This window comes from Stenella coeruleoalba (assembly GCF_951394435.1).
Source record: "Stenella coeruleoalba genome assembly, chromosome: 6".
NCBI classification, from domain to species: domain Eukaryota; kingdom Metazoa; phylum Chordata; class Mammalia; order Artiodactyla; family Delphinidae; genus Stenella; species Stenella coeruleoalba.
The window spans coordinates 93,504,937-93,649,115 of record NC_137151.1 but is presented as its reverse complement, the minus strand read 5'-3'; the positions used below and the strand labels follow the sequence as shown (position 1 = coordinate 93,649,115).

At 43.2% G+C, this 144,179-nt stretch overlaps 2 protein-coding genes and 1 long non-coding RNA gene across 4 annotated transcripts; 1 reads left to right on the top strand and 2 right to left on the bottom strand.

Annotated features, from left to right (window-relative positions):
- Nucleotides 1–3,608: 3,608 nt before the first annotated feature.
- Nucleotides 3,609–21,127, bottom strand: BZW1 (basic leucine zipper and W2 domains 1). Of its 2 annotated transcripts, none has more exons than XM_079924496.1 (12): nucleotides 20,482–20,582; nucleotides 19,730–19,803; nucleotides 17,285–17,461; nucleotides 14,793–14,887; nucleotides 13,938–14,003; nucleotides 13,185–13,320; nucleotides 12,333–12,442; nucleotides 12,027–12,197; nucleotides 11,427–11,573; nucleotides 10,775–10,913; nucleotides 9,302–9,424; nucleotides 3,609–8,879 (listed from the first exon to the last, which is right to left on the bottom strand). In XM_079924496.1, the coding sequence occupies exons 1-12, from the start codon at nucleotides 20,565–20,567 to the stop codon at nucleotides 8,848–8,850; spliced, it is 1,356 nt and encodes a 451-aa protein (XP_079780622.1). In that variant the 5' UTR covers nucleotides 20,568–20,582; the 3' UTR covers nucleotides 3,609–8,847. The 2 variants fall into 2 exon arrangements, with proteins under 2 accessions (XP_079780622.1, XP_079780621.1); XM_079924495.1 differs by lacking the exon at nucleotides 20,482–20,582 and adding an exon at nucleotides 20,982–21,127 and having other exon boundaries at nucleotides 3,616–8,879.
- A 341-nt stretch (nucleotides 21,128–21,468) lies between these two features.
- On the top strand, nucleotides 21,469–26,298 carry LOC307188326. The gene is made up of 2 exons (XR_013828896.1): nucleotides 21,469–21,805; nucleotides 25,798–26,298. It is a non-coding gene; the product is annotated as an uncharacterized lncRNA (long non-coding RNA).
- Nucleotides 26,299–56,421: 30,123 nt separating this feature from the next.
- On the bottom strand, nucleotides 56,422–128,668 carry LOC307187665 (aldehyde oxidase 2-like; the record flags this gene model as incomplete). The annotated part of the gene is given in 43 exon segments (XM_079924061.1): nucleotides 56,422–56,899; nucleotides 57,014–57,079; nucleotides 59,639–59,753; nucleotides 61,381–61,429; nucleotides 62,381–62,459; nucleotides 64,184–64,312; nucleotides 66,442–66,524; nucleotides 70,617–70,659; nucleotides 70,663–70,725; nucleotides 70,729–70,857; nucleotides 72,893–73,048; nucleotides 73,051–73,086; nucleotides 73,633–73,719; nucleotides 82,798–82,885; nucleotides 84,932–84,956; nucleotides 84,959–85,039; nucleotides 85,042–85,063; nucleotides 85,788–85,913; nucleotides 86,350–86,409; nucleotides 86,411–86,425; nucleotides 86,429–86,446; nucleotides 90,328–90,380; nucleotides 90,383–90,446; nucleotides 93,307–93,421; nucleotides 94,020–94,189; nucleotides 95,562–95,654; nucleotides 97,237–97,420; nucleotides 97,963–98,147; nucleotides 99,537–99,646; nucleotides 101,592–101,685; nucleotides 104,526–104,539; nucleotides 104,542–104,673; nucleotides 108,751–108,843; nucleotides 110,408–110,552; nucleotides 112,834–112,869; nucleotides 112,875–112,913; nucleotides 115,110–115,199; nucleotides 118,207–118,268; nucleotides 120,328–120,454; nucleotides 121,963–122,071; nucleotides 123,651–123,731; nucleotides 125,412–125,497; nucleotides 128,615–128,668. Coding segments are annotated over 43 exon segments (3,828 nt in total). The 3' UTR covers nucleotides 56,422–56,677.
- Nucleotides 128,669–144,179: the final 15,511 nt, after the last annotated feature.

Below are 144,179 nucleotides of genomic sequence, written 5' to 3'. Positions count from 1 at the left end.
TGGGCACCCTGCATTGGGAGCGCAGAGTCTTAGCCGCTGAACCACCGGGGAAGTCCCCACTGTCTTCATTTCAGCCTAAAGGACTGACTCCTTTAGTATTTCATGTAGGGCAGGTCTTCTAGTAACAGATTTTCTCAGTTTTTGTTTTTCTGGGAATGTCTCAAATTTTCCTTCATTTTTGAAGGATAAATTTGCTGGATATAGAATTTTTGGTTGGCATTCTGGTTTCTTTTTTTTAGCACCTTGAATCTGTGATCTCATTGCCTTCAGACCTCTGTGGTGTCTCATGCATTCAGATGCAGCCATTCCAAGCCACAGTCCTTGTAGTAATCACTATTGCAATAATCGCCAAATGCAGCAGGCACTTGGTTCCTCAAACACTTCATTTGTAAGTGCTTCATCGATGATTTGATTAACTGGGATGCTATTCCATGCCATAGATTCCTCGACTTCTGTTTCCCACTGACAAAAAGCTCAGCAGTGCATTCAAGTACAAACCAGATCCCAAATACCCTTCTTTCAGAATTTTCTAGGACCACTCCTGGTACCAATTCTTTCCAGCCAGGAGACAAGAGAAAATCGAATTGTTTTAACAGAGGGATTTAATATAAAGTATTTTAAAGCAAGAACTAGAGAATTGAAAAGGCAAAGAGGGAATACTAATGTTATCACAGAGGTAGTAATTACAGGAAGTAGAAATCATCTCTATGGCTGGGGGTAAAAAGGAAAGATGTTTGGATTATTAAAATAATTTAAAGGTTTAGAAGAGAGCCCAAAGAGCTGGGATTTAGCTTGGGGAGGTGCCCTTACCTGGCTGGTACTAGAGCCTTGAACTCAGAGAATGAACTTCACAGAGCTGGGGGCAGACCTTTGAGAGGAAAATGCCAACTGGCTGGTGCTGGTATCTTTGAGAGTGACCATAATAAGACTGATTCTGGTAGTATGGGATTACTGCAAAATGGACCCAAGTGCCACTGCCAGGGTGAGGGCCATTGCTGCGGTGACACTGACACGAACAGGAAGCAAACAGGAAGGAGCAACTTCTTCATCATTCCAGTCTCCCTCTAGAACCCCCTATAGGCAGAGCCTAACTGGGAACCAGATGACATAAAAGAAAGGTAGTCGGCAGAGTCCCAGCCCCAGCATCACATAGGAAGAAAGGGTCCGGAGCTGTGAGATGATAGCTTCATCATCTCTCACACACTACCACTTGATTTCTTTTCCTGAGATGATTGATCTATTTGGATTTTCTCCTCAAGTCTATTATGTTTATATATATATATATATATATATATATATATATATATATATATATATATATTTAAAAATTTTTTGGCTGCATTGGGTCTTCGTTGCTGTGCGTGGGCTTTCTCTAGTTGCAGCAAATGGGGGCTAGTCTTCTTTGAGGTGTGCGGGCTTCTCATTGCAGAGCACGGGCTCTAGGTGCGTGGGCTTCGGTAGTTGCAGCACGCGGGCTCAGTAGTTGTGGCGCACAGGCTTAGTTGTTCCGTGGCATGCGGAATTTTGCTGGATCAGGGCTTGAACCCGTGTCCCCTGCATTGGCAGGTAGATTCTTAACCACTGTGCCACCAGGAAAGTCCCTCTTTATATTTTAAAATAACCATTCAGGATTACATTCATCTGCATGTGGTAGGGGACCTAAAATAAAAATGATTTAAATAAGATAATTTTATTTCTTTATTATCTGAAAGAAGTCCAGATGTAGGTTGTCCAGGGATGGAATGCTGTTTGTGTCAAGAACTCAGGCTCTTCCTATTTTGTTGCTCTGCAATTCTCCACAATTCTTTACGGTCCAAGGATCCTGTTTGAACTCCAGTCATTGTGCCCATTTCCCAGCTAGCAGGAAGGAGATAGGGAAGGAAAAAAGACATAGCCTCTTCCTCTCAGGCAACGGTCCCCAACCTTTTTGGCACCAGGAGCTGGTTTCGTGGAAGACAACTTTTGCGGAGGTGGGGAGGGTCTGGTTCAGGCGGCAATGCGAGCAGTGGGGAGTGGTGGGGACCAATGGGGAGCGGCAGATGAAGCTTCGCTCGCTCACCCACCACTCACCTCCTGCCGTGCGACCCAGTCGCTAACAGGCCGTGGACCGGTAGGGGTCCACGGCCCCGGGGGTTGGGGACCTCTGTTCTAAGGGTACTAGAAAGAGCCCATCCCACCCTCTGTAGCTTAATCATATGGCCACACTTGCTTACAAGGGAGGCTGGCAGATGTTTTCTGAGCAGACATGTCCAGCTGAAAGTTGGGGATTCTAAGAAAAAATTAGAAAATTAATATTGGGGACCATGATACGTCTGCCACACAGGGGTATAGTGCTAGGGATCTGCCCACTTTATTAACTTTTTTGGTTCTGAATTTTAATACGGTGCTTACTCTCATCTGTGTCTGGTATCAACCAGTCCATAGCCCCTGTCATTTCTCCCCAGTTTCTCCAGATGGTAACCCATTTTCTGCTGAACTTGTGGAAGGGCAGTGAGCAGGTGGCATAAGGGCAAGGGATAGAGGAGGTGGCTACTCCTCTGTACAGAGCCCAGTAAGTGCATCTATTTTCAGCTCCAGTCCTTACTCCCATCCTTAGAAAAACTAGTGGTCCCAATATCCGACTTTCCTGGGCCCTGCAGTATCAGTCTGCTTCTCATGGTTGTTAGCTCTCTGCTGTGCTACAGGGGCTTAGAACAGAGAAAGCTAAAACCAAGCCAGTAGGTCATCTATCTGCTTTCCTTCTTCCAACAGCTGATTATTTTTCATCTGCCATTAACTCTTCTCTCTTGTTGTCTTTGTAGCTTTTTAACTTTTACATTGTTAAATGTAAAAGTTAAAAAGGTGAGAATGAAGTCTTGGGAGGACATTTACTCTGAATGCTTGACCACACTTAGAAAACATGACATTCATTCTTACTAGGCCATGAGGCTTTCAGTTGTCATCAGGGGTCTTTCTACACATTGCTAAAGCAGGCACGATGATGATGGTTGTTGGAACTTCCCTTACCTTTTACCAGTTCAAATCAAACAAGAAACCTGCCAGGGCTCTTAGTTCCCCATGAACACATCTTTCCTTGCCAAATAAAAATAATAGCCACTATTCACTGAGTGATTATGTGACAAGTACTGCATCAAGCACCTCTTTTATTTAAATAGATTTCGTTGCAAACGCCTCAACCACTCCATGAGCTGGGCATCATTTGATTTTACAGACGCAGAAAAGAAGGCTCAGGAGTTTTATTATTTGCCTCAATCGCACAGCTCGTAGATGAGTGAGACATCTTTCTCCAAGACTGTGTTTCAGGTAGGCATGCACTGTTTTGATGTCGAGGGCTTGCAAACCGTACTTTGTCCAGTGTAGCTTCCCTCATGGGATTTGAGTGGTAGGTGATAGCCCTTGAAGTGGACTCTCTCCAATGTGCTAGCACCTCCAGCATCCTTGCTCTGCACTCACCTCACTCTCCATTACCTGCCTCCTCCTCTAGGCCTGAATTCAGGCATCCAGTCCTGCTCACCTCCACAGCCCTGAACTCAGCGGAGCACCCAGCAGCATGCATCCGTTGACTGACAGCCTCTAATCCATCCTGGCCGCCATCAGTCATGGCAACCCTAACCACAGAACAGAAATCTTGGATTCATCTTTTCTAAAGAAAGTTGCTTCTAAATATTTGTAATTCACACAACAGCCTTCATTCTACACGTAAACATCCCCCTCAGTGCATTTTTTCATACCTTCAACTTCTAATCCAGGAAACACTGGATTTGTTCTCATTACTTCACCTATTCAAATAAAACGTTAATGCTTACTACCTGACAAATATTGGATACTGGGTATATAGTGGTGAATGAGGGGAAGGCGGATTAAGTTAAAGAATTATGCAGGGCCCTCCAGGCAAAGGCAAACGCCTTACAACTACACTTGCATTTAAATACTACTATGGCTGTTGATAGATGCTGATGGCTCGAATTCAGGTGATGGCACTGGAGAGAAGTGATTTCAGTAATTGGAATAGGCAGGATTTGATCTGTTAGATGTGAGGGCTGAAAAGGAAGGGACTTGAAGCCTTCTGGAGAGGGTAGATGCCATTACATTTTACGAAGTGAAACACTGGCATTTTTTGAATATGTACGTGTTTGGATAGGAGTTTGAAGTACACGTGAGCCAAACAAAAGCAAACGTTGTTTGGAGAAAAAAAATTTTTCTGAGGGGCACAGGCCTTTTGATGGTACTTTAAACACGAAGTCAAAACAGTAAGGACCAGGACAGGACTGAGTGTTAACCAACCCCAGCACTCAAAGGTTATTAGCATACAACAACCAGTGCAAGTCACTGCTTTTCTCTTTACATTAATAAGGAGTCTCATGAAATTTTATTCAATTTCAAGGGTACAGACAAGAAGCAAATTTCACAGAGAAATAACGCAGCAATATAATCACTGGCTTGGATGGCTGTACTTGAGGTTGTTCAGAGTGCCAAGAACTATCTGGATTATCGGCTACCCAGTTTTCTCCATTCTTCAGCTTTTTGCCACATGAGGATCCATTAGTCCTAACTAAAATGGAAATGAGGTGTACTTACAGACATAATATTTTATTCTCAGGATGCCAGAAAATGTAGAACATCTTTCTGAAGTAATAGGGGCTTCAGTCTGTAAGTGGGTCACTTATTTCCCCAATAGGTTTACCTCTAAGTCAACTTGAAGCACAGCCTTCAGGATTTCAAGCTTAAAAATATGGTTTAAACTATTTTCATCCTATTTTAAAATGGTTACACTGACTGGAAATTCCCTGAAACAGCTCAGTTATATTTGATAACTTTGTAGCACCCCAAATTCATTACACACATTTAATGCATAGTTCCCAGACCTGCAGTAAGTAATACAACCATAACCATTCTAATCATATCATAGTTTAATAAGATATTGGTCCCTCTAGGTGAAGTCTACAAAGCAAAGGACTGCGCAGATTTGCTGCCACGTTTCCTCTACGGCACTGTAGTAGGCACAAGCAGTTGAGCTTTTACTTTAACTAAGGTTATTAAGAGTTACTAAATTGACAGTGATAGAGTGAATTTGTAAAGTATCCTCACCATTTTTTCATTAAGAGGTGAAATGATAATCTTAGAATAAGGATAAAAGGATTGTAGGTGCATTGGAAAATTAAAATGATTGGATATAATATGGCTGCTAATATAGCCCACAGTTAAACAGAAGGAAGAAAAGTGGGGAGGGAAAGGGAGTTTGGAAGCCTTTCTGATCCATACCAAATTTCACACAATTATGCATAAGATTGTGTTTAGGTACAAATCCACTGCAATTCAAGTTTTTAGACAGAGGCCAATTATAAATTCATTATTTCGAAGTCAAAAGTACTTATCACGTCTTCTAGATCCCACTTAAATAAAGTCTTCTTAAAAACTTATTAATAATATTTCAAACCACTAGGTTTCAGTAGGCTGGTGAATAGACATACCCTATATCAGTACTAGAGGACTAATACTTTACATGAAAAATCATAGCAAGGCAGTTTACCAGAATTCTCATAGAAATGCACATTAGCCTATTTTACATGGCACCTGTAAATAGCATCTGAGGAAATTTTTACAAAGATAATTCAGTAGTCTAGGTAATAATGTACACTAGAACTTTGGCATCTATGTTACACTTTAAATCAACCAATAGTTCTATCAGTTCCTGCAAGCAGCCTACTTGAATATGACAGTCGACTCATCAGTAAAATTTCAATGCCATTTATCAATGTGTTATAATGAACAACTTTAATTAAAATAAATCATTCACCTAGGATTTTAATTGATTTTTATAGATGAGAAGGAACCTGAATGATTCTATTTATGATACATTTATAAGTCAAGTAAGAATCTGGCAAGACCTCCAAAGCCAATGGGAAATGATTTGTCTGATGCCTATGGTGGGAAGGGTATAAAGCACAGCTATTATAAGATGGTGACTGGCAGAAAACAAAGTTCTTCTATTTTTTAGTGACCCTGGCAGAAAAAAATACTGCTTCAAGATCTGGACACACATAAAGATACATTCGCCAACGCAAATGTCTATCACTAGGTCCCCTCCCCTTTTAAAAAAGATATATTAGGATCCGCATTCTCAAGCGGGGGTGGTGTCACCCCCAAGTAGGACCAAAAAACCCCCTTACTCTTTTCATGTATAAAGCAGATATAATATATATACAGCATATCTATGATATTAAAATTCAATGGGGGGAATTCCCTGGCAGTCCAGTGGTTAGGACTCCACACTTTCACTGCCAAGGGCTGGGGTTCAATCCCTGGTTGGGGAACCGAGATCCCACAAGCTGTGTGGCGTGGCCAAAAAAATTCACTGGGGCACTATTAAAAAAAAAAAGTTTAAAAGGCTTTGGGCCTGGGGTTGATGAAAAAAAGCTTTAAGAAACACTGAATTATAAGTCAATCTCTGTCACAGGCATTTCTTCTCCCCACCATCACTATGCTATGTCAAAATACCCTGTGGCATTTTTGGTATTTGGAATTTTCGTAAGAACATAATGTCTCTAGGGCAATACTCCCAGAATAATTAAGATCAAGAAATTTATCATCAGCTCTAAACACATTTAATTATGGCATCTAAGAGGAGACTTATCCTTAGAAACTGACACCAAGTTAGGAAAATCAATTAACATTTATCTGATCATAATTACAAGTACAATCTTAACAACTATATTAAGAATTACAGGTTTGAGGTTGGCACTGGCAGCTGAAATTCAAAATTGCCACTTAAAATTCAAAATGAAAATCTGCAAATCCTTTTTAGAAAGCATTCCCTTTCTTTACACTATACTGTCACAGGTGACTTTATCCATTTACTATAATATTGTAGTAAGTAAACACTACTTTGCCATGAAGGAAAAAACTGTGATCAGAGATCATAATGTAGTTCTGGAAGACTATACATTTTCACTATACACAGTATATAATAAGGTGCACTCTGTACTGCAAGTAACATGCAATGATTTGGTTGTAGAAACGTTAATGTAGTTTCTGCTACATCAGAATTCTGTGTAGGTGTTTACAGTTTGGGGGTCATAAGGATGAAAAGAGCAATTATTTAATGCTTACATAGTAGAGATGTCTGAATGCATAACATACAGTTACCAGTAGGCATTAACATGGAAATTACAAAAAAATTAAAAAAAAGATTAACCTATATAAACCTAAGTGTAAGGATGGACTTTATTTAAAAAAAAAAGTCTTTTAAGGACTACAAATTACAAAGTAAAAGCAGATCACTATGTAGAAACCTAGTGAATACATTTTGTCTGCGCATGAAAGCTTTATCAAAGTCATTCATTTAACAATTTCACCCCCTTCACAACCGTATCAGTTATGATGCTCTTCTTCATAAGGTTATTATACCTTTATTTCAAACTATATTACATGTTATTCCCTCAAGATAAACTTTTAAACACCTAATTTTTAGCTCCTAAGAATGGCACCTCTGAAAGGGGCAATTCCCACGCAGTCTCTGGCGGCATTATTCCAAGCTCATTTCTTTCACCAATCAAAACAGCTTTCAAAATGTTCACTTTTAACATGAAATCTTTCCACCAAAAAGTGTGGCCACATTTTCTTTTCTAATGACTACATATAAAAATGGGTAGCAGCAAGAAAAGATGGAAATTAAAAGGCAGCCATTAAAATAAATGGATCAACTGTACAGAAGAGATATTTGGCTCATGGCAATTTAAAATATTGGCAACTGGGGTAAATTAGTAGGCAGATGCTTGAGTCATATATGAATCTGTGAAGAGAATGAAGCTGGCCCAGTATGACCAAGTAGGATAATCATTATCACTGCACTTCATTCTTTGCAACAAATACTCTAAGCCAACAGGAAATCTGAGTTATATTTAGAATCCCAATCAGAACATGCTAATAACCACTTTTCTTTCAACAATTTTCTGGGTTTAGTACAGTCATTTGCTTTACTTATACTGTTTTATGAGTCCTTTCTTACCAATCTAAGTGTATGACAACTGTAAAATACTTTAAATGACAATGCTTTTCCAAGGTATATTTGAAAATGGCGGTATGAAAAGAATATTCATTTGTTTTGTCTAGAAAGAAGCAAACTGAATGCAGAGGTTTCTCAATGGGTAAAAGCTCAACTTTTTTCTTCCCACCACCACCACATACAATTTCCCAAACACCTCACTTTCAAGTTTGTTCTCCATGGCTTCATTTTAAGGAATGAAAATCAGAGAGCAAACAATTGAGCTCAAGTACATCTGGGGTTAAAAATGCAAGAAAATATCAACATGCAAGCAGTGGTCCAAATACTCAAGATTCATGTAAATGAATCTACTGTATATGAGATTTCCATTGAGGAGCAGGGCTTTGGGCATACCAAATTATCACACAAATCACTGCCTTCTGAGACTCTGGATACTTTTACAGTTTAATTTGCAAACAGAATTTTTATAACAAATTATTTTTAACCAAATCATATCTTGAAAACTGTTTATATAGAAAACCCAGGGAAAAAGTGAACTGTTCATTGTGGAAGGCCTTAAATTACATTATTACAGTAGAAAATACAGGAGGTAGAAGATAACTGAAAAGACTAATGCAACATTAGATTCAAATCTATAGCTCCTGTAGCTACTTAAAACATGGTTTTAGAAACTAAATCCAACATTTCCAGTAACCATAGAAACAGTTAAAATAAAATTTGCCATGAAAGCCCTTATATCATGCTTGATATAGGGAGGTAGGAAGATGTAAGAACCAGGACACATGAGACATGACATTTTATCTACAATTCCTGTTTGCTTTACTGAGGGTGTAGTTTTAAATTCAGTCACCTTCTTCAGCTTCAGACTCAGATTCTAGAAAAGGGGAAAAGTGCAGTCAAGCATTACATGGTATCAGAAAGCAAAACTTCTGTTTATAACTTTATTTAAGGAATTTTATTAATAATGCTCTACTCATATGAGGGGGATATTAAATGTATTCATTTGTAAACCTCAAAATTCATAAATATTAACTATTCTCAAAATTTTCTAATTTCCTAAGAATGACAGTATTATGGCCAAGCCATCAAAATACCTGAAGTCTAGTTTTCCTCACCTACTTTAAAGTAATAAGTTTTTGCAGGTCTGTCATAAATGAACAAAAACCTGTACTCACATACAAAATGATACCTGAATGAAAGAAGGCAACATGTATGGACATACTCTTGGCCACGTTAAAATAAGTTCTCAGGCTTTACCAAAAAAAAAAAAAAACCTGCTCAAATGAAAAGACTTACCTTCTTCAGCATTTTTGAGCCACTCTACAAACTTTTTCATTTGCTCAAGGAAGACACTTTTCCCCTTGGCAACATGTGCATCTTTATACCACTTCAGAATGGGTTCTTCACTCAGAACTTCAGCTATAAAGAGAGCAACCTTTACATTTGTGGAGTTTTCATACAGTACTTCTCTAACTAAGGCAGAGTTAGAAACCCCCTAAGGCAGCTGTCCTCAACCTTTCTGGCACCAGGGACCGGTTTCCCATGGGGGTGTGGGGGTGGGAGATATGGCTCAGGTGGTCACGTGAGCGACGGGGGCGGCAGATGAAGCTTCACTTGCTCGCCCGCTGCTCACCTCCTGCTGTGCGGCCCGGCTCCTGATGGGCCGCAGACCGGTAGCGGCCCGTGGCTCGGAGTTTGGGGACCCCCTGCCCTAAGGTGCAAACGCCTTCAAGGCAAAAAAGATCTCACTGAAAAGCAAATATTTTGGTTGCTTACAAAATAAATCTGTGTTCAGAACTCTCTTAACTGGTTTCTTCAATGAATTAAAATTTAAAGTAGAAAAGATGAAATGAGAACACTACATTAAGAAACTTTTTATCAACTTGTGGCCAATGTATGAACCTACAAACAGGAAATCAACCTTATTAAACCAGTGATTCTTTCAACTGAAGGCAGTTTTATCCCTTGGGGACACCGGACAATGTTTACAGACATTCTTGGTTGTTACACTGGGGAGAGGTGCTACTGGCACCTATTGGGCTGATGCCAGGGATGCTGTTAAACACTCTACAGTGCATAGGACAGTCACCTACAAAATAGTTATCTGGCCCAAAATAGTAGTACCAAGGTTGAGAAGTCTTGTGATAAATGATCAGGGATATCTCATAGATAATTCTTTAATTTTTTTTTTTTTTTTAGGTGTGAAAATGGTACTGTGATTTTTTAAAAGTCCATGTGTTTTATAGATAAAATTAAAAGTTAATTACTAACTTTTCCAGAATTAAATGAAGATTTCTAAGATTTATTTCTAAACAATCTGAGTGGAGGAAGTGGAGGTATAGATACTTTAAAGAAACCTAACCACAAGTTGATAATCACTGAAGCACAGGGTACTTGGAGTTCATTACCCTATCCTTTAAAAAACAAAACAAAACCAAACCTGGGGATGCAGGGATGCAGGTAGACCTCTAAGTTTAAAATATGGGAACCAACAAAATCATCTGTCTGGGGAAGAGGACTGGGGGAATATAGGAGGCAAAGTTTGAGGCCTCATCAAGAAAGCTTTAAATTTTAACTTGTTAATAAGCTTTAGAGATTTTTTAAAGATAATGCACTCAAAAGTAACTAATTAAATCAGAGACAACTCAGTCCTGTGATTAGAGTAAAATATTTTAGGGTGCTGACGTTCAGAGAACTACTCATTAGAATTATTTTGAGTTTCCTAGGATATTTGTCAAATGTATTCACAAAATTCAAAATTTAAATTACCTTTATAAAAAAGCACCACTATTTTCTGGAAGGCTTTCATGAAATGAATGTTGTCATAGCAATACTCCTGAATCTTCAGTAACAGAGTCAGCTCAGACTGACCTTGAGTTGTAAAGGCAGCAAGTAGAGGGCTGTATTGCTTTTAAAGGGAAGGGAGAAAAGATTTAGTCATTTAGTACGATGGCCGTCTATTATAAATTCCTAAGACATAACTCATCTTTTATAATCACTGTGAATTATATTCTGTTTAGTGGAAGTTAAAAAAAAAAGAGTAAAGCAGAAAAATTAAGCATTTAAATCAAAAAAGCAATACTACACCAAGGATTCCAGATAATTGTGAATACAATGTTAACATTTTAAAGGGAAAAAAAAAGAATCCTCCTGTTTTCCAATATTCTCTCAAAAGCAAAGACCATATTACAGGTTCAATCTACTTTTAAACATGTATTTGTTTTTAACCTGTGAGCCAAAGAAAGCCCAAATCAGACTTTTTAAAAGGTTATCATCAATAGTTAATATGTTATTTGTCTACTTACTGGTGGTTTATCCCCAGGAAGCACAGGATGTGATAAATCCTTTTAGAAAAGTACACTGACAGTTCACTTACCCCCACTTACAAAAATAATGTTTTACCAAGGCACAGTTCTAATACCTTCAAGTGCTTGATGGCTTGCTCTGCTACAAGCTCCTCTTTTTTGTTCCATTCCACAGTGCTCATTACACTGGACCATATTATTCCGATGACAACTGGTTCTGGGATGTTGTTTTTTTTCATCTCCTCCTTGACATACAAAATTATCTGCAAAAGAATCCAAATTTAGTACAGAAATAAGTTTGATATGTAGATACTACACACATGAAACTCAGACCTTTCACAAAAGCATAAACACCTTTCCATGCCACTAGCAATGACCAGGAGACCATATATAATTATAGAACTTTTAGAACAAGGAGGTACGGACTTCTAGTTCAAACCCTGTATTACACATAGGCGAACTACCTAGGAAAAGACCAAGATGGAAACAGAAGGTCTGTCTATTGGCTTGCACCTTACAAAAATCCCCAAGTGTTATGATTTCTGGGTACCCATAAGGCAATGAATATGAAAAAGACTGAGGCAAAGTCCCAGCATAACATTCTATAGCTATTATAAAACTCACTGGTGAAATACTTTGAAGTTTCTGAAATGAGTAAAAATTTTCTTAGCCAGAAACTTGGCCATATAAAGATAGTTTAAATAAGAATATCTCACATCCTTAAATGGATCACCACGGGACATCTGTTCTTGAAGTTCTTTCTGGAGTTCCTTACGAGCTCCTATGGTTTGCTGATTCCGAACATACTCTGAAAGCTCTTTCAAGCCTGCCTCAGTAAAATACTTTGTGAAGTGTTCAACGCTTTGTTTATTGGCAGGAAAAAGTTCCTGAAAGGAGAATTTAATCTGGTTAAATGGTCTTCAAATCAGATTAAGAAAAACACTTTTCCTCTTTTCACAGATTAAAAATGGGAAAGTTGCCTATTAAGCTTTCAAGACTGTGAAGAATGAAAAGTTACAAACCATCAGTCTGTTATCCATGCTCACTTTCCGAAGACTTGCAGCTACTGCATTGATATCTTTTTCATTTATCCATGATTTAAAGAGCTTTACAGCAAAAGCTGCTGAAACCCCTGTAGAAAAACAGAGCTTACTTAACAGAAGTACCTTCCTGGATTTCAATGACTATCTCCCATTTCCTCCCTCTGAGGTTCCACCACACAGGATTATTCACTTTATCCCCAAGCTTACCCCTGAACTTCCCTCTGCCACTGCTTGCCATTCTACTCCAATTTCTCTACTCTACCATTTGCTAGTTGTGTACTGTCAGTCAAGTTAAACTGTTTTCTGATGTGTAAAATGAGAGTAACAATTCTTAACACTTGACAGGGTTGTTGTGAGAATAAAAAATAAGGCATGTTAAATAACTCAGTACTCTAAGCAATAAAAAGAAGTTAGCTTTTAAATTACTGCACAGAAAAATTTAACTATGGAAATCACAAAAGGGAACTTATTTTTTTTTTCAGCTTGCCATTTTCCCCATTTTCTCTATTCAAGATGTTCCCAAGTTTCCCAGTTGGGATTAATCTCTCTCTGGGTTTCCACAGCATTTTTTTTTTACTTTACAATCAATCACATTTTGTCTAGACCCTGGATAGACAGTTGTTAAGTCTAAATGCCAAAGGTATACATTAAATAACTAATGAGCTGAAATGAACCAATTAAATTTAAGGATACTAGTTAAAAAACTAAGACTATCACACAAGTCAAATCTACATAAACTATATCTTAACTTTCGTATCAGTTCATCTTTCAGGCTCTTATCTACTCCACCCTCAGCCAACTAAAGATCATCCTTTACTAAAGGTTGATTACCTTCTTTAACCAAATTCTCATTATAAAGGCTATTAAGAATGGATGCGTTAAGTGTTCCATTAGCCAGAAGAACACCAGTCAACATAGCCAGCTTGTTCCTCTCCGACTCTGAAAAACCCTTTAAGAACAGCAGCAGCTATAAAAGTAAATAGTTAACGGTTAAAAGAGCAAATGCATTACATAAATAGAAGCAGTAAAGCATATTATACTGGTTAAAATTGTGGGCTCTGGGGCCTAACCATCCAAGTTTATATCTTGGTTATAATACTCACTAGCTGAGTGACCTTGAGCAAGATACTTAACCTCTGTCTCAGTCTTCTCATATGTGAATGTGGATAATAAAACTTGTTTCACAGGGCTTTTGAGAATATTAAATGAGTTAATAATTAAGACAGTGTCTCATATTCATTAAATGATACTATTAACCTTACCAAATTTTCTGTGCACTTATATGTAGAATATCTAAGACTCAGAGAGCAAGTATGTTAAATTTCTCCTTGTTAGCTCTGATCTGCTACTCTCTGTCTACTAAACAAACCCCACTTGGATTTTAACCCCTTTGCCACTTGTTTGGATATAGAGCTAAGAAACAGTGTACAGCAAATTACAAAATGATATACCCCCAAACTTCATTTCAAAGACAGCCTACCTAAATATCTAAAATTATCTCAAATCCGTGGCAGAATTAGGATTTAACATTCCCTTCTTTGACCCCAACCTTCTGTTTTCCACAAAGCATATTGCTGCTCATACCTTTTTAACTTCATCTTCAAAACCCTTCTCCAGGTATTTGTAGCGCCTGATTAACTTGTTAAAAACCTGTAAGAATAGTAAAGGAACTGAATGATAACCTCATACGTAAAAATGTCAGATTCCCAAAAGATCTAAGTCAGGGCAACTAAGACCTCTCCACAGTATCTCCAGAATAGCAAAGAAGTGAACCTTTCATCAGATGTTTAAACCAGCTTGGGAAGTCTGTCAATTCCCAAATCCTACAATATACCAATACTGTTAACACTTTAACTGCCACCCTGCAATAGATTTTATTGCCAAATATCAAAGCATGGACTAATTATTGCTCAAATACAAGTCATTTACCCATTTGTAGGATATTAACAGAATAGGATCATAAAATATAGTTCTACTTTCCTAATGACATAGACAACAATCCCTAGGTTAGATGCATTTTAATTCTTTGCTTACAGTAACACAAGCATAACTATGTATGCAACTTTCAGATGAGATTCTGACTGGTAAAGAAGCTAATCTGCCTCATTCACCTTTAAAAAGCTACATGCAGAATAATTTAGTGATGAAAATCACGACAGGGAACTGATTTTCCTTTTTCAGCTTGAATTTTTTCCCTAAACAATGGATTAATTTTAGAGGGACAAACAGGAAAAGGAGAGCTGATTCAATTTTTTTCTATTTTGTTTTCCTCAGCACATTTTTAAGTTCCTAAACCATCATACTGCACACCCAGAACACCTCTAAACCTTCAGCTCAGATTCCTTCAACCTGCTACCAGCAATCTCTTAAAAGCAGAATATTCCTTAAACATTAGATGGATAACAGTTAACTGAAATAATTATGTAAAGTTTAATTTACCTGAGCAAATGCTTGCATGGTCTCTAGGTCTTCTTGTGCTGCGAACACACAGACATCTGTACGCATCATGTCATCTGCCAGTGTACCACCTGGGGCTAAGGTATATTTTACAAAAAATTTACAATGACCTTCATTTAAAATTAGTAATTATTTCAATCTTACTTTCTTTTAAACTTTAACTTAACTTTTTATTTTTATGTTTCAGGTGTACAACATTATAGTTCAACCTCTGTATATACTAGTCAATCTTATTTTCTGTAAGGATTCTCATTATAAAATAAACTGATAAAAATTCTGAGATGATTTGAAGGCGAAGTCAATTTCTCAGTAGGAACATGGCTGGTTGGTTCAATACGTGTGAACAAAGTGAAAACAATTTACTGGAATAAATAAAATAACCCTCTTCAGCAACCCAATGAAACTCACTCACTGCATTAATTCAGCAGTGCCAAATCTGTCACTCAAGTGGAGATGTTCAGAATTGGTTCTGACTTTACATATAGAAAACCTTTCATAAACTTCCAAAGAGGCTGGGCTATAAAAACCTGCAAGTTAGAGACTTTATCTTTTAGATACATTTGTAAGTATTTATGGATAAAATGATGTCTGACGTACACTTTAAAATACAGGGGAGGGGACATGAAGTCGGTGGGGTAACAGATGAAGTAAGATCGTTAAACATTGCTGAAGTTGGATAGCAGATCCTTAGTTTATTACACTATTCTCTCCAGGATATGTTTGAAAATCTTATTAAAAACGATCCTTTAAAAAGCATTTTAAAAAGCGGCTTACTGAGAGCAGTATTATGAATAGAAAATAGGTATGTTTCCCATTTCTTACTACAACTGATACTACAATAAAAGAGATACTCATCTGACTAGGCATTAGAACATATGAACATTTAAGTTCCTGTTCCACCACTGAGCAATTGTTTGATCACATGCAAGCTACTGAAGCCTCTCTAAGACTCCATCCTGCATGTATACAAATAGAGTTCTGATTCTATCAGCTTGGCCGAGGTTCAATACACTGTTACTGTGAAAACATTTTGGAATACTTTAAAGAGCCATGGAAATGAAATTACCAGTATCCTTTGAAAATATGTAACTAAGTAGCACATTCTATTAAGATAGTCTGAGCCTGTTGAGGGTGGAGGCAGGAGTAAATCAGCAGGGCTATGGGTAGAAATATAATGTGAGCACATAATGTAACTATGAATCTTCTAGTAGCCATATTAAAAATAAAAGGTGAGGGGCTTCCCTGGTGGTGCAGTGGTTAAGAATCTGCCTGCCAATGCAGGGGACATAGGTTCAAGCCCTCGGCCGGGAAGATCCCACATGCCACGGACCAACTACCATGTGCCACAACTACTGAGCCTGCACTCTAGAGCCCGCAAGCCACAACTACTGAGCCCCCGAGTCACAACTACTGAAGCCCACGTGCCTAGAGCCCGTGCTCTGCAACAAGAGAAACCACCGCAATAAGAAGCCTGCACACCACAATGAAGAGTAGCCCTTGCTCGCCGCAACTAGAGAAAGCCCATGCACAGCAATGAAGACCCAACGCAACCAAAAATAAATAAGTTTAAAAAAAAGTGAAATTATTTTGATATACTTTAACCCAACACATCAAAAATATTGATTTTAACATTTCAGTATTCAAAATATTAGAGATATCTTACATTCTTTTTAGCATTGTCTTTAAAATCCAATGTGTATTTTACATTTTCAGTACCTCTGAATTTGTACTAGCCACATTCTAAGTGATTGATAACCACAAGTGGCTAGTGGCTAATACATAGAAGAGTGCAGGATTAGAGTCTTCAGGTACAGAGCTGTCCTGAATTGGTTCCAGGACCGTCGTGGATACCAGAATCTGCAGATGCTCAAGTCCCTTATATGAAAGGGCATAGTATTTACATATAACCTACACATATCCTTATGTATACTTTAAACAGTCTCTAGGTTACTTATAAAACAGAATACAATGTAAATGCTACAGAGTTACTGGAGTATGGGAAATGCAAGTTTTGCTTTTTGGAACATTCTGGACAATCTCCCACCACCACTCCAGGGAATATTTTTTATTTCTGATCCATAGTTTGCTGAATCCATGGATGCGGAACCCTCGGATACGAGGGTTAAATTTATAAAGTATTTGGTAAGACAGAACAAGAGATAGGGATTTCTTCATTAACTGAGAGTGTACAAACACAAGTTGGAAAAATCACTGATGGAAGATATTGTTGGGACTTATATGTCAGACAAGTCTTCCCCAAATGTTATGGTTCTGTAATGGATTTCAAATATAAAGCTAGACAGAGCAATGCAACTGGCAAATTTACTATAATTTGAGAAGAAAAAAATGGGAAAATCCTAAGGGGGTAAAAAAAAAAAAAGCCACGCTGATTTGATAGGTTTGTCAAATAGTTCATATTCTGGATTCTACATAATCCTCATACAACACACCTCCCACAAGACCCAGACACTTACCCAGCATTCCACCGGCCACCAGAATGTCAAAGAGTGTTTCTGCATATCGGCGGTAATCAAGTTTTGCTCCAGAAGCATCAAGAAACTTTGCTACTGCTTCCAAATCAGTACCAGTTTCAGTTAAGCCTTGAATAATGCAGTCTTGAAACTGAGTAGGGTCAAACCTCTCTTTTTCATCTGGGGGAAAACCCCAAAACATTCAGTTTTAAAAGGCTTACTAAAATACCATGAAACCATAACCTTATGAAGCTATAACTACTGAATAAGTTAACCACATTCATCACAATTTCATTTATTTCAATAGCTGGAAAAAACAAACACTACCTAGATTACCCAAGACCTGCAACACAAGCAAACACAACAGGAGACTAAACACACGTGCTTTGCAAGTTGCACCTCTACAAGTGCAAGGCAGGACTGCCTATCATAAGAAGTGTGGGGCTTCCCTGGTGGCGCAGTGGTTGGGAGTCTGCCTGCCGATGCAGGGGACGCGGGTTCGTGCAGCAGTCCGGGAGGATCCCACGTGCCGCGGAGCGGTCGGGCCCGTGAGCCATGGCTGCTGGGCCTGCGCGCATCCGGAGCCTGAGCTCCGCAGGGGGAAAAAAAAAAGGAAGTGTGTGGCTTTTCTCCCACTATTTTTTCACACAAGTCTCCTAAGTGAGCTAAATGAGCTGGTGTGTTCCTACTGCCAGGTTACCATTTCCACCTGGAATGCTCTTCCATTGCCTCTGAGCTTTTCTGAAATTTAGGATATCTTCTATACCTCAGGTAAACTTCATTCCTGAGTGAAAGGGAGCTCTTAATTTTCTTTAAAAGTGCCCATAACACTTTCTACTTAAAAAAAAAAATCACTCATTTAATACTTATTAAGGTAATCTTTAGAAAGTACATTTACTGAGTATCCAATACATGTCATGTAGCAGTTATGAGTAAGGGCTCTGGATTCAAACTGCCTGATTCAAATCGAGATCACTGCCTGTCTGAATTTTAGCAATTGGCCCCATTCTTCATGTTTGAATTTCCCTATGGTAAAATGGTGATTAAGAGTAGGACCTATCTCATAAAGTTGTTGTGAATATTAAATGACATAAATAAAATATAAAGCATTCTGAAAAGTGCCTTGGGTACATACCTAGCCTTTACTGTGCTGCTATCACACACTCCAGGGTAGGGTTTGATTTCCCTATCTAGGTTAGATGATATCTTAATTTCTACACAGCACTAGGGTGACCAACTCTTCCCTGTTTGCCTAGGACTTTCTTGTTTTTAGCACTGAAAGGATCTGTGTCCTGGGAACTCTATTCAGTCCCAGGCAAATTGGGATGGTTGTTCACCATACCCAGGACCCAATCATCAAGGACTAGGAGGCCACGAGTGATCGCAATCTGGAACTGGGGAAGTGACATCTCTTCCTGGTACTAACAACAATAATAAAACTAGTTGATACTATATTTACACAAAGGCGGTATCAGTAATCCACATAACTTGAGGATACAGAGTTTTCCATTACTGCAGAATTGCTCTGGTTCCCAACTTCTATGCCTCCTCTTGAGAAAATTAACTGGCTTAAATCTAAATGAATCTGCAAAGACTAGAATCCAATTACTCCTTGGTCTCCCTGCTGTAAGGGGGCAGGCTACAATCAGAAATCATAAAAGATTCTGTAATATATATTTCAAAGTGTCTGCCACTCAGGATAGAAAAACACAATTTATAACGAGCAGCCTATCCAGTTCTCTATTTCCTAAAAGTTTCCTGTAAAATAAGGTCAATATGTGCTTTTGAGCAACAACACTGAAAAGTGTAGGGGTAAAATATTAAACCCAATACAAAATATATCTGAGACCACATCTCACTTAACTGTGTGTCACTAGTGCAGTGCCTTGCTACAGAATTCAATATTCATTGAAGTACCTGATAATACACAGAAGTAGTTAATATAATTCTCGTAGTTTTCTTACTAAGTTTGTGAGGGAATAGTTTCAAAAGACACTGCAATGTGAACTCTGTTCCATAATTAACTTCCATGGGTTAAAGTCTGATTTTTCTCCCACAAATGTTCACACAGTTTGGGTGAAACTAGTAGTCACGTTAGGAGCTCTCCTTTTATAAATTAACCTTTTCCCTCAAGCAAAAGTTTCCTTAAATGAAATTCAGCGAGTGAAAATGCAGCCCATACTTTCTCTTTTTTTAGAGGCACTTTATCTGCACAACAAAAACATCATTCACTAACCTGCTTAGATACATATATGTTGATACCAAAAGTCTTAAAGGTAGTAGAAATATTAAGGGTGTATCTGAAATGGCAGTCAACTAGAAATTCAAGTTCCTTTCGGTACTTTCTCTTTAGGTTTTAATGCTAAGCAATAGCTTGCCAGAGGAACCAAGACATAAAAGTTACTTTGGAGGTCTGAAGAGAGATATTATTAAAATATAAATATTTACCTCTTTTTCTGGTTTTAAAACGCTGGCCTGATAGCGTTGGCTTTTGCTGCTTTTGATTATTCATAAAAGACACCCTGGGGGGGAAAAATAAGGCCTTAAAAATATCAGTGCCCCAACATCCATTTTAAAAACAAAGTATCAAACCCTGGCCTAGTCACATGTAAACCATATAGAACATACACTTAAAGTCTAGCAAGAGACCTGGGGCAGGCACACAGAATTACCTTTGCTTGAATTAAACTTAAGTTCAAAACCTGCATTTCTCCCTACACAAAACCCTTTAAAGATGAAATGTGAAGCACACTTTTAAATGACTTCAGCGCCACAACGACTAGTGGCAAATCACCCACCATAAACAGAGGTTAGTCTCTTCCTCTTTAAATTCGCCTACATCTTCCACCACTCTGAGCACCACAGAGGACTAACAGAGATGACCACCACAGTCAGGAGGTATCCCAAATATGCACGTCAATTTAAAGACGCTATCAGAGGGCGAATCCCTTCATCGAGGGGCCTAGTTATGAGGAGCACTACCCTACTCTGAAGTCGTGCCCGTGACCGCAGCGTGCGCTTGCACCACTCCAGCCTGAGAAAGGGGCTGAGAGCCGGCCTAGCCTTCTCCGCCCCATACCTTACAATACAAGCCGCCTCCCTGGGCACGTGTCTCCCCATCCAACCCTTCCCGTGCCTCCCGCCCAGGACCCCCTTGGGCACGGCGGGGACTCCTCGCCCTCAGCCCCCTCTCTACTGACCCCGTCGGTGGCGGTGGCGGCCGCTGCAGCGAGCGGACCACAGGCGCCGAGGCGCTTCGCGCCTGGGGCCCAGCCGCCCCGTACATCCGCCCTCCCTCCCGGGAGAGCAGCGGAGGCGGCCGCAGTGGTGGTGGCGGCTCCTCCGCCCCGCCTGCCGAAACCCCCCACGCATACATCACCAAACAGAGGCCACGGCTGCTTTGTTACCCAGGCCGGGCAGGGCCGCAGGGGGACCTGCCCAGCCCACTGCCTCCGCCTGTGGCGCCGCGGGGCACACTCGGGCCCCACGTTCCGGCCCAGGCACCCGCCCCTCGGCCTCCCTGCTGAAGCAGCGGCCCCGACTTCTGAATCCCGGCGCCGGATCTGATCCGGCCTCATGCGGCGGCCTCCGCCCGGGCCCATCCAAACCGGGCCGCACAGGACCTGCCGCCTCCCTCATCCTCTGCCCAGCGACTACGGGCCGCAACCTCGGCCCGAGACGAGCGGGCCCTGCGCCTCACCGAATTTAAGGCGAAGAGGAAAGAGCCAGAAATCCCGGAGGTGGCGGCAACTGCAGCGGTGTCTCCTCTGCGACCGGAACTAACGAGAGGAGGGGAGGAGGAGGGAAGAGGTGCCACCCCCGCCCCGGCCGGTCTCCTATCGCGAGATTTCTTCCTCTGGTGCTCTGCCCGCCCCTCCCTGATGGCGGCTTCGGGGTGTGGGGTGGGAAAGGAGGCAAAGGAAGCGAAGAGGATTTTCAAAGATTTTTTATTCCTCTATTGGATTCCAGATTTCCCGGACACTTAGCCTAGACTAGCCCATCTTTCTTCCATCGCCGTGTCCTCCGGCCTCTTAGTTAGCACATGGAGGGGTTAGGAGAACGAATATCCCCCACCACCCCTGCCGGTGTCGAGGAAGTTGGACACGTCCGGCCTGAGTCCCTTCCCCACCGAGCCCCCCCACCCCCCACGCCCCAGTAGCGCCGGAAGTCGAAGCCCGAGGGCTGGGGGCGCCCGGGCCCTTCATGGGCGGAGACCGAGTTGGCTAAAGGGTCTGTACGTGGTCTCTGCTGCGGCTGGGCTTGGCAGCACTTGCTCAGGCTAAGTCCGAAGCGGGGCAACATTGCTCTGCGGTGCTGGCTGGGTGGGGTTGGGCACTGCCCCTCTTAGGAGCGAGGAAAATCCAGATAGGGGTCGGAGGGAAGTTCGGCCCTCCGACTGTGGCCGCCATCCTTGCAGTGGTCTTGGTAGTTCCGTCCTGAGTATGATGGTTGTGGGAACTTGGAGATCATCAGAATCCTGTGGAGGACTTGTTAAAACACCTTGCTGAGCTTCGCCTGAATTAGGTAGATCTGGTGTGGGACCCAAGAATGTGCATTTCTAACAAGTTCCCTGTGATGCTTGATGTTGCCAGTCTAGGGACCTCATGGGTGAATCGCTGAATTAGAGGATGTATCATCAGAGAGCTGGGGGACTAAAAGTGCGAAAAGTACTGTGGACGTTGTAAACCTGTACAAATAACGATGCACAGTGTCTCCAGGATCTAGCCTCATATTTATATTCCGTTTGTACCATAGTTGTTTGTCTCTCCATCTGCTTCCTTACTCTCCTACTACCAGAGGAACCCTAAAAACAGGGTTTGTCCCTAAAATCACCTTTCTTGGACCCTGCTTCTCCTCCTTATCAAATATTTGGTAAATTAGTTTGTTTTAGTTGATTTATTTTTCCTTAACAATCTGATCTTTGCCCCATGCTCCTCCCAATTTCATGGAAAATTACTTTCTCAGAGTTCTTTCCCAGAATTATTGCCAAATCCAGTGATTCTTTCAATCTTGAGCATTTAGGGTGTTACCCATCTCCTTAAAACTTCACTCCAACTCTCCTGGTTACCTCTGCATAGTCCTTTGTATTTGCTGGCTCATCTTTTTTTTTAAAACATCTTTATTGGAGTATAATTGCTTTACAATGGCGTGTTAGTTTCTGCTTTATAACAAAGTGAATCAGCTATACATATACATATATCCCCATATCTCCTCCCTCTTGCGTCTCCCTCCCACCCTCCCTATCCCACCCTTCTGGTCACAGAGCATACCCTGTGGTATGCGGCTGCTTCCCACTAGCTATCTGTTTTACATTTGGTAGTGTATACAAGTCCATGCCACTCTCTCACTTCGTCCCAGCTTACCCTTCCCCCTCCCCGTGTCCTCAAGTCCATCCTCTACGTCTGCGTCTTTATTCCTGTCCTGCCCCTAGGTTCTTCATAACCAATATTTTTTCTTAGATTTTTTTTCTTATATATGTTAGCATACGGTATTTGTTTTTCTCTTTCTGACCTACTTGGCTCATCTTTTTTGTAGTCACATCTTATATCATCTTTCCTCAGATTTTCTTACGTGGCAGTGTCATACATTCTCAGGGATTTAACTTTTATCTCCATTTAAAAGAGTTCCAAATTTATCTATTGAACAAATATTCGTTGAGTCCAGGCTCTGTGCTCTTTGAGGTTGAGGGAACAGCAGTGGAAAGATCCTGAGGTAGGAGAAAAAAACCTGACCTACTGGAGGAACTGACAGGGCTAGTGTGACTGGGGCTTGGTGGGAGATGAGAGAACTGTGCGTAGCAGAATGAAGTGGCAAGAGTCAGACCTCTAAGTCTAGCCCCGTCCTTTTTCTCAAGCCCCCAATCCACCCTACCTGGTATCTCTCCTGGAATACCAAACTAAACCCTTAATACTATTGATTACTCTTCCCCCAAGACTGCGTTTCTCACTTCTGAAGTTCTGTTAAAGATATAATGTTTCACTAATAAAAATAATAGCTACTTTAATTTAGCAGGTATGTATCATGCATTCTTCTAAGCACTTTCCATATTAACCTCATTTAATCCTCAAAACTACACTATATTCTAGAAACTATTATTAGCCCCATTTTATAGATGGGAAGACTGAGGCATAGAGAGGTCAAGTAACTTGCCCAAATTTATTGAACTAGTAAGTAAAAAGCTTGACTGGAGCCCAAGCAGTCTGACTCCACCATTATAATATACTGCCTTGCCACCATGATCTTATTTATTTACCCATTCAACAAATATTTATTGAACTAGAGACTTCTAGAGATACAGAAGTCATAACAGACCTGTGCACTCACAAAGCTTATCTTCTATATTTGTCACCTTTCTTATTTCCATCCTCCTTTCCTGGTACTATCTTGATTTGGGCCTCTATTACCTCTAACTAACTGGGACTTATGCAATAACTTCCTAACTGTGCTATCTCCTTCTCCACACTTCCAGAGTAATTTTCCCAAATGCAGCCAGAATCATTTCTCTTCACAGTTTAAATACCTTGGTTTGTACTTGAGGCCACCTGAGGATAGCTCTGACCAATGTTTTCCACCATTATTTCTCATCACATTGGTGGTTCTTAACTTATTACCATCCATTATGGGGTGTGTAGCAAGCAATTCTTGACAAAAAACTTTATTAAAGTTAGCAAATTATTTTCTTTAAAAATTAAAGCAGATCGAAAGTCATCTATTATAATATCATTATCATTCATTTGCATTCTGATATATGTTCTTGGAAGTGAGAGAGGGAGTGGGGTTACTAGGAGTTGTATATGGCAAGCAGCCTATTTTATCTATGCTTTTGGGTGCACCCATAGGAATAGGTGCAGTGCGCTGGCATGGGAAATGTTTATAAACTGGTATCATGGCAGAGAAAGCTCTTAAACAACTGAACTCTATGTTTTAGTCAGACTGGACACACTGTGTCTTCCCTCTTCTTGAGATGTCCTTCCCTCACTTTCTATTGTCAAAATCCTACTTATTGTTTCAAGCCGTATCTTAAATACTACCCTTTCCTGCAAGCCTTTCTTAGTCATTGCATCTGATGTGAACACATTCCTTTTTTGAACTTTGCACCTTGTACTTTCTTCCTGATATTTGGTAACTTTTGCATTTGCAATTGTCTTATCTTTTCCCTTAAACTGAAATTGTTGATGGCAATGGCAATTTCTCACTCATTTTAGTGCTGCCTCAATGTATGGCAAGCAACATGCTTTAATATGTATGGAATGAATTTGATAAAGCCAGTACTTATATCACAATCATAGACTTGACTATGGAGGAGAAAGGGTGACAAGCTGGTTTACTTACAGGGATGCTGGAAGATAGACAATTAAAGGAGGATCTAGTCCCTGGCTATTTTTGTGATTTCACATGAGTCACTTAAGCTCTTTGTAAAATGTGAGTACCAAAGCTTTACATGATAGTTAAGACTCTTCTAACTCTCGTAATTGGGGTTCCAGATCTCTTTGTATCCTCGTTATTGGTATCCTTGAACTGATTGGATTTCCTAGCAATATATTCTGCTCCTACTTGATAAATACTGTACTAGTGTAACTGATGACCTTAAGGAGAGGAGGGATAAATCAGATCTTTGAGGAAATATCTCATAAGACAAGGTCCAGGGCTGCCTCAGATTGGCTTTTGTTTTGTTAGTGCTGTATAAAACTTTGTTATTCAGACTTTCAATGCTCAGTTAAGAATTCTAAACTGGCTAAACTTGCAAACTCCAGCTGTAAATAATAAAGGTTTTGGTTAAAATATTAGCAACATTCGAGACAGTGTCTTTTTTTTTTTAGTAAATTTATTTATTTATTTATGGCTACATTGGGTCTTCATTGCTGCATGTGGGCTTTCTCTAGTCGCGGCGAGTGGGGGCTACTCTTCCTTGTGGTGCGCTGGCTTCTCGTGTTGCGGAGCGAGGGCTCTAGGTGCGCAGGCTTCAGTAGTTGTGGCTCATGGGCTCAGTAGTTGTGGCACACGGGCTTAGTTGCTCTGTGGCATGTGAGATCTTCCCGGACCAGGGCTCGAACCCATGTCCCCTGCATTGGCAGGCAGATTCTTAACCCCTGAGCCACCAGGGAAGTCCTTGAGGCAGTGTCTTATGATTAAAAGTATTTTGGAACTTTTATCATTGATAGGCCAGTTTGGCTTCCCTACTTTCAATTAAGATTTATTTCATGAATGACCATATTTTATTAATCATTCCTGGCATTCTTTATAATATTTGTATAGGACTGGTATTTCTTTTCAAAATATTTGATAGAATTCATCAGTGAAGCTATATGGACTGGGGCTTTCCTTTATGGGAATATTTTAAATTAATAGTTCAAATCCTTTACTTGTTATAGATCTCTTCAGATTTTCTCTTTCTTCATTAGTCAACTTTGGTAATTTGTGTCTTTCTAGGAATTTGTCATTTCATCTAAATTGTCTAATTTGTTGGCATGAAGTTGTTCATAATATATATATATATATATTTTTTTTTTTTCCAGTACGCGGACCTCTCACTGCTGTGGCCTCTCCTGCCGCGGAGCACAGGCTCCGGACGCGCAGGCCTAGCGGCTATGGCTCACGGGCCCAGCTGCTCCGCGGCACGCGGAACCCTCCCGGACCTCGGCACGAACCCGTGTACCCCGCATCGGCAGGCGGACTCCCAACCACTGCGCCACCAGGGAAGCCCCATGTTCATAATATTTTATTATAATCATTTTAATATCTGTAAAGTTGGCAGTGAGGTCTCTTGTTTCATTCCTATTTTGGTAAATTTGTGTTTTCTCTTTTTTTCTTGGTCAGTATAGCTAAAGGTTTATCAGTTTGTTGATGTTTTCAAAGAAACAAAAATCTTCTGGTTTCATTAATTTTTCTCTAGTTTTTTTTTATTTCATTAATTTCCACTCTGATCTTTATTCTTTCCTTCCAGACAAGAATGCCACAGAATTCCTGTTCTTATCTGAGGTTTAGCAGTTTTTCATGAATAAACTTCTAAATTTGTTGTTGCCCTTTGGTTGATTTATAGAGTTCTGAAATGGTAGTTTTGGACAATCTTACCCAGTTTTCTAGTTTTTTTAGAGAGAGGATTTGCTGACCTCTTTACTCTGCCTTTGCTGTGAGATCCCCATAGTACTTTTGGATTAAAAATTTTGCCCTACTTAGATGAAAGGTGTTAGTTGCAACATGTGAGCTTGATATTGCTTTTAACTTTGGTGGTGGAAATAGATGCTTCTTTTTCAAGGACAAGTAACAATAGGTCTTTATTCCCGTAGCTAGGAAGATGCCAAGGGCCTGTTTCAACAAGCACATTGCTTCCCTTGGAAAATGATCTGGGAAAAGTATTTATACTCCTATGCTTTGAATAGAAGATTATAGAACACCTGATGAACCTGGCTTAGATACTGTATCATATATACACACATACTCATAAATACATATGTATGTATGCATATACGTATGTGTGTTCTTGACCTAAAACAGACTGCCAGTTATTTCTCCAGTAAAAATAGGTTTATCTGGGATCAGCAGATAATTGCAATTAGTGGTCTGCAACCATGGTGAGACACATGCAAGTCTTGGCACAGCAAGGAAAGGAGAACTCTTTTTTTTTTTGCGGTACGCGGGCCTCTCACTGTTGTGGCCTCTCCCGTTGCGGAGCACAGGCTCCGGATGCGTAGGCTCAGCGGCCATAGCTCACGGGCCCAGCCGCTCCGCGGCATGTGGGATCCTCCTGGACAGGGGCATGAACCCATGTCCCCTGCATTGGCAGGCGGACTCTCAACCACTGCGCCACCAGGGAAGCCCAGGAGAACTCTTCTATAGAGGGGAAAAGGAAGTGGGGAGGGCTATAGAAAACAAAGAGTCCATGGCTTTTCACTGGCTGAGTTGTCATCAGGAAAAAAAAGTTTTCTTATTGGGCTCTGCTCTTGTCCCAGGCCATGAGTCCTCCCCCTGCTGGTCTCCCAACTCTATTTAATTGAGGTTTCCATTTATTAATTTTTTACAGTTCCCCCTTTTGATCAAGATCTTTCTCTGAAAGCACTGCTGATCAAGAGTCAGGATTTCCAGTTTCAATGGCTTTTTGTTCATCAATGCCAGGAAGGATCTTTCCTGGGTGTAGTGTCTCATACTGGGGGAAAGTGCACAGATTGGAAACCTATTGAGGTCACATTTGAGGGAGAACTCTCAAGCACTTTTTATTTAACATCCGTATGTTATCAAGATTATAGAGATTGGAGATTATCTGAAGTATTATGTCATCATCAAAGGTTCAGCAACAGACTTCCAACATGCCTTCTCTGTATCTTGGGAAAACTGTCTCATTAGATGTCATCTGCTTCAATTCTGGAAAATCTTTACTGTCAGGTCACCAGGTAATTTGCAGTTCCAGTCAGAGTTTGGTTCTTCTTTAGTGTGTCATATGAATCTAAGAGTCTGTTTCCTGGAGTTTGGTGGCACAAGGGTTGGTTAGTAGTACTTGAAAGGGCCCTCTCCAGCAAGATCTTCTGGAGGTTTCTTTTCCAAAAGACAAAATCTTCAGGTTTCAAGGTGTGATGCTTAAGGTCTTTGTCTTCCTAGAGTACCTGTGAAAAGATTGTCCTACCAAAACATGGTTATTTTTGATAGAAGCAATTAGGCTTTTGCAATATTGGAGTATCTCTCCTTTTAAAAGTTGTGGATCAAAAGAGGCAAGAGCCAATTGTATTGGGTGTCCTGTGACTCTCTCAAAGTTTATGAGTTCCAGAAGGCATGGATCTGAGATTTAGAAGGACCAACTTCAATGCTTGTGGCCAAGGTATTTGGAGGGCCTCTACAAATTTTGCCCATTGAGTCTTAATAGTGCTATTAGTGTGTCTGACTAAATTAGAGGATTGAGGGTGGTAAATACAGTAAAAGTGTTGTAAAACCAACCAAACAGTGCTGACTTGTCGAAGTATCTGACCAGCAGGACTTCCCTGGCAGTCCAATGGTTAAGACTCCGAGCTTCCACTGCAGGGGACATGGGTTTGGTCCCTCAATGGAGAACTAAGACCCCACATGCTGTGTGGCATGGCAAAAAAAAAAGAAGTACCTGACCAACAAAATGGTTCCTCAGTCACTATGAAGTTCAAGAGGAGTTCTCCAGGTTGGGATAAATTTTTCCAAAAGTACTTTAGCCATAGAAGAGGCAGTAGCCTGTCTCAAGGGAAGGCTTCAGTTCTGTGTGAAAACAAATGGACTGTGACAAAAACATATTTATATCTATGAGATGAAGGAAGTTGTATGAAATCCATTTTCCAGAACTTGAGCGGTCCATTAAGCAATTTAAAATGTCTAAGAGCCAAAATTAATGCACAGAAATCTCTTGCATTCCTATACACTAATGATGAAAAATCTGAAAGAGAAATTAAGGAAACACTCTCATTTACCATTGCAGCAAAAAAATAAAATACCTAGGAATAAATCTACCTAAGGAGACAAAAGACCTGTATGCAGAAAACTATAAGACACTAATGAAAGAAATTAAAGACGATACAAACAGATGGAGAGATATACCATGTTCTTGGATTGGAAGAATCAACACTGTGAAGATGACCATACCACCCAAAACAATCTACAGATTCAATGCAATCCCTATCAAACTACCAATGGCATTTTTCACAGAACTAGAACAAAAAATTTCACAGTTTGTGTGGAAACACAAAAGACTCCAAATAGCCAAAGCAATCTTGAGAAAGAAAAACAGAGCTGGAGGAATCAGGCTCCTGGACTTCAGACTATACTACAAAGCTACAGTAATCAAGACAGTATGGTACTGGCACAAAAACAGAAATATAGATCAATGGAACAGGATAGAAAGCCCAGAGATAAACTCATGCACCTATGGTCACTTAATCTATGACAAAGGAGGCAAGGATATGCAATGGAGAAAAGATGGTCTCTTGAATAAGTGGTGCTGGGAAAACTAGACAGCTACATGTAAAAGAATGAAATTTGAACACTTCCTAACACCACACACAAAAATAGACTCAAAATAGATTAAAGACCTAAATGTAAATCCAGACACTATGAAACTCTTAGAGGAAAACATAGGCAGAACACTCTATGATGTAAATCACAGCAAGATCCTTTTTGACCCACCTCCTAGAGAAATGGAAATACAAGCAAAAATAAACAAATGGGACCTAATGAAACTTAAAAGCTTTTGCACAGCAAAGGAAACCATAAACAAGACAAAAAGACAACCCTCAGAATGGGAGATAATATTTGCAAGTGAAGCAACTGACAAAGGATTAATCTCCAAAATATACAAGCAGCTCATGCAGCCCAATATCAAAAAAACAAACGACCCAATCCAAAAATGGGCCAAAGACCTAAATCGACATTTCTCCGAAGAAGATATACACATTGCCAACAAACACATGCAAGGATGCTCAACGTCACTAATTTCATTGGTGAAATGCAAATCAAAACTACAATGAGGTATCACCTGACACCGGCCAGAATGGCCATCATCAAAAAATCTACAAGCAATAAATGCTGGAGAGAGTGTGGAGAAAAGGGAACACTTTTGCACTGCTGGTGGGAATGTAAATTGATACAGCCACTATGGAGAACACTATGGAGGTTCCTTAAAAAACTAAAAATAGAACTACCATATGACCCAGCAATCTCACTACTGGGCATATACCCTGAGAAAACCATAATTCAGAAAGAGTCATGTGGGCTCCCCTGGTGGCGCAGTGGTTGAGAATCTGCCTGCCAATGCAGAGGACATGGGTTTGAGTCCTGGTCTGGGAAGCTCCCACATGCCGTGGAGCAACTGGGCCCGTGAACCACAACTACTGAGCCTGCGCGTCTGGAGCCTGTGCTCCGCAACAAGAGAGGCCACAATAGTGAGAGGTCCACGCTCCGCGATGAAGAGTGGCCCCCACTTGCCACAACTAGAGAAAGCCCTCGCACAGAAACGAAGACCCAACAGAGCAAAAATAATTAATTAATAAACTCCTACCCCCAACATCTTCTAAAAAAAAAAAAAAAGTCATGTACCACAATGTTCACTGCAGCTCTATTTACAATAGCCAGGACATGGAAGCAACCTAAGTGACCATTGACAGATGAATGGATAAAGAAGGTGTGGCACACATATACAATGGAATATTAGCCATAAAAATAAACGAAATTGAGTTATTTGTAGTGAGGTGGTTGGACCTAGAGTCTGTCAGACAGAGTGAAGTAAGTCAGAAAGAGAAAAACAAATACCGTATGCTAACACATATATATGGAATCTAAAAAAAAAAAAAGGTTCAGGAATAAAGATGCAGATGTAGAGAATGGACTTGAGGACACGAGGGTGGGGGAAGGGTAAGCTGGGACGAAGTGAGAGAGTGGCATGCACATATATACACTACCAAGTGTAAAATAGATAGCTAGTGGGAAGCAGCTGCATAGTACAGGAAGATCAGCTCGGTGCTTTGTGCCCACCTAGAGGGGTGGGATAGGGAGAGTGAGAGGGAGATGCAAGAGGGAGGAGATATGGGGATATATGTACACGTATAGCTGATTCACTTTGTTGTACAGCGGCAACTAACACAACATTGTGAAGCAATTATACTCCAATAAAGATGTTTAAAAAAAAATGGGAGCAATATGGACAAGAATCCCTGCGTTGTATTTCAGACAAATGGGACAATTGAGATAGGCACTTTTTGCAGCCTTGGTGTTTCCCCACCAATACTGATTGATGAATGCTATCACTTTGTCAGTAGACTAATGGTTTAGTGCATGTACAATGGTGAGCAGCGGGAATTTTAGTCTTTGGTAGGCCTGGGGTGTTGTTTCATCCAAATGAGAGCTTTCTCTTTATCAAACCAACAATTGTTGAATTTTAAATCTTGTTTTTCTTTTTTTTTTTTGAGGCTGGCTAACTTCTCTAGCCAGTTTTTCTAAGTTATCATTTGGGGAAATATCCCTTTGAACCATGACAGAGGTTTGGCTGCTGTTGGTTCCTTTAAGAGCAACATTTCTTGTGGAAATGTCAGCAAGATGATTTCCCTTAGCTTCCAGAGAGTCAAGTTTAGAATGCCTCGGAATCTTAATAATAGGTAAAGTGGCAGGTAAAAGTATTGCATCCAATAATTCCTGAACATAGGGGTCATTCTAAATTTCATATTTGCAGAAATAAGGAAGCCATGTTGCTTCCACAGCATTCCAAAATCATGAAAGTGCTTCAAAAGTATATCTAATATCAGTATGAGTATTGGCATTTTTGCGCTTGGCCTAAAGTGCAAGCCCATGTAAGAGTGTATAATTCAGCCTCTTGGCTGAAGTAGTCATGGGTAAATATACTGCCTCAACAACATCAAAAGGGGTTGCAGTATCATACCCAGCACAACATTTGCCATTGTCACCTTTTTTTTTCACTATACATTGTTTAATATAGCAAATATAGAAAATTAGGAAAAATAGAGAAGCTATGAAAAGCACTATTAACAATCTAAATTTAATGGATATGTGGATTCTCAGAATCAACAAACTGAAAATCCACAATCTCCTCAAAAATATGTAGAACATTTACAAAAACTGGCTATTGTCACCTTTTAAACAAGAGCCATCATTGAACTGTGAGATGTCAGCGTTACGTAAACGTATTTCCTACAGGTCATCATGGGGAGTCTGGAGGTGACCTGTCAGAATTAAGTAGTGGTGAGGGACTTTGTCAGTGATGGAAGGGAGAAGAGTAGCAGGGTTAAGGTTATTACAAAATAAAAGAATTACGTGAAGAGCAGTTAACAAAAGGATTTCACAGGAGGTGAGGCAGCTCACTGAAAGATGTTGAGTGTGATGAGAGTTGAGGAGAGCTTCTACTGTATGGGGTATAAGAATGGATAAAGGGGATCCCACAGTTATTTTCTTGGTGACCTTAACCAAAAGGCTGTAACAGCTCTAAGGCAAGGGAGTATTCCAGTGCCACACAGTTCTGTTTCTGGTTATAACACCCTATGTGTTAACAGAGGCCCCTGTGTTTTGGGGTGAGTACCCCAAGGACCTTCCCTTCCTTTTCATATACAAAAGGGAATCTGATAATTGGGATGCCCAAAGGGCAGGTGGGCTCATCAAACTCTCCTTTAAGGACTTAAAAGCTATGTTGTCTGATTCTTCCCATAAAATTGGGTCGGGGTTGATGTTCTTTAGTAAAACATACAGAAGTTTGGCCATAAAAGAGAAATTTGGAATTTAATTTCAGCAGTAACCAGCGAGCCTGAGAAAAACCTCACAGTTGGTGCTTAGTTTGGGGGTCTGGGAAACTTAGGACATTATGAAGTCTGTCTGGATCTAGGTGTAGCCCTTATTCTGATATCTGATGCCCTAAATATCAAACCTGGATTTGGGCAAACTGCAATTTTTCCTTGGTGGCCTTATGTCCCTTTAAGGCTAAAAGCTTTAGCAAGTAGATGCTGTCTTCCTGTGAGGAGGCTTGAGAAGGAGAGCAAAGAAGCAAATCATCCACATATTGCAACAAAGTAGAACCTCAAGGGAACTTTATATCATCCAAAACAGCCTTCAGGATTTGTGAGACTAAGGATTCCGAGTAAAAACCCTGAAGCATTAGTGTCCAGGTGAATTGTTTTTCTTCCCAAGTGAAGACAAAATGGTATCGGCTGTCTTCATCAATCAGAATACTAAAGAATTCACTACATGAATCAATTACAGTAAAGAATTTACTCTGGAGGGAATGGGTATCAGTAATGTGTAAGGGTTAGGGACAACAGTGTGTCAAGGGAGAGCAATGTTTATTACTTGGAGGTCCTGGACAAACCTCCACCGTGGGCCCTTGGGTTTTCTCACCAGTAAAATGGGGGTATTACAGGGACTAATACAAAGGATACTGAGGCCTTGAGCCTTGTATTCTTTTATTATGGGCTCTGTGCATTGAAGGACTTCTTTACTTATAGGGTATTGATTAATTCTGTGAGGAGGTTTCGAAGGATCTATTTGAATCTTGATGGGAGGTGTGCTGTGAATTTTGCCAATATCGGTTGGAGAGTTTGCCCATAAGGAGGATGGTAGCTCCTAATTCAATAGGGACAAATGATCAGTGTTTCCACAATCATTTCTAGTGCCATGAGAGATGGAGCAAATAAAAGACATCATAGGGTCATTTGATTCACCTTGTTGGCTGCTGTGATGACTCAAATTCTAGAATTATTCCCCCTTTTGGGAGCAAGAAATTCTGCCATGATACTTCTCTAAGAAGTTTCAGCCTAATAAATGGATAGAAGAGGAGGAACTAAGGAGAAAAGGGTGAATATGTCTCAAAGGGTCTAAATGAAAGGGAATCAGTTCAGAGATGGGAATCTCTGTTGGCTCATTAGAGCTTCCCACTATTTGAACTGTTTTAGTACTCCGAAGCAGGGGCTGCTTTATAGTTGTGCGGTTGAGCACTGAGTGTGGCTCTGATGTCTGTTAGGACTGGAAGAGATTCATCCCCAACCTGGAGAAATATTTCTCTAAACCAATTAAGAGGGAGTGTTGGGAAGAGCCCCTTTAGTTCTTTGGCACCCCATCATTGAGAATTGGGAGGCTGTTGGAAAGGCTGGTTAAAGGGCTGAAGGCACCTGAAGTGCTTGAATCTGTAAAATCTCCTTTCCAGTGTCCTAGCTCTTTGTAGTAGTAGCAGAAACTAGGAGGGTTCTGGTCTTATTTAGGGACCCTCAATTGCTGGAGTTGAAGATTAAGAATTTTGGCCGTCTTCCTTATAGGTGAGTCATCTAGAGTGTGAGAGCACTGGTTTGTCAGATTCACTAAATCTGGAGTGGAAATAATTTTGCATTCCATTCTGACCTTTTTTACTTGAAGGGAAAGGTGCCCGTTCAGCCCATTAATAAACATAGAGCTAAAACCCACCTGGGTGGAATCAACATCTGAAGGAAAACCAGAATTTTCTTTAAAAATTATCTGAAGTCAACTGTAACAGTCACGAACAGTTTCATCAGGTTTTTGTGTGCAAGGCTGAATTTTGTTCCAGTCAACAGGCTTTGGAAAAGCCCTAGGAATTGCCCAGTGAAGTCCGGTAGCAACTGCCCAAGCCTGATAATATAACAAGGTAGTGGGCTGGTTTCCTGTTTGTAATTTTAGAAACCTTTTAGGATTTTTTCAGTTAGCAGTTTTCATCCAATAGTGGGCAGACCTTCACTGACAAGTGTATGAACTAGCTGATATAAGTCAGAGAAACCGGATTGATAAGTTTGAATGACTATAGTAAATTCCTCAGCAAATCTGTGAGAATCTTTGGTTACTTTGGGAAGATATTTGACTATGGCTCACAGTTCAGCTTTAGTCTAGGGAATATAAGAAATTAAGGGTTTAGCCTCTGGATCCTCAGCAGGCTCAATTTTAATGGGACAGGTTCTGATAAATTCAGAGGAAAAGGAGTGGGGAGAGTTTCAGAGAAAAAGGGAAGTTCAGAGGGAGAATTACTATGGAGAAACTGAGGGCATTGAAGGAAGGAAGATGGCACTGGAGGTGGAGCCTGAGACAAAGAAGCCTGAGGCTTTGGGAGACATTTTTCCTTTAATTATTTGTTTATTTCCCTCAGTTAATCTTAGAATCTTATTTTGCAGAGAGGCAATTTTACATTCAGAAGCCTCAAAATAACAATCAAAATAGGCATTCCATTCAGTTCTGGAAGTTTTAGAGCTATTGTAATATAAATTGGTTTTAAGAAAATTAAGTTTGGGGATTTCAGAAGTTCCCCATAATGGCCATTGATATTCTATTTTTTATTTTTTGGCTTCACCGAGTGGCTTTCAGGATCTTAGTTCCCTGACCAGGGATCAAATATGGGCCCTGGCAGTGAGAGCGCAGAGTCCTAACCACTGGACTGCCAGGGAATTCCCATTATTTTAAATTGCCTTTGGTCAAGTCCGTCCATTTAGTCAGAAATGTGCATGAGGAAGGACAATGCATTTTAAACATGAAATCAGCCAGAGTCCCTCTCTAGGGTGGGGCATCCTCAAAATATTTGATAACTGGGGTATCATTTCTCAGAGGTTTTTCTCCAGAGTAACAGAATAATTTTTTTAAAAATTTATTATATTTAATAATATATACATATTTATTGAAGTATAGTTGATTTGCAACGTTGTGCTAATTTCTGCTATACAGCAAAGTGATTCAGTTATACATACACATATATTCTTTTTTATATTCTTTTCCATTATGGTTTATCACAGGATATTGTATATAGTTCCCTGTGCTATACAGTAGGACCTTGTTGTTTATCCATTCTGTATATAATAGTTTGCATCTGCTAACCCCAAATTCTCACTCCATCCCTCCTTCATCCCCCTCCCCTTTGGCAACCACAAGCCTGTTCAGTATGTCTGTGAGCCTGTTTCTGTTTCATAGATAAGTTCTTTTGTGTCATATTTTAGATTCCACGTATAAGTGATATCATATGGTATTTGTCTTTCTCCTTCAGACTTATTTCACTTAGTATGATAATCTCTAGGTCCATCCATGTTGCTGCAAATGGCATTATTTCATTCTTTTTTATGGCTGACTAGTATTCCATTGTCTATATGTATCACTTCTTCTTTATCCATTCATCTATTGATGGACATTTAGGTTGTGTCCATGTCTTGGCTATTGTAAATAGTGCTACTATGAACACTAGGGTATGTATCTTTTTGATTATGGTTTTGTCTGGATATATGCCCAGAAATGGGATTGCTGGATCATATGGCAACTCTATTTTTAGTTTTTTGATGAACATCTGTACTGTTTTCCATAGTGGCTGCACCAACTTACATTCCTACCAACAGCATTTCCCATACCCTCTCCAGCATTTGTTATTTGTAGACGTTTTAATGATGGCCATTCTGACCAGTGTGAGATGGTACCTCATTATAGTTTCGATTTGCATTTCTCTAATAATTAGCAAAGTTGAGCATCTTTTCATGTGCCTATTGGCCATCTGTATATCTTCTGTGGAGTAATGTCTATTTAGATCTTCTGCCCATTTTTTGATTGGGTTGTTTTTTGTTGTTGTTGAGTTATATGAACCGTTTGTATATTTCGGAAATTAAACCCTTGTCAGTTGCATCATTTGCAAATATTTTCTCCTATTCCATAGGTTTTCTCCTATTCCAAACTTTGCCGTGCAAAAGTTTGTAAGTTTGATGAGCTCCCTTTTGGGTTTTTTTTGACCACACTGCATGGCTGTGGGATCTCAGTTCCCTGACCAGGGATTGAACCCAGGCCATGGCAGTGAAAGCCTGGAATCCTAACCACTAGGCCACCAGGGAATTCCCCATTTGTTTAGTTTTGCTTTTATTTCTATTGCCTTGGGAGACTGACCTAAGAAAACATTGGTACGATTTATGTCAGAGAATGTTTTGCCTACTTCTAGGAATTTTATGGTGTCATGTCTTATATTTAAGTCTTTAAGCCATCTTGAGTTTATTTTTGTGTATGGTGTTGAAGGTGTGTTCTAACTTCATTGATTTACATGCGGCTGTCCAACTTTCCCAATACCACTTGCTAAAGAGACTGTCTTTTCCCCATTGTATATTCTTGCCTCCTTTGTCGAAGATTAATTGCCTTTAGGTGTGTGGGTTTATTTCTGGGCTCTCTATTCTGTTCCATTGATCCATATGTCTGTTTTTGTGCCAATACCATGCTGTTTTGATTACTGAAGCTTTGTAGTATTGTCCAAAGTCTGGGAGAGTTATGTCTTCTGCTTTGTTCTTTTTCTTCAATATTGCTTTGGCAATTCTGGGTCTTTTATGATTCCATATACATTTTGGGATTATTTGTTCTAGTTCTGAGAAATGTCCTGGATAATTTGATAGGGATTGCATTAAATCTGTAGATTGCTTTGGGTTGTATGACCATTTAAACACTATTAATTCTTCCAATCCAAGAGCATGGGATATATTTCCATTCTAAAAGAATACTTTTCAACAACTTACAGCTCAAACAACTCAATTCAAATAGCTTAAACAGTCAAATATCTCAAACAACTTATAGCTCAAACAGCCTTCAGGCCTAATACCAGTCAGTTCTAAGGAGACAGGCTGTCTGAAGACTTCTCAGCCAGTTCCCATAGAACAATCCCTATTCCAATGGAATAGGTGGACACCTGAATTGACACAGTTTCAGTGAAACAGCTCCTGTTGCAGTAGTAATGGGCCAAAGGCTTCTCAGCCAGCTTCAGTTGAAACAGTCTGATCTCAGAATCAGAATAAAGTGCCAAATGAGTACTCACATACAGAACAAGGCCTTAACCAGAAAGGACAAAACCTTAAAATAGATTCTGAATAAGTCCTGGAGAGCTTCTAGTGCAAAGAGGCTGGAAACCTGAGTCCAAGAGAAAGACATACCTTCAAACTTCAGGGTCAGCAAGAAAAGCAGTGAGCTCACTGGGCTTAATTGTGGTTACTGCACCTGTTGGCTCATCTGCCCCAGAGCCATCTGGCCCCCATATGGGTTACCAGAATATTGACCTAAAACAAATAGACTGGCAGGTATTTCTCCAGCAAAAATGGGTTTATTCAGGATCAGCAAACACACTCTATTATTTAGATTTTTGAGGCTTAGGGATTCAAGAAACCTGGCATTCAATCTCTCCACATAGGAATGATGACAGGTTAAGGTGAAAACTCTTTGTTCTTGTAAACTGTTTATTCAGAAAGTAGTTTGAGGTGACTTGCTAAGTAAGTAATATTATGGATGACCACAATATCTACATTCTAAATTATATAACATTCAAGGTATTTATTAATAAAACAAAAAAGAACCTAACAGAGTTAACTGTGATGGCATATGGTATAATTGTTAGCTATAGGATTATTTAGGAAGGACTCTTTATTGCTTATTAATTCATATCCTTTGGTATATTAAAATGCAAAGGAAGGGCTTCCCTGGTGGCGCAGTGGTTGAGAGTCCGCCTGCCGATGCAGGGGACACGGGTTCGTGCCCCAGTCTGGGAAGATCCCACATGCCGCGGAGCGGCTGGGCCCGTGAGCCATGGCCGCTGAGCCTGCGCGTCCGGAGCCTGTGCTCCACAACAGGAGAGGCCGCGGCAGTGAGAGGCCCGCGTACCACAGAAAAAAAAAAAAAAAAAAGCAAAGGAAATCTTTTCCTTGTTCCTAAAAACAAGAAATCTTACTGATAACCCAGATTTAAATGTTTCTGTGTTAGAAAATTATCTCAAATATATGTTGAACTGTTGCTTGACATATTTACATGGCCATCTTTCTTTGATGTCTTTTTATAAACCAAATTTTACTTTTTGGAGCCCTCTGTGTGATGTAAAGTTATTTACCAAAAATAAAAAGGCAACTAAACTAATAGAACTGCTTTACTATTATTATTATTATTCAAAGTAGTATTAGTAGCAGCAGCAGCAGTGTACTACTACTCTTAATAGTAGTAGTCACTACTACTACTGCTACTAATTGGTGTGTTCTATTACTATTAATATGAATACACTGGTCATAGTAGACCTTATGTTCATAGAGGATGTTAATGTTTACAAAATATTTTCACATGCACTTAATTTTATTTTTAATTTATTTTTAAAATATTTATCGATTTATTTATTTATATTGGCTGTGATGGGTCTTAGCTGTGGCATGCAGGATCTTTTAGTTGTGGCGGGATCTAGTTCCTGGACCAGGGATCGAACCCAGGCCCCCTGTATTGGGAGCTTGGAGTCTTACCCACTGGACCACCAGGGAAATCCCTCACATGCATTTTATAACTTTCCACAGAAACTTTCTGAGTAAGAAGGACTGCTTTACTTTCAAAGTAAGCTGACAATGATTGTTAGTCTTCCGAAAGAAGGCCATGGACTACTGTTAAGTAAATATAATATCAATTTAGCTGGTGAGGAAAAAGTAGAACCTTTTTTCTTAAGATGCGTTTCAGGTTCTACTCTTAAAATGCAGTATTAAAACTGTCTTGGAGGATTTCCCAGGTCCTTCTGGGATAAAAATAGTTTTCTTTTAAAACATAGCTTCCTTTTTCAGAACCTGACCAGTTGCAGGAGCTGTAGCCTCAGGGGACATTATACAATAAGGCTTACCCACAACAGAGATTCTTAGCACTAGGTGACTTGTTATAGGAAATGTAAAAGTGAAATTCTCCATCAGTTCTCTATACCTATTTCTTAGCATTCAGTTCACATTTTAAAATACAAAAATGCCATTAAGAATTTTCAGAAGCCAAGTAAAAAGGTTAAATAACATTAAGAACTTTGGTGTTTTCTAATTCAGAAAGACAAATGCACCCCAATGTTCACTGCAACCTCAGTATCCATCAATAGGTGAATGGATAAAGAAGATGTGAGATACACACACACACACACACACACACACACACACACACACATGGAATATTAGTCAGCCATAAAAAAGAATGAAATACTGCCATTTGCAACAACATGGTTGAAACTAGAGGGTATTATGCTTAGTGAAATAAGGCAGACAGAGAAAGACAAATACTGTATGTTATCACTCATATGTGGAATCTAAAAAGAAAACAAATGAATGAATATAACAAAACAGAAACAGGGCTTCCCTGGTGGCACAGTGGTTGAGAGTCCGCCTGCTGATGCAGGGGACACGGGTTCGTGCCCCGGTCCGGGAGGATCCCATGTGCCGTGGAGCGGCTGGGCCCGTGGGCCATGGCCACTGAGCCTGCGCGTCTGGGGCCTGTGCTCCATGGCGGGAGAGGCCACAGCAGTGAGAGGCCCGTGTACCGCAAAAAACAAAACAAAACAAAAACAAAACAGAAACAAACTCACAGATGTAGAGAACAAAGCAGTGGTTACCAGTTGGAAGAGTGAAGTGGTGGGGAGGGGCAGGATAGGAGTAGGGGACTAGAAGATACAAACTAAATATGTATAAAATAAATAAGCAACAAGGATATATTGTACAGTACAGGGAAATACGGCCATTATTTTGTGATAACATTTTTTAAATAAATTTTATTTATTTATTTATTTATTTAGGCTGTGTTGGGTCTTCATTGCTGCATAAGGTCTTTCTCTAGTTGTGGTGAGCGGGGGCCACCCCTTGCTGCAATGTGCGGGCTCCTCACTGCAGTGGCCTCTCTTGTTGCGGAGCACGGGCTCTAGGCATGCGGGCTTCAGTAGTTGCGGCACGTGGGCTCGGTAGTTGTGGCTCGCGGGCTCTAGAGTGCAGGCTCAGCAGTTGTGGCGCACGGACCTAGCCGCTCTGTAGCATGTGGGATCTTCCCAGACTAGGGCTTGAACCCATGTCCCCTGCATTGGCAGGCAGACCGCCAACCACTGTGCCATCAGGGAAGTCCCTTTATGATAACTTTAAATAGAATATAACCTGGGACTTTGCTGGTGGTCCAGTGGTTAAGAATCCACCTGCCAATGCAGGAGACACGGGTTCGAGCCCTTGTCCGGGAAGAACCCACATGCCATGGAGCAACTAAGCCCGTGTGCCACAACTGCTGAGCCTGTGCTCTAGAAGCCCCGAAGCCCGCGTGCCTAGAGCTTGTGCTCCGCTACAAGAGAAGCCACCGCAGTGAGAAGCCCGCGAACCGCAATGAAGAGTAGCCCCCGTTCACTGCAACTAGAGAAAGCCCGTGCACAGCAACGAAGATCCAATGCAGCCAAAAATAAATTTAAATAAATAAATAAATTTATATTAAAAAAACATTTCAAATAATTTTTTAAAACTCCATCTTAAGGTTTTGTTGACTGGTATAGGGGATAATAGAAATAAGATAACATGGTTGTCTAGAAAGATAACCTGGCCCTATGACCCTTATCTGAAGAAGGTGTAGGGATCCAGCAGGCAGTGCTGGGAGCACTATTGGTTCTGAGTGCCTTCTTCCCAGAGGATGCTGTCACTTGTCCAACTGGAAGGTTAGATGATTCTGCCATCTGAGTGTTGTGCCCACTCAAAGTGAACCTGCCATGTGAGATGCTTGACCTAACCCTTAACTGGTGGAGTCAGCCAATATTTATTAAAAGAATCTGTCGATTGTTGTATTTGTCAATTGCCCAATTGCTTTAGATCAGTTTGTGACAATCTGGTCAACTGTGGAGACCACTGGAGATTATCAAAGTAAGCCACCAGCAGACTGTTAGCATTTTAGAAAGATCACTTTGGGGGAAGGGAGGTGTGGTGGGCTAGAAGGTGAGACCCCATAGGATTCTATTTTAACCAGGGTGATATATACCTCTTACAATGTGTTTTGTATAATTGCTTCTCTTCTTTCTCCTATAGATTTTTAAGCTACCTAGATTCTGGCAATACCACTTTGGGGTGGTGTATCAGGATAGGGTAGGGGTGGGCAGCCAGATAGGGGAATTTTAGAAAAGCTCTTTACGTAGTTCTGATATGTTCACGCTTGCTTCTTCCAGGTGCTTAAGGGAGTGGGGAGAAGAGCCTCAGGGCAGGAGAGGGGACAGGGTTCTGTTGTTGCTGTTGTTTTGTTTGTATGTACATCGTATCTCCTCAGTGTGTATACATTGTGAGCAACTTGAGAATAGGATGTTGAAATATTAAGCCCCTAAACTTTGATTCATCTAGTCTTTAGTTAAAAATATAAATAAACTATTGTCACAATGGTGTTTGACAGGCCTGAGGAGGAAAAAATCAAGTACTTTGCATTTTCAATATACTGATTTGGATAAGCCTTGGAGAACATTTATATGCCAGCAATTTCTTAAGCACAAGGAACTAAGATACTGAACAAGTGGAAAAAGGTCTTGCTTGTATTGGTACAGGCTCTGCTCTTGTAATATTTGCTAAAAAAGGAAGAAGTTCCTCCTTAGTTATACATTTAATGTTAATTACATCGGGCTTGTTCAAAGTTAAGACAAAGTTCCTTGCATCTTCTCCCTGGAATGTAATTGTCTAGTGGTTACATTTAGTCAATAAATTATATTTGTTGTAGGATATGAAATTCATTCAGTTAAATTGTAAATGAACTGTGTTCATCAATTTCATCACTATGTAAATTGTGTAGCCTCTTCTGACATACAGAAAAATCTCAGAGTCCCGTGTCTGTTTTTCCTTGCTAGCCGTGTATCAGTGTCTAACTTTAAAAATATTAAACCATGACTCATATAATGTACAGTGAGCAAGATCAAAGATATAGTCAATGAGGGAGCCAAGATGAAAACACAAGTTCAAAGGAAGATATGAGAAACTGTACGGAAGAAAAGAATGCCAGAATAAGATTACACAGTTAGACAAAAACAAAACAATACAAAAACAACAAACAAACAAACAAAAACAAAACAAAAAACAACCCCAAACCCAAAAAAACAAAACCAAAAATCAAAACAAAACTGGTGAATGTCCTACAGGGCAAAAAAACTCCTGAAACCTTTGGCGTTATCTTTTCCACTCTACAGAAATCATTTGCTGTTTGTCAATGTTCTACAAGTTAACACCTGTATTAGTTTCCTATTGCTGCTGTAACAAATCACCACACACTTGGTGGCTTAAAATAATACAGATTTATTATCTTACAGTTTTGGAGGTCATATGTCCAAAATGGGTCACACTGGGCTAAAATCAAGTGTCAGCAGTGCTGTGTTCCTTCTGGAGGCTCTAGGGTCGAGCCCATTTCATGGCCTTTTCCAGCTTCTAGAGACTGCCTACCTCAAGACATATCTTTTCAGAGGATGAACCCTACTAAATAGTGGATACATAAAGTTCCATTTCCCTAGAGCAGTACTGTCCAATATAACTTTCTGGGATGACGAATATGGTCTCCTCTATGCTGTTCAATATTGTACCCACCAGCCACTCATGGCTTTTGAATACTTGAAAGGTGGCTAGGGTAACTAGAGAACTGATTTTTTAATTTAATTAATTAAAATTAAAATCTAAATAAGCCACGTGTGGCTTACGGCCACCATATTGGACAGGGCATCCCTAGAGCATCAAATTACTCATTAATGGGTTTATTAGTTCTGGAGTATGACTTTGAACCCTCCCACAGTATTTTTTCCCCTTATTTCCAAGTTTTGGAAAAAATTTCAACATGTGCAAGTGACATAAATAGTGACTCCAACAGATTAAAATTCAATAACAATGTAGCCTGATTTCTCTGTTAAGGAACTAGTTTCTTTATTTTTACCTTCCTTAGATCTCCTTGCTCATGAATATCTGAGTTACACAGTATAGGTTTCACAACTATCGAAACTTTCTGTTTGAATAGAGCATATTGTTTGCTCTTCCTTAGTCAAACATGTGTTAAGTATCAGTTTGAGATAGATCCTGTGGTAAAGGATGAGTAAAATACAGTCCCTGACACCACAGTGGACCCATTATCTAGAAAGGGAGAATACACGTGTAGACAAATAGTTGGTGGGAGAAAAAGAAGAACCAGGTACAATAGGGCATAAAGGAGGAAAGGTCACATCCACCCCAAACTGTATCTGTTAGTCTCAGCAAGAAGGTTTATTGGCATGGTGGGTTGAATAGTGTCACCCCAAATTCATGTCTACCTGGAACCTCAGAATGTGACTTTGTTTGGAAATAGGGTCTTTGCAAATGTAATTAGTTAAGATTAGAGGTCATACTGGATTAGGGTTGTCCCAAGTCCAATGATTGCTGTTTTAATAAGAGAAAGAGAGAGAGCTGGACACAGACACACAGGGAAGAAGGCCATATGATGATGGAGGAAGAGATTGGAGTGATGCGGCTACAAGCCAAGAAGACCAGGAGCCTCCAGAAGAGGCAAGGAGGGATTCTTCCCTAGAACCCATGGCCTTGCCCACACCTTGACTTCAGACTTCCAGCTTCCAGAACTGTGAGGAAATAAATAGTTAAGCCATTCAGTTTGTGGTCATTTGCTACAACAGCCCTAGGAAAGTAATACCTTTTTTTTTTTGGCTGCGCCGTGAGACTTGTGGGATCTTAGTTCCCTGATCAGGGATTGAACCCAATCAGTGAAAGCACCTGATCAGGGAAAGCGCCAAGTCCTAACCACTGGATCGCCAGGGAATTTCTTTTCTTTTTTTTTTTTAAGGAGAGTAATACAATTGGAAAGATACTCTGTAGCTCACAGAACTGAGTGCTGAGCTGAAGAAGCCAGGCTTCAGATGTGTAGGAACAGGGGTACCTCTGAGCATCTCAGCTGCAGAGCTCATGTACTCTCCATGCCTGGCCCGGCCATCCAGGCAATCTGCTCCAGTGGCCTTTTAACCTTGTGTACCTCACTCAAGAGTCTGACTCTCATCAGAGAAACTCTGATCTGGCTTATTCTGTGCCTTTCCCACAGCCCTCCTGGAACACATGGAGTGGAGGACAGGTAACTTCTCAGAGGAAAAGACCCCAGTCAGATAAAAATGACAGATGACCACTATGCCAATGTTAGCACCATCCTTTTTGGAAGAAGAAACTGTCCTGTTGGATGCTACTCATTTAGCCAAGGAGGGTGGGTGGTTACAGATGTTGAGAAAGATTATCCTGGCAGCTCCGTGCAGAGCGGTTTGGAGCAAGAGTAGCTAGACAGCTGGTGACGTCAGCCAGAGTGAAGTTAAGGGAGCATGGGGGCGTCTCCTGCTGCCATGTCTGTGCCAAGGAAAGAACACTCTCGTTTTGCAATCTGTGGTTTCTTAACATTGACTCATTCAATGTTGTGTAGGGAGGCTGAGAGATGCCTTTATTTTCTATCGCCAATTATTTCCGCCTATTTTTTTACTTCTTTTTGGTATCTTGAAAGTCAGAAAGCTTACTTTTTGCTACTTGTCTACCCAGTTATATGAGATGATCAAGTGTTTTTACTGTTCCAGGGTGGAGCTCAGAGCAGATTGTTTTTCCTTTACGTGAGAGAAAACCCACCCAGAGAAGCCAGGCTCCGAAGGCAAGTGTACAATGCCTCCTGTGCACCCAACACCCAAGGGGGAAGAACATAGAGCTCAGATGAGTGTCAAGGGTTACAATTTCTCACTATTATGGGCACCAAGGTACTGCTGACATGGAAAAGGGGGTGGAATTGTCTAGACAGAGAAAGGGGGAACAGCATCTCACTCAGTGGGTCCAGCAGGGGTAACAGGCAGGAACCACCTGCTTGTCCTGCTGCCTTAGACTCCCCCTGACATGCTGACATTTGGCCTTTGTGTCCCATCCATCTGTGGGATCAGTCGGGAGTAGCTCTAATCTTGACAACAGTAACTGGGCATTCTGGGACCAGCTATTCCTGAAGGAAAGAAAAAGGTAAAAAGTAGCTAATAAAAGTGGTTATACTCTGCGCTTGTGTAAGAAATGGCTGGATGGGATGGTGGTATGAGAGTCTTTACACTGTATAACTTTTCATATTTTTTTAACTGTGTGAATGTGTTACTTATTTAAAAAATTTAGTAAGTTTTATTCTTTAACAAGGCTTATAGAGCCCAAAGAACTGGTTTTTAGTATGTGGCTTCAAATATGTCTTTTAAAAAAGTATTTTATTCATATCCATGCCACCCAGATTTTAGTGCATCAACGAACATGAATAATTTTTATTCAGACCCCTCTGTTCTTACTGCTTTATAGTTCTCAACCGTGACAAACGTTAAATAAATACCCAGTAACCATCCTTAGCCCTAATACACCAAATTAAAATAAAAATTATATTCACCATCATTTAAAATGATACAAATGATAAAACACACACATTTCTCACATTCATATTAGATTACACAGTTAAGGATTTTTTGTTTTTAAACTTTTTTTTTTTTGCGGTACGCGGGCCTCTCACTGTTGTGGCCTCTCCCGTTGCGGAGCACAGGCTCCGGACGCGCAGGCTCAGCGGCCATGGCTCACGGGCCCAGCCGTTCTGCGGCATGTGGGGTCTTCCCAGACCGGGGCATGAACCCGTGTCCCCTGCATTGGCAGGCAGACTCTCAACCACTGCGCCACCCGGGAAGCCCAAGGATTCTTTTTTAAAGAGCCAAAACATTTTTTCTTTATTACTTTCAACTTATTTTACCTTGGCTACTCCCACTAAGTTCCCCAGCTCTTCGGCTCATGTGTGCAAAAATCTTGTGTAATTTTTTTGTCCTGCCTGTGACCCTTCTGCATCTGTCTCCTTTCTCTTTGTGCTCCTGACCCACTTCCTCCCTTGGACTCCTGTGGCCCAGTGAGGCCTCCAGTCAGCCTGTGGACAGCTGTGTCCCAGTCACTTCAGTCAGACATACTCATGGCCTTCAGCAGCCCTCAGCCTCCTCCAGACTGACTACATGCCCAGTCTTTGCCTCCCCCCCCAGTCACCCAGAGCTCCCAGCTCAGCCTCACCTCCTCTGTGCATTCCTTCCGGGAGTCACTGCAGATGAAGGCTTGGTGAGCCCGATAGTGTGGATTCTGGCTGACAGGGTGTCATTTTTCCCTCTTACTTTCTGGTCAAATAACGCCTAATTCATATGCTGGTCTCTAAAATGCAGATTAGTTGAATTTGATGGATCCTGCATGTTTGTTTTTTTTTTAATGATATGTATTTTTTTAAGTTTTTTATTTATTTAAAAAAAATTTGTTTTGCTGCATTGGATCTTTGTTGCTGCACGCGGGCTTTCTCTAGTTGTGGCAAGCGGGCTACTCTTGGTTGCGGTGCACGGGCTTCTCATTGCGGTGGCTTCTCTTGTTGCGGAGCACGGGCTCTAGGCGAAACAGGCTTCAGTAGTTGTGGTACGTGGGCTTCAGTAGTTGTGGCTCACGGGCTCTAGAGCACAGGCTCAGTAGCTGTGGCGCATGGACTTAGTTGCTCTGTGGCACGTGGGATCTTCTTGGACCAGGGCTCAAACCCATGTCCCCTGCATTGGCAGGCAGATTCTTAACCACTGTGCCACCAGGGAAGTCCCAATCCTGCATGTTTTAACTACAACATAAAGGTGATTACAATTTAGAATTCTTTTGCTCCATGTTACCCACTTCAGTATGTGGGAAAATGAGCAATTATGTATTTCTGAAACTGATACCAGATTGCATATTTTTCATAAACAAATTTAAAAAAATAAAATGTTTTGTGATCATGTTATGAAAACGTTTTTACATTGCTTTTTCCCTCCAAATTCCAAAATAATGTTAAGCAGTTGTATAGCTGACCTACCATGAGGAAAATACTCCTTTGCTGTCAGATGCAATACACAGACCCATAGCTACTCCACAGTAAAAACAAAACAATACAAATGACAGTTAAAGACTCAGAATGCAATTTCTATTTGCATTTTGTTTTAATTGCACAGCACGGAGAAGATTCTGACACATAGAAATAGTCGTAAGTGGTAAAGTGGCAAGAGGTTTTTTTTGGGGGGGTTTGTTTCATTTCATTTCATTTTTTTTATATTTGTCTTGCAATTTGAAGATGGTCTTTATTTTAAAGTCTGTACAAAAACTCAACAACCTGTTCATTCATTAGTGGTCTCCGATTTGTTAAAATATGGCATTTAGCACATCTGAGTGTGTGTGTGTGTGTGTGTGTGTGTGTGTGTAGCTGTCCTTTATTGAGTAGTAGTGTCAGGCATAATACTATGCACTTTATATACCTTGTTTTATGTAGGAATTAGAGTGGACTCGCCATCACATCCATACCTGGGTGTATGTTGTTAAATTACTATTTTATAATAACTTAAAACAAAATTTTAAATGTTGCCTATTTTGATTTTTGTGGTTGGTATTGTGAGAGGAGAAACAAAAGTCTCATTTATTTAGTCTGATTTAGCAAAACTATCAATGCAAGTTCTCATCTGACAAAGCACAATGGAATTAAACATGCATATGTTAGCCCACAACTTGTGGGTTGTTTTAGACATTTAATTGGAAAATTAGCATTTGATGAAAAAACTTTGTTTTCTTTGAATCTATAATGTTATTCTCTTTTGCTTTCAGTTTTTCTAATGTTGCCCATTAAGTGTGCAGAAAAGCAGAAGTTTAATTTTCTAACAACGAAAATACTTGTTCCTTTTTATCAGCATATATCTCCCAGGTAGTTTTGGTGGCCACTCTCCAAAGTCCTCAGTGCTTTGTATTTTGTGCTAAGCAGCAGTACAAAATTGTAGCAGTTGAACTCAACGAATACAAATAGACAACTCTTCCAAATAGCACTGGTTAATTATAAGTGCAGTAATCAATAGATTTTAATTTGATGTTTTGCACTCAAGTTGTAAGTGACTCTCGAAAGAATCAGGGAGTAGGATCTTTAAAATATCTTAATCCACAGCATTTCCATTTAAAGTTTTATTTTAAAATAAAAAGAAAAACTGCATGTTGGGTAAAACACCCTGAACTTTCCTTTGTCAGCATCCAAAGCCATTCACATTTAGTGCTGAAGGATTGAAATGTTGGATAAGATTTGAAGAGAAAGCTTGATTTACACACTTGTGCAATCCTAAGATTCCACAGAGCACAGCTTGAAAGCCACTGGACTAGCTGATCTTGTCATTTTGAGTAATAATCTTTCAGCTTATTGATCTTACCTTTTAGGAAATGACAGCAGTGTTATGCTATAGGGATAGACCAGGGTTTAAATGTCTTAGGATCGTTTCTTGGGATCTAAGAAAGAAAGCAAATTAAATACTTAATATCGTAATACCATTGCAATATTTCACCAGGAAAATGATATCAAATATGTAGGTTTTGAAAACTTTTTCTGATGGGAGGTGGCAGGATTTTCCTGGGGAATGGGACTGTACCATTCCTTTCAAGTGACAACTCTGAAAAGACAGTGGGTCAGTGTTGTCATCTCTGCTACCTGTAATGTTGCTAATTAAGAGCGCACTTGGATTCGTTACCTATCTTCTCTGCTTCTCAGATGTGAATCCTATGAAAACTTTTGGGGGAGGAGAACAGGAAGGGGAAAGTGGTTAGGCTGAGTGTTGCTTGGAGCCTTTAGACCCAGACTCCTTTGCAGTGATCCGAGAACAGCCCTGTCTACACATTTAGCCAAATGATTTGTGTGGTACACACAAATCTTCCTTGTGGTTCTTAAGTCCTGTCTCTGCTGGGAATTCTCCCTCTTAGGTTTGGCCGAAAAGCAGAACAAGCAGAAGATACATTCCCCGCCTCTGCTACTGTCATGTTTTTGCTTGCAGAGTTGACTTTTAGTTACAAAGGTGTTAAAAACAAAAAAAAAACTTCCCATAAATAATGAAAAGTTATGAAGATTCCGGAAAGCTTCTCCTGATATTTATTTCACAAAAATACAAAAAGATGACAACAAGCACAAATAAAAACACAGCCTGACCCCCAGGATATCTTTACAAGTTTTATTCTTACTGTTTGCTCTTAATCTGTATCGAAACGTAAATGGAGGGCTAGTTTGCCCTCCTCAAAGGGATTTCCCTTATTCTCTACCTAACTGCTGCACTGGGAGTTACTTGGCTATCTTTATTGAGAATCAGCCTGTTCCACCTGGGCTGGGCTGGCTGCAGGACAAATCGACCTCGTCTGAGGTAGATTCAGGTCAACTCTTCTGCTAAAGGTGATGGCAACTTTTAGTCTCTTCTAAAACCTGCTTCCTATTCTTTTCACTAGACCTGGGTTCCTGGGGTGCCCTTCTACTTTGGGACTCAGATCAATACTCATTCTCTAGCTACCCCAGCCTTCTTGGGTCTCACCCACTCCCTAGCTCCTTGAGTGAGGACACAACTTTCCTTTTTTCTCAAGGATCCCAGCTCTGGGACTTAAACTGCTCTTCATCGGCCCTGGCTGATGTTCCCTTTAACTTCTCCCTTGTTTGGGGCCATCATTCCCTTCCTCCTTCCTCCTCTTTCTCCCTGGTTGGTTCCTTTTTTTTTTTTAAAATATGTACATATATATATATATATATATATATATATATATATATATATAAATTTATTTATTTATTTTTGGCTGCGTTGGGTCTTCGTTGCTGCACGTGGGATTTCTCTCTAGTTGCAGCGAGCGGGGGCTACTATTCATTGCTGTGCGCGGGCTTCTCATTGTGGTGGCTTCCCTTGTTGCAGAGCACAGGCTCTAGGCGTGTGGGCTTCAGTAGTTGTGGCTCGCGGGCTCTCAGAGCACAGGTTCAGTAGTTGTGGTGCATGGGCTTAGTTGCTCCATGGCATGTGGGATCTTCCTGGACCAGGGATCGAACCTGTGTCCCCTGCATTGGCAGGTGGATTCTTAACCGCTGCGCCACTAGGAAAGTCTCATCCTGGTTGGTTCTTGATAGCTATGATGAAGGCAATATATCACTATGGCTGTCAGAGATACATCTGTGCCCAGTCTCACTGGTTTCAAGGCCTAGTGTCATCAATCCAGGATTGTTAATCATCCTCATTGGGCAGTAAAGGATGAATTTAGGAGGTTCCGTTGTCCCAACTCTGCACATTCCTAAGAAGGGGTTAGCCCTTGACCAGTTCGTGGGAGATAACACCTCAGCCCTCAAAATATCCTGCCTTATGGGAGTGTTTTTGTTTACCTGAGGCCTTGGGCCATGTGCTATCACTTGACCTCTGGAAGACCTGGACACTGAATGACTAAGGTCAGCTATGCAGGTGACCTCTGTCTATGTGACTGATTACCAATAAAACTCCTGGACACCAAGGCTCAGCTGAGCTTCCCTGGCTGGCAATACTTTGTGTATCTTCTCCCGCATTGCTGCTGGGAAAAGGAGGTGCTATCTGTGTGACTCCACTGGAAGAAGACAACTGGAAGCCTCACCTGGTCTCTCCTGGACTTTGCCTTATGTGCCTTTGCCTTTGCTGATGTTAATCTGTATCCTTTCACTGTAATAAGCCATCACCATGAATATAACAGCTTTCTGAGTTCTGTGAGTCCATCATTGAAACATCAAAACTGAAGATAGCCTTGGGGACTTCTGACTCAATCATCATCATCATCAATGTATATTGACCATTTAATATGTGTGACAACTGCTAAATGCTTTTCATGGTTCTTATTCAAACCTTATAACAATGCTGTAAAGAAACTAGAATTATTCTCTCCACAAACGTCTCCCCTCATTTTATAAAGAAACTAAATGATCAGAGAGGTTAAATAAATCATCAAAAGTAGGGCTGGGATTGCAACCCAGGTCCCTTTGACTCCAGGGCCATGTCTTAAACACAAAGCTAAAAAAGTGTGTCATAACTCCTTTCCCTGACCTGATAAGATGGCTACCATTTTCCTTTTTCCCATTCAGCATCACTTATTCCCTCCCTGGTTCCACATTAAATATGTTTATTCCAGGATGCCTCCAGCTTTACCAGACTAAAGGAGTAACCTTCCAGAGACCAGGTAGGAGAATTTTTAGATGCAAAAATACACATTCACTGGGACTTCCCTGGTGGCGCAGTGGTTAAGACTCCGACCTCCCAATGCAGGCGGTCTGGGTTCGATTCCTGGTCGGGGAACTAGATCCCACATGCATGCCACAACTACTACATGTTATCGGGGTAGGTTCCAAAACCGTAAGGAAAAAGAATGCAGGCTTGTAGGGCTGTCAGGACATCTCCCCATACCTGGAGAAATGCAAGGCTGTGTATGCATAGGATATGGGGTTGGGGACTAGTGTTTGGGGTCAAACCATCCAAGAACAGTGCGAGTAAAGCAGGCTGGCCACAGCACAGGAAATGTTCACATGCCTTTCCTCTTTCATCTGTCAGGAAGGGCTTCCTTTACTGCACTAAACAGGTGGCACTTTGAATGCTGCCAGCTCTCAGAGTCTGTGTACCTAGAAATGCAAAAGAAGCAGGGAGGGAAAATGAGACATGGGTGCTAGTGAGGTAGAGGGAGGAGAGCAGGTGGAAGGAGGCTGTTTTAGGGTTTTCCTTTTTTTTAGTTTTTTTTTTAATTGAAGTATAAATTGATTTACAATGTTTTATTAGTTTCAGGTGTACAACATAGTGACTCAATATTTTTATAGATTATACTCCATTTAAGGTTATTACAAAATAGTGGCTATATTTCCCTGTACCGTACAATATATTCTTGTTGCTTATTTATTTTATACACAGTAGTTTGTGTCTCTTAATCTTAATGCCCCTTCCCCAGGCCCTCTCCCCATTGGTATGTTTTAGGTTTTCAAAGTGGGGAAGGTAAATGTCTTTAGAAACAAGACACTCGCCAACTTTATAGAATAACAGGGCAGGACAAGTTCTCCAACGCAGTATTTTTCTAATTTTTAAGGTTGTGGAACCCTTCATGTCTCTGAGTCCTAAAGATTTTTTAAAAACTGAAATCCTTGTTTCTAAGGAAAGTCCTAATTTGAAAGTGTTAATTAGGCATTTTCTGTATAAAGGAAATTTCATTTTTTTCTTGTGGAATTTTAAATGACTACACAAAATACATTTTCCAATAAATACATGTTTCTTTCTCCCATCACGAAAAAGGAAATTTTGTATAGAAATGATATTTCTTGTGGTATCTGTTTGAGCCAGGCTGCTCTGTTGGGCTCAGAGCAGAAACTATCACCAGCAACACTGTTCTGACCAAGTTAACCACCTAAGAAAGGGATAAGAGCAAAAATCAACAACTCTGATCAAGGTTACCAAAGCCACACTGGTAAAAAAAAAACAAACAACTTTTTATATGATTATTCAAACTGCAGAAATTTTTATAACAAAAATGCTCCAGCCTTCTTACAAATGTCTCCTTTTCATTGATGCTTAAAGTCAATTACCCGTGAAAAACAGGCTGCTAAATCTTAAGGGCTGTTTTTTCTGCTCTCAGCAGTTCCACTTGATTTAATGCGGAAAACTCTTTTTAAGCCTTTGGGAGAGGTATATTTTGAAAAACGTCATTAACAGTTATAGGTATTAGGTGGAGACCTTAACTGTAATATTTACATGGTGACTTGTATTTACACAGTATTTTTACATGTATTATTTTACTTAATTCCAAAGGAAAAATACTGAATGTTTGACCCTGATTTCTGTTTAAGAAGTAGCTATATCCTGGCTTTTATTTACCTTATGATTATAAGAAGCTTGTTATAAGATGAGGTTTGGGACTTTCCAAAACTCATGTTCTAGTACACAGACCTGACCGTCTCACCTTCTTACTTGTCAGAACAAATTCTTTTGACAGAAGTATTCAAAGGCCAAATACAAAGAGTGTTAGTATCTATATTTCTCAAAAAAGATTTTTTTCACAGTACAATATTGTATGCCAGTGTGAAGCATTATATATCTCAACTAAAAAACCACATTGGAGTTCGACCAAATGTAAATGCTAATACGGGCTCAGATTTGCTGCAAGGTGCTTTAAAGAAACTGGTCTGTGTCAAGAGCCAGGCTACAACAATTTCAGGAGGCCTGCTGTGTGAATGAACTGTAGTTTCGAAAGATCTGAAGCAGCAGACCTGCACTGTGATAGGGGCTAGTTGCCAGCAAACTGCTGATTGGATAAGGACTATCCAGGTTTCACCCTGATGACGTGAAGATAAAGTTGCTTGGCCACACATTTCTATTTCTTTTCTCTCTCTGCCACGGAGAACAACAACTGCAGCCTTTCAGTTACAAGTTTTTTTCCACCAGGGAGTCAAGATCAGAAACTTACGAAGAAGGCCATTTTGGAGGACTACTTAGTCCCAGGCTACTTTGAATCCATTGAAACTGCCACAGGGCCTTTGCACTAGCTGTTCTCCGCCTGGAACACACCTTTACCAGCTTTACGCTTGCTCCCCCACTTCATAAAGGCCTCGGCTCAAATGTAAATACTCCAGAGAAAACTTCTCTAATAATCTAAAATAATCTATCACAAGCTAGCCCCCTACTCTTCTATTTTGCTTCACAGTATTTATCACCACCTGAAATTGTAGGTTTCTTTATTTGTTTACTGTCTGGTTTCCCCAATAGAATGTAGGCTCCATATGGCAGAGATTGACTATCTCACTATTTTTTTAGTTACCAGCAGTGCCTGGCACATGTAAAGGGCTGAATAAGTATGCTAGATGAATGAATGATTGCATGATAAATGATCAAAGCTGGGGCCACATCTCATACCCCTTTGACTGTAAGAAAAGGTTAAGTTAGACAAGTTTATTCTATTGACACACAGGGATAACCCACAGTTAGGCAAGCGCTTATAATTTACAGTAATTGTTTGTCTTCCCCCTCTGGTATACCATAAACAACTAGAGAGAAGGCGCCTTTGAGTCTAGTTCACCACTATACTCTTCGTACCTCAAACTATGCGAGAAGGAAAGTATCATTTAATTTGATTTGATTCAGATATGAATTTGATTGAAGATATGAAATTTGATTAAGATATGAAAGGTGAGTAGGGGGTTAGCCAGGTGAGGAAAAGCAAGAAAATGGTTCCAAGCTGTGGGAAGAGCTGGTGGAGGCCTCTGTCCTTGACATGAGGAACAGACAGAAAGCAAATGTAACTAATGTGGAGAGACAAGGTGGGGTAGGGAACCCCGTGTGGCTGGGGAAGTGGGTGGGGGCCAGCCATGCTGGACTTCGCAGGTTTATGCGTTTGGCAGGGCAATGTAAACAGGTTTATCTTTATCCTAAGATCAATGGGAACCTTTTCGCCTCTGTACATGCTAGAGTGACATGATCATATTTGTCACACCACGTTGCAGTGGGTGTAAGGAGACCAGTTAGGAGGCTGCTTTGACCCAGGCTAGAGAGATGGTAGCTGGACTTAGAGTCTCTAGAAAATAAGCTTCTTGAAGGTAGTGATCACTCTCTGTTTCATTCACTGCCATATTCCCAGCACCCAGATCAATTCCTGGCACCTATTAGATACTCAGCAAATGTTTGTTTAATGAATGAGTGACATAGTGGTTAGAAATGGAGGAAATAGACTGGTGGAAAAGATTGTTAGGGGCATGGTGAAGGACTAGCTACTGAGTATGAGGGAGAGAACTGTCAGGCCAAGTCCAAGGTTTCTGGTTTGTGTTACTATATGGATAAAGGAGTATCGACATTTCCTGTGACAGGAAGTGGCAGAAGAATCTGTTTTGTGCGTTTCTGGTTCTCTCTGTTAAACTAAGAGTCAGGACTTCCTCCTCTTTGTCTCTCTTGGGAGGCCCCACTCAAGGCTGGCTTCTGGCTGTCCTCTCCTCTGTTGGTGTACAGCTGAGGAGAGGGGGTCTGCAGGCCAGAACAGAGGAACCCTTGGCTCACGGAAGTCTTGTCAAGGATTTGAAGAAGCCTATATTCTCATTGATTCAAATAGATGTGAGGTCAGTGGAATGGCTAGGAATATTGTGGGTCAGGATGAGAATGAAAGATAAATGGTCTTTCTCAACATGTTCTAAGTAGCCTTAATAACAAGAGGCTTATTATTAAGAAGTTAAAACTTCTGCCCTGCTCTTGCCTCCAAAACTTATTCCAGTGGCTATAAATAAAGATTATGAGGGGCTTCCCTGGTGGCGCAGTGGTTGAGAGTCTGCCTGCCGAGGCAGGGGACACGGGTTCATGCCCCGGTCCGGGAGGATCCCACGTGCCGCGGAGCGGCTGGGCCCGTGAGCCATGGCCACTGAGCCTGCGCGTCTGGAGCCTGTGCTCTGCAATGGGAGAGGCCACAAAAGTGAGAGGCCCGCGTACCGCAAAAAAAAAAAAAAAAAGTTATCAATTTGCTACTCCTAGTAAGAAGTCACACAATAGATTTTAAAGAAAAATTTAACAATGCATCTCAAACCTAAATGAAGTTTCTACTCCAAGGGTAGTTTTCACATAATCTGCATACAGCAGTGCAAACAAATTCTGACCTTTACTTTAATTCACAATTTCACTATTTTAGCAATTACTCAGGGTTGGTGTCTTTGTTTCCTGGCAGTATTGACATTTTGGGCCAGATAATTTCTTGTTGGGGACTGTCTAGTGCATCGAAGGCTGTTTAGCAGCATCCCTGGCCTCTACCCACTAGTAGTAATATTTTCCCCCAGTTGTGACAACCAGAAATGTCTCCAGACATTTGGTAGCTGTTCCCTGTGGGAGCCAAATATCCCCCCTCCCCCAGTTGAGAAATGCTGCTTTAGATCCATTTCTCAGTATGACTGAGGACTCTGGGCCCCTCAGAGGTGAGTGGTTGGCTTAACATCATAGGGAATTGGTAGAGCTGGGCAGGAATCCAGGTCTTCTGAGCCCTCAGTCCGGGATTGTGTCCATGCTGCCGCTGCTTTCTAAGATTTCAGTAGCATCGTGCCTTCAATCCCATTTAATATTTCAGTCTTCAGGTTCTTAAGTGAGAATGTCTTAAGTGAAAATGTTATTCTATCAAATCAAAGCTTCTTGCTGAATTTTAGAGTTTTCAGTGAAAAAGAATATTAATAAATAAAATCCCAGGATTGCCATTGGGCAGATCATTTATCTTCTCACTTTTCTCTAGGTGATTTGTCTCCAAATTGTAACAGTTTATCGGGATTGGGTCCTGATAACCATTGACCTCTATCTTTTATTTCGTCCACCTGCTTTCATTTACCAAGCTACCTGATCCATCACATTGTGTAGTAGTAGGTTTGTATGCTTACCTTGGATGAATAGACAGTTAGCGGGGTTTGTGATGATGGCAACGTGGAGACATTAAGCTCCTCTGGGACATCGCTGATGGTTGGAATTCTGTACTCATCTGGACCTCGAGAGCACAGGACACCTTCTGGGGAGTATTTCACCTCTTCAGTGGTATAAAGGCCCATTCCCTGAATAAATAAACCTTCAACCTGAAGCGGGGAAAATGTCAAGCTCTGTGATATCATGTGCTTTTTAGAAGGCCTTTACCTACCCCACAGTGGCTCTCAGGAAGCAGCACCCATCTTGGTTGGGCCAGCACCTACTTGCCGAATATCAGTGGCCGGATTTTGACTGCAACATGCATCCATGACGATGTCTGTTCTGATTTTCTGCCAAAGTTAAAATTACCTGACCATGAGAACTTGAATTAAAAATACTATTTTAAGGTTTCTTAAATGGCCCCAATTTATTCCAGGACTCGGGCTGGTTAATTAGCACTGCATTGAACCTCATCAACATTAGAGGTGACGAGACATCTGCTAAGCTCTTCAAATTTAGTGCTAGGACTGTCAATGACCCCAGAAGGTCTTCTGCATTCGTGGTTTTGATTCCTCTCAGGTGACTCCAAAGTCCACGGCATGTTGGTGTGTTTGAGCGTCTCTTAGTAAATAATGGAGCCTGACTGTTCATCTGATTCTCAGCCTTGATTCATTCTAATATAATCATGAGCTCATCTAGTCCTCATAATGGTTCACTGTAGGTGGTATTATTGCCGTTTTATTGAGGAAATCATGTAGTCACAGCGGCTTGTATGAATTTGGGGATTTGCAAGATCTTGGGTGTATTAAGGGCGAATGTTGAGACCAATTTACTTCCTTCCCTGAGAAAAATCACACTAATCTGGCCCTTCTGTTGTGTCACTGGGCGTGTGCACGCAGGCTGTGAAGGAGCCACAGAAAGCCGTATATGGCTGTGGTCTATCTCAGGAATATCTCTGGGCTTTCCTTCTCCCCCACGTCCAGTGTTTGTTCCAACATCATCATTCACTGTTTAGGCCCAATACCTGGGCTCCTACTTTCTAGCCCTTTGAATGGGAAATTCTCTTTTGATTCAACCATTGGCCTCTCAGACAACCTACTATGGGCACTGAGACCAACCTTCGTCCATTCTCAACCTGGATAGGGCAGGAGATTAGACACACCCCAGAGTGAGTTTTCAACTTATTTCCATCTTGAAACCTGGTGTATTTTGCATTATAGGTATTGGAAAATGGGAAGAGTTGGCTGTGCACTAGTTGAACCTTCAGATGGTTTAGTTCACCAACCACAAATAGCCACCAGCAATAAGGCCTGTCATTTTATTTCTCTGATTCCTCTTTAAAATCAGTTTTGCCTTTTCAAAGAATGAACTATTTCAAGGGACCAAAGTGATACTGAAATGACTGAACCATAAGCTATAATAAGGAAGGCACAGGGAAGACCAAATCTTAACTTTTCTGGCACCCCAAATTCTGGAAGATCTCCATGAGGTTCATTTCTTCAGGGATTTCTACCAAGACCCTCAGGTGGAATTGTCAGATAAAATAAGTATGTCCCATATAGTGCATGGAGCATGTTTATACCAGAAAATTGTTTGTTGTTTATCTGGAATTCAAATTTAACTGGGAGTCCTATATTTTTACTTGCTAAATCTGGCAACACCTCCTTTAAGGTGGAGGATCAGACAACTAGTTGTTTCTAAAAACAGCTTCCCACCTAGTGTAGAGCCTCAAATGGGTTACAGGGGTGCCAAGATACAGACACAGGCTTTCGGAGGTCCTGGGGCAGGACACCCAGGTTGGTCACCTGCCAACATGGCTTCCTTGTTTGCAGCAGTGTGCTGTGCAAATATGATCATTGTCTATGTGTGCCAGGATGTGAAAAACATCCAGAAACACAAGTTTTAAAATAATCATGTGAGTAATCTGTGATCCTAATTTCATGAGTTTACTTCTTCACAATGATCTAGAATGAAAATGGAGACATAATATTAATGTGCCCTAAGGATAAAATTGAGTGGAAAGTGAGGGCAGCTGCTCTCCAGACATCCCTTCATTTATTGTATTTTTATCTTATTTATGTAATATTTAAGCAGTGGGCAAGTTAACCAACAATGGGGCAATAAAAGACATTTTGATAAAATTTATAGGTCAGTATTTGCAAAGTCCTTCCCATTTTTACATGGACTGACCATTTCTATTTTGGGGCAAGGTGGTTCAAGATGATATTAGAAGAATTAGTGTATGGAATTTAGATGTGTCATCGGTACATCCTGTAAATTTCCTATACCTTGGATTGTACTATATTCTATTTAAGGTTTCTGTAATCTCTCTGTTTCTAGAATGGTACCTGGGGTTTATCCTTTATGGTGGAAGTTATTAGTTTTTGGTTAAATATGACTCCCTGTCTCCAATAAGGGTATTTTTTGGATGCTCAATTAAATAGTAAACACAAAAATTATTTTAATTACCTGCCCTCCCCTCTCCCCCAGTCTATTTCTTTAGGACCAGTAGTACCTTTCGTTTAATTGACTTTGGGGGAATATCACATTGCTATGTGCTTTCAAAACTTTTACTCAAGACAATTTACTAAATTACCTAGTCAGATAGATAACTTGACCTTCCTTTAGGAATAGACCCTTTTCTGAAAAAAAAAAAAAAACTTTGGAAAGTAATTCTGTCTGCAATGGAATAAAATATTTAATGCATTTTAGGCTGTCATGAGCAATTCCTTCTGTACTTCTTTTTGAGTGGAAATTCAGGATAAAGCTGAATTTCTAGACATTCCCATGGAATTGAAAGAATCTTGTCCTTATTGTACAAGTATTACATAATGAAATTGGGTTATTAGTGTAAACATAATTTTGTTGTTGTTTTTACTTGCTAAGAGGAAAGTTGTCAAATAACTTACCTTGTGAGCTCCGGTCAGGCAGTCACTTTCAATCTTGGAACAGGTTACTCCATAGACATAGTAGGAAAAAGGGTCTCCTTTTCCTTTCTCCCGGTCCATGAGGGCCTTGTAGCCCCTGATGGAAGAAATAAAGCCCTTTAACTTGGGGGGCGGGTGCAAACAATGTTGATTTGTTTTAAATTTACCAAAGTTTTAATGACAGCATTTTATTTGATTGATGTTCATTGTGACTGCTTTTAAGTTACCCATATTTACAGTCTAGCTACTTACAGCAACACTAACATTTGCCTCCATTTTTAAAGAGGATATGCTTTGTGCTGCAGTTAGGATGCCAAAAAGAGAGAAGCCAACAAACTGTTTCGGTCCAGACCTCACAGGGTGTCTGCACCTTGAGGGTTTAAGGTTTGACTTTTAGATCTGCACGTTGAAAACCTCAATTGATTTTTATTAGGGTTCCCAGAGGGACCCCCTAGACTGCACTAACCAAACTCATAGGGGACTGGTGGTAATTCAGGGCTGGTGAGAAAGGGCCGGTAACTCGATGTGTTTATTAATGGAAGATGGACCCAGCTAGAGGGCTGATTTGCCCTCTTCTTGGATTACTGAACTCAGGAATTTGGAACTTATTACGTACAGGGCACTGGGCTGGCCCTTACCTCCTTTCTTCATGAGGATTTTCTATACTCGTGTGTGTGTGTGTGTGTGTGTGTGTGTGTGTGTGTGTGTGTGTGTGTGTGGTTTGTTGGCTTGTTTCATTTGATTGTAAAACTAATGTCATACACTTCCCGCGTTTGACAATCAGCTCCCCTCTTTGTGCTTCATTTAATTAACGTGCATCTACTGAGGGCCTCCCACTGCCAGGCACTGCACCCAGGATGCCTGGTGATGACCGTCCTATCCATCCTATCCATCCCTCCAACTCTTTTGCTTTGTTACCAACAATAGAACCCATTCTAATATTTTTTTCTCCTCAGCTGATACACTAACAATTTCCTTCTGACTGAGTTCAGAAGTCTAAATTAAGCATCCTATCCATCTCTCTTGCCCAGCAAGGAGCTTCAAAATAGAAAAGTTTTATGGTAAAGGGAGGGAGATGTGTAAAATTGAGTTGCAACTTATTTCTAATGATATTACTACTCATAGTAAAGAATAGTAAATAACGATTAGACATCGTAAGTCATGTTTATTTATTTTTTTACCAAATAGGGGTATTTTTATTATTTAATATTTTTTGGACATAGCACAAAGGCCTATTCAAAGTCGTGGAATTTGGGGCCTAGAAGGAACCTTAAGGATCACATAATAAAAACTTATTTTATGGGCTTCCCTGGTGACGCAGTGGTTAAGAATCCGCCTGCCAATGCAGGGGACAAGGGTTCAAGCCCTGGTCCTGGAAGATCCCACATGCCGCGGAGCAACTAAGCCCGTGCACCACAACTACTGAAGCCCGTGAGCCACAACTACTGAAGCCCGCGCGCCTAGAGCCTGTGCTCTGCAACAAGAGAAGCCACCGTAATAAGAAGCCCGCACACCGGAATGAAGAGTAGCACCCCCTCGTTGCAACTAGAGAAAGCCTGCGCCCAGCAACAAAGACCAAACAGCCAAAAATAATAAATAAATAAAAATAAAATTTATTAAAAAAAAAAAACCAACTTATTTTACAACTGAAGGAACTGAGGCCCAGAGTGATTTGATGGCCTCATAATTTCTTAGCCAAGTCAAGGCATTATTGTAATTTTTACCTGGAGTATCCAGTGGCTGAAAGACTGATTATTTGTTCAAAAGCAGTTTCTATGTGCAGAATGGGCATATTTAGTCAGAATAAAATAAACATACCATCTGATAGGTGAGAAGGAAAATATTCTGTATATCAGAATTGACATCTGACAATTGTTACTGGTGCTTTGTAACCAATAATAGAACCCATCCTAATATTTTTTTCTCCCCAGCTAGTGCACTAACAATTTCCTTCTGATTGAATTCAGAAATCTAAATTAAGCAAGTACAATAGAATCTTGCTGCACATCTGTGGTGTAGGGGCTTAGTTCACAAGATATCTGGAGCTTCATTTCTAAGTGTTAGAACTCTGGTAAGTGTGTGTGCAAGTGTGAGATAATTGTTCTAACGAAATAAGATATAGAACATTGTAAAGTTGGATTAAACAAGTCTTTTCCCTTGAGATATATTCAGTAGCAATTAGGCTTTTTAGTTTTCTACCTCCCTCCCCAAATATCACATTTTTATGGCTTAGGAAGGCTCAGTCTTTTCTTTCTTACTTAAGAAAGAAAAGAGGTGGGCTTCGCTGGTGGAGCAGTGGTTGAGAGTCCGCCTGCCGATGCAGGGAACACGGATTCGTGCCCCGGTCCGGGAAGATCCCACATGCTGCGGAGCGGCTGGGCCCGTGAGCCATGGCCGCTGAGCCTGTGCTCTGCAACGGGAGAGGCCACAACAGTGAGAGGCCCGCGAACCGCAAAAAAAAAAAAAGAAAAAGAAAAGAGGTAAGGCCTCTGGTAATTCTTCACACACTTCTGTTCCTCCTCTCAGCGATGCAGTTCCCTGTGCTCTCTCTCCACTCGTACCTGGGATACATCATGGAGCAGTTGTATCACCTGGTGATCCTGCCCTTTCACAGAAATCCACTCCTAGGTCTGACTCTACGTGGTGCGTGTGCGCACTACCACAGCTCTTTCAGCACAGGTTTGGATTGCTTTCTCATTTGTAGTAACAGACAGAGTGGAACACTTACCCAGTCTTTGCAGGTACCTTCTGGAGTTTTCTTAATGATGGGCTCAAGGTGTTTCAGAAGAATCTGACAAGCATTCTTGAAGGAGTAAAGAAGTGAATCCTCATTAGAGAAGAGCGTGGTGGTTAGGATTTGAAAGAATATTGGTTGACAATTGATCAGGTCAGTGAATGCTTTTGGGGTGCCTGATACTGACACATTGGGAATGCAGAGACGATACCAACACAGCCCCTGATCATGAGGAGAGTATCAGTTATAGAGGGTGTTTTCCCTTCTTCACTCACTTCCTGTGAAACTATGGGCTCAGCTGAATTTCTACTCTCAGATCCCCTTTCTAAGAATATTCATGTTCTTAATTCCTTCTCTTTTTTTTCTAAATTTTGGATTTATACCTTCTTTCGTATTTTCCAGCCATTAAGATCTATGGAACAAAACATCCTATTTTCATTCAAATTTGTGCTCTTTAGTCTGTAACAGTGACATGCCAGTATCCCTCTGGGTCTGAAATATTGTTCAACTGTCTGTCCAGTCTTTTGTCTGTTCATCCATCTGTCATCAAACTACTGCAGTGAAGTCCATGGCTTTGAGTGTGAAGTGAGAAAATAATTAAATTTGTTTCTGTGATAACCTAGACCCACAGAGCTTATGATCCATGATATAGAAGCCCCAAACCCTAGAAGATGGATTAATGCCTAGTTTGGGCTGACAACTTCCATACACACAGAGCAGTTCCTATTTTGTGTTTGATTCTACCTAAAATTGGATCTCATGAATTTGGGGATTCCCACCTTGTTCTGAGCAAAAACAGTCTGTTTTTTGAGCCCCTAGGAGGTGTCTCCACAAAGATAAGATGGATTTGAAAGTGGTTTCTCTTGGTAGCCTAAGTGCAGTGTCCTGGGAGTGAGGCTATATGCCTCCTCAGAATGTCCCAGTGGAAAAAGTGGACAGTTTATAACAGAAACATGACAAATAGATATTACTTCAAAAGTACATGCAGTCAGATATCTGAATTAGGAATATGAAGTCATGGTTCTATTCTGAACTAGTGAAAATTTAGCAGTCTTTTTTTACATTAGTTAGAAAAATAAGTACAAAGAAAAAGGATGAGTAGTCTGGTGGAACTCTACTAATGCAGACACTTTAATTGCACCATATCTACCTGGCTGGGGTTCTGTCTGCCTACCTGCCTGCAAGAACTTGTTTGTATCAAGGGAAACTTGTACAGGTCTGCATTACTTGGTACCCAGATTTCTTTGTTCTGTGTCTCCCAGGGACACAGAAAATTTGTTCACCAAAATCCATTCTCCCCTTCTTCCATGGTAGCTGGGCCATGGTTTCCCACTGCTCTACATTTCCCCAACCTCCCCTGTTGTTGGACATGGCCTGAGACTGGTTCTGCTAATGGATGATGAGGGGAAGTGACTTGCATCCCTCCGAAGTCTGGCCTCCATGTTCTTTCCCTTCAAATCACCCAAGTGATGATGCTTAGGGCAACCTTGAAAGCCACGTGTTGAAGATGAAGGAATTGCCATCACACTCTGGGTGCTCGAATGACCGAATATTCCCTCTGGATTGTGTGCAAGAAAGAACTTTTGTTGTGTTGGAGCCATTATATTCTGGGTCTGTTTGTCACCTCAGTTTAGCTTACTCCAACTAACACCCTCTCCTGGCATTTTGGTGATCCCAAGCCTATGTTCAGTGACACAGATAACTTCTCTGAATCCAACCACTGTGACTATATCCAGCTAAGAAAACCAGAGATGTGGAGAAAGCACCCAGAAAAGACAGACAGGAGGAAGCACCTGTATGCCTCTGCCATTGACATCTGAGCCAATGGATGCTGCTGTAGCAATTGTATTAGGTTCCATGGCTGTACTTGTTTCACAGATGTGCATGTATGACATGGGTATTTTTAATTCACGGCTGGCCACTTAGGAGAAAAAGAAATAATTTCAAGTCTGGTAAGGACTTCTATGAAGACTTGAGTCATTATTTTTCTTAATTAAAAAATTACTATTTTTAGTACATCCACAATATCCTTTAAAGCCTAGAATAATGTGTCTTTTAAGAATTAAAACCAGGCTTTCCTGGTGGCGCAGTGGTTGAGAGTCCGCCTGCCGATGCAGGGGACATGGGTTCGTGCCCTGGTCCGGGAAGATCCCACATGCTGCGGAGCGGCTGGGCCCGTGAGCCATGGCTGCTGAGCCTGCGCGTCCGGAGCCTGTGCTCCGCAACGGGAGAGGCCACAACAGTGAGAGGCCCGCGTACTGCAAAAAAAAAAAAAAAAAAAAAAAAAAGAATTAAAACCACTTTTTAGTAGGGCCTCGTGCTAATTTTTAAAGTGTTTTCTTGGTAATATCCCACAGCAGTTCTTCTATTCAAATTTAGTGCATTTAGGATGTTAAGGATTTCCTTTTTTCTAAAGTTTACATGTGTAGAGAATAGGCCAAGTTGAGATTATTCAGATTTACTTAGTGGCAGTGGCAGGAAGAGAGACAGAGAGTAGATTGACTGACTCAGTTTGGTCTTAAGTGTGTTGGTATTGGCTATCAGATGAACTTGGAAGGACCCTGGGGGCCTGTCTTCTTTCTTGCCCTCATTCCCACCTTAATTTTAGCTTCCTCCCTCTTTTCTTCTATTTGTTCCCACTTGCTTATACTCCTCTAGTATGTGCTATTCACTTTTTCCTTTTCTGTGCTTTTCCTTCCATTTCTCTAGCAGACACATGTGGAAATTAAGATATTTAATCAAGAAAAAATGAAAAAGAAAGAAAGGGAGGGAAGGAAGGAAAAGAAAAAAGCACTGTTTTGGCCGATACTGTGTTTTAGTTTTTGCAAAAACACTTTCTCTAGATGTCTGCAGGTATGTACCTGTTCATACTTGCCAATCTTCAGACTAATACTGTTCAGTGATTAAGTTTCTCCAGAAAGATGCAAAATGAGAGAAAAAAAGGACAATTTGATGAATTCTTGGTGATGAAAATCCAAAAGGAATTTATTGGTCCACATCACTGGGAAGGATGGAGGAGCTAGTATCACATATATCTGTATCTAGGGGCTTTGTGGTCTCATCTGGATTCTCCCACAGCCTCTCATATTTGCTTTTCTTTCTACCATGGCCACATCATTTTCAATGGTAGACAGGTTTCATCATGGCACAGAATTGCCTCTGACAGCCACTGGCCTATAGCATAGTAGCTAAACTACCACAAGGGAAAAATAGTTCCTTTCTCCTAACATCTACACATCAGTTCCAGGAAAGGACATTGACTGGCCTTGCTTGGCCCTGTTTCTTCTTCCTCGACCAATCCCTGCAGCCAGCAGGGTTCAGGAACTATGATTGGTCAGACCAGGGTCCTGTGCCTATATATCTGTGGCAGGCATTGGGGCCAGGAGGGGGATGAGGTTAAAGGTACCAGAATTGAGGAGTCTTTCAGAACTATATGGAATGTGGGAGGGGTATTCCAAAGGAGCTAAGGGGCTGGATAGTCAAAAGCTGCAGATGTGCACTATGACAACCTAGTAAATTAGTCATAAAGTTACATTTATTCAATTTAAAGCATTATTCTTTTTTTTTATCCTGGGATTATATCTTCCTACTTTGGGTAGATGTGTGTGTGTTAAGATATCCTTTAAAAATTATAGGATGATGACAGTTGATGAAATACTTGTCCTTGCTTCTCAAAACAATCCATTAGCCACCTGACGTTATTGTCCAAACTTTAAAAATTATACATACTGGTCTCAAAACAGAAAAGTTGAGAAACGCCTACTCTAGGTAAGCCTGCACGGTGTACCCACCACAGTGCTCTGGGGGCACATCAATGGTGTTTTCACTAAGAACCATCTCTGTCCATAAACCTGGGCCAAGCTCCAGGAGTATCTGCACATGTGTAGGATTTCCACCACCTCAGCCATTCTATTTCATATGTAAGAAGTTTTTCAACTAAATAGTCAAGATCTTAGGGTTTGCATACAGGGAGTCATCATTGACTCTAAAATTAGTGCCAAATGTCTGTCATGTCAACAATGTATAGAGAGATGAATTTTATTTCTCTCACCTGTAGCATTTTGGTGTAAATACCTTGTCCCAGTTCATTGACATCATGTGTGATCAATACGGACCCATCGGTGTAGATATGAACTCTTTGAAAGTCATTCCTCTGCTTAAATCCTCTGGCTGACCACTCAACCAGCTCCTTAAACATTTGTAAGTGCTTGCACAGGTTATGCCAACCTGTGCTCAGCTCGACATGTAAAGACGAGTAAGACGTGGTTCTTCCTCAAATAACTCACAGCATAGTGGGGGGACAGGCTGGAGAGCAAGTCATTACTGTGTGGAATGTTCTGTGAGATAATGGATGTGGCGGAAGGGGCTCTGGGAGAACAGATCCAGCTGCTTCTAGGGAGCCCGGGAAGCGTTCCCCCAAATTACAACTGAATGGAATCATGGAGGGAAGAAGGGGTCACCACTGGGCAAGGTGGGTGAAAACTCCCCATTGTGTGTAAGGGAAAGCCCGGCTCCTTACCACAATACGAGGCCCTTTGGGATTTGGTCTCTTGAACTTTCCCAGATTCATCCCTGTCTTTTCCCTCCTTGCTTCCAAGTCTGGCCTGACAGCTGCTCCTTCCTGACCTGTACTCTTGCTGATGCCGTTCTCTCTTCATGGCCTGCTCCCCAGCCTTCAGACCCACACCCCAAGTCTCTATTCTGTGAAAATTTCCTTGAATGCTTCTCATTCCCCTCTGGGAAGGATCAATGACTCCTTCCTCTGCACTTCCTCTTACAGGGTGTACTGGGTTGAATAGTGTCCCCTCCCACACCTCAAATTCATGTCCACCTAGAACCTCAGAATGTAACTTTATTTGGAAATGGAGTCTTTGCAGGTGTAATTAGTTAAGATGAGGTCATCGTGGATTAGGGTGGGCCCACTAGGACATTGGCTAGTGTCCTTATAAGAAGGTCACGCGAAGATGGAGGCCACCATAAGCTGGAAGAGGCAAGGAAGTATTCTTCCCAGGAGACTTCAGAAGGAACGTGGCCTTGCTGACACCTGTAGTTTGAACTTCTAGCCTCCAGAACTGTGAGAGAATAAATCTGTTGATTTAAGCCACCAAGCTTGTGGTACTTTGTTACAGCAGCCATAGGAAACAGATACTGGGGTGATAGGCTCTCCTGTGAGTCTCTCAGAGGAGGGGCCTGGTCTTGTTCATCTCTGAGTCCTGCAGAGAACTTTGAGCAGGTCTGAATCACAGAGACACTAAATACATGTTTGTTGAATTGGACAAATGGAAATGTGGTATTTTTCTTTCCAGGAAGAGGAGGAGGAATTGGGACTTTATTCGTGTCTGGAGATGCCCGGAAGCCCAGGGTGGCTTGGAGGCGCTCCGGGGCATCAAGGCTTGGAGGCGCTAATAATAGTATTTATTCACCGTGGGCCTTTGACTCCCTCTGAGGAGAGTACTTCTCATACCTAATTGAGAGAGTAGGTATTCCAGCTTTGTAAGTCATCGGCTGACCTGGAATAACACACTTCAACTCCCAGCCAGATGATTCTTGGGTGTGTCAATTTAGAACGCTGTGGGGAAGCTGGAGGCCTTTCAAATGGAGACAAAGTCAGCGCTGGATTTAAAGATTTTTTTCTTTTGTAGCAAGATGAGAAGCTGTCTCCCATGGATGATGGTAGAGAGTAGGCTATGGTTTAGGTGAAAGGTGGCCATGCAAGTGAGGGGAGATGTCGTATAATAAAAAGTAAATATGTGGGGCTTCTCTGGTGGCGCAGTGGTTGAGAGTCTGCCTGCCGATGCAGGGGACGCGGGTTCTTGCCCCGGTCCGGGAAGATCCCACATGCCGCGGAGTGGCTGGGCCCGTGAGCCGTGGCCGCTGAGCCTGCGCGTCCGGAGCCTGTGCTCCCCAACGGGAGAGGCCACAGCAGGGAGAGGCCCGTGTACCGAGAAAAAAAAAAAAAAAAAAGTAAATATGTGGCACAAGGATATATTATACAATATGGAGAATATAGCCAATATTTTATAGTAACTATAAATAGATTATAACCTTTAAAACTGTGAATCACTACATTGTATACCTGTAACTATAATATTGTGCAGCAACCATACATCAATAAAAAAATAATAAAACCCAAAAAAGATGTGGTCTTTGGCCCTGGTTCTTGGCACAGAACTCCCAAAACTCTTGGAATTTATTGTCTTCTGTAAGCTAATGGGATGGTTCATGGAGGGAGCCTAGATAACTTCAGGATGGGTGCTCATTGCTAGAACAACAAAGTACATGGTCAGAGGGTGCCCTGTCTCCCAGTCTCCAGGGAAGGGAGAGCAGTTCAGTCACCAATGGTCAATAATGTAATCAACGGCACCTATGTAATGAAGTCCATTATCAGCACCCCCCTCCCCACCCCAAGTGACAAGGTTCTGGGAGCTTCTGGGTTGGTGAACACATCCACAAGCTGGAGGCAGCATGCCTGGGTGAAGAGGGCATTGGAAGCTCGACTCGCCTTCTCCCATCCCTTGCCCTGTGCATCTCTCCCATTTGGCTATCCTTGGGTTGTAGCCTTTGTAATAAACTAGTCATAATCACAGTAAAGTGCTTTCCTGAGTTCTGTGAGTTGTTCTGTGGCTTTATCAAACCTGAGGGTGGGTAGTGGAAACCCCTGAATTTGTATTTGTCTGGGCAGAAGTGTAGGTAGTATGGGTACCCTGTTTTCGCTGGCATCTGAAGTGGGGACCATCCTGTAGGACTCAGTCCTTGATCTGTGGGTTCTGCGCCAACTCTGGGTAGTTAGTCCCGGAACTGAATTGTTGGACACCCAGTTGGTGTTGGGGAATTGGTGGAGGACAGACAGCACTTGGTGTCAGAGAGAAATACCACACTGGCAGCTATCCAGGATCTCTTATACCCCGGCTGTTGATTCAGTCCAGACTTGTAGACGTGACGGTTAACCTCCTTGTGTCTCTTTATAAAATGGGCACTCTGGACCCAAACGGGAATGTGATCCAGGAGTCCAGCGAGCCCTACCCACCAGAGGAGCCACAGCCCTGAGCGATGTGTCTGAGATCTCCTGTGGAGGGGCTTAGGGCTGCCCTGGATAGCACACAGCATTCCAGGAACGCTGCCAAATCCTACATTCAGCATCTCATTGAATCCTCATCAGTCCTAGGAGAAAGGGTTATTATTCTCCTTTTATAATTGGGGAAGCTGAGGCTCGGAGAGCTTGAATAACCTGCTGAATATCACACAGCTAATAAGTGGCAGGTCCATCTGGCTCCAGCTGATTAGGGATTTGGGGCAACTGCTTTACTCCCTAAGAGGGATTCCCTTTGACAGGGCAGCCTTTGTGTTGTGTGTGTATGTGTGTGTGCTGGCTGCCAGTAGCTGAGTATAAGTGGAAGAATGCTTTCAATGATACGCACAAGGGAGAGCTAATGCACTTTCAGATTTGGATTTTAGATTTAGATCTAGATCTAATGCATGTAAGATTTTCCAGTTGCTGAGTTTCTGCTTTTGGTGGACAGCAAAGGGGAGGCAGCAGCCTTTCCCAGTTTTCTAACATCCTTCCTGTATATGACCCATTGGGATTGCTGGGAAACTCGTCTGTACCAGTCTTTGTGCTGTTCAAAGTTCCCATCCCTATGCCGCCCTTCCTCCTCCCTTCTGGATGAGCCTCTGAATGACTTGACTCTTCTTTCACAAATCTACCTGGGAGGATTTTTGGACCCTCCCACCCCCATTCCACCCCTGCAGAATTGACACAGATTCCTAGGAGAGGTGGCTAGGAGAACAGCCAGCCTGTCAACGGCAAGATGGAATGACTTCTCTGCCTCAGACTTAGGGGCACTGAAGGGTGCTGCAGGGTCTGGGGCACAGAGCAGGAGAAGCCCATTCTTGCCCAAGCCGTGAGACCTCCAAGCTCAGAAAGCATGGTATCATGGGCCTCGTGGGCTCCTGTCCCCTTTTGGAACAGCGGGGGTTCAGCAGGGGTCAACGCTCTATCATGGCAGTTTTGCTTCTGTGGATCTCATGCTTGCTGATGCCGTTTTCTGCCATTGAGGTGTTTTTCTACTGCGCTGTGTTGAAAGTGCTTGCAGATGGGGGACTGCTTAGGAGGGTTCTGTACACTTCTCCCAGGTGCTGGGGGAGGGGCCCAGTACCCTGGGAGATGTGACACTCTTCCCACATCGGAGAGCCAGAGTGTGTCTGAACGAGGGTTACTTCCCACACATACAAGACTTACCTGATGATACCTTGTTGCAGCAAATCCGACTTAAAACTTCATGGGGATCATAGCAATGCCTCTCTTCTTCCAGTAATTCTTCTTATTGAATTCTTTTTATTGCATTCTTCTGTTGTGAAAGGAAGACTTTTCCAGACATTCATTCCAACATCTTATCAGGGTTTCAGGGTTGAATGCCTGTTTGTAGATGGTTTTATCAACTGTTCTGTACATGTTTTTCTCCCTAATCTGAAGTGTGTGGGAAATTGAGTCAATAGTTATGATAAGACAGAAAATGATTGCAAAACAGAGACTTGTAAGGCCTCCCCACTAAAGCATAAACTTCAGTGGGGAGAAGACAGGGTCTTTCTTCTTTTTCTTTGAACAGCATGTGTTTTTGCAGAAATAGTGGGGAGCGGTATTTCTCCTGTCTTCTTCAATGCACCAATCGGGGTCTCTCCCTCCTGGAAGTGGAAGATAGAGGTAGTAACTGATTTTTGAAGGGCAGTGGGATGGAGGGGCTGAAGGGGATAGATTTTCCTTTTTTTCCTACAAGGTTCAGAGAGGGGAGCAGTGTTGTTAGACAGGATATGAAAGTAAGGATTTATTGTCATAACTGAAGACTTGTTTTGCTAGAGAGGAAGAGCACTGCAGCTAGTGACAAATAGCAGATCTTCTCTAAGCCTTCCAATTGCCTTTGGAATGTGTGGTCAAATCTTTTTAGTAATGTATTTAAATATAGGTGTGTCATGTCCTAGAAACTTGCAACGTCTGACAAAGAAGAAGGGGAGCCCACTGAGATATGCTCAGGGTTTTTCATCATCCCCAACCACTGTGATGACAATAAAGGAATTATGATTATCAGCAGTTACACTGGCATACTACTACCTAGTTTATGAAACCAAATATTAACAAATTCATTTAATTCTTGTGGAAACTCTGTGAGGTGAGTCATATTGTCCTCATTTTGTAGATAAAGAAACTGAGCCACAAAGAGGCCGCCTCTCATTGTTCAAGGGTTCCACTGGCCCAGATTACCTTTCCATTCCCTGCGCTATTATTCTTCAAGGCCTACCCCAGTGCCATCTTCTCCAGAAATTTCTGCTTGACTCCCCTCCCCCAAGCCAATGTGATGTTTTTCTCCTTTGTACCCATAGAACACTTTATGTGACTTCTCAGGATAACTACCGTCTTCCTTGTTCAATATTTAGGTGTTCCCCTGTGTGTAGGAAGTACCTCAACATTCACAATTCAGAGACCTGGTGGTTCTCCCTGTTGAATTTAAGGACAAATGGGTTCGAAGACATGGAGAGTCTTTGCTGGAGCAGAGGGTCTATACTGGGGAAACAGGGGATAGAAGTGGAAAAAGCAGGCTGGGATTTGCTTGGCATGTGTGAGGAGTGGAAGAGTGTTATCAACAATGATCTCAGTTGCCAGTGGCTGCCTCTCTTTGGTCTGGCATGTCGTACATACTGTGTACCTTCTAGGCTCTTGCACAAGGTAATATTTTTGGAGGGCATTCTTTTGGCAATACCTCTCAAAAGTTTTCAAGTGCACCAGCAATTCCACTTCTGTAAGTTTATCCTACAAATATGCACAATAGAGCAAAGATACAACCTTGGTACCTCTGTACCAATACCATTTTAATAGCAAAAAATGGGTAACAACCTGAATGTGTAGCAATAGTGGAGTGGCTAAATAAATTATGGTACATTCATGTTACACAGAAGTATTCAGTCATGAAAATGAATGAAGTAGATCATTTTACTGACATGGGAAGCTGGCCATGGCATATTAAGTAGAAAAAGTAGGTGCAGAATTATGTGTTTATTATGGTCTCATTTTGGTAAATAAGCACATATGTGCACATTTGCATCATATGTCAGCATTTATGTAATTGTGTATGAATACAGATGGGTGGGTAAACATAGAGAAAGGGCTAGAACAATAAACATGGAACTGTTAACAATGGTTACCCTCAACCAATATGGACGCGGGATGAAAGGATGTTCACTTTTTACTTTAATAACTTCAGTATGGTTTGAATTTTAAAAAGAGTAATTCCTTTCGTACAAATTAAAAAAAGAAAGAAAAAGAGAAATCGTTGCATAAGGAAGGAGACCGATAGGCGGAGGTGAGTTCTTTTAGGTAGCCCCTAATTTATCTTGAATTCTGAGCCAGGGCTAATTTGTATGGTTCTTCTGGGGTGTTTCCTTGAGTAGCTGGTTTCACACCTCATCTGACTCTTCAGCAACCTTGGTTACGACTTCGATTACAACCTTACCTCTTCTGGCGGAAGGCCACATTTGGCTGCCACAGCTGTGATGCAAGATTCTGTTACCAGGGTTCCTTGTGGGAAGCCAAATCTGTGAAAGGCCATGTCAGATGGTAAATTTGTCAGGCACGCATGGCCCTGGAACCTGAGGTTGGGGATTTTATATATACATTTTTCAGCTTCAGTATAAGAAATTCTACTACCTAAAGTAAAAGGAGATATTCACATAATACTGGACAACATTTTTTTTTCTTTTCTCTAAAACTCAATTACAGAGTTGAATCTCTTGTGGAACTAGGTAAGTACTTGAAGAAAGTGCTCCACAAAGACTCATATAGAAATTCTGGGGCTTCCCTGGTGGCACAGTGGTTAAGAATCCACCTGCCAATGCAGGAGACACGCGTTCGAGCCCTGGTCCGGAAAGATCCCACATGCCACACAGCAACTAAGCCCATGTGCCACAACTACTGAGCCTGTGCTCTAGAGCCTGCGAGCCACAACTACTGAGCCCGCGTGCCACAACTACTGAAGCCTGCGTGCCTAGAGCCCATGCTCCATGACAAGAGAAGCCACCACAATGAGAAGCCCACGCACCACAATGAAGAGTAGTCCCCGCTCGCCACAACTAGAGAAAGCCTGCACACAGCAACGAGGACCCAATGCAGCCAAAATAAATAAATAAATAAAAAAGAAAGAAATTCTGCATTCTGTTCACAAAGCAGGACGGTGCCGGTTTCTGATGCACATACCTGCTCCGAGTCACCCAGTGTGCACCCTCCATTAATGAAGCACTCAATGTCTAGAGCTTTGATTCGCCCGTTGTTCATGAATCCCACCTGTCACCAAATGATGGACATTTTACAATATGTTTCGAATTTAATGCTAAGCTTGAGCCGCAGCCCAGCTTCTCCATGGGCAGGACTGAAGACAGACCACCCCCGTTTGCTCTGTGGTGGACCACGTCTGGACATTCTCTTGTTTTTCAGTGCTTGGCTGACAAAGACCTCCTCTGACCTGAATTTTGCTGAGCCCTTTCGTTTCAACGTGTAATTTTCTGGCTTCACAGTCAGTATGGAATTCTAAAGTTCTTGCTTGTCTCCCAGCATATAATTGCTACCCTCTTCTTCCTTGTCCTTGGAAGATTTTCCTTCACTTTTTACTGGTTTTCCTTCTAATTTAGTCTGTGGTTTTCCCCCTTGTGGAAAAGTCTCTGGGATTCCAGAGTGCATTGGAATGAATCACAGTGCATCTTTTTACAGGAAAGCCTCTGGGGTCGGGGAACGGACATGGGAATGACTGCTCTCATCTTACTGAGCTAGTGAAGCACTTTGTCACTGATGAAGCATGGAACAAATGTGAGCTCGTGTTGCTGTTAGTACCGGACAGCTTGCATTTTTCTCAAGTTGCCACTCCCTTCCCGCCCACCTGGATCATTTTGTCTGCACAGCCCAGGTTGAAAAGAAAAATTCCCGCTCCCTAGTGTAGTTCTACTAAAAAAGAATTGGCCTTGGTCCCTTTGCCTTTCTGAAATCAGGGATAAATACATTGATGGAACCATTTGCCTATTTGGTTATCATCTACTCCAAGGGAACTGCTGGATAGTAAATCAGAGAAGTTACGAAATGGAGCAAAATGTACAAATTTAGAATTTATGGTATTCCAAAATTCTTTTTATTTTTTAAATTTTTTTAATCTCCTCTCAATTGCCTTTCACCAAAACCTCCACTATTCTTTTTTTTTTTTTTTACATCTTTATTGGAGTATAATTGCAATACAATGATGTGTTAGTTTCTGCTTCATAACAAAGTGAATCAGTTATACATATACATATGTTTCCATATCTCTTCCCTCTTGCGTCTCCCTCCCTCCCACCCTCCCTATCCCACCCCTCTAGGTGGTCACAAAGCACCGAGCTGATCTCCCTGTGCTATGCGGCTGCTTCCCACTAGCTATCTACCTTACGTTTGGTAGTGTATATATGTCCATGCCTCTCTCTCACTTTGTCACAGCTTACACTTCCCATTCCCCATATCCTCAAGTCCATTCTCTAGTAGGTCTTTGTCTTTATTCCTGTCTTACCCCAGGTTCTTCATGACATTTTTTTTCTTAAATTCCATATATATGTGTTAGCATATGGTATTTGTCTTTCTCTTTCTGACTTACTTCACTCTGTATGACAGACTCTAGGTCTATCCACCTCATTGCAAATAGCTCAATTTCGTTTCTTTTTATGGCTGAGTAATATTCCATTGTATATATGTGCCACATCTTCTTTATCCATTCATCCGATGATGGACACTTAGGTTGTTTCCATCTCTGGGCTATTGTAAATAGAGCTGCAATGAACATTTTGGTACATGACTCTTTTTGAATTATGGTTTTCTCAGGGTATATGCCCAGTAGTGGGATTGCTGGGTCACATGGTAGTTCTATTTGTAGTTTTTTAAGGAACCTCCATACTGTTCTCCATAGTGGCTGTACCAATTCACATTCCCACCAGCAGTGCAAGAGTGTTCCCTTTTCTCCACACCCTCTCCAGCATTCATTGTTTCTAGCTTTTTGATGATGGCCATTCTGACTGGTGTGAGATGATATCTCATTGTAGTTTTGATTTGCATTTCTCTCATGATTAATGATGTTGAGCATTCTTTCATGTGTTTGTTGGCAATGTGTATATCTTCTTTGGAGAAATGTCTATTTAGGTCTTCTGCCCATTTTTGGATTGGGTTGTTTGTTTTTTTGTTATTGAGCTGCATGAGCTGCTTGTAAATTTTGGAGATGAATCCTTTGTCAGTTGCTTCATTTGCAAATATTTTCTCCCATTCTGAGGGTTGTCTTTTGGTCTTCTTTATGTTTTTCTTTGCTGTGCAAAAGGTTTTAAGTTTCATTAGGTCCCATTTGTTTATTTTTGTTTTTATTTCCATTTCTCTAGGAGGTGGGTCAAAAAGGATCTTGCTGTGATTTATGTCATAGAGTGTTCTGCCTATGTTTTCCTCTAAGAGTTTGATAGTTTCTGGCCTTACATTTAGGTCTTTAATCCATTTTGAGCTTATTTTTGTGTATAGTGTTAGGGAGTCATCTAATCTCATACTTTTACATGTACTTGTCCAGTTTTCCCAGCATCACTTATTAAAGAGGCTGTCCTTTCTTCACTGTACATTCCTGCCTCCTTTATCAAAGATAAGGTTACCATATGGGCGTGGGTTTATCTCTGGGCTTTCTATCCTGTTCCATTGATCTATCTTTCTGTTTTTGTGCCAGTACCATACTGTCTTGATTACTGTAGCTTTGTAGTATAGTCTGAAGTCAGGGAGCCTGATTCCACCAGCTCCATTTTTCGTTCTCAAGATTGCTTTGGCTATTCGGGGTCTTTTGTGTTTCCATACAAATTGTGAAATTTTTTGTTCTAGTTCTGTGAAAAATGCCAGTGGTAGTTTGATAGGGATTGCATTCAATCTGTAGATTGCTTTGGGTAGTAGAGTCATTTTCACAATGTTGATTCTTCCAATCCAAGAACATGGTATATCTCTCCATCTATTTGTATCGTCTTTAATTTCTTTCATCAGTGTCTTATAATTTTCTGCATACAGGTCTTTTGTCTCCTTACGTAGGTTTATTCCTAGGTATTTTATTCTTTTTGTTGCAATGGGAGTGTTTCCTTAATTTCTCTTTTAGATTTTTCATCATTAGTGTATAGGAATGCCAGAGATTTCTGTGCATTAATTTTGTGTCCTGCTACTTTACCAAATTCATTGTTTAGCTCTAGTAGTTTTCTGGTAGCATCTTTAGGATTCTCTATGTATAGTATCATATCATCTGCAAACAGTGACAGCTTTAATTCTTCTTTTCCGATTTGGATTCCTTTTATTTCCTTTTCTTCTCTGATTGCTGTGGCTAAAACTTCCAAAACTATGTTGAATAAGAGTGGTGAGAGTGGGCAACCTTGTCTTGTTCCTGATCTTAGTGGAAATGCTTTCAGTTTTTCACCATTGAGGATGATGTTGGCTGTGGGTTTGTCATATATGGCCTTTATTATGTTGAGGAAAGTTCCTCTATGCCTACTTTCTGCAGGGTTTTTATCATAAATGGGTGTTGAATTTTGTCGAAAGCTTTTCTCTGCATCTATTGAGATGATCATATGATTTTTCTCCTTCAATTTGTTAATATGGTGTATCACGTTGATTGATTTGTGTATATTGAAGAATCTCTGCATTCCTGGAATAAACCCCACTTGATCATGGTGTATGATCCTTTTAATGTGCTGTTGGATTCTGTTTGCTAGTATTTTGTTGAGGATTTTTGCATCTGTGTTCATCAGTGATATTGGCCTGTAGTTTTCTTTCTTTGTGACATCCTTGTCCGGTTTTGGTATCAAGGTGATGGTGGCCTCGTAGAATGAGTTGGGAGTGTTCCTCCGTCTGTTATATTTTGGAAGAGTTTGAGAAGGATAGGTGTTAGCTCTTCACTAAATGTTTGATAGAATTCGCCTGTGAAGCCATCTGGTCCTGGGCTTTTGTTTGTTGGAAGATATATATATATATATTTTTTGCAGTACGCAGGCCTCCCACCACTGTGGCCTCTCCCGTTGCGGAGCACAGGCTCCGGACGCGCAGGCTCAGCAGCCAGGGCCCACAGGCCCAGCCACTCTGTGGCACGTGGGATCCTCCCAGACCGGGGCACGAACCCGTGTCCCCTGCATCAGCAGGCGGACTCTCAACCACTGTGCCACCAGGGAAGACCTGTTGGAAGATTTTTAATTACAGTTTCAATTTCAGTGCTTGTGATTGGTCTGTTCATATTTTCTATTTCTTCCTGATTCAGTCTTGGCAGGTTGTGCATTTCTAAGAATTTGTCCATTTCTTCTAGGTTGTCCATTTTATTGGCATAGAGTTGCTTATAGTAATCTCTCATGATCTTTTGTATTTCGGTAGTGTCAGTTGTTACTTCTCCTTTTTCATTTCTATTGATTTGAGTCTTCTCCCTTTTTTTCTTGATGAGTCTGGCTAATGGTTTATCAATTTTGTTTATCTTCTCTAAGAACCAGGTTTTAGTTTTATTGATCTTTGCTATTGTTTCCTTCATTTCTTTTTCATTTATTTCTGATCTGATTTTTATGATTTCTTTCCTTCTGCTAAGTTTGGGGTTTTTTTGTTCTTCTTTCTCTAATTGCTTTAGGTGCAAGGTTAGGTTGTTTATTTGAGATGTTTCTTGTTTCTTAAGGTAGGATTGTATTGCTATAAACTTCCTCTTAGAACTGCTCTTGCTGCATCCCATAGGTTTTGGGTCATCGTGTCTCCATTGTCATTTGTTTCTAGGTATTTTTTCATTTCCTCTTTGATATCTTCAGTGATCACTTCGTTACTAAGTAGTGTATTGTTTAGCCTCCATGTGTTTATAGTTTTTACAGATCTTTTCCTGTAATTGATATCTAGTCTCATAGCGTTGTGGTCGGAAAAGATACTTGATACAATTTCAATTTTCTTAAATTTACCAAGGCTTGATTTGTGACCCAAGATATGATCTATCCTGGAGAATGTTCCATGAGCACTTGACAAAAATGTGTATTCTGTTGTTTTTGGATGGAATGTCCTATAAATATCAATTAAGTCCATCTTGTTTAATGTATCATTGAAAACTTGTGTTTCCTTATTTATTTTCATTTTGGATGATCTGTCCATTGGTGAAAGTGGGGTGTTAAAGTCCCCTACTATGAATGTGTTACTGTCGATTTCCCCTTTTATGGCTGTTAGTATTTGCCTTATGTATTGAGGTGCTCCTATGTTGGGTGCATAAATATTTACAATTGTTATATCTTCTTCTTGGATCGATCCCTTGATCATTATGTAGTGTCCTTCTTTGTCTCTTCTAATAGTCTTTATTTTAAAGTCTATTTTGTCTGATATGAGTATTGCTACTCCAGTTTTCTTTTGGTTTCCATTTGCATGGAATATCTTTTTCGATCCCCTTACTTTCAGTCTGTATGTGTCTCTAGGTCTGAAGTGGGTCTCTTGTAGACAGCATATATATGGGTCTTGTTTTTGTATCCATTCAGCCTATCTGTGTCTTTTGGTGCGAGCATTTATTCCATTTACATTTAAGGTAATTATCGATATGTATGTTCCTATTCCCATTTTCTTAATTGTTTTGGGTTTGTTTTTGTAGGTCTTTTCCTTCTCTTGTGTTTCTTGCCTAGAGAAGTCCCTTTAGAATTTGTTGTAAAGCTGGTTTGGTGGTGCTGAACTCTCTCAGCTTTTGCTTGTCTGTAAAGGTTTTAATTTCTCTATTGAATCTGAATGAGATCCTTGCTGGGTAGAGTAATCTTGGTTGCAGGTTTTTCTCCTTCATCACTTTAAATATGTCCTGCCAGTTCCTTCTGGCTTGCAGAGTTTCTGCTGAAAGATCAGCGGTTAATCTTATGGGGATTCCCTTGTGTGTTATTTGTTGTTTTTCCCTTGCTGCTTTTAATATGTTTTCTTTGTATTTAATTTTTGACAGTTTGATTAATATGTGTCTGGCGTATTTCTCCTTGGATTTATCCTGTATGGGATTCTCTGTGCTTCCTGGACTTGATTAACTATTTCCTTTCCCATATTAGGGAAGTTTTCAACTATAATCTCTTCAAATATTTTCTCAGTCCCTTTTTTTTTCTCTTCTTCTTCTGGAACCCCTATAATTCGAATGTTGGTGCGTTTAATGTTGTCCCAGAGGTCTCTGAGACTGTCCTCAGTCTTTTCCTTCTTTTTTCTTTATTCTGCTCTGCAGTAGTTATTTCGACTATTTTATCTTCCAGGTCACTTATCCGTTCTTCTGCCTCAGTTATTGTGCTATTGATCCCATCTAGAGTATTTTTAATTTCATTTATTGTGTTGTTCATCGTTGCTTGTTTCATCTTTAGTTCTTCTAGGTCCTTGTTAAATGTTTCTTGCATTTTGTCTATTCTATTTCCAAGATTTTGGATCATCTTTACTATCATTATTCTGAATTCTTTTTCAGGTAGACTGCCTATTTCCTCTTCATTTGTTAGGTCTGGTGGGTTTTTATCTTGCTCTTTCAACTGCTGTGTGTTTTTCTGTCTTCTCATTTTGCTTATCTTACTGTGCTTGGGGTGTCCTTTTTGCAGGCTGCAGGTTTGTAGTTCCCGTTGTTTTTGGTGTCTGTCCCCAGTGGCTAAGGTTGGTTCAGTGGGTTGTGTAGGCTTCCTGGTGGAGGGGACTAGTGCCTGTGTTCTGGTGGATGAGGCTGGATCTTGTCTTTCTGGTGGGCAGGTCCACGTCTGGTGGTGTGTTTTGGGGTGTCTGTGGCCTTACTATGATTTTAGGAAGCCTCTCTGTTAATAGGTGGGGTTGTGTTCCTGTCTTGCTAGTTGTTTGGCATAGGGTGTCCAGCACTGTTGCTTCCTGGTCGTTGAGTGAAGCTGGCTGCTGGTGTTGAGATGGAGATCTCTGGGAGATTTTCGCCATTTGATATTATATATATGGAGCTGGGAGGTCTCTTGTGGACCAGTGTTGTGAAGTTGGCTCTCCCACCTCAGAGGCACAGCACTGACTCCTGGCTGTAGCACCAAGAGCCTTTCATCCACACGGCTCAGAATAAAAGGGAGAAAAAGTAGAAAGAAAGAATTAGTAGAAGGAAAGAAAGAAAGGAGGGAGGGAGGGAGGGAGGAAGGAAGGAAGGAGGGAAGGAAGGAGAAAAAGAAAAAGTAAAATAAAATAAGATAAAATAAAATAAAGTTATTAAAATAATTATTAAGAAAAAAAAAACGGATGGATAGAACCCTAGGACAAATGGTGGAAGCGAAGCTATACAGACAAAATCTCACACAGAAGCATACACATACACACTCACAAAAAGAGGAAAAGGGGAAAAAAATCATAAATCTTGCTCGCAAAGTCCACCTCCTCAATTTGGGATGATTCCTTGTCTATTCAGGTATTCCACAGATGCAGGGTACATCAAGTTGATTGTGGAGCTTTAATCCGCTGCTTCTGAGGCTGCTGGGAGAGATTTCCCTTTCTCTTCTTTATTCTCACAGCTCCTAGGGGCTCAGTTTTGGATTTGGCCCCGCCTCTGCGTGTAGGTTGCCGGAGGGCGTGTGTTCTCCGCTCAGACAGGACGGGGTTAAAGGAGCAGCTGATTGGAGGCTCTGGCTCACTCAGGCCGCGGGGGAGGGAGGGGCACGGAGGGCGGGGCGAGCCTGCGGCGGCAGAGGCCGTCATGACGTTGCAGCAGCCTGAGGCGCGCCGTGCGTTCTCCCGGGGGAGTTGTCCCTGGATCCCGGGCCCCTGGCAGTGGCGGGCTGCACAGGCTCCCCAGAAGGTAGGTGTGGATAGTAACCTGTGCTCACACACAGGCTTCTTGGTGGCGGCGGGGTCCGTGCTTTTAGCCGCGGCTTGCGCCCGTCTCTGGAGCGCCTTTAAGCAGCGCTCTTAATCCCCTCTCCTCGCGCACCAGGAAACAAAGGGAAGAAAAAGTCTCTTGTCTCTTCGGCAGGTCCAGACTTTTCCCCGGACTCCCTCCCGGCTAGCCGTGGCGCACTAGCCCCCTGCAGGCTGTGTTCACGCCGCCAACCCCAGTCCTCTCCCTGCGCTCCGACCGAAGCCCAAGCCTCAGCTCCCAGCCCCGCCCGCCCTGGCGGGTGACCAGACAAGCCTCTCAGGTTGGTGAGTGCCTGTCGGCGCCGATCCTCTGTGCGGGAATCTCTCCGCTTTGCCCTCCGCACCCCTGTGGCTGCGCTCTCCTCCGCGGCTCCGAAGCATCCCCACTCCGCCACCCGCCGTCTCCACCCGCGAAGGGGCTTCCTAGTGTGTGGAAATCTTTCCTCCTTCACAGCTCCCTCCCACTGGTGCACGTCCCGTCCCTAACCTTTTGTCTCTGTTTATTCTTTTTTGTTTTGCCCTACCCACGTAGTGGGAGGTTTCTTGCCTTTTGGGAGGTCTGAGGTCTTCTGCCAGCGTTCAGTAGGTGTTCTGTAGGAGTTGTTCCACGTGTAGATGTATTTCTGGTGTATCTGTGGGGAGGAAGGTGATCCCCGCGTCTTACTCTTCCGCCATCTTCCCGGAAGCCTCCAATTCCAAAATTCTTGAAAGGTTTATATCGAACAGCTTAAGAATCTCTCTGCTCCCTCATTTATGGTACTATTTTGCTTAGCAAACCTTTCTTCATGAAAACTTCAGCCTAGCATTTGCCAAAATTACCAAATGACAAAATCACACAGAAAATCTAGCTATGTGTATGCTATAAGCAATTCCCAGATGAAGCATGTTTGATATAGAAACATTACATTAGAACTGTCCTAACACTCAATCACAAATTTGAAAAGTAGTATTGTTGTCAACCAGATCCCAGCAGTTATTTTTAATAGTGTTTATGCTATAGTTGCATAAAAATGCAATGAATCTGGTTTGAGACAATTTAAGTTATTTCACTAGTTAGTTTATTCTTTTTTCCTATTTGCAAAAAGCTTTTGTGATGCTTTCATAACCATTTGGTGGAAACACTTGTAAAAAATAATTTTGCAGTTAAAACGGTCAAATGGTTTCCAAACAGTTTCTACTGCAAAATAATATTTTTATAGTCAAGAAGTTTTGGTACCACAATGTCTGTAGTTTCTTTCTTTCTTTTTTTTTTTTTTTGTCTTTGAGGAACCACTAACATAAATCCCATTCCTTGAATAGGGTATTTTTAATAATTATTGGAAATTATTTTTATCATTTAGCTTCTTCATAATTTTACAACAAATTTACTAAAAGTTCCTCATAAAATGTTATTATGAGTATTCAAACACACAGCACCCATTTTAATATTGTAGGTACTAAGATGATTGTTTTTAGAATTTGGCAAAATCAAAATAATAGAAAAGGATAAACCATTCAAATAAAATGAGGCACTTTAATATTTTCATCTTTAATACTTACTTTATATTTTCCAAATAATGGGTGTCTTCTCTCAGTTATTAACATATCATCTTCACAATCAAGAACAAGACGAATGGAGTGACCAGTTCTAAAGAAACAAATCTTAGATTCTTCATCCATCCCACCCACCCATCCATCCATCCATCCACCCATCTACCATCCGCCCACCTATTTATCCATCCCCTCATTTAACTATTTACCCACCCATCCATCTATCCACCTTTCTACCCATCCATCCACCATCCACCCTTCCACCTATATATCCAACCATTTATTTAACCACCCACCCGTCACTTATATACATTCACTGAGTGCATATGATATGCTAGGCACTGATGTGAATTGATGTATGGCTAAATTACTATTATCTCTGTGTTCTAGAAGTCATTGTTTGACGAACTAGCCAAAGGAGATTAATGTCACATGTCAGTTAACTTGTGTTCTCATGGCTTCAAATTTGACCCTCACCTAGATCCAACCATTTTGCATATCCCCGCCACTAGTTACAGAGGCCAAAGAGTGTGAACAGGTAAATCAAACTTAACAACACAACTGGAAAAACAAGGCCAAGCACACGGCCTAGGAAGTCTGGATTAGAATCTTCATTTTCAGCTATGAATGCTACTATGTTAGCTAAGTTGGGCCTTTGGGTAGTGAGGACGTCCAGGTTTTCTGTTTCTCTAGGGCAGAGGTTCCCAGACTTCGAAGTGCAGATGAATCATCTGGACTGCTGGTGAAATGCAGATTCCTGAGCCTTAGCACTAGGACTCTGATTCGATAGGTTGGGAGGAGCCCTAGAATCTGCATTTTCCTCAGTGATTCTGATGCAGGTGTCTTCAGGTACATGTGGAAAACCACGACTCTACCACAGGGTTTTATGGTCTTCTTTAATGATGAGGACCACCTGGAGTATCAGTTAAATGTACAGTTTCCACATCCATCCCCTGGTGATTCTGATTCAGTGGGTCTGGGATGGGGAGGCAAGAATTTCTATGAGCCCAGGAGACTCTTATTATCAGCAGTTTGGGAACACTGCTCTGGGGACCACTTAGTGCATGGCAGGTGTTGTAGCTTAAGGCACTGGTTCCCACACTTGGCTGCACAGTGGAGTCACTGGGGAAGTTTTAAAATAGACTGATGCCTGGGTCAACATGGGGAAGCCTAGGTACTGGGATTTAGATGCTCCCAGATGATTCTGATGTGCAGTCATGTTTGAGAAGCCTTAAATGCACAAAGCTTGGTGGGAATACGATGAATTAATTATCCCTTGCTGACTCCTTGTTGGGTGTGAATACAAAGAGTTTCATTATGGAAAACACTGGGGATGGATTTCAGATCCCACCTTTTCCCCACCTGTCATTGCAAAACGAGACACATATCTGAGTGCTTTGGGACCCTTGAACTACATGGAAGTTGTCAAAGGAAGCAGGACCTTTGAAATTTGCAGGCTGATTCGGGCTTTGACATAGTAACAAAACAAAACAAAAAACAGCCATAAAAAATGAACGAGGAATAACCATTGTAAAGCAATTATACTCCAATAAAGATGTTAAAAAAAATGAATGAGAAATAGAAAAGCCAGCGCCATGAACAGCATGAACAGTGAAAGAGCAACACTTCCGGTTGAGGTCAGCCCAGGAGCTCTCTTTGAGGTTGTCATGTGTCAATTGAGCACACATTGAAGAGCAAGCCCTTCTCAGGAGCAGTGAGGGAGAGGGTGGGAGCCTTTTTTTCCTCATCCCACTGTCTTCAGCTGACGGTAGGAAGGAAAAGTTGGGGAGCAGCCTTCCCCCTTGACACTCCACTTGGGCAGGTGACTTGCCCTACCCCTAAGTGGGTCACCTTCCCTGAAGCTCGGGGACGGGGCCGCGTCAGCTCTGGAGGGGTTCAACAAATAATACCACTTTTCCTTTATAGAGCAAATTAGCCTATTCAAAGTTCTATGTGCACTTGACTTTTCCAATAACTCTAGGAGGGTGCGTGTTATCTACAATTATAAAGAAAAAGGGATAGGAGGCTGAGTTGCCCAAGGACACTCAGGTGGTTCTGACAGCAGCCCAAGTGACTCTCAGGCCACTGATTTGCTCTCAGCTGTGTGCATTTTACGCCCTCCCGTGCCCCCAAGCGCACTTACCTGATAGTGCCCACAGCTGCAATAGCCCTGATACAGCTGGTCCTCCTACCTTCCCGCCTAAACCTCCACCCACTCGTTTTACATGACAGGTGATTCTGTTGATGGGATGTTTAAAGTAGAGGACACTGTTTTCTGTAAAAGGTAGATAACGGGAAAGGTTTACAAGATTGAAATGGTAAAGAAGGTTTCTGCTTCCTGAAACAGCACAGCAAAATTCATCGACATCTACTGTCAGTAAAAAACAAAGAAAGAAACAACTGAGATAGTCTGAATCTGTCTTTCAGAGCTCTACTGAGTCTATAAACATTGTTAGTCTCCAGCAGACTTTCCAGCAGAAAAATGGTACTTTCCTAAAGGGAAACTGTCCTGGATTCCTGTCAGAACCTGAATCTTAGACAAACACCTACCCCTAAAGTCCCAGCAAGGTGAAAGCTAGTGAACACCTGACAATTTACTAAAGAAGAAGATATGTTTGCAGCTAAAACCTGGAGCACTTTATGACTGGGGAAATGAAAATGTGCTATGAAGTGATGTGTTTACTCCAAAGGTTACCTGTAGTGATTATTTTAGGGAAAAATCAAGTACGGAAATAATTAAGTGTTGTCATCCAATCACAATCACATTTAAGCACGAAGTCCGTGAATGTACACCTCAAACTGAAAATGGCTGTGGCAGTTCTTTCATTTACTTGACAAGACCAGATAATGTCAGAAAAGGGTCTGGGGTCTTAGCTGCTCTGCTGATGTCCGATACTTGGATTCTAAGATTCTGCAGGTAAAATGGTGGCCAGCTGTGAGACTGTGGAGGTGGAAGGCCATGACACAATTAGGAAGCTGGGGGTGATCCTGGACCTCACCTGCACGTGGGCTGGATCCTGTGTTGACACATAAATGTCCAGTTCTTTGTCCTCTGTCTTTGGAATAACAAGCACTCGCTGTGTTTCCATGTAAAACTGTTCCTGTCCTCCAACACGGATTTCTCCTGTCAAGGGTAAGCACAGGGAAATGCCTGAAGTTGTATGCTGGTTGGGGAATTCAAAAGCAGGTGAGACGTGCACTGGCCAGCTGGATTTGTCCTGACCAAGGCATTGATGGATCAGGTGTTTGTCCTGTGACAACTGAGGCCATCTGTTTCAGAGACTGAGGTTCTGGATAACAAGTTGAAAGTGTCTGCTTCCCTTCTTCACTCTGTCCTTGACTAATCAAAGTCTTAGGAATTTTTCTTCTGTTTATTCTATTGCTTCCTACCCCCCACCCCCCAAAGCAACACATAAGCCAATTTGAAAGGAAGCGAGAAAAGAGAACTTTGGCAAAACGCCAAGACTTCAGCCGCTGGTCTTTCTGAGAGGAAATCACATGTTCTCAATGTCTGCGTCAGAAGAACGTTGCGCAAAGATTCTGTGAAACATCCTGAGTCACTTCAACAATTTGATCGACTTTTTCAAATGCCTCCTCAATGTTTCCTTGTTCAAGTTTTTTTTTCAGGACACAGGAATCAGTTGTGTTTTGTGGCATCCTGAGTGACAGGAAGAAAAAGAGCTAATTCTTTTTTTTTTTTTTTTTTGCGGTACGCGGGCCTCTCATTGTTGTGGCCTCTCCCGTTGCGGAGCACAGGCTCTGGACGCGCAGGCTCAGTGGCCATGGCTCACGGGCCCAGCCGCTCTGCGGCATATGGGATCTTCCCGGACCGGGGCAAGAACCCGTGTCCCCTGCATCGGCAGGCGGACTCTCAACCACTGCGCCACCAGGGAAGCCCAGAGCTAATTCTTCTGACTGTTTTCTTCCAATGGCAATTTGTTCTTACTCAAAAACCAGTAAACTCCCGAAAATCGCCATCTGCTAAGACACACAAAGGAGTCAGACAAGCAAGGGAGCACATACTAGAGTAGCAGACTCCCGGCAGAGATGAGATGTCAGAGGAAATAACTTCTAAATGGCAGAGAAAACCAACAAGGATTAGAGAAACATTTAGAGTTGAGATCTGGGGACACCATGATGGTCCGGGATGATAACTACTCATTTCTCATTTTCAGTGTAGATCTCCAGGGAACAAGTGATAGCTCCAAATGCAGTAAGAGTGAGGCTCAGGGCCCTCCCTTTTTCCCCTCTTCTGGAAGAAAAATACTCGTGTCAGACTTAGGGAGCTCACGTATAGGATGGAGACCATGTTAATGGGGGAGGACTAAAGTCCTAACACAGCTCTTGGGCAACAAAGCCCAACAGACACAGTATGCAGTTCGTTCATTTCTTTTTGTATTTGGCATATCTCATAAGGGCCTTTCTAGCCCTTTGCTCTAGGGGTGTTTTTTGGACAGTTACATGAACTGACTCACACATGAAGACTGGAAGCCATCCTGTCCTGTGGTTCTATGGATTGACCTAGGACAGCTGATCCTTGCTTAACCTTTAGATCCAGGTGTTTTCCACACTTGACAATGGCACCTGACTCCTGCATTCTCACTTGCCAATGGCCTTAACTCCATCGCCTTTCTTGCTAATGACAATAATGGGAATAGTGAAAGCAGCTAATATTTATTGAGTGCATGTTTTGTGTCAAACACTGTACAATATACAGTGTATTTACATGTATTCTCACATGAATTCTATTAGTCTCTCCATTTTCCAGATGAAGAAACTGGGCTTAAGGAGGTTAAAATAACTTTCTCAAAGTCACGCTTCAAATAAGTGATAGAGGCAGCTTTCAAGCCTGGGCTTAGTTTTCAGAAGCATCTTGCCTAATAATGAATACTGGATTTCTCAGAGCAGCAGAAAATGAAGAATATAGTTGAAATTTTCATTTTTTGCTAAACCAAGATCTCAATATGTCACCGTAGTACATGTGGAAGTATGTTTATTGCCGTCCCATAAATGTGTCCTAGGGTAGTATAATCTTATTATAATATATGCTATATTTATCAAGTACTAACTATCAACATGTGCCAGGCACTGTTCTAAGTGCTTTGCACATATTAACTCATTTAGTCTTACAACAACTCGATGAGGTAGGTATTATTATTATTATTTTCATTTTACAAATGAGGAAACCATGGCACAGACAGGTTAAGAAACTTGCCCAAGGTCACACAGTTAGGAAGTGGTGTAGCCAGGATTCAAACTTGGCAGTTTGGTTTTATTTATTATTATTATTTTGCGGTACGCCGGCCTCTCTCTGCTGTGGCCTCTCCCGTTGCGGAGCACAGGCTCCGGACGCACAGGCTCAGCGGCCATGGCTCACGGGCCCAGCCGCTCCGCAGCATGTGGGATCACCGGGGCACGAACCCATGTCCCCGACTCCCAACCACAGTGCCAGCAGGGAAGCCCTGGTTTTAGAACCTGTGCTTTTAACTAGTACCCTATACTGCCTCTCATATATATAGTCATGTTAATGAATGAATGGATTAATGAGTATTGGTATATATGACTGTTCTTTTAGCTACTTTTCTTTTTTTAAAATTTATTTATTTTTTATTTTATTTACTTATTTTTGGCTGTGTTGGGTCTTTGTTGCTGCACGTGGGCTTTCTCTAGTTGTGGCGAGCGGGGGCTACTCTTCGTTGCGGTGTGCAGGCTTCTCATTGCGGTGGCTTCTCTTGCTGGGGTGCATGGGCTCTAGGCGTGCGGGCTTCAGTAATTGTGGTGCGTGGGCTCAGTAGTTGTGGCTCACGGGCTCTAGAGTGCAGGCTCAGTAGTTGTGGCGCATGGGCTTAGTTGTTCCACGCATGTGGGATCTTCCCAGACTAGGGATCAAACCCTTGTCCCCTGCATTGGCACGTGGATTCTTAACCACTGCGCCACCATGGAAGTCCTACCTGCTATTCTTCATAAAAGGATTTAAAAAATTTTTTTTAATTTTATTTATTTATTTTTTGGCTGTGTTTGGTCTTTGTTGCTGCACAGGGGCTTTCTCTAGTTGCAGCGAGCGGGTGCTACTCTTCGTTGCGGCGCATGGGCTTCTCATTGTGGTGGCTTTTCTCTTGTTGCAGAGCATGGGCTCTAGGTGTGCAGGCTTCAGTTGTGGCTCTTGGGCTCTAGAGCGCAGGCTTAATAGTTGTGGCGTACGGGCTTAGTTGCTCCGTGGCATGTGGGATCTTCCCAGACCAGGGATCAAACCCGTGTCCCTTGCGTTGGCAGGTGGATTCTTAACCACTGCGCCACCAGGGAAGTCCGACCTACTTTTCTTCGCAAAAGAATATTTTTGCTGATGGTGGACAGTCCTAATCGGAGGGAACTCTAGATCTCTAAACATTCCAAGTCCCAAGATATTTCATGAGTGTGTCCTTTGGGTACCATTTCCCCCTTGAGGAAATGGGATTGGAATTAAAATTTCAAAAAACCCTTGTTAGGATCCTAGTACAACCCTAGGAAGCGGGGTGAGCCAAGAACAATGGCTTGGACTTCTTGCAAACTTGATGAAATGGGAATTTGGAACAGAGTTGATTTGGTTTAGAAAGAACAAGAAACATGACCTCTTTAACACTTTGAATATTGAGTAAGTTGTACCTTTTAGGCACATTTTAAAAATGTTCAAATGGTTCACTAGGGCCTTTGAAAAAATTTTATTTTCTTTCACAAGCAATAAAAGAAATAAGCTTTTCTCAACTTTCATTGAATTAGAACATGCAAACCCCTGTCCACATCTCACTTTTCTAATCTAAATTCATTATTTTTGCTGGAAGTAGCATTTTCATTCCATCATCTAGACCCAGAAATGAGAGTGGAAATTTTTGTGGAATTTCATCATGAAAGTCCCACTGCTTTTGGGCTCTACCTTGAAAAGATTATTGTTCCCAATATCCATTCTCACTATTTTCAAGTAATAGAATCCCCAATTTCTAGTGAATACCTGGCCACCTAGAATACAGTCTGCATTTCCCAGATCCCCTTTCTAGGTATGTTGGTGTGGCATGTGACTAGGTTCTACCCAAGGAGAGGTAGGAAGGTTATGTGCAACTTCTGGAAGTGTCCTTAAGGGGAGGGGATATGCTCTTCGTCATCACCTCATTCTCTCTGCTGACTGAAATGTGGACTCAACAGCCAGAGTTCAGTAGCCATTGTGAACCAAAGTGTGATCTGGAGAATGGAAACCACGCAGGACGGAGCAACTATATACGAGAAGGCCAGACCCTTGACACTTAGAAACACATATAAGCCCGGGACTGGCCATTTCTAGATTTTCTGAATGTGAGAGAGAAAGAAACTTCTATTTTTTTCCTGTTTCTTGGAGCCAAAGCTAATTTTAATTCACTTAAGTAATATCTTCCAGAGCAAGCTGATTTTTCCAGAGCAAGCCAGTGACAAAAAAAAAAAGTAGAGCCCTGAATTAGTCTCGCATTAAGAAGTTTGCAAAGGAACTTTTGATTCTACAACCTTACCGGAGAGATCAGGCAGTCTGCTTACCTCCATGGTGAAGATTATGGGCTCCAGTTCTTCACAGGTTACCTTTATCTTTTTGCATGCTTTGCCTGTACATCTGTCTCTGCAACCACAGCACAGATGATCTGGCCCACGCAGAGTACCTGCGGAAAGTACATACATGAAGCAGGTGGAAAATTCTGGGTAGAAGTACTGTTAGTGCAAACTTACCAATGGCTGGTGTTTTAGTTATCATTGTTGACCAATAATAACCACATGTGACTACATGTGCTTGGCTAAAAAGAATTTCTTTTAAATTTTAATTTAAAAATTAATTAAAATCATACAGATGCTTCTACTGGCCATTTTACTCAGTGAATATAAGCCCCAGAGTGGATGTGAGATTGGCTGTGACCTGAATCGGCTGCATCCTCTGTCAAGGGTCGTCCGCGAGTGTCGCCTTCATGGAGTCATTTTAGAGTTTAAAGATAAGGAGAGTATTTTTTGTACAATGTGATTCCTGTGCTTCCCCCCACCCCACAACCCCAAAATTCATATGTTGAGGGGCTGACCCCCAAGGTTACTGTATTGGAGATAAGGCCTTTAAAGAGGTAATGAAGGTGAAATGAGGTCCTAAGGGTGGAGCTCTAATCCAATATGACTGGTGTCCTTATAAGAAGAGGTAGGGACACCAGGGAGGCTCATACACAGAGAAATGGCCACACAGGAGAAGGTGACCATCTGCAAGCTGGGAAGAGTGGCCTCAGGAGAAACCTGCCAACAGCTTGATCTTGGACTTCTAGCCTCTAGAACTGTGAGAAGATACATTTCTCTTTTTTAAGCTATCAAGTCTGTGGTACTGGGTGGACCAAAAGATTCGTTCAGTTTTTTCCGTAAGATGGCTCTAGTAGTGCTCAGTTGTCTTTAACTTCATGTGAAACAATTTTGTTAGATTCTATGTGACAGCTGTCATATCAGTGTGCATTTAGAAAAAGACATCAAAATTGGTGAATTTTTGTGTAGCCATTTTAATATTGAAGATGGAAGAAAAAGAGCAACATTTTCGGCATCTTATGCTTTATTATTTCAAGAAAGGTAAAAACGCAACTGAAACGCAAAAAAAGATTTGTGCAGTGTATGGAGAAGGTGCTGTGACTGGCTGAACGTGTCAAAAGTGGTTTGCAAAGTTTCGTGCTGGAGATTTCTTGCTGGACGATGCTCCACGGTCCAGCTGAGCATCAACACAGGTGGACCACTTGAAGTTGATAGCGATCAAATTGAAACAATAATTGAGAACAACCAACGTTATACCAACGCAGGAGATAGCCGACATACTCAAAATGTCCAAATCAAGCGTGGAAAATCATTTGCACCAGCTTGGTTATGTGAATCGCTTTGATGTTTGGGTTCCACGTAAGTTAAGTGAAAAAAACCTTCTTGACCATATTTCTGCATGCGAATCTCTACTGAAGCGTAAAGAAAACGTTCCGTTTTTAAAACGAATTGTGACGGGTGATGAAAAGTGGATACTGTACAATAACGTGGAAAAGAAGAGATTGTGGGGCAAGCGAAATGAACCACCACCAACCACACCAAAGGCCGGTCTTCAATCAAAGAAAGTGAGGTTGTGTATATGGTGGGATTGGAAGGGAGTCCTCTATTATGAACTCCTTCTGGAAAACCAAATGATTAATTCCAACAAGTACTGCTTCCAAGTAGACCAACTGAAAGTGGCACTCAACGAAAAGTGTCCAGAATTAGTCTACAGAAAATGCATAATCTTCCATCAGGATAACGCAAGACTGCATGTTTCTTTGATGACCAGGCAAAAACTGTTACAGCTTGGCTGGGAAGTTCTGATTCATCTGCTGTATGCACCAGACATTGCACCTTCGGATTTCCATTTATTTCGGTCTTTACAAAATTCTCTTAATGGAAAAAATTTCAATTCCCTGGAAGACAATAAAAGTCACCTGGGACAGTTCTTTGCTCAAAAAGATAAAAATTTTGGGGAGATGGAATTATGAAGTTGCCTGAAAAATGGCAGAAGGTAGTGGAACAGAAGGATGAATACATTGTTCAATAAAGTTCTTGGTGAAAATGAAAAATATCTTTTATTTTTATTTAAAAACCTGAAGGCACTTTTTGGCCCACCCAATATTTTGTTATGGCAGCCCGAGCAGATAACATAGCTCCTAAATAACAGCCAACCTCTTCATCTGGAGTTCAACCAAAAGGACAGTGGTTTGTTTCATGGCTGGAAGAGAAACAGCCTGAGATGCAACAGTAGTAGCAACACCTACTGAGAGCCTTCACATGCCAAGCACTGTTGTAAGCACTTGGCATGTATCAGCTCATTTAAATATCACAACAACACAATGAGGTGGGTGCTACGATTATTCCCATTTTACAGATAATGATATTTTACAGGTATCATGATACCATTTCACAGGTGATGATACACAGCTAGTGAGTGGCAGAGCGAGACCATGAACCAAGGTAGTTTGGCTCCAAAAGCAAGTGCTCAATGAATGATTGTAGACTTGAATTAAAAGGTCAAGGATGACATGAGCAACTTTATTAAAAATGGAGTATGTGAAGGTGAGTGGGAGGTGGCAGGAAGAGGGTTAGTCCAGGAAAGGAAAGAGTTCAGTGTAAATAACAGAGACTGGCTATATATTTGTACTCTCCTTTCTAGATTTTTCAAGGGTTTTCTATCCTGATATATGTCAATTCCAGCATTTATTCTTCAAATAAGAGTAAATTGACTCAAGAGCACACAGTGGGAAAACTCGGACTTGTTGTTTTCCTGTAATAAATTTCCTTTTCTCGATGTTATTTCCTGATTCCAGAAGAGTAGGTCCATCTGAATAAAGGCATTAGGGGTAGAGAGAAGCTGGAAGAATTGGCACTTCTAGCCCCCAGTGACAGAGAGGGCTGGGAGGCGACGGAAGGCCACCTGGAGGTGGTACCTTGGTGATTATCTGCACAAAGTCATGTGGGAAGGCACGTTCTGTACCTTACCTTATCCACGGCCAACAGTTTGTCATTTTCGGTACCACTGGTGCCTGGAATGTCCTCTGCTCTTATCACATCAACCACCCCAGGTAGTTCAAGGGCCTCGGACAAATCAATTGATCTGAAAAAAGAGAAATATTTAAGAAGTAGAAATCAGCAAGCTTTGAGGGCCCTAAACCTGAGGGAGAGATAGAGCATGGGTGAAAATCAAAATATATAACAACTGGTTCACCGTAGGCCCTGACCAATCAGAGCTGATCTGACACAGCAGGGTCCAGGAGGCCCCCTGCTGGGCCTGGGGTAACATCATAGCTACTGGGATGGGAGGAGAGAGAGGGACCAGTACGGCTGTGGCAGGGGTGTCCTTAGGAAGCTTAGGACAGTGGCCATTTACCATTCATTCATTGTTTTATCACCAGTAGGGCTAATGATAAAACATTAGCCCTACTCAGAGTTACTCCTTTGAGCCATGCTTGAGGCAGCAGCAGGGAGATGAGATTAGAATGAAAGCGAGGGCCCTAATTGTGATTTTTATCTCTCTTTCATGATGGGCATTTCCATTTACACTCCCTTCCTCCTCCTGGGGCTGGTGACCTTTTTAAAATTCTTTCCATAAGGTTCTTTGGGTTTAGAACATTTCAGGAGAATGGTCACATTCCTCCAAGGGAATCCCCAAGTGTGCTTTAAAAACGCCTTTCGAAAGCTTTTCATTTACTTACATGATTTTTGCATGGGCTTTGGTACTGGTCACCAAAGCCATTGAAAGTTCTTTATCCAGCATGGGGATCTCATCACAAAATATGGCTTCATCTGTGCCATGTTTAAGGCCTGGTAGGTGCATGATGGGGCATCCGACTGGATCTTGGCGGGATTGGTGAGAATCCACACTCTACAGAGAAAGACAAGAGTTTCCCTGCAAAACTTTAATCTTCAGAAGTGACCTGGCCGATTACCAACACTCCTGATTCAGGATTGAGAAATCAGATGGTCACCCTCAGGCAACAAACAGTGGAGTGGGTCAGATGAGCGTGGCAATTTAATGATGTAACTAGACTGGGGAATTGTTATTTCGGTTATGCGGCAATGCTTTAGACAGGGCCAATGTTTTGGCAAAATTGTGAGGTAGGTGAAGGGGCACTCTGGCTTCCCCTTTTGGCATGTTCTTTTCCCAAGTGGTACCCCGCACCCCTTTATTCTGGAATTCAGAGGGTCTCCCTGTCCTGCCTTCTTACCTTTCCAATGATCAGCCTGTTAACACGTAAAGTGACAGTGATGATGATGCCTTGAGTGCTATAATTCCTGAGGATGGGGGGCCAAAATCTAAGCCAAAAGCCTGCTTATCGGCTGGAGCAGGGCCTCTGGTGGGAGATGGGGGGCACATGGCAGTGGAGTCTATCCAGATCTGGTCTAAGGTGCCTCGGCTGCCCTTGTGATATTTTTGTGCACAAAAATATCACTGGCAGTATAAGTAAATGGATGAATTGGGAGATTGCGATTGACATATATACACTATTGATACTATGTATAAAATAGGTAACTAATGAGAAGCTACAGTGTATAGCACAGGGAACTCTACTCAGTGCTCTGTGGTGACCTAAATGGGAAGGAAATCCAAAAAAGAGGGGTATATGTATACGTATAGCTGATTCACTTTGCTGTACTGTAGAAACTAACACAACGTTGTAAATCAACTGTACTCCAATAAAAACTAAAAAGTAAAGGGAGCACGTGTTTATTCGGGAACTCTTCTCAGCGAAGATCTATGTGTGGACTGTGTGTGGAGATCGGGTGGCAGGAGGGGCTGTGCTCTAATAGATAATAATAGATACTTTCTAAATTGTCCTTCAAGAAGAGGGGCTTCAGTTGCTGGCAGGGGGCTCTTGTCTTGCCGACTGGAGATTAAACATTTGCAATCAGGGCTGGAGGCTGAACCTTGCTACTGTCCTGCTCTGTCCTGCCCCCCACTCCTGGCTTAGCTGCTCCTCAAACAAATGCCCAAAGAACAGCAGTTTGAAGACACTCTCAATTATTAGTCACATGGTCAAACTGTTTCAGGTCGGTTTGGCCCTGAGGGCATCCAGCGGTAGCTCAGGCCTGATCTTAGATCCAGCCTCTCCCTGGATCGACCTGAACAAAGGGCCAACGTGCTAGCAAAAACTAGAAAGTTAGAAGGGAAAATCACAACTTTGAAGCACTTGCTTGTTCACACAGCTACAGCTGTCTCTTAGTTTCTCGGTTTCTATTAAATTAAACTCACTGACCTGGTACCTTTGGACTCCCTGGGGTACTGTGACCGGGAAGTCTTCTAGAGCACTTAGGAATCGGTCTGAAATTTCAGGATAACGGCCTCTGTTCTGAAAGACGATTCAAAACAATAAAGATAAGCTGATTAGTCTCTGATTAAACTGGGCTTTGAAAGTGACTTGGCTTAAGTAGCCAAGAAACCGTAAGGTTCGGGTAGCCTGGATGACGCAAATCCACATCACCTCCCAGGATTCACTTCTGTGAATGTTCTTTGCCCTCCCTCCCTTTCCACATAAGGAAGACCTGGACTGACTGTTTGAATCTGATCCTCAAGCCAGTCTGAGGAGAGAGAGGCCTGTCAGCAAGCTGGGCAGAGGCAGGAGGAGAAGCAAGAAAATCTGGGGTTGGAAAAGCCATTCTAGAACGAGCTGGGGTGGTTCATTGTACACAAAAGAGCCCAAATCCTGATTATTTTCCTCAGCAACTCAGTTTTTCTGAGAGAGCAGCAAAACTGGGAAGGCTCTCTGGGTGTCACTGAAACACATCAAGGGTCTTGATTAAGAAATTCAATGGCAGCAGGAGTTATTCTAGTAAATGTGGTTTGCGAGGGTCTTCATCTTTCTTTTTCTTTCTTTTTTTATTTTGGCCTCGCCGCACAGCTTGCGGGATTTTCGTTCCCCAGCCAGGGATCAAACCCGGGCCCGCTGCAGTGGAAGCACGGAGTCTTAACCACTGGACCTCCAGGGAAGTCCTGTGAGGGTCTTCATCTGAATGAATGAAAACCAGACAGTTTAGGAACACACTGGGCTGTTGGCGTGGGGTGTGACTGGGGAACAGGGGTGCAAGTTAGGGTGAGAGTTGTAGTCACAGTCAGGGGAGGAAAGATAGATTCAGAAGAGAGAGGGGGAGGGGAGAGAGAGAGGGAGAAAGAGAGTGAAAATATTTTGCTTTGGTAACATATTCCAGAAGTTTATAATCAGAAATTCTGAAAAGAAGCTACTTAAATATTAGCATATAAACCTTTCAGGTTTTTGTTTTGAATTTAATTTTATTTATTTTCTTATACAGCAGGTTCTTAGTAGTCATCCATTTTATACACATCAGTGTATACATGTCAATCCCAATCTCCCAATTCATCCCACCACCACCCAACCTTTTAGATTTTTCGAAAAATAAAATTTTGTTTCACATTTCATATTGAATATACAATTCTAGAATAGGCAAAACTAATCTATAGTGCCACAAAGCAGATCAGGGGTGTTGCCTGGGGGCAGGGGTGGGAGGATTGACAGCAGAGGGGCAAAAGGGCACTTTTTGGGGTGATGGAAATACCCTATCTCTTGTTTGAGGTGGTGGTGAGGCCAGTTTACACAATTGCCAAAACTCTCTGAGTTTAAATAGGTGCATTTTGTTCTATGTAATTATACTTCAATAAAGTTGATTTTAAAAGAGAAAAAAATTGCACATAGGAGGCAGGGGTCCCGTCATGTTTCCCTGCTCAGGGCATGTGGTAAACATCTGTGCACTGAAGACAGTCTGGCATCCTGAGCCTCACGCAGTAGCCCTTCAGGGCTGACTTCCGGAAGAAGGGATGGCTGGGAACTGACAGGCTGCCCAGAAGACAGTTTGCAAAAGTAGTGGGGAAGGTGGGAGCTTACGCTGCCAGGAGCACATAAAAGCCAGAGCACTCACAGGCACAGAGAACAGTTCTACTAGCTTCTTCTGTTCCTGCAGAAATTGTAGGTAGAATTTGAAGAAGAAGCTGACCACCAGAGTCCTCTTGAATGCCACCCTCCCACCTGGAGCCCCGCCTGGGAGGGAGAGTTCATCCAGGAGCAGCCTGCAGGCCTCATCCAGCATCAACTCACCCCAGCGCCTGGAGAAGGGCAGCCTCAGTGACTACTGGCACGTGCTAGATATTGGATGGTGGCGGTTCAGACACCCCCGAGTCGCATTTTATGAGTTGGATAGGCACTTAGAAATCACCTAAACAAGCCGTTCAGGAAAACTGGGGCCTGGGAGGCTGCCCTGAGTAGCCTGAACATGCTGGAACCAGGCATTAAATAAATAGACCATTAGGGTCAATTCCATTATGAACTGGACACTGCCTTTACTGAGGAAGAAATAGAGTGCCCCCGAGCAGTGGGAGTGGGAGGTACCACTTGGATGCTGCCGGTGTGGGTTTGCAGGAGTGTTGATGTGCGCAAGAGCAGTGGGGCAGAACACAGTCCTGGGCCATATTTGTTGTATCCCTCACCCAGAGAGCGGCACCTAATTAATCAAAGTCAAATAAGGTTGGATTCATTTAGCAAAATTACAGAAAGAACAAGCAATGATTCTACATATAGGAGTTTCCATCTTCCCAGTTGTTTTTTTGACGTCAAGCTTCACCATCAGGGTCCAGGGTTTGTTGCTTACCTCCCCAGGAGCTGCTGGCAGGATTTCTGTGCACTGACTGTGGCAGCCCCGACCCCTCTGTAGGCGATGCTCAGGTCCTCGACGGTGTCTGTGCCCTCCCTGAAGAGGACTTGCCTGCCAGCATTCACATGGGCCGAGGCATTTTGCTGGCACTGAGCCTGTCCGAAGGCTGACACAGATTCCCACTGTGGAGACAAAAGCCGTTTGGAGTTATTTGATATGTTAAAACTAAGAGCAAGTTTTCTGCTTCTTGGTGCCACGAATTAATCACTTAGACTCAATCTAAATGGACACAAAGGACGCTTGGCACAATTTGAGGACAATTTGGCTGCCTGTTCGTTCAAAGAGAGAATGACGTCCTCCCAAAGGTCTGTCCCCAACCCCCCATACCCTCAATGCACAGGGATCACTGCGCACTTTCCCTCCGAGACCAGGATGCCTCTGCACAAAATGCCTGGAGCATTTCCACATGCCTTTATTTCTGGGCGCCATTAACTCCAGTCTCCAGTCCCCTTTGTCCCCTGCGAGGATGGAGGAGCCTTCTCAACACAGGTGCTTTTAAGCGTGATTTGCTGAAAGTGTGAAAGAGACCCACCGAATTTCTGGGTTTGTAGATGCTATCATTTTTCCATTTTGCAAAGTTCGTAAAGGCGTTGAATAGGACTTTCCAGCGGTGGACTAGGGACTCTTCTAACTGAGACAAGAGTCAGGATGGTGACGGCTGCTCCCCTTACCCTTGGCACCATGACCACTGGTGTGCTGACATGGTGTTAACGAAGATGGCCGGTGCCTCGAGTGTGTTTCCATCTGTGTGGCCACCGAGGGTGCTGTGTTTGGTCAGCTTGTTTTCCTCTCTGGGGCCCTTACCCAGATGCACACTGGCTCGGGAACAGATTTCAAAGTTTCCATTCCCAAGGAAAAATAAATGAAGGTCATACATGGCTGAAAGCATGACTTAATATAAGACTTCCTACATGACCAAGGTGACTCCTGGCTTGGGATCACTGTGTATGTGTATGAAGTATTGCCCCTCTTGGCAAGACTGTCCTCTGGGATTCAGGTACGGTTTGGGGGAGAAGCACAGGGAACAGGGAGTGAGGACAGAGGGCTCCCTCGGTAGCTGGCTGGGTGGCCACATCTCCCCCAGGGCTGGTGTATTAGGCACTCCTGTTTCTCTGAACTGTTGGGGTCAGCTCCGGGGTGGGGGCGGAGCACAGAGGTCCGGCCGCAGCCTCTGCCTCCTTTGGGTCAGGTGGAGAAGCTCATTCTGCAGCAGGAGAACTTGAATTTCCGCCTCCCAGCGTTGATATTGGACACGAGGGGGTGTGGAAGCACCTCCGCGGGCCGGGCAGGCGCCACCCCACAGCTGAAGCAACGACCGCAGCTGGTCACCCGGAGCCGCCCGCTCAAGGGTTGCTGAAAGCCTTAGTGCCGCACCAGGCTACAGAGGACAGGAAACAGGTTTTCAGGGCAGCCTTATTTTCCTTCCATCTGTTCTGAAATTTCTACAGATGACTGGACTCAGTTATGCAAAGAGAAAAACAACTCTCAAAAGTGACCAGCAGAATTCTTACCTTTTGAGAGTGGGGGATATACGCAGACTCCGCAGTTCCCTCCGGCTCCAGGTCTGCACTCGCCAGCCCAGCAAGAAAATGTTCGCTTAGAGGAATCTGTTGAAGAAAATGACATTTCTGCACAGGTGCAGCAGGAATGTGAGATTATTCTGTACTCTTAAATGTCAGCAGCGGAGAAGAAAAGGTCACCTTTCTCTGCGAGGAGCAGCGCGGGGATCTGAGCGCGCCGAGGACCAGGCCCCCTTGTCCCTTCCACAGGGAGGGGTGGCAGCCGCTGCATGACATTTACTCTTGTTAGTGCACGTGCCGTGTGAACTGGGTCTCTTCCTGTCCCCAAGGCCTGTCAGGCCCGTTTTCATCTTTCAGCAGAGGCTGGTTAACTAAATCTAACTCATTCAATACTGGGATCAAGGTAAGGGCGTAACTTAAGCTGAGACGTGGTTTGTTTCCATTATGAACAGAGCTCAAATCATTGGATTTGCCTTTTGTTCTTGCCACTGCTGTTGGCCTCTAAGCGGGATACCCACACCTTTAAAGCAAAGTGAACAATTCACAAAACCTCCTTTCGGCCCCGTTGTCACCACATGGTGGTCAGAGAAGTCCCCTCTGGCTTTAAAAAGTGGTTGTGGCTCCACAGAGGAGATGTGGCGAGGAGATCAAGCGGCAGTGCAGGGAATCTGACGTGGGTTCCGCTCCTGGCACAGCAGCGATATGCTGATTGGAAGGCAGGCGGCAGGGGGACCCCAAAGGAGCCCCTGTGGACCTTTCCCTCCCTGCTACTGGCCTCACCGGAGCGGGCTGAGCTCAGGCTGGAGGTGGCTTTGGCAGAGCTGGGAAAACAGAGACCTTAAGCCAAAGGTAACGACCAACATCCCAGCAGAAGAACACAGCTAGTACTACTAGTCCTAGTGTAGAAGGCCCCACGGGGGCCGGGCCATCCTTGCTATCCTGATGCCCCAGAGCCTAGGCTGCTTCTCCCTTAGTCTTTGGGGGTTGAGCTAAGGTCGTGCTGGACCGCAGGCCTGGAGGACTCAGCAAAACAGTTGACTGGGCCGGGCAAGGTGAGGCCTTTCCTCTCCTCCCCGCTGGGTGGGTCCCACACAAAGCTGAATGGGGGCATGAGAGCTTGTCCTCTACCAGTAGGTCTGTCCCAACACTTCTCAGTTCCCACCCACCAGGGACAGCCAACAATCCCCTGGGGAGGGTTACAATGCCTGTAATATAATTCCTGGTTGGCCACACCCCGAAGTTCACAAGGGGCAGTGTGACTGCTCCCCTGCACCCAGTGCCAGCCTGTCAGCTGGTAGGAGGGCATTTGATGGGTGAGGGAGGGGGTGGAACAAGGGAAGCGGGGAGTTAAAAGCCCTGGGGAGGCCCTGATGGAGAAGAAACAAGCATGCCCATTTGGAAATCAGGCAGACTGGGTCTCCATCCCATGCCCGCCTCTACAAGCGACCTCCGCCGGGTGGTTGCACACATTAGACGTGACGTGTGTAAAGTATCCAGCAGAGCTGGCGCAAAGTCAGCACCCAGTAAATGGGAGTGCTAGCATCCCTGTAGCAGCCGGAGGCAGTGTGAAGGCTGAGCACTTTGGGGGAGACAAGGGTGGTATAGCACGGAGCGCCCCAAGGGAGCGTCCCTCTCAGCCAGCATGTACAATTAGTCATCGCCTTCCTCCTGCCCCCAGGGGCCCCACGATGTCCCCAGCGTGTCCTAACTAGATCTGTGGCTTCTCTCACAGAAACTGGGGGTGTGGGCATGAAGAGAAGGAGGTGCTGGTCCTTGGGCCACAGAGAGCCTTCACGTCAGCCTCTGATACCGCCCCAGGCTGATGCGGGCTAACTGAGCTGTGGTCCAGGCTGGGTGTTGCGTGTATGTGTGGCAGGTGGTGCAGAAGGAAGCGCCAGCCACCCCTTGCATCAGTGTGCCTCCTGCCAGGAGCCTGAGCTTCCCATGGTGGATTGAGAGCCGGAGACCTGGGCTCTGATATAGCAATTCTTTAAAAAGAAACAAAAACTTTTCAGGTGCTGTCCAGAGTGTTCTGGGGTAGCTTACCTTCTGAAATCAGATTGAGGTTAGTGTTGCCCACAGCCAGAAATGGATTCAGATCTGAATAGCGATGCCGGCTTATAATGTGTCCCCCTAAGGACTAAGGAGAGAGAGTTACAGCCTCGGCCTTCGATCCCTCAAATCCGAGACCCATAGGCACCTGCTTACGGTCTTCTCTGGTAGTGAAAGGGTCAGGAGGAGTCTCAGTGTGCTCTGCAGACGAGACTCAGTTCAGACCATGTGGGAGGCCTCCACCCACCTGCAACTTTGGATCGGGTGAGGAATGGATGGTAACGCTCTACGGCATTTGGTACGTTCCACCTGCTGTCTAACCCCTTCACACGTATTTACTCAATCCTCACAACAACCCAGTGAGATGATGCAATTATCCCCCCTTTGCAGATGAAGACACTGGGGCACAGAGAACTTACGAAACTTGATCAAGGTCTGCCAGCTAGGAAGGGGCAGGACTGGGATTCAAGCGAGTGAGGCTCAGCAGCCAGTTCTGAGCCACCCCTGCTTAGCTGGTGCAGGTGGCCACAGTGCTGGCCACAGAGGTGCCGTCCTGCCTGGGATCTCAGCCTCATCGCACGGCCTCTGAAATTGCTGGACTTCTGTGGGCTGTGTTGAGGTGCTGGGCATCCACATCACTGAGGGAGAGTTGCCCTTTTCCTCTTGGGGGATTCCACTTGGATCTGGTCGAGGCTGTAGCATCTCAGAACGTGGCAGGGAAATGACTGGCCAGTCCACTCAGTGCTCTCCTTCCCATGTAGTGATGGAATCTACAGTGACAGCCTGGGCTGTGTTGACCCAGGCTGGAACATGGGTGAGGACAGGAAACCCCAGTTCCTCTATGAACAGCTCAATTTTTTTTTTTTAACATCTTTATTGGAGTATAATTGCTTTACAATGGTGTGTTAGTTTCTGCTTTATAACAAAGTGAATCAGTTATACATATACATCTGTTCCCATATCTCTTCCCTCTTGCGTCTCCCTCCCTCCCACCCTCCCTATCCCACCCCTCTAGGTGGTCACAAAGCACCTAGCTGATCTCCCTGTGCTATGCGGCTGCTTCCCACTAGCTATCTATTTTACATCTGGTAGTGTATATATGTCCATGCCACTCTCTCACTTTGTCACAGCTTACCCTTCCCCCTCCCCATATCCTCAAGTCCATTCTCTAGTAGGTCTGTGTCTTTATTCCCGTCTTACCCCTAGGTTCTTCATGACATTTTTTTTTCTTAGATTCCATATATATGCGTTAGCATATGGTATTTGTCTTTCTCTTTCTGACTTACTTCACTCTGTATGACAGACTCTAGGTCTATCCACCTCATTACAAATAGCTCAATGTCGTTTCTTTTTATGGCTGAGTAATAATCCATTGTATATATGTGCCACATCTTCTTTATCCATTCGTCTGTCGACGGACACTTAGGTTGCTTCCATGTCCTGGCTATTGTAAATAGAGCTGCAATGAACATTTTGGTACATGACTCTTTTTGAAATATGGTTTTCTCAGGGTATATGCCCAGTAGTGGGATTGCTGGGCCGTATGGTAGTTCTATTTGTAGTTTTTTAAGGAACCTCCATACTGTTCTCCATAGTGACTGTATCAATTTACATTCCCGCCAACAGTGCACAAGGGTTCCCTGTACTCCACACCCTCTCCAGCATTTATTGTTTGTAGATTTTTTGATAACGGCCATTCTGACTGGTGTGAGGTGATACCTCATTGTAGTTCTGATTTGCATTTCTCCAATGATTAGTGATGTTGAGCATCCTTTCATGTGTTTGTTGGCAATCTGTATATCTTCTTTGGAGGAATGTCTATTTAGGTCTTCTGCCCATTTTTGGATTGGGTTGTTTGTTTTTTTGTATTGAGCTGCATGAGCTGCTTGTAAATTTTGGAGATGAATCCTTTGTCAGTTGCTTCATTTGCAAATATTTTCTCCCATTCTGAGGGTTGCCTTTTGGTCTTGTTTATGGTTTCCTTTGCTGTGCAAAAGCTTTGAAGTTTCATTAGGTCCCATTTGTTTATTTTTGTTTTTATTTCCATTTCTCTAGGAGGTGGGTCAAAAAGGATCTTGCTGTGATTTATGTCATAGAGCGATGAGCAGCTCAATTTTAAAGTTCTTGTTTCCACTGAGTGGAAATCTGCTTCCCTGCATTCTCAGCTATCGGTCATACTTCTACCCTTTGTGATCATATGAAATGCATCACACGTCTCCTTGGGAGTCTAGAAATATTTGAAGGCAGCTCTCATGGTCCCTCTGATTGTCCCCACCCCCACCATTCCTCTTTCTGATGTGGTTTCCAGCCCCCCACTCTCCTGCCACCATCTCCTTGCCAGGCTCCAGGGTTTGAGTCAGAGTTCTTGACAGTGAATGGGAACGTTTTGGAATCACTTGAAGAGATTTTTCAAAGGAAACATGTTCTCCCTCCATTCCCTGTATCCCAAGGATTTCTAATACACCATTTGGGGTATGTAAGGGAAGGAGCGTGTGTACTTTGAAAAGTTACTTCTGCTTTCTTCTGAGGTCAAAAACAATCAGACCTTGAAGTGTGATTCCCTGACCTGAGCATTATTCTTCAGCTGTGATCTGAACAGTCTGAGGTAGAGGAGACTACCCTCCTTATTTTAGGTATTATACTTCTGTTAACGCAGCCTAAGTCTAAATTAGCTTCTTTGAAGGTCTTATCACCAAATTAGCACTTGTTCCTACTTGGCTTATTCTGTTGAACTTGACTTAGAGTCAGTCTTCTTTGAAATATGTTATTAAATAATGTTTGTTAAATATTGAATAGTTACTTATTGTGCCTGTCGTTTCAATCTGCTGAGACCCTTTTGCACACTGATTCTGCCAATGCCTATTTCAACATTTCGGTGAGGTTAAGAAATAGGTGCAGTGGGCCTCGTGATTGGCCCGGAGGACATACGGCCACGTTCCGATCTGCCTGCCCGCCAGGCTCTTCAGGTGCTTCAGGAATGCTTGGTATGTCTGGGTCTTCTCCCGGAACTCAGATATCCTCTCAGCCAAGATGTCCTTGACCTGGGCCAGAAGACAGGCAGCACCTGTTGTCAGTCCTGAAGCACATTGTTTTTACAGGTGATGTGGGAGGAGCAGCTGGATTGTAATCATGGCTCCAGGGCCTTGGTGTCCAGCTAGTGCGGTGGCTCTCCACACTGGCTGCTCAGAGAATCAGCAGAACTCAAACAGCACAGATGGCCCACTCCCACGTCAATCAAATCAGAATCTCTGGGTGCAAGCCTTTATCAAAGTCTCCCCAGGGAGTTCTCCTGGGCAGCCAGGGTTGGGAACCCCTGGGTTGGTCTACACTCTTTGAATGAACGCAAGAAAACAGAGGCTAGAGAGAAGGGATGACGGTAAAAACTAGCAGGTGGCAGACTCTACTAGAACTTTCCGTGACCCCCTCCTGACTGACCACAGTGAAGCTATGCAAAGCTGTTTTGTGATTAAGCAGGATAAATATGATGGCATGAAAACAATCAAAGGTCTTTCAATTTCCTAGGTCATTGTCTGAAATCAATAGTGCTTTTACTGTTGATTTGCACCTCTACAGGTAGCCTTGCTATTCAAAATCATCAACAACCAGTTCCAGGAGGGGCACCGGCCAATCAGAATGAACACAGCTCATGCAAGGAGCTGCCCTAGGTATTATGTTGGTTGTTGTTAGGTGTGTGGATCTTGGGGGTTCCCAGGGAGGAGCTTGGGGGCAGGAGCAATGGAAAAGCATCCATCTAGGGGGATCAGGGCAGTGCTATTTGCTGGCTGGCAAGGAAGTAATTCAGAATTTAAAAACCATTGCAGCCATACTCTTGAGTACTGGCAGTATCTTAGTGCTGGCTTTGGGCTTCTCTGTAGTAGGGATGTAAAGGGTTCAGATCAATCTTTGAAAATGAAGAAGCCACCAAACCATCAGGAGGTGACTTAGCTGGACTTTAAAAATTAATCTCTCTGGGGTTTGTAGAATGAATCACTAACACGTAGAATCTGATTTGACATCATTTCCAAGGCTGGGTTCTAACCTCAGTTAGTCTGATTTTTAACAGGCTGTGGGCTGGGCTTTGATTTTTCTCTTGTGGATTAATCGTGGAGAATATTTCACCCTCCCACATAACTTTATCTTCATCAGTATTAACAATGTACTTGGCACAATACTTCCCCCACCCCTGCCAACATACACGCACAACACCCCCTGCTGCTTCAATGATCATAGCTAACCTAATTGATTAGGGAAACCACTAGTTTCTCCTTATTATCTATATGCTAAGCAAATCTTGCCTAAAAGTAACTAAACTTCTCCTCTGCCCTGGAGTGTCTCTCAACTTAGAGTCCTCACCCTGTTTCTGCTTCAGCATCTCATCCAAGGCACTCCGTAACGCGGGATCCCATCCCAGACCCACCAGGGATGGTCTATTGCTTCCCATCACTACAAGTTCCAATAAAGCTTGGTCTTTAACTTCTGCAAAATCCTGCCTTCCCTTTGCCTGCAGAAGCACTGGGAAGATCAAGCTTGTTTCCTATCATACCGTTCCTCCTACCCTAGAGACCCAGAGCCTTCTTCGTAGGGAAGAAATCAGAGACAAAGACATTATTATTATTATTAATATCTTTTTAAGGTCAGGAGCATCACACAGGCCAGTATGATCATCCCTTATTTGACACAGAATAGGGCAGTTCAGCCCTAGGGGAGAGTAAACTGTCAGCTGTTGCTACTGCCTGGGTTCTCAGAAGAATGGATTTCAAACTCAGGCTGAGGCCAGACAGTCCACCTTGGGGCTTTCGTCTGGCTCTTTCCATTGCTCACATTACCCCCTCACTCTGTGCCAGGCATGACACAGCTGTGCCGAGGAAATTCTATTTACTGTATTTCCATTCATATTTTATTCCATCTTGGGTCACAAAACCTAGCCTGTATTTCAACAGAGTTGAAAAGAGCCTTACCTTTGTTTGATTCTCAGAACATGGATTTTAACTCCATGCTTCTCAGAGTTTGCGGGTCTGTGGGTTAAAGGTGCAGCAACTTTCTGGAGCGTTTACTGTACTAAAGATTTTGAGGAAAAAGAAGTGTACAGAGCCCAGCGTGTATGTGACATGGATTAGCACACAAAATTTAAACAAACGGAAGCTGTCACAGAAACTGATTTCCTGCGGGAGACCGCTGCTGGTGGTGGTGGTGGGTACATCTGGCTCCCACGTACCCCTCCCCCACCAGTGTCCTTCATTCTTCTGGGCCTTAGGAAAAGTTTGGGCATCCTTGGGAAGGTCCCTGGAGGCCACTAGAGATTACTCACACTTAAAGTTTAAGGGGCCCCCGAGGAAAGTGCATTGTTTGTTTCCTCAGATTTTAGAATCTGGCTCTACTTTGCCTGCAGAGTCCAAACAACCAACTGGACAGGCCGTGGGGTGGGCCTGGGGGACGGGGAATGGCAGTAAAGACGAGTTCTGGATTGGAGGTGGGAGATGTGTGGCTTGATGACCCGCCAGTAGCCAGTTTGGGGACCTTGGGCAAGTTCACTTTCCTTGAGTCCTGGCCCTGGCGGAGGTAGATATAGGGGCTCAGTGGGATGGAGGAAGTCTTCCCTCTCCTTCAAACAGAGCAGCTTATTTTCATTTACTAAGATTTGTTTGAGGACAGGGTTGTGGTGCTGAAGACAAGTTTGAAAACCGTGGGCTAAACGATGCCTGGGGTGAACATGAGGGGAAGGGTTTTCGGGTCTTGACCGTCTGCTTAAGCGACTTGACTATACTCCCAAGCCACCCATTTTACTATTCCCTCTTTCTCTTCTCTCCAACCCCAGGATTTCAGGTAAATCTAAGCACGTTCTCCTCCTCTTCTGAGTGGTATGCAGATGTGCTACCTGAGTTGTCCCAAGGCTGAAGCTGTGGTGCTGGGCAAAACCAGGAAGTGTCCCTTTCCTAGCAAGTGGGTGGGATGAGGCCAGGGAAGGGCAGGCTTGCTGGTCTGCAGCACGGTCAAAGTCTGGCTGATGATGGTTGAGGCCGGGAAGGTAGGACTCCTGGATGGCAGTGATACAGCCAAGGTGGGTCCCCTCCCCTGCCCACCACCAACCTCCAAAAACATACGGTGGCCTACCAGTCAGTCTGGACTAAAGCTTTCAGTCCAGTCAACCTCCCTGTTGCCTGAGTTAAGGAAGTCATTATTACCACTGCCTCCCAAATTCAAGTTTCTGACCCACTCATTTGTTTGTTTGTTTTTTGCATTAAGTTATTTGTCAGTAATTTAGCACATATATGCATGTATCTGGGACAGGCACATGTATGCTAGGAGATCTGGGAGATGAGGGAAGGACTAAAATAAGGTTCCTTTTGCCAAAGGGTTTGCAGTGCATCTTGAAGGCAAAGCCTTGCATGTTTCCTTCCTACTCTGTGGGTGCCAGCTTGCCTGATGCAGTATCTGTACAAAAGGGGCCCTTAAGGATGTTGTGAGTGACTGGGGGTGTTTGTTTGCTCGGGCAGGTTTTTGTCTCACTTGGCCTTTTGCCGTTGTCCCCATGAGACAAGTAGCATTTGAGTGCCAGACACTACATCGCCTACTTTCCTCCTGCGAACATACTCCCTCCCTGGAATTGACCATCCAACCATTGGAGAGTGCCAGTTCTCTCTTGCTGTCTTCCCATTAAAGTGACACTGCAAGATTGTGGCTTTTTTTTTTTTTTTTTTTGCGGTACGCGGGCCTCTCACCGCTGTGGCCTCTCCCGTTGTGGAGCACAGGCTCCGGACGCGCAGGCTCAGCGGCCATGGCCCACGGGCCCAGCCACTCCGCGGCATGTGGGATCCCCCTGACCAGGGCTCGAACCCGTGTCCCCTGCATCGGCAGGCAGACCCCCAACCACTGCGCCACCAGGGAAGCCCGACTGTAGCTTTTTATAGGCAAGAATCCTGCAGCTGAGTGCAGGGTCTTGAATGACATTATCCAAGTACCTAATATTCTGTGCAAAGCTTTTGACAGTAAAGTTTCATGGTGGGGATGTCATATCACATCAGAAAAATGATGAAGAATTGGAAACAGGCCAGACAAGATAAAAGTATGAGGAGGTTCTAAACTATATAGCAAGTTTTAAGTTTAGTGCAGGAATCGGTTCATTGATATTTTACGAAGAACACCTGGAACTCACCATCACTTGTTTTAGACACCATAATCAGCTCAGAAATCCTAGCAGGAGAGAGGAGAACTGGGTGAAAATGTCCTTGAGATTTCAACGCAGGTCCTGAAAGTAAATGCATTATATACTCTAGAGAGAGTTAGGAAAGAGAAAATGCAATTTTTTGGCATTGAGTGTTTCTCATAAAAATATTCAGATGCTAATTTTAAAAACTGGAAATAAATGTGTATAGATGTTGGGCTTCCCTGGTGGCGCAGTAGTTGAGAGTCCGCCTGCCGATGCAGGGGACACGGGTTCGAGCCCTGGTCTGGGGGGATCCCACGTGCCGCGGAGCGACTGGGCCCGTGAGCCACAACTACTGAGCTTGCGCGTCTGGAGCCTGTGCTCCGCAACAAGAGAGGCTGCGATAGTGAGAGGCCCGTGCACCGCGATAAAGAGTGGCCCCCGCTTGCCACAACTAGAGAAAGCCCTCGCACAGAAACGAAGACCCAACACAGCAAAAATAAATAAATTAATTAAAAACAAAAAGTACCAGTGCCACTGTGGATGTGAGGATTAAATTAGTCAATGCTTTAAAAAAAAAAAATGTGTATAGATGTGAAAGCAGTGGCCGTACACCCTGCCAAGTAATTTTATAGCACAGGCTCTCCTGGTATATGTGTTTATTTATACTCTCTACATGTGTATAAAAATAGGAAATAAAATGGCTGAGAGGTTCTTAGAAAACCCTTGCATGTGGGCACCAGGAGACACATATAAAGATATCTGTAATAGCAAAAACTTGGAGAACACTCCACATCCTTGAGCAATAGAATGGATGAGCAAATTGTGCCCTGGACACACGATGGAATCCAGCAGCACAGTTACACGCAACAGTGTGGGTGAATCTCAGCTCGAGAATGTTGAACGCACAAAGCAAATTGCAGAAGAATAATACCGTGTCAGTCTATTTATGTGAAGTTCAAAAATATGCAAAACTAAGGGACATGGTGCTTAGTTACTCAAATATATGGGGTAAAATTGTAAAAATGAGGAAGAGACTGACCAACATTGTATTCAAGCTAATGAGTGCCTCTGAGAAGAAGGCGAGGGGGGGGCCTGTGGTTTGGGAGGGCCCATGGGGCATTCAAAGTTCTTGGTAAAGCTCTGGTTCTTAAACTGGGTGTGGTGATAACTGGGTGTGCATTGTTAATATATCCATACATATTTTATAAAATTCTATTTTATTGAACAAAAACAAAGTTAAAAAGGACAAAGTAAATTAAATGATAAACTGTCCTCTAATACTTTTTTCCCACACCTCAAGAAGTTACACTGCATACTCCCAGGGTATATGTACCTCCAATTTTGGAGACCATTTTATATAATAATACGATATTTGTATTATACTTTAATATTGTATATATAATTTATATATGAGTCTATATAGCACATATATGCTAGTATTTATAAAAATATATAGTAGATATAAAAATACTATGTCATATAAATAATTATTATATAATATACAATATAGTAGTATATTTTATGATACAGTATTATAGCATTTTTATTTAAAAAATGAGGTTTTTATCCTTAAAAAGTAGTTTTTGTAGACTGTGAGCACAGTGGGGGACAGGAAATCCACCTCGGCACAAATGGTGGACTGAGAATCGTTGCAATCACTCACCCAGCGAGGTGTTGCCCAGGATGAGAGGGCCTTCCAGGTGTTTTGCTTTCAGCTCCAGGAGGTCCTTGAGGGTCCCAGGGGAGATCCAGGTGACGCTCTTTCCATGAAAGGCCAGGGTTCGTTTTTCTGGGTTCTTTGCCATTCTCTACGTGCAAATAACAAGGTGTGTGCACCTGTGCACACCTGTATTCCTGGGTTATGATAGATCCTAGGTGGAGGTATGTTCCTCTAGAGAGATTTCAGAAGTTCTGGAGTCCCCTTGACCAAAAAGACACTCACTACACCCATTGGCTAAGGCCTGAATTTTCCATAGTTAGATACTTACTCCTTTAGCTTAAGCCTTGATAATGTGTAGTTCTTTGGAGGAAACCGACAATATGAGCTGGCATCTGTCACTGACCCTTCAGTATAGATTAATTCAACATAATTTAGTATCATGGCCTTAAAAATCATAATTATACTAATACTCCTAAATTAGAATCTTCAGCTTTTCCTCTGAAATCCTGAACGAGTACTCAGTGTCTCTCCTTAGATGTGTAATAGGCATCTCAAATTTAACGTGTCCAAAACTGAGCTCCTCATATCCCATCGCCCTCCAAGCCCCTGAAAAGGACCCCCCAAAGGCAAAAGGCCCTGCTCCTCCGGAGGTCTTCCCCTTCTCCATAAATGGCCACTCCCCTTTCCAGCTACCCAAAGCCCTGGAGTCAGCAGTGAATGCGCTCTCTCTCCCACACTCTACAGCAGCGGTCCCCAGCCTATCTGGCACCAGGGACTGGTTTCGTGGAAGACAGCTTTTACACGGACGTGGTGGTGGGGGGATGGTTCAGGCAGTAACGCGAGCGATGGGAGCAATGGGGAGCGGCAGATGAAGCTTGCTTGCCCGACGCTTACTCCTGCTGTGCTGCCCTGTGTCTAACAGGCTGCAGCCGGTATCTGTCCGCGGCCGGGTGGGGGACCCCTCCCCTACATCACATTCATCAGGGAATCTTTTTTTTTTTTTTTTTTTTGCGCGTTACGCGGGCCTCTCACTGTTGTGGCCTCTCCCGTTGTGGAGCACAGGCTCCGGGCGCGCAGGCTCAGCGGCCATGGCTCACAGGCCCAGCCGCTCCGCGGCATGTGGGATCTTCCCGGACCGGGGCAAGAACCCGTGTCCCCTGAATCGGCAGGCGGACTCTCAACCACTGCGCCACCAGGGAAGCCCCATCAGGAAATCTTGTTGGCTCTTCTTCCAAAATGTATCCAGAATCCACTCCCTCCTCACCACCTGCATGCTGGCCACCTGGTCCAGCACCACCATCCTCAGCATGACATTAGGGCCCTAATGGGCTCACTGCTCCTTCCCTTGCCCCCTCCGCAGGCTATTCCCATCCCAGCAGCCAAAACGACCCCGGATCCCATTACAAGGTTAATAGGAGCGTAACCCTCTTCTGTCCAACCTCTCTGGTAGCTTCACATCTCAGGCAGAGTAAAAGCCAAGTAGTCTAGGTTCAGCATGGTCTGCCCACCCCCCTGCCCGCAGCTTTCTGATCTCTCTAGTTCACTGCGCTCCAGCCAGGCTGGCCCCTGCTCCGTCCCTTGATCAGGCCGGGAGTTCTCCCCTCCTTGGCACCTTTGCACTTGCTGCCCCACTGCCTGGACTGCTCTTCCCCCATGTATCTTCATGGCCAGTTCCCTCCCCTCTTTCAGGACTTTCTTCAAATGTTATCTTCTCAGAGAAGTTTCCTCTGGCCGGATATTTAAAGTTGCAACCCCCTGCATCATCCTATCCCCTTTCTCTGTTTTATTTTGTTCTCCTTCTCACTTGCTAACACTATATAACTTATCTAGTATCTTGCTCATTGTCTGTCTCTGCCACCAGGTTACAAACTCCTTGGGGTCAGGTCTGTGTGAGTTTTGTTCCCTGTTGTATATTCAGTACCCCAAACAGTGCCTGGCACATTGCTGAATGATGAATATTTGTTGAATGCATGAATAAACACATCAGAATCTTTCAGAAATAGGCATTTTATGGAATGAGACCACTGGATGTTAGAGAGGAAAGATAGAGATGCTGACAGAGGGAAGGCTGAGGTATCGGGAGGCCCTGGAAGTGCCCCTTGAGGTCAATATCTGGAGAAGGCTGGAAAGGCCAAGTTAGAAGCTGAGAAAAACTGGATTGCTTGGGACAGTCAGTAGGGACACACTGCAGATGACAATGATGGGAGTAATGACGAAATCGCTTTAAAAAATAACCTCAGCTGAGGCTTCAGGGAAAGTGTGCAGGGCAACAGCCAGGGCTTGGTGAGCTGGACAGGGACAGGCATACTGATTTGATCAAGCATTTCCACAATTTGATAATTTCACAGGAGGGGAAGTGTGGTTTTAGAAAACTGAGATTATAACCAGTGGCATTGAAACGAGCACATAAAACACCCAACTTACCTTACCAAGAGTTCTGGGGGAAATATGAGTTCCTGGTAAGGTCTAAGGGCTGGAACTCCTCTTTTGCAAATAGCTCCATGCAAATCTCTATAAAGGGCAGAAGAAGATTGTTCTGTCAGCCCTGCTCAAATGGAAACAGCATTGTAATTCTTTACATTAATTAGGCAAAATGAACATAGTAATAACTATCTGATTCTCCTTGTATGGGAAAATAGTTCAAACCAAATAGTTTTAAATAAGAATCTTTTTGTAAGAGAAATACTGATTTGACACTAATGTGATGTTAAAGAAAAGAGTATTCTATTAAATAGTTCAAACAGTACCCTGCGAAACACCAAGACAGCCTATGAAAGACAATCACAGGTCATATAAGTTTGGGAAACCCTCTCCACTGTGCCCCAACCTCTATCCCCTCACCTGTCAAGTCAGGATTCAAAACTCTGAGAAGTCCTATAGTTTAAGTAAAAAAAAGACTCTAAACATACAGACCCATGTGTAAACACACACACACACACACACACACACACACACACACACACCCCACTTGCTTTAATAACAATAGTTAACATTTATGGGGTGCTTATGTTCCAAGTACTTTTACACGTATTAATAATTTACTTAATCCTCACAACAATTGTACAAAGAAAGTAAATTATCAACTCCACTTTACCTATTAGGAAACTAAAGCACAGTGAAAAGTTACCCAAACTGGAATCTTGTCTGAATCAAACATATTTCAGTTTTTGGAAACACTTATTCCCAGGAAACCTTCCTAAAGAGAAAGACAAATTGGGAGGGAACTGTGGGATGCAGGGCTAGAGGGCTGTGTAGTGGGGAAGAGCATGGGGAATAGGGAGACAGACAGGTGTGGGTTCCTTCTCAGTTCTGCCATGACTTGGCTCTCTGACCCTCTCAATGGAAAGGTAACCTCTCTGAAGATTAAATAGAAATAATGCCTATTTTGAAGGGTAATTGTGACAAGTAAGTGAAATGACCTGACATTTGTCCAATACTCCTCTGCCTTTTTTCCTATCTCTCTAAGGTCTTCCTAGGTTGCAGAAGGACAACTTGTAGTTGTTCCTTGTGTAGGTTAGGATCCCAGACTGAAGCATAACCGGCCAACATCTGAAGATCAGTTTTTGTGTAAGTTGGAATTAGAAGTATAGGCAGTACCTGATAGTGTCTGAGAATTAAAATGTAAAACAAACAAAATGAATCAGAGCTGAGGGATTAAAGTTCCCCTAAACAGGGACCAGGCCAAGACTTTATAGTTACCCCATGGAAGATATTAACATAGCTTCAAGAGAAGGGAGTGTCATGGGGCAGACACCTGCCATCCAGCAGGTCTACCTGATGGATGGAGGGGCGTCTTCTATGATGTTACCCTTAAGATTATCCAACTGCTCTGCATCCGTGGTCACCAAGCAACCTTCGCCTTATAACGTGGCTTCCTGTGTGTCTTTTCGTATAGGGAAAGGACATGTGGCTCAGTGATCATAAGATCCACCTTAAAATTGTGTTTCTCTTTATAAGGAATATTGGGGCACAGTCCAGTTTAAGTGTGTTCTTTTGCATTTGGTTAAAGTGATCCAGGTGGACCCCAGAGTGCAATCATTGCCCAGATTGAATTCCCGGGGTGTTAAGGATAGAAACACATACAGCAGGGAATGACGGGCTCAGTTTTGTCTAAGTTTTGTCAACTGTGTTCTCTTAGTTTTCCGTGTCTACAGGGAGCAGACTATTTTTCCTATATTCGAACTAGGAATTCTTTCTAAGTAATTCCTTTAAGATCTTGGCCGTGGGTCTTTTTTTTGAAACTAGTGTCTCTCAGAGAGCAAAGCCAGAGACTGGTGTGTTTCTGGCTGGACTTCCCAGCTGTGGGAGCCATGAACTCGCCATGTATCTTTGGACAGGCTCCTCAGCCTTCCTGACATTGCAGTGTCCTCTCTCTGCAAAGGAGGAGATGGTGATAGAGGCCAGCTCTACATGAGGAGAGCCAGGCAAGGATGGGACTCATCGTAGCTGGGGTAGGTCTTTTTTCTCTTGTCTGAGTGGGTGTATGATTTATTGTTTCAGCCTTCCAGAGAGTGAAGGGGAAATCAGAGCGTGGGCTTTGAATCACCACTTTACCCAGATCCCAAACGAAAAGTGCATTATTCGTGCCCGCACTTTGGACGTTTGTAAGTAAAGCGGAGAATGACCATCAAAACTGACAAGCACAGTTGCAGCACTGGCCGGCATAAGCGATACTCTCAGGAAGAGGGCAAACAAAGGGACTCACGTCACTTTTCCTGTCGAGCGAGGAAGAATCATTTTCTCCTCGATCTAGGCAGCATTTTCCTGTTCCTTTCTGTTGACAACCATTTGACTCCTAGGATAGTGAAATGCCTTGAGATGAAGAACTTTTTAACATGTAAATGGGTGTGTGCCTTGAAGGGTTTGACAATTTAAATGAGGCTCCAAACTTTTAAAGTCACTTTTGGTGGTTTCTACTGGAATAGGGGTAATCACAAGATCTTCCTTTTTATTTACTTTATTTTTTAAATACAGTGATACAGATAAATATATAGAATGTATAATACACACACAGTATATATTATATAGCTTAAAACAATAATAAAGAATATGGAGGGCTTCCCTGGTGGCGCAGTGGTTGAGAGTCCGCCTGCCGATGCAGGGGACACAGGTTCGTGCCCTGGTCTGGGAAGATCCCACATGCTGCGGAGCGGCTGGTCCCGTGAGCCATGGCCACTGAGCCTGCGTGTCCGGAACCTGTGCTCCGCAACGGGAGAGGCCACAACAGTGAGAGGCCCACATACCGCAAAAAAAAGAAAAAAAAAGAATATGGAGAAGCATAAAAGAAATAAACTATCATTACTCTATCCCACTGGTAATATTTTTATGTAATATATAGTTGTACAATAGTTATAGTACAATATACTTTTTACTTTGACTTTTTGTTCATTTATTTGCCTATCATTAAAAAGCCTTTAAAATATAATTTTGCTGATTGCATAATAGTCCATCTTCTGGCTATTCCACAATATAGTTGTAAAATTTGCTATTGATGTATACTTAGTGGGTTTTTTTACATTTTATAACTACAAATAACATAATGAACATTTCTGTTCATTACATGTACAGCTTTGTGTACATCTCTGAATTTTTTCTTAGGTGAATTCCTAGTTGTAGAATCAATTGATAAGATGCTTTTCACAGCAATAATAATTTATCCATTCTCTAGTATATACAAGACTCAACAACATTGAGTATTATCATTTATAAAGGGACCTTAAAAAGAGAAAAAAAAAGAAAGACAAAAAAAGAAGAAAACCATTTTGGAACCAGATCTCCCCGACATTTGCGATCTGCATGGGACTGACTGGGAATGAATGGACAATCAGTGAATTTTAAAGCTGGTTTCCACTTGCTGGTTCTTTCATTTCCCATTTTCTCCAAGCTTACTTCTTGTACCTTCTTCCTCAAATAGTCTCTCCTAAGTTTCTAGTAAAATACTTTCTTCCAGATACTTCAGTTCTCTGTCTCTGCATAAATGTCTCAGGCTGGCAGTTGTGCAGAGACAGCTTCTTCTCTGTCCAAGAAGCAAAACCAGCTGAGCGAAGCCAGTAGCGCTTCCTCTTTCACTCAGAACTCTGAGCGCTCTCATGAGTGAGAGATAACAGCAGAAGCCAGTCTTCTCTTGCCTAATAAATGGGAGCCTTGGGTATTCCCACCGGGGCTAGGTTCCTTTCACCCATTAAGGTCCCTGGGGCCAGTTGGCTGCAGGGTGGGTCTCTGACTGTATTTTTGCTTTTATCCCCAGAGTCTGTGCCTGGAAAGATGGATAACATCCAAGTTCCAGAGGGAGAGAGGTTGCCTTTAACTTCCTTTATTTGTATTTCACAAGTGTTTTCCTATTTACACCAGCAATTTGATGGGTTTACAAGATATTCATTTTCTCAGCTTGTCACCTGCTGGCTCCCCCATGTGGCAGTAGAAGATGGGACACTCACTGGGGACCGGGCTGGCTCTGGGGAGTGGGACACACCTGCTGGTCTATTTCCAGGCCCTCATCCACTATTTGTGGAGTTGAGGCAAGAATACAAATGGAGGCCCCGGGCCTGTGGCCTGCTGCCCTTCCCTCCCCACCCTGCCTCTGTTCTGTACCGTGAAGGGCCTCACACACTTGTGAGCCAGCCTGCATGTCCAAGCTCTGTCTACTCGTTCCCCAAACAGCTAGTCTTTGGCCTCAGGGTGCACATGCTGGCTGTTATGATCTTCCCGAGGAAGATGGACTTGGGGAAGAGACTTGTGCCTGGGAATGGGGTCAAGAATGTATCTGGAGCACAGTCTAGAAAAGGGTGAAGGCTCGAGGCAAACAAGTCACTTTGGCCCCATGGCCTCCTGAGATTGGCCGGAGGAGGACCAGCGAGGGGCTCTCCAAAGCTTGGAATCCCCCTTGCTTGGGTCTAAGGGCAGTACTGCCTACATCCATCCTGCCCTCTGTAGAGGGTGATCAGATGTACTTGTCTGGTTTCCCTGGCAAACACTATTCATAGTGTGGACAGCATCCTCAATACAGTAGTAACTATTTGTTGAGTTCTTACTAAGTGCCAAGGAAGACTTTGTTATGAGCCTTCAATTTCTCATTTGATTTTCACAGCAGCCTAGTGCGGTATCGCTCTTTGGTGGGGGAAACTCCCTGCACTCTGGTACTTGGGGTGAATTTTGGATTCCACTCTAGATTTTTGGCTTCTTTATCTGCTCACACTTTCCCAGCTGGTTTGGATTCTTAGAACTAACATTGCCTCCCCAAAGCAAATTCCATGTCTTTGCTTGTCTCCTTGGGTTTCCTTGAGCCCTCCTACATGTCCTGTCCCGAGGCCTTGCTGAACTAGCCACGGAAGATGTCTGGCTGGCTGGCTAGACCACCTAGCTTCCCAGCGGTGTGATGTAGAGCATCAAAGGTGGTGTAACGTTCACCCTTCTCTCAACAAAGAGCTCAAACTCCCGTGAGTTAGTTGGAGCTAACTCAATTGGTCTTCCTTATGGTCTATTTAGATGGTCTAAAAAATTAGGGCTTCCCTGGTGGCGCAGTGGTTGAGAGTCCGCCTAACGATGCAGGGGACACGGGTTCGTGCCCCGGTCCGGGAAGATCCCACGTGCCGCGGAGCGGCTGGGCCCGTGAGCCATGGCCGCTGAGCCTGCGCGTCCGGAGCCTGTGCTCCGCGGCGGGAGAGGCCACAACGGCGAGAGGCCCGCGTACCAAAAAAACCCCACAAAAAACAAAAAAACAACTCACCTCCTGTGCTCCCAGCCTGGACCAGCTGTCACTGTCATTCTTGCTCTGTAGGTTGCCCCCACAGTCCCCTACTCACCAAACAAAAGGTCCCTCCACTTGCAAGAATTGGCCGATACCCAGTGCAGTGGCATAGATTACCTAATCAGAGAAGAAGAAAAGTTATCAGTATTCTTTATTTTTACTGACTCTTAATTTATTTTTCTTTAGAAAATTGAAACAAACACTGGTGTTTTGTTTTGTTTTTGAGAATATTTAAATAGCCACTAGGCTGTTCACTGATTTTTTTCTTCTTAGATAATTATCCTTCCCACCACCTCAATTCCAGTTTTATTCTCTGTTCTAAAGAAGATGATAGGCTATCTGGTGAGCTCAGTTGCAGCCATCTATTAAATTATTTATTCATTCAACATGTATCTATTGACAGCAACTATATTTCAGATACTAGGTAAGATGCAAGCGATCCCAAAACAAGAAAATGTGGCCGTTTCTAAGGCACCATACGAGTGAAGTGCAATGCCCCGGACAGGTTGTTAGTAGTGCCCCTCAGTGGATTTTAGGTCACTGCATCAGAATTTCTGCTGTTTGTTTAAAATGCAGATCTCTGGCCTTTCTCCAATTCTCCTAAATGAGAACGTCTGGGTCCCGGTGCAGGAATCTGCATTTAAGAGGTCTGCGGGTAATTCTATTGCGTGGTAAAGGGTAAGAAACTCAGGTTTCCACAGATGAAGGCATGGGAGAGGGTGGGATGGAGGAGGGTCAGTGTGGACTCGAGTTCATCGGGGGAGGCTTCACAAAGAAGCTTGGATTGAAGGATGAGAAAGCAATGGATTGGTGGAGAGCAAGGAAGGGGCATTCGGGGTTCACAGCACAGCACAAGCAGAGGTGCAGAAATGGAAACATGCGGAGGACTGAGGGTTGAGAGGAGACTGGCCAGCAGGGACTCACGTAGCTGAGGAGGAAGAATGAGTTTGGGAGGCCAGCTGTTGGACTTCTCTGAATGCCGGGTGAAGGAGGGTAGGCGTGGCCACACGAGGGGTAAGAAGCTGCTGAAGGACCTCAGATAGTGGAAGGACCTAAGGAAGGCAGGGTTTTAGGTGATTTGATCTGATTTTCTGCAATGGAGCAGAGAGAGTAAAGGAAGTCCACCGGCAACTGGCAGATTAGGAGAGTGTGTGGTGCTCACCCTTCAGGCCTCAATCTAGGGATTTGTATATCTATTGTGTAACAGATGTCTGGTTTAGGGATTGTTGACAGCTGAACGTGAGCTTTATTGATCCTGCAAAAGGGATATGTTTATGAACTCCTCTTTATTTATTTATTTGGCTGTGCTGCGCCGCTTGTGGGATCTTAGTTGCCCAACCGGGGATTGAACCCAGACCCTCAGCAATGAATGCAGAGTCCTAACCACTGGACCGCCAAGGAATTCCCATGAACTCTTCAGTAACTTAAACCCATTGCAAATTTTAAAGGATCCCTTCGATACATGAAGGGCTGTGTTATGGGTTGAATAGTGTCTCCCCGCCCCCCCACCCCCCGCAGAAGATACGTTGACGTTCTAACCTCTGGAACCTGTGAATGTGACCTTATTTGGAAATCTGCAGTGATGCAGATGTAATCAAGTTAAGATGAGGCCCTACTGGATTAGGGTAGGCCTTAATCCAGTGGCTGGATTGTAAGAAGAGGGAAATTTGGACACAGACACACAGGGGAGAAGGCCGTGAGAAGATGGAGGCAGAGACGGGAGTGATGAATCTCTAAGTCAAGGATTGCCAGGACTGCTGTCCACCACCAGAAGCTAGGAAGAGGCAAGGAAGAGTCCTCTTCTAGAGCCTAGATTTCAGACTCTTCACCTCCAGAACTGCGACAGAAGGAATTCCTGCTGTTTTAACACCCCCAGTTTGAGGTGCTCTGTTATGACAGCCCGAATGAAGGCAACCACATAAGTCACTGGGTAGAAAAGTAGGGTGTCAAGATGCGGGCGTGGGCCACGCGTGCTCTTTAGTTCTGTGCAGCAAGTGCTCTGAAGAGCAGATACACCTTGACGTTCTTCTCTGCTCAGGGGTGAAAGCAGCTACTTCAGAAACAACCGAGGGGTCCCTGAACGGGGCTGGGGTGGCATTGTAGGTGGGGAGGAGCAGGCTGACGCATGACCTCACCTGGCTTTGGCGGGCAGTGGGCTTGTTCAAGTCAGACCTACCCCCCAGGGCTGCTGGCAGCTGCTCCTCTGAAGGCTGCGGGTGGCTCCTGGGCAGCGTGTACATGGACATCACCATCCCTGGGCTGCAGATCCTGCACCGGGTGCCATGGCTCTCGGCAGTCCTCTCCTGGAAGGACACAGGCATGGTCACAGGCCCTGCCTTCCTGCTGCCACCGCCTCCTGCCAGGGTCCACATCCTGTGTCTCTCTTGTCATGGTGGAACCCTCTCCCTGAGCAGTGCACCCTCCCCTTGGGCAGAGTGGGCCGGCATCCCCTTTCCTTCTGGAGGAGGTGACCTGGAAGCCGTGTTCTAGCATTACAATTACTTCTCAAGCTCGAATGCCCAGATCCTTCTAACTGGGAATTAGCACGCAACCTCCATTCCCAGAGAGAGAAGAATTCTCCAGAAATCAGTAATTATAAGGAAAGCGTGTGTAATTTCAAAAACAGTTTCCTTGAGCACCCCTATTTCTTTCCCAGCCTGGTTCTGAGCATGGGGTCACCTCTTTCTGATTAACTTGGAGACTCTCCACTATGGACCTCATGTTACTTTGTTCTTTAAATTCTTCTGGTGTGGCTCAAAAGGAGCTCTGCTTTCAAAGGTCCACGATTTTGGTCTGTGTTCTAGATCCTTGCAATTTAAAGTGCAGTCCGTGGACCAGTGGTGTTGGTTCCACCTGCGGTCTTTTAGGAAATGCAGAACCTCAGACCTCTGCTCCAAACTTTTTGACTCATAATCTGCATTTTTATTTGTGGTACGCGGGCCTCTCACTGTTGTGGCCTCTCCAGCTGCGGAGCACAGGCTCCGGACGCGCAGGCTCAGCGGCCATGGCTCACGGGCCCAGCCGCTCCGCGGCACGTGGGATCTTCCTGGACCGGGGCACGAACCCATGTCCCCTGCATCGGCAGGCGGACTCTCAACCACTGCGCCACCAGGGAAGCCCCTCTGCATTTTTAACAAGCTCCCAGCTGATTGATTCTTGGGCACATTAAAGCCTTGCTCTGGATTCAGAATGTAGTATAATTCTAGGATTTGGGCTTATTGGCCTTGGGGTGAACATCCTCTCTGACCTTCTCAGAAACTCTAGTAAACTCTGCTGGGTCTTTTGCCTTTGTTGACCTTCCTGGAATTGACTCTTATGTGGTTAAATCCAGACTCCTTCTTCCTGGAAGGACTCGCAGTGTTAATGGGTCTGGACTCTCCAAACCCCTGTGACAATGACAGAGGAACTGGTGTGTTTATACCAGTGCATGTCACAGTGCTCTTAAAACTCCACGCCAGAGGGAATAATCCTGAATTTTACCCTGTTATCCTCAGAGGTGTTTTATTCAATGCACAATGCTCTTTGTGCAATGTTTATTCTGCCTCACAGTCTAATTGGCATTAATCAATGTTTTGATCATGCTGTTATCATTCAAGCAGAAAAAGTAAGAAGAAAGATAATCAGCTACTGAAATGTAGATGGATTTCTAGCTTTCTTTTAAATCACTTAACAGATATTATTATCTTGATCAATATGCACCCAAAGCTTCTACTTACTGGACCACAACCTAGAAGCCCCAGGAGGCACAGTCAACACAGCGTTGATTACAAAGACAGAGTTAAGAAATGAGACATTTAGGATGTGCTTTTACCTGCATGGGGTGAAGCCTCATTTTGATGCTTCCAACACCTTTCACAGTGGTGACAGCAGCCCCACACAGAGAGCAGATGGGCACCAGGCGCACGGTGACAGAGAAGTGTCTTATATGAGAGGCACAAGGAAAATCCAAAGGAGAAACACAGCTCTGCCCTGTGGGGAATGTGGGAACCAAGAAGGGCAGCAGAAACCACCCCCTCTCCCTGTCACTCAGCCGAGACGATGGAGACCTGGAGGAGTGCCTGGGAGGAAGAATTTAGAGTCCTTTCTGCTGACTCTGTATTATCTATAAGAATTGGGATCCTTAGGGGGAATGCGGGCATTCTGAACCTCAGAAACATTTTCCAAGCCTAGAACAGACCCACCTGGGTCTGGTCTCAGTGGGAATGGACTCGTGTCATCAGGAATATAGTTGGATGTCAACTAGTAAACATTAGGACATTGATCCCATAACAGGTAAAAGGCGCACCTTTGTCTTTTAACTGTATTTGATAATTTTTTTGCTTGTTCATTTTAAACTCTCTGTATAAGGTCATTCAGTAGAGTTGGAAGGCCTGTGTCCTGAGGCCATTTCTTGATTTCTTGGGCCAGTGGATTTGGGAGCAGCCCAAGTCCTGGAATCTGGCCCTTAATGAAAGGCTGGAATCATGGCCCAGATCCAGCCCAACAGTAGAAAGAGCATTAGTGTCAGAGCCAGAAAACGTGGGCTCAAGTTGTTGTTCTACATTCTAGTTGCATGACCTTGAACAAGTCACTTCATCCTTCTGACATCAGTTTCCTCATCTGTAAAATGAATGCTTGGCCTAAATTGCGGTTTCTTTCTTTCTTTTTTTTAAAAATAAATTTATTTATTTATTTATTTTTGGCTGCATTGGTCTTCGTTGCTGCACGCGGGCTTTCTTTTTCGTTGCAGCAAGCAGGGGCTGCTCTTCGTTGCCGTGGGCAGGCCTCTCGTTAAGACGGCTTCTCTTGTTGCGGAGCACGGGCTCTAGGCACGTGGGCTTCAGTAGTTGTGGCACATGGGCTCAGTAGTTGTGGCTCACGGGCTCTAGAGTGCAAGCTCAGTAGTTGTGGCTCACGGGCTTAGTTGCTCCATGGCATGTGGGATCCTCCCGGACCAGGGCTTGAACCCGTGTCCCCTGCATTGGCAGGTGGATTCTTAACCACTGTGCCACCAGGGAAGTCCCTCTTTCTTTCTTTCTTTCTTTCTTCCTTCCTTCCTTCCTTCCTTCCTTTCTTCTTTCTTTCTTTCTTCCTTTCTTCCTTCCTTCCTTCCTTCCTTCCTTTCTTTCTTTTTGTTTTGGCCGCACTGTGCCCATGCGGGATCTGTGGTATGTGGTATCTGCAGTATGCAGGATCTTCCCTTCCCTTTGTTCCCCAGGGATCAAACCTGTGCCCCTTGCAGTGGAAGCACAGAGTCTTAACCTCTGGACCAACAGGGAGGTCCCTTAATTGGGGATTCTTAACCTGGGATGCATTGATGGGCCTTGGGAGGTCCACAATCTCCCGGAAATTGTGTGCAAAACGTTATTAGTTTTTGTAAAAGCTCATAGATTTTATCAGCTTCTCAGAGGGGTCTAAGACCTAGAGAGAGTTAGAATCACAAGGCTGGAAGGTCTTTGAGATCTTCGTAAGCTGTGAGATGAGAGTGCAAGCCTGGTCTCTGGGCATCTGGGCAGATACCTTATCTCCTGGGACGTGGGGTCTCGCTTAGACACCATCACGGTGCAGGTGCCACAGCCTCCTCTTCTGCAGGCGTACTTCCTGTCAGGTGCACTGGGAAGGGTGGTCAAGGAAAGACTCCCAGGCGGACACGTCGCCTCTATCAGAGTTGCCTTCCTAGGGTGTCACTAGCAAGGAAAGTCTCCTTTGTGGGGTGAGGTGCAGATCTGAGAAGGCATTCGCCTGCCCGCAGGCCTCAGTCAAGGCCACTCTGTATCTTCCTAGCTTTGTGACACTGGACATAGGAACCTCTCCCTGCCTGTGTCCTCACTTGCAAAGAGGGAAAGGCAATACCTACTTTATCCTCACAGGCTTAGCATAAGCATCTTGTAGGATAACAGAAGTAAAAGCCCTTGGAAAAATCCTATTTCATTATAGGTATTCTTCTGGGTTCCAATCATGTAATTGGAAGAGAAACACTTATTTTTAGCAGTTTAATGTATTGCTAGTTTTGCCCAGTAATTTGTACTGCCTTTGAAACCAAGTCAGTGACCCTTTGGAGAAAACTCCCGTCCTTATTTTCATATCCCACCCGGAGTGTCCCTCTGCTCCTGCTTGGTCCAGGTCCAATCCCAAGGCTCAGCCTCTGTTCCTCTCTTTAGGCATCCTTTTCCCTGATTGTGGCCCATTTCCACACAGTTTATGGATTGGATGTAATTAACTAGACTGGCTAAGAAGACTTTGGAATCTTTGGCTTTTTTTTTTTTTAAGCCATATGGCTTGCTCATCTAAATTAAGTCATAACCATAAATGCTTATCAGAGAGGTGTGTGAATGAGTGGAGTGGGCTGGGTGTGACTGGAGAGCTTGTGCCCCATTTTAGATGGAGGATGACAGGCCCCACTCAGCTCTAAGCAAGACTGCTGCCAGGCAGGAAGGACTATCTTGCCATTTTTCATGAGAAATTCCTATTTTTTTTTAAAAAAATGAGATTTCCTAATTTTAAAACGTTGACAACGAATTAAAAACCATGTGGGCTTTTAAACAAAACTTGTAATTTCTGTCTTTTTTTTTTTTTTGGGCTTCTCTGAGAGATCCATTAGATTTACCAATTAAAATATGTTTGCCATTATGAAGATCTAAATTTCAGAATATAGAATGGTGGGGAAAACCTGTTGTGAGAAAACAGATGTAGAGAAAGGTAATCTTCTCCTATGACATGTGCTCTTCCTGAATCTGGAGAATTTGGTTTTCTTCCAGGGAAGGGTACATGCAATACAAACCTCTATTACATAACCACTGTCTTGGGGATCTGGAAGGCACTTAAAGGAATAATTAGTGCTGAAAGAAAGAACTTAGCTTCTATTTCATGGCTATTAAATCAAGATATAAGAAACTCTGGGGAAACTTTATCCTCTCCAAATAGCTCAATTAACTTAATATCCTTAGAACCATTGCCAAAAGCAAATAGAGAGCAAGGACCACGGGACCTGGCTGTGTGGGGAAGGAGAGGTTTGATTAGTTCTCATAATTGTAGCTGGCCTATGTGTTTTTTTTTTTTTTCGGTACACAGGCCTCTCACTGTTGTGGCCTCTCCCATTGCAGAGCACAGGCTCCGGACGCGCAGGCTCAGCGGCCATGGCTCACGGGCCCAGCCGCTCCGCGGCATGTGAGATCTTCCCGGACCGGGGCACGAACCCGTGTCCACTGCATCGGCAGGCGGACTCTCAACCACTGCGCCACCAGGGAAGCCCCTGTCCTATGTTTTAAGGCAAACACAGACACGGCCAAGACTTGGATCAAAAGGGTCCAGTTCTTTTGTAAGAAGGTCAGCAGGGTGACTTTTGGGTCCACGTTCCTCTCGATCACCTGCACTGGAAACAGGAAAGAGAATATTATGGGAATTGAATGGGTGACCCCGAGGAATGCCTGTCATGGCCTGCTTGGTTTATGGACTGGGGTATATTAGGCCTGATTTCATTTGCCTCTCTTTTTGTGCTCTACAGGCAAACAACTTTTACACACATCTATGGAGTAAGAGATGCACCAAGCATCTGTGGCAACAGTGCTCTTATATGTGATTAGAGTTGGGAACCACCACTGAGGAAAGATGCCCCTGTGTTTTCCTCTAAGAGTTTTATAGTGTCTGGTCTTACATTTAGATCTTTAGTCCATTTGGAGTTTATTTTTGTATATGGTGTTAGGGAGTGTTCTAATTTCATTCTTTTACATGTAGCTGTCCAGTTTTCCCAGCACCACTTATTGAAGAGGCTTTCTTTTCTGCATTGTATGTTCTTGCCTCCTTTGTCATAAATTAGGTGACCATAGGTGCATGGGTTTATCTCTGGGCTTTCTATCCTGTACCATTGATCTATATTTCTGTTTTTGTGCCAGTACCATACTGTCTTGATTACTGTAGCTTTGTAGTATAGTTTGAAGTCAGGGAGCCTGATTCCTTCAGCTCCATTTTTCTTTCTCAAGATTGCTTTGGCTATTTAGGGTCTTTTTGTTTCTATATGAATTGTAAAATTTTTTGTTCTAGTTCTGTGAAGAATGCCATTGGTAGTTTGATAGGGATTGCAATGAATCTATAGATTGCTTTGGTTAGCTAGTGGGAAGCAGCAGCATAGCACAGGGAAATCAGCTCGGTGCTTTGTGACGACCTAGAGGGGTGGGATAGGGAGGGTGGGAGGGAGGCTCAGAAGAGAGGGGATATGGGGATATATGTATGTGTATGGCTGATTCACTTGTTGTACAACAGAAACTAACACAGTTTAGAGAGAGCTATAAGATAGAGAGCTATAAAAAAAAAAAATAGAGCTATAAACAAAAAATGCCCCTGGCACTTAAATTCTTCACGTTTGCTCTACTATCTAATTTTGTGGAGTCTTTCAACCCAGTATTCTGTACTCTTGAACTACTTCAAATTGGGGAAGGACTTGGATGCTGTGTGTGTGTGTGTGTGTGTGTGTGTGTGTGTGTGTGTATGTAAGTGTGAAGGGTCCTTGAGGGAAGAAGGCTGAATAGTAAGGGTTTCTATTCTGGCACCTCTGAGACACCTCCTGTGGGGAGTATGTTTGATAACATCCGGGATCCTAAGACTTGGTGGCAGAAAGGGAAGTGAGGGAGTTGCTACCATCCTGGAGTGGTCCCTGAATGTGCTACTAGCAGCATGGCCAATGGTGAGCCTTGTGGCCCCAGCTCAGGACCCAGGGAGGCTCTGGGAGAACACTAGAATTCCTCCCTCCCTCACCTTGAAAACTGCGGGCTTTGGCACTCTAAAGCCACGGAGGGAGCTTCTTTGCTGCTTCTTTCCCATTTGCTTATTTCCTTTCACTTTTTCTTTGGGTGTCCTGTAAACACCTCCAGCCATTTTGTTGCAACAGAGGAAAGGAGGCTACAGTGGGCCATTCATGTTTGGTTCTTCTTCCTCCCCAGAAGAAAAACATGAACTTGTGTAGACCTCAAAGAATAAAATAGTACAGGAAGATGCTTCCAAGTTGAGATATTACAATTCAAGAGCTTTCTGGATCTCTAGGGGCTGCTATCAATGAAAGAAGCAGCCCTCATCTGCCTGCCCTTACTTTCATCCCAGGTCTTTTGAATATTTATGTATTTATTTATTTGGTTGCCCAGGGTCTTAGTGGTGGCATGCAGGCTCCTTAGTTGCGGCATGCATGTGGGGTCTATTTGCTTGACCAGGGATTGAACCCGGTCCCCCAGCATTGGAAGCGTGCAGTCTTAACCACTGCGCCACCAGGGAAGTCCGCCAGGTCTTTTGAAAGCACTTAATGAGAATGTGGTTGGATAATATTTTTATAATCTAGCTGATTCCACCCCTACCACACAACCTGTGTTTCCTCTAACCCTTGACTTATTCCCTGTCCGGGCTGCAGCCACTTCATTCTGGGCTCATGACTCAGAAGGGATGCGGGACAGAAAATAGAGGAAGGAGCCTCCAAAGCCCTAGCCAGTGGAACAAGCGAGTAAGGACTCAGCTTGTAAGTGAGAGTTTTGGAAGAATGTTTGGTGTCTGCTGGCAGTGGAGACTGGATACCGGAGAGAGAGTTAAAACGAAAGTCATGAGAAGGTAGAGGCTCTGCTCTATCTCCTTCCTTGGGCCAAGCCCCCACATGGGGCAGGGGTGGAGGTACCTGACCAAATTCCAGCTAAGCTCATGGGATGAGAAGGCTGAGGGGCCACGGAGGAGAGGTGGCAAGACCCCAGAGAAGCTGCATGCCTTGGAGCACAGAATGGTCCCTTGAGAGATGCATGAGAGGAACAGGCCCGGCAGAAGGCACTGAGGGTTAACTAGTGGCCTGTGTGGACTGATGGTGAGGCCTGGAGGGGTGGCTGCCAGGGAAAAGTGTTGTAGAGTTTCCTCCTGCAATTCAACTGCAACTCAGGGAAAGGGGGGGCCTGGAAATTGACTGCAATTACATGTCAACTAATTCTGTATAACGGAGACTCAACAGAAAAATTAAGTTCAAAAAATAGAAAAATAAAGAGCGCTCCATTTCTTATCCTCCTGAGCTTGAGAATCGGTATACGTTGCTAGAATAGAGGGCCTCCGGTATATCAGGCCCAGTGCTAAGGGCCTCGTATAAGAATTTAAGAGGTTCCTAATCAATGAAAGAAGCGTCTCTCTCTTAATCTTTACAATAGCCGTAACGACGGGCACCCTGAGGCTCAGGGAGGTGAAGTAACTTGTAGAAACTTGTCCAGTAAAAGGCAGAGCCGGCTTGGAACCAAGTCTGTCTGACACCGAGGCACGTGCCATTACCCCCAATGCTTTACCGCCTCCCCACATTCCCAGAGGCCGAGCCTGGGCGGACTGGATAACGGGCCACATTAGCCTGGTTCCCAGCCTATGGCTTCTTGTTCCTGATTGGAGCGGTCTCAACCCAAACAGGCCACAAGTGCTCTCCTCACATTAGAAGTTTCCTGTTGTCTCTGCAAACTATGGTAGTGATACCCAACCCTTACCTTCCACCCATTCACAAAGAAAACCAATTCATCCGATCTCGATGGGCAAGGCATTGCACCCGTAGATAAAGTTTCACCTTCCAGCTCCAAATGGGAATGCTCTTTGGTACCAGCTGCAGAAATGAGCAGAAAGGATTTAGGTCCGAGCAACTGAAATCTCTCCCTGTGTGGAAGCAGACAGCCTGGAGCCCCAGAGAGCAGGGCAGGGGGTGGAGACTCCCTTGCTTCGTGGCCTTTTAAGTCAAGGGCACCTGTGTGGCCCGGCCTCCTAGCTCATGCCTCACTTTGCCTCCCACCAGTCCTGGCTTTGAAGCTTGCTCGTGAATAGCCCACACCTCTTCAGTGTGAAAACCATAAACAACTGTTTAAACTTAAACCCACTCTGCGTGCTGCTTCCGCCCCAGGGGCATGTCCTGGATGCACTTCCTCCTTCTCATGGAGAGCTAGCAGTGGGCTTTCAGAGACCTCCCACTTGCCCCAACGCTTTTCTTATTCTAGCTGCAGAAATGTCTCCTCATAGGAAATTGCATGGACAAGTCCAGTCTGTGCCCTGAGGTGGAGGTGTAGGGTGTTGCATCCACCCAGCACCTTGATGCCCTTCCTCCTTCCTCCTGGCCCACAGGATTATTCCATTGGAAAATAGTGATCCAGTCTAGGTAACCACTCAACAGATAAATAAACTGGGGCCCGCCTCTCTGAGCACAGCTTCACTGCTTTCTCCCTTGGTCGTCGTCTCTGCCACACTGGCTTTTCCCTGCTTCTTGAATGTGCTGAGTTCGTTCCTGTCCTAGGCCTTGGTGCATGTTACCCGTTCCGCCTCGACTTCTCTTCCCTCAGATGCTGGCATGTCTGTGCCTTCTTGGTACTTGGGTCTGAGCTCTTCCCTGACCACCCTGTCTGAAGGAGCATGTCCGTCACTCTCCTAACAGCTCTGTTTCGTTTTCTTCATGACACTCAGTCCTACCTGACGTGGATGCTTCTTCACCTGGTATTTGCTTTCTCCACTAGAATGTAAGCTCCCTGAGGGCACCACTGTATCCCAGGCCTGGAATGGTGCCGACCACAGAATAGATGCCCAATGAGTACCTGTTAAGTGACCAGAGAAGGCTCTTCCATGCTGCAGTGATAGCAACCCTGTTCCTGTCCAGCTGTGGTTGTTTGTCCTTGTATCTTCCCTCCTTCTCTATTTACCATCAAAAAGCAGCATCAAACCTCCCTTCACTGCTTTCTCTCAATTCCAAAGGCATCTGCAGATCCAACCAATTGCTTCTTTACTTTCTACTTAATAAACCAGGAAACCAGTCTCTAATCTGCTACTAATAGTTTGTTGGCTTATCAATGTTCATGTCTCATTTTCCCAATTAGGTAATAAGCTCCTGGAGGTTAAGCAGCTGGTTGTTTCCCCCACCATGCTCAGCATGGATGACAACTTGTTCATTGCAGGGATTCATGAATGCTTGACTGATTACCCCAAATACTTTAAATGAAGGAGGCCTTAGTGATCATTCATTCATTGGCCCAGCAGTTATTAAGCATCTACCTTGCACCAGGCACTATGCCAAGTGGTAGAGGCACAGTGGAAAATAAGATCTACATGTTTTCTTCCTCCGAAGAGTTTATAGTTAGTAAGAGAGACAATTAACATGTAATTAAATATCAACCATTGTGAGAAACATAGAAGAGGGGAATTAGCTTTGTCTGGGGAGAGGGATCAGAGAAGGCTTCCCTGAGGAAGGGACATGTAGGCCCGCAAGATGACTAGGAGTTGATTCCAAGAGAATTGGGAGTGGAGGGGAGGCAGGCTGGGGGAGAGGGAGAGTGGCATGTGGAGACGGAGGCCCTTCCTCTGGCTACTTCCACTTAGGGGAAAACCGGCACAGGGATTGTTTAAGGGTCCACACAGTCTGTTCACCATCTTATTCTGCCCTTGTGTTTTTTTTGTTTGTTTTGCCTCTGCCCCTGGCAGTGGAAGCATGGAGTCCTAATCACTGGACTTCCAGGGAATTCCTTCACTCTGCTCCTTAAAACAGAGCAGCCAGTGATCACAAAGAGCACACGATTCCCATTTATAGGAGCGCGGATACTGCCAACGAAAAGCATAAATCATGGTGTTTCAAAGTATTTATAGGAGTAACTCCTTCAGAGTCAATATAAAACACAAGCATTTACTGGAGAAGATCACTTTTAGAGTACTAAAGTCAGATTACGGTATTAGAGTTGGAAGATATAAGTACTATGGATTAGGGAACCAAATACATTCATTGCTGGGAAACTGGAAACTGACCTTGAATGGCTTTAAAGAAGTGTTTTTCAAACACGTTTCAGCAGGGAAAGTTTTGCTTGAGTGGTATCTTGTGAAGTGTAAACAAATTATTAAGACGGTTACTGCTTATCCTGGAGGGCTATGGGTGAGGCCTGAAGTCCTCTGGTTTTCTCTCCTTCGGAAACCCTCAGGGCTCTGGGGAGCTGAGTGTAAAGATCCCTCATGGCAGAGGGAACAAAGGTTGTTCACAGTAGGAAGGTAGGAGATTGTCTGCCAAGTTTTTCTGATTCTCAGATCTCATTCAAGACAACAGGAAAAAAGCAACCACTGCCTTTTTTTTTTTTTTTTTTTTTTTAATTTCTTTCCTTTTAAATGGGTTGTTCCGGTGGGTGAGAGAAATGCCACATCTATTGACCCAGGTGCTTGTATGTTTGTTATAAAAAAGGTCTTATGAGTTACATCAAAGAATCCCTGTCACCCAGGGAAAGAATTCACATTGGAAATGACACCCCTCCCCAACAATTCAAACAAACTTATTTCTGGGAAAAAAAAATGTAACCAGTCTTGCCTGCTGATGTAAATGGAAAAGTACTTGCCACTACTTCTGTGTCCCTGGGGTGCTGCCTTCTGTTGCGAGCTCCTCAAAACCTGAAGATGGAACACTGGCAAGCAGACCAACAGAGGGTGCTTTTAGGAACCCTAGGTTGGTCATTAAATGACCTTAGGTTGGTCATTATATGTCTATGTTCCAGGCCCTCCATTCTCAACCCCTTTGACTGTGAGGTCCCTTCCCTGCCTCTCCCAGCTCCAATCTTCCAGCCTCTGTGGAGCCAGGTGGCTGCTGGGCTTGTGGGAAGCTGAGTGCCAGTGAGGCCTGGGCTGTGTGTGGGGAAAGGTTCCAGGCTGGGGGAAGAACCTGGAAATCTGCACTTTGAGAACTGTGAATCTGGAGGAGAGTTTGGTCCTTTGGGGTGCAGGTGTGCCACATGGGCCATCCAAGCCCTTCCTTCCCAATGGTCTGGGCAAGTATGAGGGGAGTCAGGGGAGCTGTAAGGCTGTGAGTCTTCCTCAGTTTCCTTAGAAGGGCGCTGGCAGGCTTCCTGCTTCTGCCCTGCCAGCCCACCGGGTGAATCAGGATCACTTTGGCTTCTATAGCCTGGTGCTTCTTAGGGTACTCCAGTAACTAGGTTGGAGCCCAGTAAGCTGACAAATATATTCAAGGGGGCCTGTTGCAGATTGAGCTGCATGAATTTCCCAATGTGATCTTATTTGGAAACTGGGTCTTTATAGATGCAGTCAAATTAAGGTGAAGTCACACGGGATTAGAGTGGGCCCTATAAGGGCCCTTATAAGGAGAGGGAGATTTGGAGACAGACAGACATACACGGAGGGAAGATAGACATGGAGGCAGAGATTGCAGTGATGTGTCTATAAACAGGGAATACCAAGCATTGCTGACAACCACCGCAAGCTAGCGAGAGGCAAGGGACACTCCTTCCCTGAGCATTCAGAGGAAGTATGGCCCTGTTGACACTTTGATTTCAGACTTCCAGCCTTCAGAACAGTGAGAGGATACATTTCTGTTGTTTTAAACCAGCCAGCGTGTGGTAATTTGTTAGCGCAGCCCTTGGCAACTCATACAGACCCAAGAGTTAGAGGGACAATTATTCAAAATAGAGCACACTCAGCAAAAGGGAGCTGTCGGAGGTGACAACTGTCAATTTGAATTAAAAAAAAAAAAAAGATCCTTGAAGTGCAGCCCTCATTAGGGCTGCCCCTTCCATCAGAGGCCCAGAGTGCAAGGGCCTGGGAGGCAGAATGATTTCAAAGGAGGGGCTGCTGCTGCCTTGTGCCCGCACTGCGGGCTCCACTTCCCGTCCAACTGGTTAGGTGAGGGCCTTTGGCTGGTCCAAGCTGCACAGCCTCCACCTGCCTGCTGAGTGTACCAGCTGGGGCGTGGCTGCCTCTGCCTGTTGTTGAGGGACGGAGCCACCTGGAGCTGTGCTGGCCACCAAGCAGAGAACAGCCTGGGGCAGGACCATGGTAGACAGCCCCCTCCAGGGCAATGTCCAGCAGAGGCATCGGGCCCAACTTCTGCCCAGCAGAGCTGACGGGGTGGGACCCTGAAGGCAGTCCCAGCGGCTCCTGAAGGCAGGTCATAGCCCCAGTGGGCCTGGAAGCTTCTAGAGCATCTAGCCAAAGGGGATTATTCTAGAGCATCTGGCCAAAGGGGATTATTCTAGAGCATCTAGCCAAAGGGGATTATTCTAGAGCATCTAACCAAAGGGGATTATTCTAGAACATCTAGCCAAAGGGGATTATTCTAGAGCATCTAGCCAAAGGGGATTATTCTAGAGCATCTGGCCAAAGGGGATTATTCTAGAGCATCTAGCCAAAGGGGATTATTCTAGAGCATCTAGCCAAAGGGGGTTATTCTAGAGCATCTGGCCAAAGGGGATTATTCTAGAGCATCTGGCCAAAGGGGATTATTCTAGAGCATCTGGCCAAAGGGGGTTATTCTAGAGCATCTGGCCAAAGGGGGTTATTCTAGAGCATCTGGCCAAAGGGGATTATTCTAGAGCATCTAGCCAAAGGGGATTATTCTAGAGCATCTGGCCAAAGAGGATTATTCTAGAGCATCTAGCCAAAGGGGATTATTCTAGAGCATCTAGCCAAAGAGGATTATTCTAGAGCATCTAGCCAAAGGGGGTTATTCTAGAGCATCTAGCCAAAGGGGGTTATTCTAGAGGATCTAGCCAAAGAGGATTATTCTAGAGCATCTAGCCAAAGGGGGTTATTCTAGAGCATCTAGCCAAAGGGGGTTATTCTAGAGCATCTAGCCAAAGGGGGTTATTCTAGAGCATCTAGCCAAAGGGGGTTATTCTAGAGCATCTAGCCAAAGGGGATTATTCTAGAGCATCTAGCCAAAGGGGGTTATTCTAGAGCATCTAGCCAAAGGGGGTTATTCTAGAGCATCTAGCCAAAGGGGATTATTCTAGAGCATCTAGCCAAAGGGGATTATTCTGGAGCCTTAAGGATTTGGACATCTCTGGACCCGCCATCCTTTTCTTCTTTCCTATTTCTTCCTTTTGCAATGGAAATGTCTATTCTACGCCTGTCCCACCATTGTATTTTGAAAGCACATAGCATGTTTTATTTTCTGTGTAGCAGTTTGCCTGCATGAAAGAAGGACATGAATTCTGTGGGGCAGGGGTGGAATGCTATGGTCTGAATGTTTGTGTCCCCTCAAATTCATATGTTGAATCCTAACCCGCAAGATGATGGTATTAGGAGGTGTGGGGCTTTTGGAGGTGATGAGGTCATGAGGGCAGAGCCCTCATATAGTGCCCTTATAAAAGGGACCCCAGAGAGCTCCCTTGCTCCTTCTACCAAGTGAGGGCACAGTTAGAAGACAGCAGTCTATGAACCAGGCAGCAGGTGCTCACTGGACACCAACTCTCTGGTGCCTTGACCTTGGACTTCTCGCCTCTAGAACTATAAGAAATAAATGCTTGTTGTTTGTAAGCCACCTGGTAGTATTTTGTTATAGTACCCAATGGACTAAGACAACCCCTGCCCCCAAGACTTTCTCAAGAGAAAAACCAACCAACCAACTAACAAACAATTCAATCGATGGAGGAAGACTGGGGAGATGTGTCTACAAGCCAGGGAACACCAAGGAAGACACACTCTGTGAGCTGAAGAGAGATCTGAGTCTAGAGATTGGAAATTCTTCTCAAGTTCCAGGCTGGATTGAAGAGAAAGACACCCATCTGACATCTCCTGACACCATTTTCCTACTCCAAGGATACAAAGAATTTCTTACAAGGTACTAGGTTGAAAGATCAAGTTTTCTATGAAGGAAAAAAATTCAGCCTGGTGTCAAACTTCTCGCTGCCACGTGGACGATAGAGGGTGGGAGACTAGCAGCTGCAGGTTTGGTTTCTGAGAGGAGAGAAGGGCAATAGATACCCTGTGGGTGGAGCTAAGTATTCCTGCCAGGGTAACAACCACCTTACCACCTGAGAAGGATCAAACAGAAAACAACCCCATTGAGAAATGTGAAGAGGAGAGGAAGCCTGAATTATATAAATATGTGACATTATATTATTTGTTATATATGTATAAATAAATAGAAAAATTAAACATTTTAGATAATTATATAGAAATGAAATAACTATTGCTACCTAAAAATAATGACTAGCAGATTGGATTAGAAAAATACCCCCCTCGCCCCCCAAAATATATATACATATACTAAGAAACATGTTTAAAGTGAAAAAGAAAGGATGAAACGTAGATGGGTCAAAGACATAACAGGCAAGTGTAAACAACAAGACAACTTATTATGGAAGAGAATGGCAAAGATTAAAGCTCTATCACTGAACAAAGCACCAGGAACAAATGTATTTACAGATGAATTTTACATAATTATTAAGATAACGCCAATGTTACTTAAACTCTCCCAGGTCGTATACAATAGAAATTATCCCCAATTCATCTTATAAACCTAGCAAAATGTTAACAACGAAACCCAACTCAGACAGTACAAAAAATTGTAGAATAGTTCTGCTTATGAATGTAGACACAAAAATTCTAAATAAAATATTAGTAAATAGGATCCAGCAATGCACTAAGGGATAATATGCGAAGTAAGGCTTGTTTCTGGGACACACGTGCAGTTCAATATCAGAAATTTATCACATTTTAAAATTTAACTTAGTTTGTTACATCAAGAAAATAAAGGATCAAAATTAATCAAATTGTTAAATGCTGTTAAGTTACTTGATAAAGTTCAGCAGACATTCCTAAGAAATACTCTAACTCAAAGAGAACAGGAAGAAACTAGTGAATAAGTGTATTTACAAAAAACAATGATTAATATTATCCTTATAGGCAAAAATAAAAAAATTCAATTAAAATCAAGGATTAGCTAGGGATGCCCTTTCTTACCATAATTGGATAACACTGCCTTGGAGGTTATAACAGATATAGTAAAATAACAGAAAAATGAGATAACTTGTATAAGTTGATATAAACATTGGAAGAGAAGAAAACTCGATTTAGTGATTGGATATAATATAAATATTGAAAAACTAATAGTTTTTGTTATTAGGTAAATACACACTTAAAAATGGAAGTGGAAGGACTTCCCTGGTGGTGCAGTGGATAAGAATCTGCCTAACAATGCAGGGGACACGGGTTCGAGCCTTGGTCCGGGAAGATCCGACATGGCGTGGAGCAACTAAGCCTGTGTGCCACAACTACTGAGCCTGTGTGCCGCAACTATTGAAGCCCTTGTGCTTACAGCCCGTGCTCCGCAACAAGAGAAGCCACTGCACTGAGAAGCCCACGCACCGCAATGAAGAGTAGCCCCCACTCACCACAGCTAGAGAAAGCCCGCGTATAGCAACAAAGACCCATCGCAGCCAAAAAATAAAAAATAAAAATCTTAAAAAATAATAATAGGGCTTCCCTGGTGGCGCAGTGGTTGAGAGTCCGCTTGCCGATGCAGGGGACACGGGTTCGTGCCCCGGTCCGGGAAGATCCTGTATGCCGCGGAGCGGCTGGGCCCGTGAGCCATGGCCACTGAGCCTGCGCATCTGGAGCCTGTGCTCCGCAACGGGAGAGGCCACAACAGTGAGAGGTTCGTGTACCGCAAAAAAAAAAAAAAAAAGGACTTACATTATGGCTGGAGTAGAATGGTAGAGAGAAATGGAAAAAAAGAAAAATGAGTTTTGCGTAGGACCTCCAAGAGACACTCACTCTCCATTTATTTTTCTCATTTCAGAGAAAGAAACCTTTTTACTCATCATAAGATGATATACTGACTTATGTAAACCACCATGGGGTAATTTACCCCAGTGATTCTCAACTGTGTGAAGTTTTTAAAAATACAAATACTCTGATTGCACGCCAGCCTAATTAAACCAGAATCTCTGGGATGCAATCACTCCATCACTTTTCAAAACTCCTCAGCTGATTCAGATGTATGGCCAAGTTTGGAAGCCATGAGTTTATGCCCTTGTCTTGACCATCTCTCCCACGCTAGAGTCTGTATTGATGACACGGCAGATGTGTTAGCACTAGATTCTCATCTCACTGGTTGGGAATAGGGTCCAGGCTTCATCAGTCCAATTTAGTCTCTTGGAAGAGTGCTTGGTGTACAGAGCAAAAGTGGACCCTGGGTTCACTGTGCAGTTTTGTTTTTTGTGTCCTCCAGTCCCCCTCCCCCATTAAGCTTACTTCCTCTTAATGTTATCTCGCTCTCCTTTTTCCTCTCAAATTTTCCAGTGTTCATTGCTCTCCTGTCTTACCCTTATGCCTCCTCCAGGAAATAGAGGCAAGAGTTCCCATCACCACCCAGCCCATCCCTACTCATCTATAGCTGCAGTCAGCCTCATCCCCATTCCAGGCCGGGAGGGTGAGGAATCCCCCCACCTCCTCCCCTGTGCTCTGGATCCCATCTATTCTTTCTTTTTTTTAACGTTTTATTTTTTATTATTTAAAAATTTTAAAAAATTATTATTATATTTATTTATTTATTTATTTACATCTTTATTGGAGTATAATTGCTTTACAATGGTGTGTTAATTTCTGCTGGTGGCGCAGTGGTTGAGAGTCCGCCTACCGATGCAGGGGACGTGGGTTCGTGCCCCGGTCCGGGAGGATCCCACATGCCGCGGAGCGGCTGGGCCCGTGAGCTATGGCAGCTGAGCCTGCGCGTCCGGAGCCTGTGCTCCGCAACGGGAGAGGCCACACAGTGAGAGGCCCGCGTACCGCAAAAAAAAAAAACAAACCTTGCTTCCCATCTATTCTTGTCTCCCCATGGACTCGCTCCATTATCAATTGCCTTCTTAAGCTCTTCCTTTCTACGGTCTCATTTCCCTAAATACCCTTGAATTTGAAAGTAAAGTTCAAGTGTTTGTTGTGCTAAAAAATATCCCCAAATCATTGTCTCTCTTCACCTAATAGCCCATCTTTCTCCCCTTCTTAGTCAAGTTTCTTCAAAAGCTGTCCAAGACTTCCTGGCCCTCCAGTCACTCCTGTCTGTACCTCACCATCTGTACCTCGCCTTCTAGCCCCACGTCCCTGCTGACAATGCTCTGGGAGCAATCTAATGGCTCTGGGCCACTCCCTGGCGTTTCATACTGTTGCACTTCTACCATCTTGGAACTTTCTCGTCTAGTTGCTCCTCTTGGTCTCCTTTGTGAGGGTGTCTTTCTTTGCCCATTTCCCTGTCTGTTGTTCTACAGTGTCGTGCACTTAGAAGCTCTTCTCTGGTTCCTGCTACATTCCAGACAACCAGGGCTGAAAACTTGCCTTCACCACTAACTGGCCCTCATGACATTGACAAGTTATTTAACCCTCTTGCCTCCGTTTCTGCTTTTTTCAGTATGAGTGATACTCAAGCCTATCTCAGTGTTGTTTTGGGGACTGAATATGATAACATATGTAAACTACTTTGAACAGTGCCTCACGTTCAATAAATGTTAGCTATTTTTATTATCATTTTTAGTATTTATGTTGATAAAGTCGAATAAACTATAGCTCCGGGTGAGACCTCTCCTCTGAATAACAGACCTGTCGACATAGATACCTGTGGACAGTCCCTCTCAGGTGTCCCATAATTACTGCAATGCAATGCGTCCAAAGCTAAACTCACTCCTTTTCCCTCCTCTGCTTCTCCTCTTCCTAATCTGTGAACAGCATCACCCAGGGACCTAACAGAAAAACTTGGGAATCATGCTAGACAACTCCCCCACCACATTCAATTAGTGAGCAAATTTACATTTTAGGTCAAGGTGACCTAAAATGCTCAGTCATGTAGCATGGTTTGAGGTCTCACTCAGCCCTTCCAGGGGAATAACTCTTCTAGTGTATGTTGACCTAACTCTTCTGCCAGGACAATGTATCACCTCTTTGTGTTAAAGGCATTGTTGCCTGGCTCCCACTCTGAGATCTCCTGCTCAAAAGCAAAGGAAGTAGCTGTACAGCAATAGAGAGCATGGCCCTGAGAGACTGGCACACAGCACAGATATACTCTGATGGGAAGAAAGTCCATGGGAAAGATCTGGAGCTTGGGACGTTGCAGGAGAGCAGGCCTGGAGGCCGTGTGAGCGCAGTGGACACCTGGAGAGAGGAGAGGGGACATATGGACAGGAAGTGGAGGCCCTGCACTCTTTCCAGAAGTGCTGGGGCCAACACAAAGGATACTGGATCTTCTTGGTCTCGGGGTTGTGTCTTGACACCATGACGGTGCAGGCACCGCAGCCTCCTCCCCTGCAACCGTACTTCATGCCTGTGAGGTGGACTGGAAGGAAGGGAGTCAAAGAAAAGAGGGGCCCAGGCCGCTCTGCTTTCCACTGGTTTCTTCTTCGGATACTGATAACAAGTAAGTAGTTTTCTGGAGTCTCCCACCTGCTTAGGATTTCCTGCTTAGAGAGTTGTTCTACTTTTTTGCATATAAATGAGCTAACTGATGAAAGGGGAGAAGAAATCCCTATAGACCCACACTACACGGCTTTATCTGAAAACCCCGATGCATTTCTGAATGCAATGTTTTCTGGATTTTAGAAACATAGTACAATCTCCCTCCAGGTGGGGCTCGTGTTTGCAATCAAACACTGTTTCTGCAGTGAGCCATATGTATATTCACGCTGAGTGGGACCCATGAAGACTACAAAAAGCCTCATGCCAGTTAGATCAGAGTCTGCATCCCAACGAGTATGAAAAAGCCTGTTGAATTCAGGGTTGTGGACAATGGATTCTGGACTCGTGTTATATTATTGCTGTGGAAGTGCTGGGAGATGGTGCGTGTGTAAAACTCAGAAACCCCCATCGGGAAGTTAAACTTGCCCTGGTTCGGCAATGTAATGCTTTTGCTTTCTTATGGGATTAGAGAATATTAATTGAATAATCTTGGCTCCTGAACCAGTAATGTCAACAGCCTCTGTGTTCCCCTTCCCTGTAAGACGCTGGCATATTTTCACAAAGAAACAACAAACAATATATGTAAATCCCCTGCTATAGGTTCTATTAGAATCTACTGGAGTTTGCTTGGGACCTTTTCTGGGTGAGGTTTAAAAGGGACTTCATGGGTGCAGATTATACTTGGCTTGGGTGGAGTTTGAGACTGATTTCATCTTGGAAGTTGCTGCCCATGAAGAAGTAATACTGGATCAGGACACCTTGGAGTAAAGTGCTGAGATTCTTTGCAGAGGTTCAGAGGGGCTGCACACCCACTTCCTCTGTTCTTTGGTCCTCAGTCTAAGCCAGCTCAGGAAAGTCAAGCTTTCGGCCTTCAGGCAGAGTCATGTGGGTGATACCTAGTGAGAGTGCACCGTTGACCAGAACAGAAAAGGCAGAGAAACCCTTTCTCTTTGCCTTTGGTGTCCTGACATTTCCAAGCAAAGGAATCCAGGAGCCGTCTGGCTCAAAGATGGAGGCAAATTTTCACTCTGTCAGACCTTAAAACAGCTCTGTGCTGCACATGTTAACATTGCCTTGAGTGAAAAGTAAAAAGTTGATTCAATTGGCTGCTTTGCCCTCTGGTCGTCAAACAACTCATTTGATGCCACTCCCACCAGAAGTGTCTGACTCAAGCAGTTTCTTCCATATTCTGTTGACTCATCCTAAAGCCCATCATTAGGTAGGGTTGCCAGATAAAATATAGGACACCCAGTTAAATCTGAATTTCAGGTAAAAAACGAATTATATTTTAGTCTATGTCCCATGCATTCAAATTCACCGGGACATACTGTATTTTTATATGCTAAAGCTGGTACCCCTACATAAATCAAATACAAACAATAATATATCAGAAGTTTATTTTTTGGTCCTTTAAGAAAAGAGCTTTCTGGGGCTTCCCTGGTGGCGCAGTGGTTGAGATTCTGCCTGCTAATGCAGGGGACACGGGTTCGAGCCCTGGTCTGGGAGGATCCCACATGCCGTGGAGCAACTAGGCCCGTGAGCCACAACTACTGAGCCTGCGCGTCTGGAGCCTGTGCTCCGCAACAAGAGAGGCCGCGATAGTGAGAGGCCCGTGCACCGCGATGAAGAGTGGCCCCCGCTTGCCACAACTAGAGAAAGCCCTCGCACAGAAACGAAGACCCAACACAGCAAAAATAAATTAATTAATTAAAAAAAAAGAAAAAGAAAAGAGCTTTCTCAGTGCCCCCAAGATACATAGCCCTACAGCATATCCAGAAGTTAACCTGAGACTAAATGCTCATGGCCAGCACAGGCAGTTGACCATGGAATTTCCACTGGCTTCTGGTCATCCATCAGTGAGTGATTGTGTCCCACGTGCCAGGCAGAGAATGTGACGTCAGGGTCAAACTTGATTCTTTGCCTCAACGATCTCACTCCTCCTTCATCTCTTGCTACACCCTCCCATCCCCACACACAACTCTTTACATCCATCAGAATAAATTGCTTTCAGTTCCTCAAAAGCAATATATTCTCTCGCCTCTGTATCCACCCCAGCTCGCACATAACACCGACAAGGATACCCTCACCCCCAAGACTTCCCTTTGCCTAGCAACTCCTATATAACCCTCCTCTCCTCCTTCTGTCCCCAAGCCTGCTGTGAGTGCCGTGCCCGTGTCCCGACAACATGGCACTCATCACGCCCGCTGTCTACTTCTTCACTGGCTGTTTCCCTCACTAGACCGAGGGCAGAGACTGTCTTCTAGCTTACTGTCATTTGAACACCTGGTGCTTGGTAAAATTCGTCAACTGAAGAGTTGTTTCAAGTACTGCAAGAAGTGTTAGGGCTTCAGTGATGGTATATGCGAGGGGAAAATAAGGACAAATGTTTAGGGAGCCTCTGACACATCCCATTTCTCCAGTTTTGTCCTAGAGCCAGGATCTCACCGGGATTAAGCACCTCTCTATGACACACCCTCCTTGACCCAAGCAGCTGTGGGCCATCCACTCTTTGTGGTGCATTATCTTGTTTTCCAGATTGGATCGCTTAACAGCAGGCTAGGAGGTGTCATGTGGAAGGAGAGGTGATGCAGGATTGCACCCCAACAGGTCTGGGCAGGGAGGCTGGTCTGGGTGGGTAGCTCAGTGGGAGGCTGTGAACTTGGGCAAGGAAAGAGTGGAATGGTTGAAGGGAGGTGGAGATGCCTCCAGACAAAGTTTCCTCTTTGTGTGACTGTGTCTTGTTCTGGAAATGACACCTAAGCCAGGCTCCAAGCCAGCAGTAAATTGGAGTTTTGTGGCAGCTGAAGTTTTTGTAATATTGGACACCTGCCTTAAGGAAAAAAAGATAAAGTTATGAATAAACTTAGGTAGAGGGCTCTGGGAGGGAGCATGAGAGTCCTGTGGAAAGTGAAGAAGGTCAGTGCTGGTGTGTGCATGTGGGGTGCTGATTCTGGTAGGAAATCTGTGCTTATTCATAAATATTCATGAGAATCACCCACTTGAGGAGCAACTTAAAAATAAAGCCCTTAATTCCATCTCAGAACTGCTGACTCTGTAATCAGAGGTTGAGATCTGGAAGTCTTAGGTGAGTCTTAATTCCTCAGCACAACTTATTTATGATACTAGGCACCAGAAAGGGATGAACAGAGAGGGACACTGGGGGAAGGGGTGGGAAAATGGGAGGCTGGGGCTGCTTCTGGCTGTGCTTACCTGAGAGTCCATGAATTTTCAGCTTGTTCCTGATATAGGATTTCTTCATTTTAGGATGTCTAGAGAAAGCATGGTAAAGTGTGTAGTAGATTTAGAAGTGTAATGAAAGGGAAGTGATACGGTGTGCTGACTAACACTGAGATTTTGAAGCTGGGTAAATGGGAGATGGCGGAATCAGTGAGGGAGGATTTGGCCTGTTTGGTCTTTGTTTTGTTTTGTTTCAACTATAAGCCAATTCCTGGAATAGTGAGTGCAGTGGGGACACTAGGGGAAGATACTGGCTACAGTAGTAAAATAATGGGGTAGGAAACCAGATTGAAATGTTAAATAGTGAAAGATGGAGGCTGGAGAGAAAATGAGGTATCAGATACACACAATTTATTAGATAAGTCTGGCAAGGAAAGAACAGGGAGAAAGGAAGTCATGTTTTTAGATGTGCACATTGGGAGGCAAAAAGACAGAAGCAGAAGGAAGTGAAGATTCTGGAGGCAGGATTGTATTGTATACCACTGACTCCTCAGTGCTTAACACAGTGCCTGGCTCTTAGTAGGTGCTCAATAAGTATACTTATAACTTATTATTTTGTTATTTATTTATTCATTGGCCACGCCTTGTGGCTTGTGGGATCTCAGTTCCCCGACCATGGATGGAACCCAGGCCACGGCAGTGAAAGCCCAGAATCCTAACCACTAGGCCACCAGGGAACTCCCTTAACTTATTATTTTGAAACAATTATACTCTCACAAGAAGTTGCAAAAATAGTACATGGTCCTATGGGCCTATCCCCCAGCTTCCCCCAGTGATGACATCCCACAAAACTACAGTACAACAGCAAAACCAGGAAATTGACATCGCCATCATGCTGATAGCCAGACTCCAGAGCTTCTTCAGATGTCATCACTTACGCATGCACTCATGTCATGTGGGTATACTCAGTTCTGTGCAATTGTATCTCATAGATCTGGGTAACCACTGCCACAATCACTCCCTTGTGCTACCCTTTTATAGTTGCACCCAAACCCAGGAATTTCTTTTTGACTATTTATTGAAGGTGCAGGAGGAGTGAGAAGTGAGAAAGGGTCCAGATCAGAGGTTAACAGCTGGGAGTGCATTAGTTGTACATCGGGATTTTGAAATATATTTATAAAATCTTGTTTTCTCTGATACGGATTATAAAAAGGTGACAAGCCAATGAAATGCCCTTGTGGGAAGCTATTGTCAGTAACATGCACCCTTGAGCAAGTGGCTGGACATTTTTAATCTTGTTTTTGGTGGGGACCCGCCACGCGGCATGCAGGATCTTAATTCCCCTACCAGGGATTGAACCCGTGTCCCCTGCAGTGGAAGCTCGGAGTCTTAACTGCTGGACCGCTGGGGAATTCCCTGGCTGGACATTTTTACATTCACACTCCTGAATATAAAACCATCATCAAGGTGACCATGGGGCTCAAAAGTCATAAAGTTATTTCCAGAGTTCGCACCCTCGTGGTTCACTGGGTGATTATGTTGGTTTTGCTCAGGTGAAAAAATACAACAAATAAAGCACGAATCTATCACTTTTAGATGCATTCTCTGAACTCCAACTAGACTGTACAAATTGAACACAAATACAGAGTGACTGTCTTCAGAAGTCTTAGCATGGTCTTTTTTCACCACCCA

Coding starts and splice junctions, on each gene's coding strand:
- BZW1 (XM_079924496.1), bottom strand. CDS start 20,567: ATGTACGGGGCGGCTGGGCCCCAGGCGCGAAGCGCCTCGGCGCCTGTG. Junction 19,804..20,481: donor CCGCCACCGCCACCGACGGG/GTCAGTAGAGAG, acceptor TTTCCCCCCCAG/GGTGTCTTTTATGAATAATC. Junction 13,321..13,937: donor TTGAAGATGAAGTTAAAAAG/GTATGAGCAGCA, acceptor TTACTTTTATAG/CTGCTGCTGTTCTTAAAGGG.